We start from the raw sequence: 144,179 nt of genomic DNA, 5'->3' as shown, positions 1-144,179 counted from the left end.
GAGTTAACGCCTCTGTTTACTCTCAAAATCAGCATTTAACTTTTTAATAGTCCTGTCTTACTTCCTTCCAGAAGATAGGAGGATAAAAAGATAAAATAAATAACAGTCATAGAAGGGAGTCTTCTCTCAAAGCTTTTCCCCTCCACCTTTGAGGGTGACGGTATTGATTAGAATTAAATCCCAAATTTGAACAACTGTGTATTAGGTCCTTAAAATGAATATCATTATAGAAGGAGACCAAAGCAATGAAGTTAATTCTCTTTTATTTGTTAAACAGAGTTCCCTCCTTCCCCCACCCCTTCCTCCTTCTGGGCTGGCCTGTCACGCCTTCTCAACACGCTAAAATCATTCAGAGAGGCTTGCAGGGAGAAACACGACATTTATGGTAAGCGTCAGCCTTCAGAGAAAGAAAGCAGTTCATTAATTTACTTCACACTTACTTCAAAGTATGAGAGTGTGTACCTTACCCCCTTAATCAATAGATATGATGTACAGTCAATATTCCAACACCATTAAAACCGGGTCAGAAACACACACTCTCATGCCACAAACATCAGCCTCAACTCTGCTTAATGAAACTCACACAAATGATACAACCTGACTTTGTAGTTCAGTAAACCCCAGGAGGGATTTTTTTTTTTTTTTGACATCTCCAGAAACTGTGATGCACTTGAAGAGGCTTCAAATACCGCAATTAGAAAAAAAAAAAAAAAAAGCTTTCCCAGTTAAGACAAAACAGTTCTCCCAGCTAGTCACATTTTAATCAATTCCACCTTACAATGAGACTTCTGGGAGCATTTGTAACTGCTTAAAAATATGAATTACTGTCTTTAAACAGGGCTCCAAGGTCTCTGGACTTTTTGCTACACTGGCTCTTTGCTTACCACGCTTGAAGATGTTCCCTGGTGGTGGTAGTAAAATTGTAATGACACTTCAGAAGGCAAATAATAACTCAAATGGCATGCAAGTGACTAAAACCCACCGAATTTGAACTGAGTGTGTCTATTAACATGTACACCCACTCATAGATCTCTGGCCCAAATGCCATTAGCCACAGATGCCTGGGTAAGTGTGGTCTAAGATTAGCCAAAAGCTCGTCTCTCCTCTCAGATAAACAGAAGTCACAGATTTCAATCAAATCCCGATTTTTTTTTTTTCTCAGAAAGAGGCAGTGAAGATTCCTGTGAAAACTTCTCCTAAATTCCATAAAATGCTCCTTAATTTCTCACCCAAATAAAAAAAAAGCAATGCTCTCTCACCCCCATCTGTACCTAATCCTTTTGTACTGAAATTTACTCAACGCCACAGGGCAAACACACCCCCTCTCCTAGAGTGTGACGTGCACTTCCAACGCCGAATCCTGCATAAGCAAAAAAAAAAAAAAAAAAAAAAAAAAAACCTCTGCCGCGAGGTAACAACTCTTGAGCGCAGGCGCACACGTGCTCCAACTCACACCTAAAAATACCCCTCAGTTTCCCAACCTTTCTACCATTTGGTTGAAGAGCTGAGAAGGAAAAGGTAGGTATTCCTAATTTTCTTTTTTTCCCCCAAAAAATGTAGCGACAGTGTGCAAGAAGTTCAGAGGTGGGGAAAAGAAAAAAAAAAAAAAGAACATTCAGGAGTTCAGGTACAAGCAACCAGAGGAAGTTGGCGACGGTGATAGCATTTGGGAATATTTATTATTTATAGCCTCAGCCTCACTTAACTTCGCAGTTTCACTCTTCAAACCACACTGTTCCTATACGCCACCCCCGACTTTGTTGTGTACGCACACACACCTTCCCTCTCACACAAATACACGCATTCACACCCTTCCTGACCCCCACATCGAGCGCGCACACTCACACACCTATCTTTTCTTTCTCTCACTAACGCAAACACATTCACATTCTTTCATCTCCTTGCACACCACACACACTCCCACCCTCACACACACTTTACTGCACTGTCCCTCTTCCCTCCCCAGGTTTGTCATACAGTTACACTACTGTACATTCACACACTTGCCCTCAGCGTTTTGCTGCCCAGTCCACACAACACTGTCCTTCCCCTTTTTCTGCACTGTTCCCCCCACCGTCACTGTTATATAGTCACACTCGCCTCTTCTCCCCCCTGCTCTACCCTCCCCCCCGTATGTGCACTGTCCTCTCCTTCCCAGCTTGGTCACTGAGGCTCACAATCGTATTGTTACACACACTCACACCGCTTTGTAACACACACAGGCGCCCCCTCCCTCCCTCTACCTCTCCCCGCTCCCTCCCGCGGCCGGCGGCTGCGCCGATGACCTCACGGCGCGCGCGCGGCGCGGCCCGGCGAGGCCGCAGATTGGCTGGCCGCGCCTCCGCGGCACTTCAAAGCCGGAGAGGGAGCTACAATTGTGGTGGAATGGGCGGAACTGATCATTGTATTGCACACCTCTAAAAAAAACACTGCCTCTGATTTATCAATATAAAAAAGATCCTCTGAGACGAGGAGGGCACTTTTGTGTGATGGCAACTTCACTTCTAGGGGTGAGTCTCAGGATTTTCTCTTGCTGGTTTAATTAGTTTCCTTTTATTGCCGATCGGAGGGGGTTAAAGTCGCCCCGGCCAGGCCATGGGCTATCAGTCTCTCTATTGAGAGCTTTGCTTTTTTTTTTCTTTTTTTCCTTGTCTTTAAATACAAGTGAGTTTGGAGAAAAGAAAGAGAGGGAGAGGGGGGCAGAGTCAGTTTTTTCAGCGCAGGAAAAGGTTCGAAGGGCATTTAGACCAGCCACCTCGCAGCGCCCGGCCGCTCCCTGCCCGGGAGACGTGCGCCCAGCCTATTTTACTTGCGACGATTTGGGGGCTAAAGAGACCAAGTTTTTCCTCCTGGGCAAACTGCAGATTCTCCCCCTCCCCCTTAAAAATCCCGCAGCTCGCCTTGTCTTGAAGGTACGTTGAACTCGTTTCGCTTTTACTACTGTAGTTTTTTTTTTTTTTTTTAAGAAAATAAAAAGAAAAGCAGGAAGACGAGGGAGCTCTACAGTTCGACCTCTTTTGGTCTGGGAGAAACAAACCAGGATGGGTTTCTGGGGACCGGAACAGGATTTTCAAAGCTCTCTCTGGATTACAGGGGACGCGCTTTTAAAAGCAATCCAATGGCCTTTTCCCAGGCTTCTCGGCAAAGGAAACTTCTCCCCATTCTGGACTTTTTGCTTGTTTGTTTGTTTCGAAGTGTCTGGGGCCTTGTGTGCCCGAGAGTGTTGTTTTAGGCGAGAATACTTGCCAAACTCTTCTTAGCTGCGCTTTGCTCCCGAATCTGACGCCGGCAGCCAAAGTTGTCCCCTCCCGTAGAGTAGAAAGCAGCCAGGCGCCGGGGCAGTTGGGGGTTCCAGGTGAGTTGGTGGCGCCGCGCCGCAGCGAGAGATGGGGTGCAATGGGACGTTCTGGAGGCTACCAGAGGACTGATATATTTCCCTTCCCTATCCCCTCCGCCCCTTGCCCACTCCCCTCCCCCACCCCTTCTCCTCTCCTCCTTCTCGCAGGAAGAACCGAGGTTGGGATCGACTCCTCTGGCCATGCTCGCTGCTACCTGCAATAAGATCGGCAGTCCCAGCCCGTCTCCCTCTTCTCTCTCGGACAGCTCTTCTTCCTTCGGCAAAGGCTTTCATCCCTGGAAACGCTCCTCTTCGTCCTCTTCCGGCAGCTGCAACGTGGTGGGCTCCAGTCTCTCCAGCTTCGGCGTGTCGGGGACCTCCAGGAACGGCGGCTCGTCTTCGGCGGCCGCGGCTGCCGCGGCGGCCGCGGCAGCTGCCGCGGCCCTGGTGTCCGACTCGTTTAGCTGCGGAGGCTCGCCCGGCTCTAGCGCCTTCTCCCTCACCTCCAGTAGCGCCGCCGCGGCCGCCGCCGCCGCGGCAGCGGCCGCCTCCAGCTCGCCCTTCGCCAACGACTACTCGGTGTTCCAGGCCCCGGGAGTATCAGCGAACAGCGGCGGCGGGGGCGGCGGGGGCGGCGGCGGCTCCTCGGCGCACTCGCAGGACGGCTCCCACCAGCCGGTGTTCATCTCCAAGGTGCACACCTCGGTGGACGGGCTGCAGGGTATCTACCCGCGCGTGGGCATGGCGCACCCATACGAGTCATGGTTCAAGCCCTCGCACCCGGGCCTGGGCGCTGCGGGCGACGTGGGCTCGGCGGGCGCCTCTAGCTGGTGGGACGTGGGCGCGGGCTGGATCGACGTGCAGAACCCCAACGGCGCCGCGGCGCTGCCCGGCTCGCTGCACCCTGCTGCCGGGGGGCTCCAAACCTCGCTGCACTCGCCGCTCGGAGGCTACAACTCGGATTACTCAGGCCTGAGCCACTCGGCCTTCAGCAGCGGCGCCTCCTCGCACTTGCTCAGCCCCGCCGGGCAACACCTCATGGACGGCTTCAAGCCAGTGCTGCCCGGCTCCTACCCAGACTCGGCCCCGTCGCCGCTGGCCGGCACCGGAGGCTCCATGCTGACCGCTGGGCCGTCGGCGCCGCTGGGGGGCTCCCCGCGCTCTTCGGCGCGCCGCTACTCGGGTCGCGCCACCTGCGACTGCCCCAACTGCCAGGAGGCTGAGCGACTGGGCCCGGCCGGGGCCAGCCTGCGGCGCAAGGGCCTGCACAGCTGCCACATCCCGGGCTGCGGCAAGGTGTACGGCAAGACGTCGCACCTCAAGGCGCACCTGCGCTGGCACACGGGCGAGCGGCCCTTCGTGTGCAACTGGCTCTTCTGCGGGAAGCGCTTCACGCGCTCCGACGAGCTGCAGCGGCACCTGCGGACCCACACAGGCGAGAAGCGCTTTGCCTGCCCAGTGTGCAACAAGCGCTTCATGCGCAGCGACCACCTCAGCAAGCACGTGAAGACGCACAGCGGCGGCGGTGGCGGCGGCTCTGTGGGCTCTGGCAGCGGCGGCAAGAAAGGCAGCGACACCGACAGTGAGCACAGCACCGCAGGCAGCCCTCCCTGCCACTCCCCAGAGCTGCTGCAGCCCCCCGAGCCCGGGCACCGCAACGGCCTGGAGTGACGCGCACCTCGCCCTTCTCCCAAGCCCCCTCCCATCCCCGGTCCGCTTGGGGCCCTTCTGCCCTGGCCTCAACTCCAGCCTTTCTCTGCTATACCCTGCTCCCTCCCTCTCTCTCTCTCTCTCTCTTTTCCCTCTGTACTTAACTTTGTAAAGGGAGTATGGACATGTAAGTAACACGCATTGTTGTCCCGGGCCCTGCCTTTCTGTCTTCACCGGCTGTGACTGCCCAAGCCCTGTAATGCCCGAATCAGCGCCTCGCAGAACAGGTTGTTTTTGTCCTCCAGTCCTCGTCCTCCCTCCTCCATCCACGAGTCGTGATGGGCATAACTTTTAGAGGCAGCCGAGGGAGAGCTTGGGCAAATCCAGCGCCTGGGAGACCTCGGGCCTCCGTACGGGTGGGAACAAGGTTGGGCCGGCGAGGTGGAGAGGGCGAGGCAGGAGGCCGGGACAGGGAATTCCCGTCGCGGCAGCTGCCTGCTGGGCTTCTGGGCACCTTGGCTTCGGAGTGCCCTGCCTAGCCGCTGTGCGCCGCCGCCGCCGGCCCTGCGCAGAGCCATAGAAGCTCGGTCGAGTGACGATTCCGCAATACTGAAACCAGAGTTGGCGGAGTTTAGCTCTCCCGACGTCAGCTCTGCCTCTTTTTCTTTGTTTCCTGAGGTGGAAGCGATGCAAGGTTTAGCAAAGGGCAATCCTGGCGAATCGCTGCAGCAGCCTTCTTTCATCTTTATGACATCTTTTTTTAAGATAACTGAAAAGCTAAAGGGGGGGGGGACCTTCCACTTGGTTTCCCTTTGAGACAGTTTTGCCTCTAGCAGTCAGCAAGTCTTTCTCTCCAAACTGTGGTAATATTGATCCCAAAGTTACCTGGATCATATTAACTTATGGGGTGGGGGTGGGGGTGAGGGTAGGTGTTTTTTTCTTATGCAAAAATGCCCCTTTCCGGTGAGACCAGATTAACTATCAGCCTGTTTGTCCTTTTCTACCTCGGTTTTTTCACCCCTCCCTAGTTTAATTTCCCAGTCTTTTTTTGTTCGTCCAGCCGTCCATTTGTATAGTACCCATTTCTGTAAATTCTTGCGATTCATTGAAGATTCTTAGGGTTAAACTTGTTTTTTTTTTGTGTGTGTGTGATTTAAACTTATAAACAAGTGAAGAAGCTATCGTTTATTGGAGACGAGGCTGTAGTTTAAAATGCCAAAAGAGGGGGGAAAAAAAACAAACTTTGTAAACTATATCTGAACCTAATGGTTTGTACAACTGGAGAATCGTTCTAGATTAGTTACCAATTCTAACTCCACCAGTGTAAGGGTGTGAGGTGCAGTTGTCCAGGAGACGATTTTGTATAGTATTTTTCTTGTACATTACTTCCAGTAAATATTTGAAAATATATTGAAGTAAACTTGATTTTTTTTTTTTTTGTCACAAGCAAATATTAAGAGTTACTGTTGCGGTTCTGCCGAGGTGCAGGGTTTTTGAACTCACTTCTGGAGGTGCAGAGCCACAAACGCACTTTCGGGGCCTAGTTTTGCTCGAATATTAATTTAGATAGGTATCAAACTGTAACTAAGACAATATTTGATAAATGTTGGATGACATTTAATTTAATGGCGCATGTACTTATTTGCATTTGCTGGCAGTTCAGGCATAGTTAAAGTGAGAGTTCTATATTTCATAACTGGGTCTGCCAAAACCCATGTATTAAATAAATTGTCCAAGTGAAACTCAACTAACTTTGGCCTTGGTGTATTTCCTGAAGGTATTATTGTTAGCTGTTAATAAACACTCCTGACACTACATTTAAATGTTTGCAGATTCTGCAAACTAATTGCTCATTGTAATGTTGACATAATTTGGATATTTCACATTGAAATGAAAAGCCTTTCTCTGGAACATTTTAGACTTGCATTTTAAATGCATGAAATGTAATTGATTTATTTGTAATATTTTAAATGGTATTAATAAACTGAGATGAAAGACTAGGCAAGTTAATTTGCTTTTTTCCCCCTTTTTAACTATGGAAATTTACATTTTTTTCTTCAGTTAAATGTCTAATTTAAACAGAATATAACCCTGTTTTTGTGGTAATATTTAAATAATTGCCTTTGAGATAATACTTAGAAGGAAAGACCTGTTGACTAAAATGTGTTTTCTCTATTTGCCAAGATAAAGATTATGGTGTCTAAGAAATGCAATTAATTATTTACCAGTAGATTTTAGCTCATAGCTTCAGGATTTACTGACCTCTTAAAATTTGTATTGAGTCACCAAACAATTCAAAGAAATTCCCTTGTTCTCCTTCCTTCTCACTCTCCAAAATGAGTCAGGATGTTGGCCATTGATTGCGTTTAGTATTTAAAAGGCCAAAGCTTACATTAGAAGATCAGTACTTCTAAAATAAAAGCATGGGTTTAGGGATAACATTTGTTAGGAGGTGGGAGAGGTCAAGCTAACACAAGCTTGTTTTTTGGCATTCCATGTCTTAGCTAAAGATTATGTAGAGGTAAATATCAGTAGTAGACTCCTGTTGAAATTGGTTATCTGTCTTTTTAAAGTCTCTAAACAACCACCAAAGAAAAACAAGGTTAAACCTTAATCTATTTACTAGGCTATTGTTCATAGGTGTCAATGATGCCACTAAAAAATATTGTCTTGTTATGTCTAAGTGCATTTAAGCAATGGGTGTTCCTTGAGCCATACTTTGAAACATAAAATACTTTAAATGTTGATTGATGTTATGTCAAACTATTTCACAACTAGAATAATATTATTTCAAGTCAAACTGAATAAAAAGTTAGTGTGCTCAGATTCGTTTAAGTTTAGCTTCTTTCTTTTCTGTTTGTATTCCTTCCACCCCAAGTATAGTCTTGGTATGTATCTTGAACTGAAAAATTTCCAGTGAAATTTATATATAAAGTTATCACTATCCATATAAACAGATGTGAAATTAGAGAGCAGTGAATATTATAAACTCAAAAATCCTATTAGGAATGAAATATGTTTTAGAATAATGCAGCCTTAATCCTGTTGCCTATGTGGCTATTTGAGGCCTCCAAACCTTGGGGGCTTTACACCGACCGGCAAGTTAGGTCTGGTATCTGGTATACTAACGTTCTAAATAATGGTCTTAAAAAGTAAAACAGTCTTTCTGTCACTTTCTTCCTAGGAATAACACGCAGAACACAGTTTAAGTATTGTTTGTTTTTTATTGAAAGTTGCAGTGCTGAGGGATTCGAAGGAAACGGTTCTGAAGGAGTTAAATGTAGTGGCAGGTAAGAGGAAAGCTGCTTGCTACATTTGTATCAGTTGTTATAGAATCAACATTTGATTTAAGAGATGGGTGAGGACAAGGAGCCACAGGGTCTGGAAAATGACTTCTTCCAGGTGGTTGAAGGGGCACATATTTTTCTATAGTTGTATAGATGTGCAAACTTTCACTTTCTTCCTTCGGTTCCTCCTCCCCTGTCTAATTTTGCTTTAGTTCGTTTTGCTCCTTACTGAATACTATTTCTAGATAGTTTTCTGCAGGTAGGCAGGGTTCCTCTTTTGTGAAGGAGCAACCTCTTTGGGGAGGAGAGAGGATGAAGTGCAAAGTTGCGATTTCTCCCCGCTTTGTCTGTGATAAAGCACTTCTTAACAGTGGCTGGAGGCTCACTCCAGTGAAGCCAGAGGTTGGGTCTCACTTTGAACCAAGAGACAAGCTTGAGCCTTGCAGATCAAGGTGGAGTTAAACTAGTTGTTGACCCAGAGGTCAGGCCAGCATATATCAGCCCACCCTCAAGAGACCGGAAAAGGGCTTCGGGCTCAACCCAGCCTTTCTGTTGACCTGCCTCATCTAGTCCCCAAACTGGAGTGTTGCGGATGCTGCTTTCTCTTTCCGGCTCCTTTCTCAACTTCTCTTTTTGGGAAATCTCTTTCACTTAAAGATGTGATTGTGATTTGTTGAGGTTGGACTATCAACGAAAATATTTTATGCTAGAAACTTAAACAAATGTAATGAGTTACTCTCCAATATCAGCTGATAACGGGAAAAGTTCCGGGAGGAGTTTGTCTTCCTTCATTCCACTCTTGCCTCACATTCTGGTACAACTTCTCAGGTGGGCTTCCCCTGAGGACAGAATGCTGAAATTAAAAATGAAAGACAAGCACATGATGGGACTAGCCTCCTGACCAAGCAGATTGATAATCCTGCCATCAACATTTTCACCTCACCCGTGGATCTCTGGTGAGATTTTTGAATAGAATGTTGCCGAAAGTCTATGCAGGAATTTCTTGAAAAACTGTTTTGTGGAGGATTAGCTCAAGGTCTGATGATTTTTTAGGCAGAGAAATTAAGGCAGGAATTGTAGAAGGAAAAAAAGTGTGGATTTGACTAATCTCTGGTTGCCTAAAATGGTAGAGATAAATATTATAAAGAAAGACTTTCTACATTCTGCTCAATTTTTTATGCAAATAGCATCCAAGGGAGATTTGACACAGATATTTAGGAAAAACTCAGGTTGTTTTCCTACTGATTTTTGCTTCTTCTGCCCAAACAGGCATTATTATTTCTCTCTACACCCCTTAGAAACACCCACCCCCCGATTACCAACTTCTCTATTTCTGTCTTTTATAGTTTCTACATTTCTCTGCTTTTCTTTTTTTCCTTCTCTCTCTCTTTTTTTTTTTTTTGTAACGGCCCAGCAGATCTCTAATACTATATTCAAGAAAATGGGGATGTATCAAAATGAGTGAAGTACAGAATAAATGTTGCACTCATTTTTAACTTAGGGCTGTCGGTCTGGGTGACATGTTTTAAAGATTTTGTTCCATTTAACAATTGTTGCTGTTGTTTAAAAAATAAGATTCAGAATTCGAGTGCACCCTGTCTATTCCTTGCTTCCGGATTAAAGGAAAGCCGCTTTTGTTAATTCCTTGCTATCCTGGGCTGAGGTGCTACGGTTTAAGGGGATGCGCGTCAATGGCCATCTCTTTAGGTTCGCTGCACTCCGTGTGCGCGGAAGTGTTCATTTGCTATAGCAAGGGGCGGGGTGGCTGTTTTCTTTGGTCCCTGGGCGCGTGTTTAATTTAATTTTCTGCGGAGTCTCCTGGCAGTGAGGAAGCTGCCTTAAAGATTTTGCTTTAGCTCCTAACGACCGACAGTCAGGGCTCTGCAAGAAGAGTTCTGGAACAGCAAGGAGTGCTCGGGGTGACTTAGACCAAGAATAAACCGCCCATTCAAAGCCGCCCCTTTTCTCTGTTGTCCTAACGCCATTCTTTAAGTCCTTCTTCTTTTTAAACACACTCCTCAACTTTGCTCTTGCTGCGCGGGAGGGAACTTGGGGAGAGCGTTCTGCTTCCCTTGCAGGCCTCTTGGCAGGGACCGGACTTCCCAAAGTTTTTCTTTTTAAATGAACTCGGGGAGGTTTTGAGCCGGCGAGAATTTCTCCGTTTTTCTAAACTCTACTTCCTGCTTTCCTCTTTTACCTCCTCGACGTGCCGGGTCCTCTCCGACCCCACAATCCCGCGGGAAGGTTCCCGACACCGCCCGGCCTCACCCGCCGACCGCAGGTTGCCGCAGAGGGTGGGGCGGCGGGCGGGGGTCTCCCCGCGAGTCCCGGCCCCCTGTCCTCGCGCTGGCCCCCTCCGGCTGCCGACCCCGGCCGCCCCGCGCCGCGCCCTCCGCACACAAAGGCGCTGCGCCCGCTTCCCCCGCTGCGCGGACAGCGAGCGCCACCCTGTGCCCCGAGCCCGCTCTGCAGCGCGGTCGGCACTGGTGACGCTGGCCGAGCCCGGACGCGGGGCGAAGCCACCGTGGGAATCGCCGCAGTGAGCCTACCCGGTCCTCGCCTCTCTGCTCTCAAAGGCGCTCCGGCCGACCGGGGTGGAAGGAGCCCCTTCCTTTCTCTTGCTTTCCAAATCCCCGGCACTCTCCCCCACACGGCGCGCTGCCCTTCTCCATCCCAGCGCCTGAACCTCGCGGCCCGCAGCCTCTGGGGCCTCTGTCTCGCCCTCTCCTGGGATGGGGTGCTCGGTGCCGCGTCCCGCTGGTGCCACGGGGCCTGCAGTGGCGTGGACGGACAGAGGTCGTTCTTCCCTAATTTGTCTGGAGTTCTTTGGCTTAGCCGACCACTGCCTGCCTCTTTTACCTCCAGTGCTCTTTTCTTGGCCACACTGCTTTGTGTTCACTCAGACCTGCCTCCTCTCTCCCACCGTGATCTACAGAGTGTGGTGTCCCCCATACATGGGAGGTTTTATTCTTTTCGTGTTACTTTCCCAGAACTCGATTGGAGGAACTCACGCACCTTTTTCTTCAGTTTTAAAGGAAGTAAAATTAAGTCTGATTGACTATGAGAATACTTTGCCCTTTTTGATTTCAGGGAATCAAAGAGTAGTTTAGTCACCTTGGTGTCTACTTAAGTGGAAATTACACACACACACACACACACACACACACACACACACAACCTGCGCGACAGAACTCAACTTTTTTCTCCTCCCATTGTACCTAAGTCCGACAACCTTTTATGGGGTTTCTTCCCCCTCTCTTTTTTCTCTCCCAATCCTTTGGGCAACTGGATATTTTGGGAGTTCGCTTTTTTTTCTAGCAACAGTCTCCAGCCCCATTATTGTGGGGACATCAGAAGGGGATGAGGATAGACCAGCCCCTTGGAAAACAGTATCATCTCGCTTTGAAGATCCCCACTTGGAGAATGTACTTGCCACTTCTTAGGCGGCCTAAGGAAAGAGTCGACTCCTGGTAAACCTTGATTTCTACCGCCCCACCCCCACCCCCACTCCATCTGTGACTCTTACAGGCACCTGTAGGCCTTAGGCCCTCTAGTTGTGGAAACTTCTTGCTCAGGTTCCGATCCTCGGGTGCAACTCCACTCTCGGGGTGTGCTAAGGATTAAACTTGGTGATTATGATGGTCATGCATGCACCCCATGATGAGGCTGCTGCATAGAAGTCTTCAGCAGGACTTTTGCTCAGGGAGTTTTCAGAGCAGCACACCTGCACGTGACGTGAAATTCAGCCACATTCCGCCTGTGGCTCAATCCACAGGCTCCACCGATGCTGATCCCCATAGCGGGGAAGGAAGAGGGATGGCCGAGCTGGTCTGCAGGGCAGGCCTGGCTCCAGAAGCCCCTGCAGCCGCCTGTAGAAGCATCCTGGCCGCCAGGAGCTCCGGGATATAATTGACACGTTCACCTCCCGAGCTGCCACCACCCTCCTCCCTCAAACCAGCCGGTGACGCGGCTCCCACCCCCTTCTCTCCGGGGTCCGGAAAGCCAGGAAGCGCTGGAATGCCTCGTTCTCTCACCCTATTGTGCCTAGGTGTTGCAAACCACTGGAGGACAGAGCTTCGCGCTTTGATCTCGTGTCCCAGTAATTCTTTAGCACAGAGGGGTGAGTTTAAATTAAATTTCTTTTTCTGCTGATAAGTTCTAATGGGCCTCAGAAGGCGAATAATTATGCAGTAACATTTCATGGGTTGTTGGAGTGGGAATTCCCACTGCGCTGTCACCAAGAAGAGAATTTCCCCTGGTAAGCTCAATGCTAAATGAAGCTTCGCAAGTAACAGCTACAAGTGTCTTTCAAACCTCCATGCAGATGATCTAGTCGGTTCCCTGCTCTAGTCTTTCTTTAAGAAAAAAGTTTTACTGTGCCTTTAAAGTACTTTAAAAATCTTTATTAAGAGATCTGATTTTTGAGGGTAAACAATGCTTTGATGATTAAATATGCATTCCTATGAAGACAAAGTATACATTGGTGAAAGCTGAGGCCACATTTTCCTGGAAAAAGCAGATGAGTTACTTGGAATTTGCATGCAGATCCCTGGACTTAGTCTTGCCACCTCTTTTAGTGCCTTTTTTTTTTTTTTTTTTTGCTTGGTTCCTGAGAAGGCTCAAGACCTGGAGCTGCTGCAGCCATAAGATTTGAACTGCCTGGTTTGTAGTTCAGAAACCACGAGCTTTCCATGGGGGAATGATAAAGGAAAAAAACAAAACAAGACAACGACAACAAAAAGGCTTGCTGCTTCATTCAAAATAGCCATCAACCTGTTAGAGAATGTAGACTTAATTCCTTGAGATTTTGATTTAAATGTAATTTTTCTCCAAGCCAGGTAAGAAACAGCATGGACAGTCTGAGTATAGTAAATGGGCCGTGACATTAAAAAAAAAAAAAAAAAAAAAAATTACTATTTAATTTCATATGTGTCAAGTGCTGTGAATAAAATTTACAGGGTGCTTTTTTTTTTTAATGAGAGCATATGGGAACCCTGGTGGCTTAGTGGTTTAGACCTACGGCTGCTAACCAAAAGGTCAGCAGTTCGAATCCACTAGGCACTCCTTGGAAACTATGGGGCAGTTCTAGTCTGACCTTACAGGGTCACAATGAGTCAGAATGGACTCGATGGCAATGGTTTGGTTTTTGGTTTTATAAACCAAAACCCAAATCAAACCCTTGCTGTTAAGTTGAATCAACTCATGGCAACCCCATGTAAAAGCATATAGCAGTCTTAAATGTGATTTTTTTTCAAGAAATATTTACTGAATACCTCTATGTACCACTTGCGGTTCTAGGTGCTAAAGATGTGGTGAAATAGCCTCCCAATGGGTCTTTCAGCTGCCTTTGTCCACACCCTCCATCACCTCTCCACATCAAAAAAAAAAAAAAAAAAAACCAAACCCAGAAATATATATATATATATATTTTAATTTTATTGTGCTTTGGGTGAAAGTTTACAGTGAAAATTAGTTTATCATTCAAAAGTTTATACACAAATTGCTTTGTGGGATTTTGACATTTTGATACTCAAAAGGAAATCAGACTCTTCACCTAAATCACAGAATTCTAAATTTGTAATTTAGAAGCACAATGGAACTCTTTATTGTTTTGTTTTCAAAGAAAGTTCTTTACACACCATTCACATCAGTGTTCCATTGCATAGAATTTTCCTTGTTTACTTTTCTTCCCCTTAAATGTCTTCCTTTTAATGAATCATGCTCCCACAAGCTTTAAGATTTCTAAATCAACAGGTAGAAACTGGAGCCTGCTTATCAAGTTTTCACTCCTCTCTTGGCAACTCATTGGAAAGGGCCCAAACAATGAATTGTTTCACATTATGATCATTTCACCCTACACTCAACGCGTTGTTGAAAAACTCTCAATACTTCACCTTGGGTTATCTTTACATCTTTGGGGGAACCTATCCTTCCAGCTTTAGTTTTTTAGGCAGTCCATTTTAAGCACTGAAATAGAAGAAAGAAAGTAGATTCCAACCCCCCTAAGGTTCAGGTGATTGCCTGCTTCAACTGAAAGTAAAGGATTTGTACTGCCCAATTTTGCACCTAATTTAATGCCCCTAATTTTTTTTTTTTAATTATGCGGGCACCCTATCATCAGGTTTCCCATAGCTTCAGGAAGTTTGGTGCTGATTCTTGTACACTGATCAATGCGTCATTTCTCTCTTACATACTTAGTCTTTATTTTGGTTTATTTTTGCTTAAGAAAGGCATTTCCCCTTTCAATTTAATAAACAATGGCCTTTGTAACGAAGGGGGAGCCTAGTACAGGTGGAAATGGATTTAAAAGATATTCACATTGGTTTAGTGATGCTTTAAAATATTTTCAAGTTATATCTGTTCTTTAACAGAATTTCTCTATAGATATATGAAGTCTCTATTTAGAAATATGAAAACATTCTTTTTTGATAACATTAAGTTACATTTCTCCCAAAACTTTAAGAAAAGAAGGTTCTTCTAAGTGGCGATTCAGTAGCCTTTGAACGATGAGGTAAATTAACTTTTACTCTTTCCCCCGATAAAACTAGTTGGCTTAAACTGCAGTGGTTCAATTTTGGTAAAGAACACAAAGATTATGGTTCGTGAACCCTGGTGGTGTAGTGATTAAGAGCTTGGCTGCTATCCAAAAGGTTGGTAGTTTGAATCCACCAGCCAGCCACTCCTTGGAAACCCTATGGGGCAGTTCTACTCTTCCCTATAGGGTCAGTATCGGAATCGACTCATCTGCAACAGGTTTGGTTTGGGTTTGGGTGTACCCTCACTGGGGCCCTGGTGGCCCAGTAGTTAAGCAGTTGGCTGCTAACCAAAAGGTCAGTAGTTCAAACTCACCGGCTGCTCCCTGGGAGAAAGATGGGGCAGTCAGCTTCCGTAAAGATTTACAGTCTTGGAAACCCTACTGGGGAAGCTCTGTTGTGACACATAGGGTCACTATGAACCAGAATGGACTTGACGGCAATGGGTTTGATTTTTTTTTCAATACTCTCACTATCTACAGCAACGGGTTTATTGACATCTTTTAGTTGAATGATCACAATTGAATATTGTGTAATAAGTAGCAATAGTTAGAGAACAGTAGAACAACCTTCTAAATATTTTGGCACTAGAACACTGTGTATTCTTCATCTTAGTTTCACAAGAGGATATAGTAAATCCCTATTGTGGAGATATGTTATTGACGTCTGTGAAGTGGTCTGTAACTACTTTTATTATTGTGTGGTTCAAAAGCAGCTGCATGGATTTTTACTTCATCATGTTTTAATGAGCTTTTCATTTTGGAATAATTTTAGATTTACAGGAAAGTTGTAAAAATATATAGTTTCTGTAGTTTTCCCTACTAATATCTTACCTTCCTATAGTATATTTGTCAAACCTGAGAAACCAATATGGGTATAGTTTTGTTGTTGTTGTATAGCTTTTAGCAGAGAAATAGAGGCAAACAAATACTGTGTTGCCTGTCAGTCAGTGGTAGGATGTAGCTTAGAAAAACGATGACCTCTTTTTTTTTTTGGTTAGCTTTTTTGGTCAGCTTGCCTGTACTGAGACTATATGATAATAAGTTAAGTGGAAAGCTATTTCTCAGGGATACATTTTAGAATATGGTTCCTGAGAATGAAAGTTTTTTGTTTCTTCCATAATTAGCCAAAATGTAAGAAAACATATCTCGGTTCAGTTTTGCTTTTCTATTTCACATACCAATATTATCACTTCAGATTATCAAAACTTCATTTTTAGCAATAGTCTGTTTTAACCTATACCCATCCGATTTTTATTCTACAATTTCAAATGACTCACTTACTCATTATTATTGTCCTTCACACAGTAACTACAAAATATAAATCATGTAATGCTTCAATTTATTTCCCACAACATTTTCAACTTAAACTTTAGGGTCATTGTTCTAAGCAAATGAGTTTGTCAGAGTATAGAGTCTCACCAAAAAATGGCATGTATCTTTTACACTCCTTGGAGCAAATAAAATTGCATATGTTTTTGTCTTATTTAAATACGACTGTAAGGAGTCTTTTAAGAAAGGAAAAAATGTTCTTTATTTTGAATATATTTTCACTACCCCTAGGGCTGTCAGATAAAAAACAGGACTTCCAGTTAAATTTGAATTTTGGATAAGCAGCAAATACATTTTTAGCACAAATATGCCCCATTTGATATTTGGGACAAATACTGAAAATTATGTTTTCCTTTAAAAATTATGTATTTTTCTTTTTTCAGAAATTCAAATTTAACTGGATGTTCTGTTTTTTACTTTTTCTTTTTTTTTTAAGTGATATTCATGCATCTGTAAGTGTAAAACTTAAAAAAAAAAAGACAGGGTAGAATATTGGTCTATGTACGGGATTTTGCAGTAAGCAAGATTATGTCAAAGCAAAGTGATCTTTGCCTGTCCACAAAAGTGCAAATAGCAGCACTCGGTACCATTTTAAAAGAGAAACACAGGACACAGTGAAATTAGGGTTTGCTTGTTACTTGAAAGGTGAACCTATGAAATTAATTCTGCAAATACTTTTGTGTGTTTCTTGTTTTTCAGCTTGTTTGGGTTTGTCCTGGACTATCCTTACACATACAGAACTCTAGTGCTAGCCTGCACTGTGGCTTTTCCAAGAAACTGTGTTCACCTAGCTTCCAAGAAAGTAATATTATACTAATGACCACTGGCCTGCATCACCATGTTTCTAATAGTTATGCTGTAAAAAAGGAGATAATCTTAAAAACATGTAATTTCTATTAATTAGACCTATGCAGGTGAGACTCTACACTAAAGTTTTGCTCCCACGTGTTCTATTTCTCGGGTACCTTACATCCTTTCTCTGGGGAATTGATCTCAGACTGCGCAAACCTGGCCTCCTATATTTCCACAAGTCATGTATCAGTAGTTAACAATAGTACTGCATATCAAATTCACTTGCTAGGTATTCTAAAAATTATTTTCAAATTAGCAGAAGTTAAAGTTCTCTTGTCTCAGGAGGTTTTTTTCCCACTTCTCTGGAAATATTGTTCTAGGAAGTAGAAGTAATATCCAATCATTGATTTATGACATTTTATCACAAAGCAATGTATTATCTGGTTTAAATGATTTTCTTTCCTGTGGCTAATTTACCCTATTAATTTTTTCTAACAGTTTTCTATCTCGTGATAATTATTGTTTGTGATTTTCTCCAGAAATAACGAGAATAGTGCTGTGTAGCTTATTCACAAAGTAGGCTAACAAGGATGAGGGGGAGAATGACTCTGGCATCTCAGATTTATCCATCTTGCCTTCACACAGTTCAGGGAATAAGTAAAAACAGTATTAACAGGCCATTATGGCAATCAGATAACTTATTAAGAACAATGCAGCGATTTACCCATAAACAGGGGGCTAATTAAGGACCCAGGCTTAAAGTCAGCTACACCTTAGATTCTGCTTTCACTGGGCAATACAGCTACTACTTCGGGGGGTTCTGAAGAAACTGGACATTGGGAAGTTTAGGGAAACTGACAGTGGAGGCCTGCTTGTTGGTAGCTCTCCCTGGAAAATTAAATTGTAAGCAGGGCCTTGCAAAATCCCCAATTTTTTTCCCTCACTTTGTTTTTTAAAACCAATTAGATATTCATTTGCATCACGAGATACCTTGTAAAAATATAATAACCTCTATGCCTTCTAAGGGAGGCATTCACACAAAAGTGCAAATTTGACCGTTTTATTTCGTCTTAGTCCGAAAGCTTCCCATTTTAGTAAAAGTTTTACACTTATTTTTTCAAGATGACCAGATGCTCACTGAAGATACTCTGGCAAGCACAGGAAATTGTAAAGGAGCAGGGAAAGCAAATTACCTTCATTCCACTCCTAGAACACTACAAGTTTGGAATAATTTTTGAATTTCTGTCTTTACTTCTAATCATTTTTTCTTTGTGATTTTTTCCCTTACATACATATACAAGATTGTTGTACCTGCTTTTTTTAATCCATTAGTTTTAAAATTAATTTCCCTTTGTATTAATAATTCTTTCTAAACATCATTTTCAACGGTTATAAAATACTCTATGGAATGTATGTATCAAAAGTTTATTCTCCTAATACTGGGCGTTTAGTTATTTCCAAATGATCAAGATTAAAAACAGTGCTTCAATGAACCTTCTTATGCATAACTTTATGTTCTAAATTCTGGTTATTTCCTTAGGATACCAGAAAAGGAAGGAACTTCTGAGGAATAAGAACATTTTAAAGGCTCTAGATAGAGATTGGGGCCCTGGTGGCGCAATGGTTAAGAGCTCAGCTGCTAACCGAAAGGTCGGCAGTTTGAATCCACCAGCCACTCCTTGGAAACCCTTTGGGGAAGTTCTACTCCATCCTGTAGGGTCGCTATGAGTCGGAATGACTTGATGGCAATCGGTTTGGTTTTTTGTTTTTAGGTAGAGATTACCAGGTTTCTCTCCAGAAAGTACGTTAGCAGGTTATACTGCAGCCAACAGCGGTTGAGAGAAACAGTCTTAAATCTCACCAGTACTGAGTTCTTAATCTTTGTGCATTTAATAAGGAAGAAATGAATCTCATAATTGTTTCAATTTGCAAACTTCAGATTTCTAAACTTTTTTTCCTGTAGGTCTATTTGGCATTTTCATTTCTTCATATTTATGAATTGTCCTCCCATGGGCATGCCCTTTTTGAGAATGAGGGTCTGCTTGGTGGCAAAGTAAGGCAGATGATCTGGGCCAAGGGAGTATTTGCTGGGAGAAGGTCGTGCTGGCTCTGGAAGGGGAAACTCAAAGCTGCAGTCATCTGCACCACATGGCTCCCTTAAACTGAGACCTGCAATTCAGTTTTCCTTTATTAGTCCTAGATTAGCTACAGTAATGAGCAAGGTGGGCTAACTGAGGAAGAAACCTAATTTATGCTATTATTTCTCAAAGTAATTCTTAGAACCCAGCCAGTTGTTTCTCCTAAGATTGGATACTATCTTGCAGTGTCACATGGCACTAAAATACAGATGAAATTGAATGTGTTATCTGAGTCTTAAACTCTACTAAATGCCTCTTTCTATCCCAACATGTAGAGCTGTAACTGGTTGAAGGGTGAAAAAAGGTTCAGTCAACAAGTCTTTATGATGCTAAAAAAATGACTTAAGATTTTTATATTTTACTGAATATGTTAACTGAATTAGTCAGATGTGTTGGCCTCTGGCCACATGAAGCCATAGAATTACCTTTCAAGGGGTTTATTTCATTCATGACTGCCATCAATAATGACTCTGATTTGAATCAGCCATTATTGCTGGACAAAAAAAGATCTGTTTTAAAATTCTGATATTTTATGATCATTGGAGGAACTGCTGTCCAACAGTAAAGTCGGGCTTATTTAATCACTAATTAATTCTAAGTCTTTTAAGTTTCTTATGTAATTCTATATAATTAAAAGAGTTATTGTTAAGCAAACAAAGTTCTATAATACCAAGGTGACATCCACTAGCATTTGAAGGAAACGCTAAATACAAGCACTTAAGAGTCTTAAGGAGCCCTGCTGGCACAGTGGTTAAGAGCTATGGCCGCTAACCAAAAGGTCAGCAGTTCGAATCCACCAGCTGCTCCTTGGAAACCCTATGGGGCAGTTCTACTCTGTCCTATAGGGTCGCTATGTTGGGAAGAGGGAAGGGAAGAACATGGTGAGTAGGCTGTATGTATATGATTTCTCTAATACAGCCTTAGCTTGTAGTAGAGAGAACAGTTTATCTTACAGTGATATTTTAAATGATGTATCTGCTTTGGGAAGAGAGAAGGGAAGAACATGGTGAGTAGGCTGTATGTATATGATTTCTCTAATACAGCCTTAGCTTGTAGTAGAGAGAACAGTTTATCTTACAGTGATATTTTAAATGATGTATCTGCTTTTGTTCAAAAACAAAAAATCAAATCCACAAACACTGGATGCCTCCTTTGTGTTCAGTACTTTACTTGGGTTGTTAAAAATAAGTCTAGAGCATGATCATGAATCACAGTCCCGATTTGAGAGCTTACTTATAATTGTAAAACAAAAGTAAAATATTTCTCGTGTTCTTTCTTTAAGGAAAAAAGGCATCATTTGGGGGAAAAAAAGTAATGCCATCATCTACCATTATAACTCTAAAACTAACCATCTAAAAATGTAAAAATATGTAGGCATTATAGTTGTTTATTTTTAAATTTTAAAATGTTCATAGTGGATTGAAGTAACTTAATTAAACCTTGGTCTATGATTGTAATGTATTTACCAAGAATTAAACCCAGTCTATTTTTGTATAAAAATATTTTAAGGGGACAGAGGTTGATTAGATTGTCCTCCAAATAAAGTTAAGGAGTATTAAGTATGGTTAAATATTCTGTTGAGTACAACAAACTAAAAGAGCCCATTGATGGTGCTAAACAGGCTTTAGAAAACGAACAGCTTTTCTTTTTATTATACACAGGAAATTCAGACCACACTGCAGTAAGACTGAAAAATGGAGACAAAACTCTATGTCTTTTTTAAACTACACTGCAACAGAGAAATTAATTAACTTTTATTGGACTTTATTAAATGTTTTACCCATGCTCAATTTAAAAATCTTATGCATGAATTCTCTATATAAAGTTGCTGGTTTTGGACACAGGTTTCTTATTTTTTGTCTAGAACAGTACCTTAACCTGTTTTTGGTCAACAAACCCCTTTGGCACTCTGGTGCAGGCTGTAGACCTTTTCTGAAAAATATGCTCATCTGGACACCTCTCTGATGCCTGTCAGTCAACTCCAGATGGAGGGCTAGAGGTGAGCTACTGGGTCCTTAGTTATATGTTCCACTAAAGGGGCACAAATTTTAGAATGATTTTACTTGAGTAAGTCATAGAAAGTGTCTTTCACCTTTGGCTTTATAATCTACCTTCATAACAAGTAGCATTTAGAAAGGAGAAAGGTTAACTCTTGGCTGACTGTGGAGTTTTTAGGAAGATGACCAGCTTTACTGAAGGAGCAACTTGAAATGCAATACATAAAACTATGGGATGTTGTCCCTTGTATTTCAGAAGTATATGGATCAAAATTTTGAGAGGTTTGTGTCTCTCTTGGTTATATTGTCTGTGCTGGGTTATGATATAATTCACTAGTGATCACACCAAACCCTTTAATTTTGTCTAGGCTTTTGTCATAAGGACTTCTGCCAATATACGGAAATATACAGGATTTTAGAGTCCATCATTAGAGATACTAATTGTAAAACAACTTGAGGCAGTCCTGAATTTACAATGTTTGGTAAGTCATTCCATACTAATAGGAGTGTCAGTATAGTTAAGCATACCTGAACCACTTCTGATGACTTGGCCTTAGAGAACATTTCATCCAAAGCCTAAGTTACTGGTTTCCTCAGTTACATTTGTAAATGGATCTTGGTTTTTGCATGATACAGCTATCAAGATCTTTTTTATCTTAACTAAATAAAGGAATGATGCATCGGCATGTGGGTTGCAAATAGAACAAAAGAGTTATGTTAAACACCCTGAAAATAAAGACAGCAGGGATGATTCAACAGTGAGGGACAATCTGGCTAGATACCAGGGTCTAATCCCTCCCTCCGTTTGCGTGTGTGTGTCTGAAGGTAGAGGAGACCGGAGAGTTGCCGGGAAAACACGCTATGGCAAGAGCAGCTGCATTTCTAATCCTTCCAAGTTGTAACTGGGTTGTCTATGAGAGTTTTTGGGTTTTTTTTTCAGAGTGTGCGCAGGCAGAAAAAATCCAGCCTCACGGCAGCATGTTAACCAAAAAGGAACCATGTACCTTTGCATTTTTGCAGTGTAAGGAGGAGGGAATTGTTTTTTATATGAACATCTCATAGAACTCTCTGCATCTTCGGGGAAAAATTGGTTTCCAATTCCATTTTTGAGGGAAAATTGATTAGCTGAGTGTGCGCTCTGGAATCAGATTTTCTGGGTTGAATCCTCGTTCTGTTGTTTCCATGGTGTTTGACCTTGGCCAGGTTCCTTAACTGCTCTGTGCCTCACTTTCTGCATTTGGTAAAATTTAAATAGTAATAGAGTCTATCCTATTGTCAGTAAACTAATAGCTGTAATGCTCAATCACAGTGCCTGGTAACTGAGTGTTCAATGAATGTGAACTTATATCACTTTATTATTGTTACTATTATTATTACTACTACTACTAGGTACCAGTATTATTCCATTTTATAATTCTCTCCAAGTTTCTCGGTATTCATTTCCCAGAGTTATTACTTAATCGAAACTCATTTACCTTCTTGTTACTTTGGAGGTTTTCTCCTTTGCCTACCCTTGGGAGCGCTGTTGACCTTGTGCTGATTCTCCACAACCACCTCTTGCTCTCACTTTCCTTTGGTTTCCATTAACCCCTCTCTTCTTGAAAGACTTAGCTCGAAGAATTACAGATTAAAGAAATTTATGAAGCCCATGTAGGCAACGGTCCAATTTTGCCCAAATTTCCTATCTTTGGGGCCATGGGATTAGGAATTTAAATTTGCACTTCTTTTTTTTTTTTGGTGAGGATTTGGTGATAGAATCTTTTTTCCTTCTAGTCCTAAGCTGATTTCTAGTGTGTATTATAGTCTTCATTGTTTGAGTGTTTTCAAATAGCTTTTTCTCTTCTTTTTCTTCCCTGTTTGCTTCCCAATTGTCCAGAAAGTTCTTCTAATTTAACACATCAACCTTTGTCCTTGAATCTCTTCTTAACTTTCAATTGGGCGGACAATATTTTAGCCATGTATTACATTACTGTGCTGTAGTACAGTTGATGGTCAAACAAAACGCCTTTTTCGATAACAAGTTTTACATGGTTTACAAATAATAGCATTCCATTATTTACATCTTCAAAAACAGATCAGTTTACTAGTCCATTCTTTCCCTCAGTTCAGTGCCGCAGTGAATGCGTTCATTTATAGTTTTTAACACCTAATTGTCTAACATGCTTTTCTGAAATCTGAATAAACCATAATGTTTCTTTTAAGCAGATCCTCAAGAAGTTTAAAAGGAAAAACAGTTTCAGCTGGAATAAATGGAACCTTGATAATTAAGCATTAATTGCTGTGAAAGCATGTCCAACAAACTTAAATACACTTGGTGGACACTTTCAGCATGTTCCCATAGACATTAGTGTCACAGATGCTAAACTATGCTTTTGTTTAAGAAATGCGCCTCTTTTTCATTTTTTCTTGGGTCAGAATGCTCATGCAAAAAGTACCTAAATTCACACTTGTATGTAAGTAAACACTAAAAGAAGAACAGAGCTCCTCTTGGGCTAAATTTAATCTGTTCCAGTGATACAGATGCAGAGAGTGTTTTTGGGTATGGCTGATTAATTTAATTAGACCGTGTAGCTGCTGCCAAAACATTGGTTTCATCCTCATACCCAGTGCATCCCCATGACCAAAGACTGCACCCTCAATTCATCCAGCCCTTTTGCTTGCATAAATGTGTGGACAGGTTGGTGCCTGGATTGACACTGTAGGCTCTGTAGTTAGGCAGACAAGGGTCTGAATCCCAGAGTCCAATTCTCAACAAGTTGTTTAATTTCCTTAAGCTTTAGTCTTCTTCTCTTTAAAGGATACTATTAATAACATCTACCCTTATAGGAGGAGTCCTTGGGTGGGTGGCACAAATGTTTAAGTGTTTGACTACTAACAGAAAGGTTGGTGATTAGGACCCACCAAGAGGCTCCTTGGAAGAAAAGCCTGGTAATCTGCTTCTGAAAGGTCACAGCCTTGAAAACCCTGTAGAGCACAGTCACACTCTGCACACATGGGGTCACCATGAATTGGAATTGACTTGACAGGAACTGGTACCCTTATAGGGTTAATGTGAGGACCGAATAAGACAATGTACATAAAGTGCTTATCCCATACCTATATGAAAATGTTCACAAAAAATGTTAGCCATCATTAGAGGCAGTAGTTTAAAACCGTTTCAGGAAAATGCAAAAGTGTACATTGGGTCATGTGAGGTATGTGAAAACTCACATTTACAGTATTAAGGGTGCTGTTTTTACTTGCTAGCACACAAAATTACCTATAGAAAGAGAACAATGATGTTAAGACAGTAAAAATTATTATAAACTTGTTTAATAAATCTAGTCTCAGGATAAAAGGAAATAGCAACAGTGGAATCGAATCCAGAAGCAAAAAGTGAAGAGAGAAAGGCAAATCCATTTCAGGCTCTGGCTCTGGAAGGTGATAGGTAGCTTGGTGCAAGGCAGAAAGCACAGGGCTTGGAAGCAAGATATGAGTTCTTAAGCCAGTTCTGTGCTCTTTGTACAGAATGATGATGATGGATAGGTGTTTCCAGGGGTCTCTGAATTTTTATTCAATGCAAATCTGTGAAAATTGGTTTGTTTTTTCCATGGAATAAGAATTTAAGTGGATAGGCTTTGCGGTGGGCTGAATAATGGCTTGCCAAAGTTGTCCATGTCCTCTTCACTGGAACCTGTGAATATGTTACCTTCAGTGGCAAAAGGAACTTTTCAGATGTGATTAAGTTAAGGATTTTCACATGGCGAGATTATCCTAGATTATCTGGGTATATATTCCCAAGGGTCTTTGTAAGAGTAAGGCAGGAGAGAAGAGTCAGAGGCAGAGAAGGAGATGTGTTGATGGGAAACAAATGGAATGAAGATGTAACACAGAAGCAGGGAGTAGAAGGATGTGAGCCTGGGAACATGGACGGCTTCTAGAAACTGGAAAAGTCAAGGAACTCATTCTCCTCTAGAGCCTCCAGAAGAAAGAATCTGATTTATCTCACTGAGACTGATTTGAACATCTGACTTCCAGAATTGTAAGGTAGTAAATCTGTGTTGTTTAAAGCCATGAGATCTATGGTCATTTATTATAGCAGCAACAGGAAAGTAATACAGGCTTCATCAGTGTGGTTTTACCCAAAGAGGGCAAGTTGTGTTACTTGAGGTACTGTGTAGAGACATTTGGGTGATCCATACATTTCTTATAAGTACGGTTTTTAAATAAGCTTTCCAAATGTTGGTAATTATTACTATTGGTAGGGAAACAAAGGCTGGAAATCACTATCCTCTTTTCTCCCACTTTGAATTTTTCTGCCTTGACTAGTGAAATTTTTGACCTATCTGTGATCCCATTTCATAAAACCCTCTTGAAATAAGAGCTCAGACCCAAACCAACAACGAATAACATAGATCGACGCTAACCTATGAAATATTTTCACAGAGTAGGTCATCTGCAAAGCACCTCTATGCATGCTATGAAGCTGACACAGAGTAGGCTGAAAGCCAGGTTATTAGGTCTGACCCAAGTTGACTTAACATTAGAACACACCACAGCTTGTTTTAAGGAGTGGCAAGATATAAAAGAGATTGGTTGGGTTAGTTATAAAACAGGCGTGACGTGGTTTTTCTTTTTTTTTCTTTCCCCTCTAACATCTGTGCCGTACCTTAACCTTGTGTCCATCAATAGATAGAGGATAAACAATTGTTAAAATGTTTCTATTCAGCTCTTTGTAGTTCTGTGGTATCCTCACTGGTATTTCGATTATTTTAAGACTCACTGAACAACCTCTTCTCTTAGAAAGAGTGGTTCAGAGAATAAGATCATCACATGGCTAAGGGATGCTGTAACATACTAACATTTAAGGGATGACTCTCTGATGGATTCTGGCCTTTCTGAACAGCTGTGTTCATTGTATTTAGGATTTTCTAGGCCAGGTATTTATGCTGTAGTTGTTGTTAGCTGGCATTGAGTTGGCCCCTGACTCATGGCAACCCCATGCAAAACAGAACAGAACGCTGGCCAAACATGTGCCATTCCCATGATTGGTTGGGGATTGGACTGTTGTGCTCCATAGGGTTTTCACTGACCGATTTTTACAAATAGATCGCCAGGCATCATAGTAGATTGGACATCTTAAGTTTGGAAGATGTCCTATTCAGCATCATAGCAACACACCTATTCAGATTGGACAGGTGATAAAACAAACAATAACACAGGTGAGGAAGGTGCTTTTTGGTTCAGTCAAGTAGATGAGAGCAAACAGGCAACACCTCTCCAAAAGCAAAGGTGAGAAGGCAGGACGGGACAGGAAAACTGGACAAATGGACACGGGGAACCGGGGGTGTAAAGGGAAAGGGGAAGAGTGCTGGCACATTGCGGGGATTGCAAACCATGTCACAAAACAATACGTGTATAAATTTTTGAATGAGCAACTACTTTGTGCTGTAAACTTTCACCCAAAGTGCACACACACACACACACATAAAAGTTAAACAGAATATGAGCCAGCAATTTGACTTCAATTACAAAACAATTGAAAACAGGGATTCAAACAGATATTTGGACACCAATATTCATACAATATTCATTTAGCCAAAAGGTGTAAAGAACCCACGTGTTCAGCAATAAAGGATAAACAAAATATGGAATGTATATACAATGGAATTTTATTCCGCCATTAAGAGAAATGGGGTTCTGATAAGTGTACCACACAGATGAAGCTTGAAGACATTAAGCTGAGTGAAATAAGTCAGACACAAAAAGACAAACATTATATGATTCCACCTATATGAAATATCTAGAATAGGCAAATGCATAGACATAGAAAGTATATTGGAGGTTACCAGGGGCTTAATGAGTACAGAGTTTCTGTTTGGAGTAATGAAATTGTTTTTGGAAATAGGAAATGGTTGTATAACATTGCGAGTATAATTAATACTACCGAATTGCACACTTTAAAATGGTAAAAATAGCGAATTTTATGTTATATATATTTTACTGCAATAAAAAAAATTGTAAAAAAAAATTTTTAAACCTATATTCAAATCTGCTAAAGGACGTTTTCGTTTCTTTATTTTTACAGACAAAAATCTCAGTCCCTGATGTAGCTCCTTTTTCAGTCACAGAGAGTATTCTGCCTGAAGAAGAAGTCTAGAAGTTAAAACATCAGGCTTATAAAACTGACAAGCTGTGTGTGCAAATGTTTATTTTGAAAAAAAAATTATTAAAAGGATTCTTAGAACCTGAGCTTATCAAAGTAAATGATTCCACAGCTACCTGGAATCGTCTTGGGAACAAGGTGCTGTAATTCCATTAGAACCATTGTTTTACTTAAATTGATATATTTTAAAACAATTTTAAGAAGAACAGCACAGCAATTCTAAAGTTTTAAATGGCGGCAGTCCCTAAAAAGCAGCCGGTCTCTGCTTACTTTCTGCCTTCTTCAGCTGATAGCCTGCAGGTCCTGATGAGCTGCTTAGGACCCAGTTCTCACTATGGTGGTTGGGTCTCCTGTGGACAGGGCTTAGTTTAAGAGAATGGTACGTGTGGAACATCCTTTAACTTTTTTTTTTTTTTAAGTAAAAAAAAAAAAAGGGAGTAAAAATTAGGTAATGGCCTATTAATTAGAAAGGAAAGTGTTTTACTGACATCTGGAGGTACAACCTATAATGTACAGGCGCAGTCTCAGAGCACATGAGATTGAAGTTGATAGATTCATGGGGTAAGTAGTCACTGCAGGTACTTGCTAACCTAGGAGGAATTAGAGAACTGGAGCCTGAGGTTCTTCTCCTGCTCACAGGATATTAAGGGTATCTGTAACCTGCTGCCCTTTTCCTCTTGCCCACGGTACTTTGGAAAGAGATACTACCAGGAGCTCTATATTCATGCACAGCAAAGTGGCAACAAAAATATTCATCAGGTTACAACCCCCAATCCTATTTTTAATTTGCATTAAAAAGGTGGCATAATATATAAATGTTTGCAATTTTTTTCCACAGCATTTCAGATGATTGGCAGAGTGCACTTTAGAGAGGGTGGATGTAGGTGTCACAGTAAATGGAAGAAAACACAATTAAGAATAAAGATAACATCAACAGATAAAATCACATATTTAAGCAAGTGGAAAACGTGACTCAGTGTGTCAGTATTGTTATTTACACAGGGCTTTTAACATCCATATATTGTGTAAAATGAAGTACGAACAAAATTATTTGATTGAAGAATAATAATAGAGAAAGGCATTTTTAATTTTTCACCTACAATAAAAGTACCTCTTGTTTTACGTGTTATATGTACAAATAGGCTGCTGCTTTGCTCTGTCAAACCCAAGCCTGGAATAATGGAATCTTAAGATTGGGTCATTCAGACATTTCACTTCCGGTGAAGTGGGAGACAGCTACCTAATTTTGGCCGAAATTTTACATCACAATGCCTCCTATCCCCCAACAAAGAGATAAAGCAGAGTTATGAGAAGAGTGGATATCTGTTTTGAAATGAGAGAAATTCCTGTGGTCTGGAGAAAAGAGACTAGTACAAAGTATTGGGACGAATATATGCTACAAAATCCTGGAAATTCCAAATCAAAGTGGTTCTCCCTTCAGTGGAGCAAGCCCAACTGTATCTTACCTTTTCTTTGCTAAAACCATTCAACTTAGTTACCTGGATAATTTTTCCTGGTGGGAATGTACTCCCATTTTTTTAGCAGATGTTGATGGGAAAACAAGGCCACTTTGCAGAAAATTGCTTTACAAACAACGTGCTAGAACATTTCTGTAAAGCGAGGGATACAGGCATTCTCTCGATCACAGGAATTTAACAAATTGTTGTTTCCTTTTAAAAATCGGAAGGGAAGATGGTAGGTAAATAGAACGTGTTCGTACTTGAGTAGCATGATTCTAGGTATTGATACACGCAGTAACAAGAGATCACAGCAGGCCAAATAATTACTAAGCACTCTTTCTTTGCATTACACAAAGATCAAAATATGTGCTAACTTTCAAACTGTGTCACTGTACTGACTGTGCATTTACTAAATTGAAGTACATGTCTCGATTTCTCAGGAGCTCTTGATGAGTTCCCTGTTCCTTTATTTTCCCATTGTGCAGAACTACTATCAAGTCTGCATTCTGTACTGTGGAGAGTCTGTGGGCCACCATTAGACACGTCCTCCCTCTCCGGGCTTTATCCAGAGCATGCTGTACCACCTGGAAGAGAGACAGACCTGTGATCGCTAGCTCTGCTTAGATGCTAAGAAACTTGTGCAAGCCAAAGCAATCAAGGTAATCTAATAACTTTGTTTTAGTTGCTTATCCCCAAGGAAAGTGCCCTACTTTGTGAAATACTCACCCTGCTCAACAGACATCTGGAAAAAGTAATTAGAGACACATCAAGTAAGACTTCCAGTTGGGAAAGCTTCTGTGACAACTCAATAAAAATGAATTGGTTGTTTGTATGTCAGTAAGTGGTAATTAACAGGTTCCAAACTCAAAGCCAGAAAGGAGTGTTTTCACACCTAAGTAGAATTGTCTCATTTATTTACCTCATTTCCTTTTTCTCTCTTTCTCTCTTTTTTTTTTGGGTAGGAGTTGGCTGTAAAGTGTACTGCCTTAAAAAGCACCCCAGCCAAAAATGAGGTTTTAATGCTAGATAGAAGATATTGAATGGAGGGTAAAAACCAGTTTTTGTTGAATATATAAATGTTCCAAGGATGGTTATCTCATTTAAATCCTTGGAATAACTCTGTAAGGTGAAGGTATTTTCCTTTTTTCTGATGAGGACACTGAAGTTCCAAGAATCCAGGCCATATGCATGGCTACACTGCTAGTAACTGATGAATCCAGATTATAGCCCAGATTTGTCTGATTCCAAAAGTCATATTTCTTGCTTTCATAGTCTACTCTTTCATTGGGAATCAAGAATGATGTTCATCTACAAATAGTGGTTGTATGGGGGTAAACAACACAGGCTCTTAGGTCACCCTCTATTAAATTGAAGGAAGTTATTTAAGCTTTCTAAACGTTAGTGTCCTAATCTGTAAAATGGGTATGCTAATAATAAAAGAAGCTAATTCATCAAGTTGTTTTGAGGACTGAGATAACAGCACATAATAAGCACTCAATAAATATTAATGATTAGCACTCTTCTAAGCAATGTTCATTTAACAAGTAAGTGCCCACTATGTGCAAGAAAGTGCTAGGGGAGGGGGACAAACCAAAATTAAACATTGAATGAGCTTGCAGTGTACATGTACTGTCACTTTGCTTCTTTGTGTCCTGCTTAAATGAGGTGGAGTAACTAGCCTGTACTGACACTGCAGTGTAGACCACCCTCTAACACATGTAGGTTGCCTTATTAATTTGTATGGCATCCTTGGAATAAGATTCATACAATAGGAAAGTGATTTTTCTTGGGCGTTTTCTTGCAGTGGAGAAACATTTCAAGACTTGTCCCCTTTTGATAGTGAGACAAATTCAAGTAGGAAAACCCTTCCAGAATCTGAGGTCTCAACTCTCTCCCACCTCCCCACTAGCTTCTAACAATGCTGGTGACCCTGTGACCACATTCTTTCCAGACCTTTCTTTCTCTAAACTGACCCTGTCTGTCCATGATACTGCACACTCATATTGAGTATTATATTCTGAGAAGAAACAAGAGGGATGTTACCTTTTCACTCTCGTTATCGAGGGCTGAAGTGGCCTCATCCAACAGTAAAATTCTCGGTTTTCGAAGAAGAGCCCTAGCAATAGCTATTCTTTGTTTCTGGCCGCCAGAAAGCTGTGCTCCTTTCAGTCCAACTTGTGTGTTGTATTTCTATTACAGGAACATGCAATTAAGAAAGCAAGGCTTGGTTATTTAAATTAGCATGGCAACTGTGGGCGAGAACCATCTAAATATTTCAAATTTTGCTACTCTCGAAAATTTGTGTCCCAACAAGTGCTGAAATGTATTCTTGGGCTTTTTTTTTTTTTTTGCAAATAAATGCTCAACGAGCAGTAAACACTACCATCTTATTTACATATCTGGTTTGATCACAAGCAGCGACCTTTGCCATTAGGCTTCTAAAAGAAATTATTCGAATTAAAGCATAAATACAAAAAACCATTGGCAAAAATAATTTCAGTATACAAATCCACCTCCACTAAGTTACATTACCTTCTATTTCCAGATCAGAATTACTATTTAAAGTATTTTAAAACAACAAGAAAAGCCTTGGGTAACTTCACTTTGACCCTCAGTAAATTTGTTAAATTCCCGTGATCGAGAGAAGGTAATATAACTTAGTGGAGGTGGATTTGTATACTGAAATTATTTTTGCCAATGGTTTTTTGTATTTATGCTTTAATAAATAAATGAGACAATTCTACTTAGGTGTGAAAACACTCCTTTCTCGTTGAGCATTTATTTGCAAAAAAAAAGCCCAAGAATACATTTCAGTTTACTCAGATGCTGGGATGCTGTTCTCAGCATGTTAGGCCTGCATCTTGAGACAGTCTAGTCATCCTTTCAGGCCGTAGCGGTGACATTTAGCATCCACAGTGTTTCCATGGTTCCTGACTTACTAATGCCCCCTTCTCTGGTGTTTTCCTCTATGGAAGAGCAAGGGAAATTTCATACATATCCTGACACCATTGTGGTCCCATGAATCATGACTGATCAGTTCAGTTGGTTCATGCACACCTCTGCTTGCTCTCTAGATTGTCCCATTGGCTCTGCTTTCCTCCAAGGTTTCACACTGCTTCCTAGTAACCCTTCCCAGTGTCTGATGAAAACATTGCATCGGTACCCAGCCAAGAATGTGTAGATGAATCGGCTCCACTGAGAAAGTAAGTCCAAGTGTACAGCCTCCTAAAGGTGGATCTGTAGATGCATCATGAGAAGACGAAGCACATGATTATAGTGCTGGTCGTTATAATACCCCAGGGAAGCCTGAGTTAATTGCTTTTCTCTTCATATCTAACTATCTTCAGGAGGTACCTTTGGGCAGAGTGGTACTGAAAACCTGTGACATAACCTTATGACAAATGTGTCTACTTCACAATCTCAAAGTTTGCTTTTCAAGTTACTTGCTCTATGATTGCCTGAATTACTGTTGTTGTTTGGTGCCGTTGAGTCAGTTTCAACTCATAGCAACACTATGTACAACAGAACAAAGCACTGCCTTGTCCCTGCCATCCTCATAATCATTGCTATGTTTGAGCCCATTGTTGCAGCCACTGTGTCAATCCATCTTGTTGAGGGTCTTCCTCTTTTTGGCTGATCCTCTGCATTACCAAGCATGATGTCCTTTTCCAGGGACTGATCCCTCCTGATAACATGTCCAAAGTACGTGAGATGAAGTCTCATCATCCTTGCTTCTAAGGAGCCTTCTGGCTGTACTTCTTCCAAGACAGATTTGTTCTTTCTTCTGGAAGTCCATGGTATATTCAATATTCTTCACCAACACCGTAATTCAAAGGCATCGATTCTTCTTCTGTCTTCCTTATTCATTGTCCAGTTTTTGCATGCATATGATGTGACTGAAAATACTATGGCTTGGGTCAGGCACACCTTAGTCCTCAAAGTGACATCTTTGCTTTTGAACACTTTAAAGAGGTCTTTTGCAGGAGATTTGCCCAATGCAATGCATCTTTTGATTTCTTGTCTGCTGCTGCCATGGGCGTTGTTTGTGGATCTAAGTAAAATAAAATCCTTGACAACTTCAATCTTTTCTCCATTTATCATGATGTTGCTTATTGGTCTAGTTGTGGGGATTTTTGCTTTCTTCATGTTGAGGTGTAATCCATACTGAAGACTGTGGTCTTTGATCTTCATCAGTAAATGCTTCAAGTTCTCATGCTTTCAGCAAGCAAGGTTGTGTCATCTGCATATCACAGGTAGTTAACGAGGCTTCTTCCAGTCCCAATGCTGAATTCTTCTTCATATAGTCCAGCTTCTCAGATTACTTGCTCAGCATACAGACTGAATAAGTATAGTGAACGGATACAACCCTGACGCACACCTTTCCTGATTTTAAACCATGCAGTATTCCCTTCTTCTATTCGAATGACTGCTTCTTGGTGTATGTACAGGTTCTGCACAAGCACAATTAAGTATTTTGGAATTCCCATTATTCCCAATGTTATACATAACTTGTCATGATTCACAGAGTTGAATACCTTTGCATAGTCAATAAAACACAGGTAAACATCTTTCTGGTATTCTTTGCTTTCAGCCAAGATCCTCTCACATCAATGATGATATCCCTTGTTCCATGTCCTCTTCTGAATTCAGCTTGAATTTTTGGCAGTTCCCTGTTGATATTCTGCTACAACCGTTTTTGAGTTATCTTCAGCAAAATTTTGCTTGTGTGTGGTATTAATGATATTGTTTGATAATTTCTGCATTGTGTTGGATCACTTTTCTTTGGAATGAGCACGAATATAGATCTCTTCCAGCTGGGTGGCTAGGTAGCTGGCATATTCCAAATTTCCTGGCATAGGCGAGTGAGTACTTTCAGCATTGCAACTGTTTGTTGAAATATCTCAACTGGTATTCTGTAAATTCCCAGAGCCTTGTTTTTTGCCAGTGCCTTCAATGCAGCTTGGACTTTTTCCTTCAGTACCATTAGTTTTGATCATATGCTACCTGCTGAAATGGTTGAATGTTGCCCAATTCTTTTTGTTACAGTGACTCTGTATATTCCTTCCATCTTCTTTTGATGCTTCCTGTGTTGTTCAGTATTTTCCCAAGAATCCTTCAATATTTTAACTCAAGCCTTGAATTTTTTCTTCACTTCTTTCAGCTTGAGCAATTCTGAGTATATTCTTCCCTTTGGCTTTCTAACTCTAGATCTTTGCACATTTCATTATAGTACTTTTTCGTCTCTAGTTGCCCTTTGAAATCTTCTGTTTAGCTCTTTTGCTTCAACATTTCTTCTATTTGCTTGAATTACTCTATGTTCAAGAGGAAGTTTCAGATTCTTACTAACTTCTGCAGTCTCCTGAACAACTAAAGCCTAGTAATTTCTGAAGTGAATGCTCTACAAAGAAAACAAACTTTATCTATCTCCTCTGCAATTTATCTGAGGGTTCCAACAGGCTCGGCCCCTTCCTCCTAAAATAAATTTTATTAAATTCAGAATCATAGGGCAGGATAATTAGATAGAACTGTCATCTATTTCCACACAATGCAAAGTACCCATTCAAATTAGAAGACTGAATCTTACACCAAAAATTGGAGTCGGGGGAGGATGATAATGGGCTTGTCGTCCTTTCTGCCATTCTAACTTAAATCGTACATGGATTCTTCTGGTGTAGCCAAAGAAGATCCAAAACTAGCTTAGAGATCACTGTGCATTTCTTCACTTTCTCTGATTGCATGAAGATGTAAGTTTCACAAATTGGATGAAACCTAAATTCAGGATTTTTCCCAGTGATTAAGCAGAACAGATTATAAAAGTGGATATAAGTAGTGTGTCAGTAAACAAAACAAAACAAAAAATCTGTTGCCACTGAGTCGATTCCTACTCACGGTGACTTTACAGGACAGAGTAGAACTGCCCTGTAAGGTTTCCAGGGCTGTAATCTTTAAGGAAGCATACTGCCACATTTTTCTCCTATGGAGCTTATGGTAGGTTCTAACTGCTGGCTTTTTGGTTAACAGCCAAGTGCTTTAACCGATGCGCCACCAAGACTCCTTAGTCGACCAAAAAACCCAAAATCGTTGCTACTGACTCAATTCTGACTCATAGCAACCCTATAAGACAGCGTAGAACTGCCTCAAAGGGTTTCTAAGTTGCAGCTGGTGATTTTAAACTGCCAACCTTTTAGCAGCTGTAGCTCTTAACCAATGTGCTACCGGAGCTCCAACAGAGACCTAAAAACATTGTCAGATATACTTAAACTGAAGTTCTATACTTCCCTGTTTAAACTGAAATTTGACTCTACTTTTTGGAATGCACTGGCATCATTAGTGACCTGAAATCACCTTTTTTATGGGATGCTCACAGGGTAATGGCTCCTTCAATATGAACCTGGGTCTAAAAACCAGGTAGGTCCTACAGGGAATACCAGAAAGACTTTAATCCTAAATCACCTGTATTCTGGGGAACCCCTGCTGGCCCAGGGGAGGAGTTTCAGGGTGGCTCCAGTGGTCGAAGTCCAAGTCAAGAAGCCATGGTGTAGCTTGACTGAAAGCGGTCACTGTGTGATACTTGTGGGGACTTGGGGGAATCCACCCTGGTGTGTTTTCTCAGAGGATCCTCAAGACCAAGTTTTAAACAGGGAAGGGACATGATCTAATTTATTTTTTTCAAGGATCTTTCTGGTTGCTGGGAAGAGGAAGAATTATAGAGGAGTAAGGCTGGAAGCAGGAAGACAGATGAAGAGACTACTGCAGTGGCCCAGAGGAGGATGACAGTGGTATGGACAAGAGTAGAGGGTAGATGGAGAGAAGGTAAAGAATCAAAATGTAAATGTTAATCCAGTGAACAGTAATATGATTTTGGTCTTGGTGTTGGAAAAGAAAATCACACAAAAATGTTAAACTTTGTTCTTAAAGTTAGATGCTGGCAATTAATAAAATTGTACAACCCAAGGAATACATAAAAACAATCACCGAGGCTCTGTAACTACTTAGGTTCTCTTGACAGCTTTGTAATTCAACATTTCAGACATTTTCTCACCTCAGGGAGAGCTTCAATAAAGGAATGGATATTTGCTGCGTTGGCTACTTCTTTTATCTCGTCCAATGACACAACACGACTGTTATCACCATAGGCAATGTTCTCAGCAATGCTGCAGTTGAAGAGCACCGGCTCCTGGGAAACGATGGCTGTTTGGGAACGGAGCCACTGTACATTCAATTCTTTTGCATCCACATCATCAAAAAGCTGACAAAAGCAGAAGGAAGAATGGTATGTATAGATCCGACAACTGTGTCATGTTACAGTCTACTGTAAAGACTTCATATTCAAACATACACAAATCATAACAAGAAGGTTAGGAATTCAAGGCATGTCAGTGTCATGTTACCCAAGGAAGGCTCGTAAATCATCTATTTTATAGAAGCAAACAGCATGAAACTGACTAGCATACTGACTCTTAAACTCACCTGACTTTTCTAGGCATGACCACATATTCTAGAGACCTGCCTGGAGTATGGAGTAAGGCTTGTGATCTGTTTCTAAAGTCAGATGGAAAAAGATTAACCACCTTCTCCACTGTTAACAGGACTCCAATCTATATTAGACGGTAAGATACAGATTGATACATAGTCCACATGTAGATATATGTCATTCTGCACATTAAAAAAAAAAATACCATTACTGTCAAGTTGATTCAGACTCATAGCAACCCTACAGGACAGAGTAGAACTGCCAGATAGGGTTTCCAAGGAGCAGCTGGTGGATTTGAACTGCTGACCTTTTGGTTAGCAACCGAGCTCTTAACCACTGTACCACCAGGGCCCCATTCTGCACGTAGCTATCTTTAGTCACATGGGCATATAACGACATTCAGTTATATTTGATGAGCCAGCCATATCTACTATGATGAGGGCTCCTCAGCATGGAGAAAATAGTGATAAAGAAGACAAAGCTTGTGCCCTCCTGTGGTGCAATTAATTACTTCCCTGTGTGGCCTTTCTAGCCATGGTCTTATAACTCCCACCCTGGTGATTGTGTGATAGGGTAATTGTGGCCTACCAAGGGGATTGGTCAGTTTTGCCTTAAAAGAGAGCCAATTCCAGAGCAGAGAGGAGGAGCCCACCACCACCAAGGAAGGAGAGACCAGCAGGAGAAACCTGGCAGCAAGAGTCAGTGCAATGGGTTTCCTGGCCCAATGGAAAAAGAAAGCTGAGTGCCTTTGGGCAGAGACTGAGGGCCAGGGAGAGGCATGCCTGAGAGCACATCTGGGAAGAGGCTATCCTGATGGGATAATTGCATCCTGAGTGTTCTTGAGCCTGAATTGTAACTGTTTCTTTCCTAATAAACCCCATAATTGTTTTAGAGTATGGTCTGTGAGTTCTGTGTGGCCACTATAATGAACTACTGAACCTAGCAGAGAAGTAGAGAGTGTTGTGTGAGGAATGGCTGGTGTCAGAGCTGATAAAGATGGCGGAAAGAGGAGGCATATCTGATTTCTGCCTCATGGGAATCAGCCGTGGGCTGTTGATCTTGATTCTCCTTCCCCCTTTTGAGGTTGGAGGAGGTCAGACACTGCCCCTGAGCTGTTTTTGTTTGTTTGCTTGTTTGTTTTTTGGAAGCTTATACTCTAGTGGAAAGAGGCAAGCAATAAACACACTAACAAATAACTCAATAAACTCAGGAATAGAAAGTGTCAGGTAATAAAAGACATTGGTTGATTGTACGGACTCTGGTTTGTTCTAACTTAGGCAGGAAACCATTGGAGGGCTTAAAAAGGGGAGAATCCTATGCTGTTATCTGTTTAAATGGTTAGAGGAACGTTACCTAGTTCAAGGGAGCCTTTTTGGCCCATTCCATTTTGCAAAGATTCTTTGAGAATCTGTGATGTGGAAAGAGACTGTAAATTGCAGCAGAATGAGGACTAATATGACACCTTTGCCCTTAAGGGGTTTGCGAGTTTTTGTGGGGAAGACAAGATAGGACAAGGAGGTGTGTGTGAGTGTGTGATGGTGGTTGGGGAGAGGATAACAGAAAATCAGAATACAGAATAGGGGAAATAAGTGCTGGTAAGAAAAAGAATTCTTGGGATTCAAAGGAAGGAAAGATTGCATCTTTTTTGAGATTTGGAGGCACAATTTAGCTGTTTCAAATAAGCCGTAATGATGCATAAGGTTTTGATAGGTGTGGAGGGGCTGGTGGTGGTGGTGGTGGTGGTATGGCCAGTGGGAACAGCAAGAGGCCTGAACTAAGGAGATGGATGAAACTATTATCTTTGTCTTAAATCGGAAGAGAATAAAGAAAGAACTATAAAGTGGACATTACACCTGTCTCCCAACACCCAGAATCTAAACAAATTCCATGGCTTAAAAAATAAAAATTTCTACTGCCATCATAGTTGAAAATCTTTGGACTTTTGTATTTCCACTGAAAGTCTTGTTATTTATTTATTTGCTGTTTATTTGTTTGCTTGTCCTCTTAGTTAAGGACTGGCATAGAGAATTTTCTTTTTTAAATTTCTGCACTGTTTGTCCCAACCAAACTGGTAAGGACGCTTGAACCCACGTGAATGTTTAAGAATGGTACAGCTAATGGCAGGATTTAAATTCAGTCTTACCACTTGCCCTTCCAGGGGGTCATAGAACCTCTGCAGAAGCTGAACACAAGTGCTTTTTCCACAGCCACTGCTCCCAATGAATGCTACTGTCTTCCCTTTCTCGATACTGAGGCATAAGCTCCGAAGGATGAGGACATCTGGGCGACATGGATAGAAGAAAGAGACTTCTCGAAACTCTAAATTCCCTTCACATGTGTCCTGTGAAAGGAAGTTGACAGCATTTAGCAGGGTGACATAAGAAAGGTTGTAGCACACTGTAGCTCATTGGCTGAACGTTTTCTGAAAACTGGGCATGTTGTCTACAACCATTTAAATTTTAATTATCACATTCATCTCTGTAGAGCTGCTTACTGTGTATCATTTAGTTTCTGTCACTTTTGTTGGTATTTAATTTATTATTACATAAACCCACTGCCATCGAGTCGATCCCGACTCATAGCGACCCTATAGGACAGAATAGAACTGCCCCATAGAATTTCCAAGGAGCGCCTGGCGGATTCGAACTGCCAACCTCTTGGTTAGCAGCTGTAGTACTTAACCACTACGCCACCAGGGTTTCCAATTATTACATATACAAATAAAAATATAAATAATAAAAATATAAAATATCATTTTTGTTATCTTCACTACTGGATTTTAAGTCCCTGCAAAGTACTGGGTTCCACTGGCTTCGCTCACAGGTTTCTTCAGTACCCAGACACAGTCTGTTCTGTGGCTGAGCTGTCTGACCAGCAGCTCTGAATAAATATATCTTTAATTATTTGATTTGTGCTTTATAGAACTTTATTGCTTAATTCAGAATAGATGGGGTCCTCATAAACTATATGTATAAATAATTCTTTTGTAAATTACACCATGTTTTATAGTTAATATACATTATCTTTGGAATCTGATTTATCTTCATTTTCAATTGATCATTATTTGGTACTGCCACTTGCCTATAATTTTAGTTTTCATTCTCTGTTTCAATCTCTTTAGTGGCTGGTGATTTGTAAGCCAATATTTACATACACCAGGGATGTTTTGAAAAGATTTTTTTCAGAGCTATCACTAAATGATGATTAATCTTCTCCTTTTTGTATTTGTTAAATAAGATTCTAGGTTTTTTTGAATTTCATACTTGCCCCCAATCAACTGCTTTTTAAGTATTATGAATTTCTTTTTGTTGTTGTTGTTAGTTGTCATCTAGGTAATTCTGACCCATAGGGACCCTATCTGTGCAGAGCAGAACTACTCCATAGGGTTTTCAAGACCTTTCAGAAGCAGATTGCCAGGCCTTGTCTCCCGAGGCACCTCTGGGTGGGTGTGAACCGTCAACCTCTTGGCTAGTAGTCAAGCACTTAACAGTATTTTTGTTGTTAGATTAAACACAAACTAAGAAGGTATAAATGGATCTTTCTTGTGTGTTTGTGATGGTAGTGGTGGTTGGGCTTTCAAATGTATTCCTTCCAGCTGTTTTCAGCTTATCCTGAGCCCAATATATAGGCAGGAGGCAGGGGCAGGTGGAGAGGAGAAACACCAAAAAAAAAAAAAAAAAAGAACAAAACAAAAAAAAGTTTGATGATGATATTAGTCTGTTAATAAAGAAATATTAGTCTGTTAATAAAGAAATGAAATGTGAAGGTGTGGTTAAGAGTTCTGAAATTAAAAAAAATTCTGGAAGAATATATGCCAAAATGTTAACTATAATAATAGAAAAGTTTTATTCTTTTATCTTATCCAGTGATTTGTATTTTCCCCTCTATGAGTACTATTTGTGCAAAAAAGGTTTAAAAAAAATTAAAAAAAACAGAGTATCACGAGAAAGTGGAGAACGCAGTTCTTTCTGTGTATGCACTGTTTTTTTCTGGCAACCCGCAGGGAGATATTCTAGGACACTTTTAGACTTTAATACATTTTTAGATTTATTCTTACTATTTTTAACATTATGGATAATTTCAAACATGTATAAAAGTAGAGAGAATAATGTAATGGACTGCCATGCGCCTATCACCTAGCTTCAACAATTAGGAGTATTTACCAATTTTGGTTTACCAGAGTCCTGGATTTTTAAAATCACAGAGCATGATATTTAGAAGCATTTTCATATTAAATAAGTTAATTTTATAGTCTTTATAAGAAACATTTCCATATTCTATGATTATATATAGTTCTATAAGGACATATGTCCATGAGACATTCAATTCCTCTGTTACAATGTTTAGAAAGAAATAAGAGTAGGAATACTATTATACACCTAAATCATAAGATTTCACATAAATAAATCGCTTCTTACCTCCTTTACATTCCAAAAGACAAGTATGAAATCTTGTTTTGACTCTGCTGTGTATTTAGAGCATTCTATTTTGGGAATGTCAAGATCTTTTTATTTCTGACACTGACAATTGGCATTCCTTTTAACAAGTACGTAGCTCTAGTGATAATGTATTGTTTTAAACTGCCAGACATACAATTCTAACATTGACGTTCTAGAGGAAAATGATTTTAAATGAAAATTTCTTTTAAGTGTAGATAGACCTAATGGCTGTTCTTACTTTTAAATTTAAAATATCTAGAAAGGTCTTAAAATGTAATGTGTATTTAAAGTATAAGAGGCTTGTTTTGGTATTATACAATCTCTCCATTATTTCCTTTTAAATATTTGCTCTTATAGTTTGTAGCTAAATTTGTGTGTGTGTGTGTGTGTGTGTGTGAGGGGTCAATTTAATAAACATATTTCCCTTGTTTTTCTTCTGGTTGTAGATATATTTCCCATGAAAAATGGTGTCTGAAGTAGCAGGACATTCTTACATGCATATATTTCTACTACTACTACCTACTGCCGTCGAGTCGATTCCAACTCATAGCGACCCTATAGGACAGAGTAGAACTGCCCCATAGAGTTTCCAAGGAGTGCCTGGTGGATTCAAACTGCTGACCTTTTGGTTAGCAGCTGTAGCATTTAACCACTACAGCACCAGGGTTTCCCATTCATGTATTATCAGTGAATAAATACAAATACCCTAATGCAAATCTTCATCCAAGGCTAAAACTGTTGCTGCTTAAATAAAATGCAATATAGAAATCAGGACATTTTCATGACATCAACAAATAAACTAACAGCATGTATTTTTTTTAATATAAATATTTGTATATTTCAGTGCAGGTGAACATTTGGTTCAGAAAAGGCTCCCTTTTTCCATTTGTAGCCATAACAATTATTTTATGTAATTAATTCTTTATGTTATTATAATACTGTCTTTTGCAAAGTTATTAAATAATATCTTCATTGAAGTTTCTATTTAGAAAGCATGTATATGTACAATTTATAATAAGTAGACATTCAAAACCGTAGTTGTGCTTACTGGTTTTTTCCCATTTTGACTGTGGCTATCTATGGTTGGCTTCTTCTCCAATATATCAAACAGATGTGCAGCCCCAGATTTGGCTTTGGAATACTGAGGTGCCCAAACAAGTGTTTCTCCAATGGCCATGGCTCCATATGCCACTGCAGTAAAAATTCTATCAAAAGATAAAGCATTTTAATCTTAGTTAGGTTTACTCTAAAACAGTGGGCCTCTAAAAGTAAAAGTGGGTACAGGTGTCTCAGGAAAAGACAACTTTCAGTGCCGTCAGTGAGACAGAGGCCTAATGTGCTGACCATGCCGCCTAATTTTAATCTGGATTTCTAGACTAACAGCTATGTTTTTGAGAAAAACATGTTTTTCCTCAGTGGTTAAAACCAGGATGTGAAACCATATGCCTCAAGGGGTCTTGACCAAGTGACTGTCTGCATCCCTCAAAATGCACCTATTCAGGAAGAGTGCTGTCTGGCTGCTGTTGCCAACAAGGTATTTTTGCAAGAGAGAAAAAGAAAATACACGTAAGTATCCTGTCAAACTCTCTGTAATCATTAACTATGCTATTAACAATCAGTAACCAATCAGAGTGTGGTTATTACAATATTCATTGATTTTCCTGTAATTGTCCTCCCTATGGTTTGGTTCCTCTTTTTACTGCATAAGGATACTTGTATAACAAAACTGCCCTGGGACTATCTGGCTCCATTTTCAGTGGGCTACCTAGTTCCCCAATTGCAATAGTTTTAAACCCTTAATAAACCTCTCTGTTTTAACTTGAAACAGTGTTCAAGTTCTTCTCTACAACATGGGATATAATCTTTTGGCCCATTAATACTGGAAGTCCAACAATGGTATCTTTTAAAATTTCCAATCACATAGCAATCATCCCTTACTCTGTATACCAATATAATCTTTGAGGCTTGGGTCATCTTAAACATTTCTCTTCCAATTACAGACACAGATCAAAGGCCTCAACTAGTGAATATAAGGCTTTTTTTTAGTCACCTTGATACAAGGCTTGCTTACTTAGAGATCTGACAGAGAATGCAACTGACAATGGGAAGAATGAGCTTCCAGTAGTGAGATCTGAATTTACACAGTAGATATGATGTAGGTATTTTTTGCATATAATGTAGTTACAACAGATAATTGAAGCTAGATGATTGGTTATCTGCCGATTGTGCTACGCAATAAAGAGAGCAAAGCTGGGGGTTGTAGTCTCTTAATGTCCCCAAAACAAAATCTAGCTGAAATAAGTCTTAGTTAAGACTGGAAAAAGAATTTTGATATTTTAGGTTTGCTCTAGATTAAAATCTCAGTTTCAAGCACCCAGAAGAGTTATAGAAATGAGGCCTATCACATGGACCATGGTTAAATATTTTCCTATTTCATTTTTGACATGAAAACACTTCACTGGGGTGAAAAACACTGCATCTCAATAGCAGAGCTAAAAGTACAATTCACTTAAAACCAGATAAATTTCACTGGGAGTATTTAAACATTAGGCAATAAAAGGACACCACAGAGCCCAGTTGCTCCTGTGCTGTGCTGGATAAGGCAAACATATCTGGGCTCCTTGTGAATTTCTCCCGCAACGCAACCTACCAAGGGGTGGGTGCTGATGTAATCTCTACAGTGGCTTAGACCTCAAATCCTGAATCTTGTTGGCTTTACAAAGGTCAAATAGTATAAAATATAAAAATGATCAGTTTATTGAGATGTCTAATGTTAATATTATTATAGCAACTAGCCCTCTGATGTCAAGACATTGTCAATACTAATATACATATATATATTTTATTGTGCTTTAAGTTCAAGTTTGCAAATCAAGTCACTCTCTCATACAAAAACTTATATACACCTTGCTATGGACTCCTAGTTGCTCTTCCCCTAATGAGACAACACACTCCTTCTCTCCACCCTGTATTCCCCGTGTCCATTCAGCCAGCTCCTGTCCCCCTCTGCCTTCTCATCTCGCCTCCAGACAGGAGCTGCCTGCATAGTCTCTTGTGTCTATTTGAGCCAAAAAGCTCACTCCTCACCAGTATCATTTTCTGTCTTACAGTCCAGTCCAATTCCTGTCTAAAGAGTTGGCTTTGGGAATGGTTCCATTAGTACTAATATTTACAGAAATGAATTAGAGCTCAAAATGCCATTCAAAACAATATCCAGCTGTAAACATCAAAAGTGGTTGTTGAGTTTAGGTAACATAATCAGGGTGTTTTGTTTTTGTTGCTGTTGTTGTTTTTCATGCAAGGAAAGATCAGACTGGATTGGACTGATCCAAGTAACAGTTAGCAGCTGAGGGAGGAAGATTACTGGATGATGAGTTAGGAGACCTGGATTCTAGTCCTACAGGGGTAAAGGCTTCTCAGAATTCACCTAAGAAGATAGTTTCCTTTTATGATTTGAGATGTGCCAAAATATCTACCCATCCTGAGGTTTCCACCATTAAAGTCATTTGAAGCATTAAACATAAATGTCCAGGGGCTGTGGCATTTGTTAAGTGTCTCTTAAAATGGAATTGTCACCAAGAAGGGGAGAAGGGTCTCCCACGTAGAACTTGTGTCTGTGGAAGGTAAATGATTTGAAGAATGGACAGTAGAGCAAGAAGAAAATTTTCAGTAAAGAAGGGAGAGTATTAGCTAAAGGCCCTGATGTTGTCTTTGCTGTGTGTGCTGAGGGAAGGGTAAGTGGAATGGAGGCTGATGGGGTTATACTGAGGAACTTGAGGGGTACATAAAATTTGTGATGGTGGCCTATCTGGGGGTTGAGTCCCAGACACTAGTCTCCTTTATGTTTTTTCCCAGGATGGGCTCTGTATAAAGCCAAGGCCTACCCGGAAGACTGGTTTGGTACAGAATCTGTCCTAACCTAGACTGGCCAGTTAGCTTAAACACATTAAACTGCAGTTCACTTCCAGTCAACAAGTCTGTAGTATACAGCAACCAGTGCTGTAACTCCATGACAGAATGAAACCACATCCTTCCAATCTGGTTTAAACTTCTGGAGGCATTTGGTCAGAGAACGTACCCTAGAGAAATGTTCAGGCCAGTTTCCCATGCCACTGTTGGTCTTGGGGCATTTCACACATTGGGATATGTAAAGAGGAACAATTTGCTACAAACACAAATGTTTTAAAATTACTAGTAACACGTTTATCAAAGTATTAATCTATAATAATTGCTTACATAGCCTCTCACTTCTATACATAATAAAATAAAATAAAATAAAATAAAAATAAGAATACATAAGATAACAAAAAATATTCCCTAGTTCAGAAATGATTTTCATGTTGAAACAAACTCTTCAAAACACATTTGTAAAACAGGAATTAAGTAAACCTGAAATTTAACTCCTATAACTCTCATAAGCTTAAATTGTCCATGGCAGGAGACATCTTATCTATAGTTTATCCTTATGGGGTGCTGACTTTGTAGTAAAAATCTTTGGATCAGCTGTGATATTGAGCCAGAGCAGGTCTGGAAAGGGGCAACTCTGCGTTTTCAGATGCTGGGCCTCTCCTTCCCTAGTTCCATGCTGTTCCTGGGTTAGCGGGGCAATTGTCACTGTACCCTCATCACATTGATCTTTTCTAGCCTCTCTGTGCAATAGGGAAATCCCTTCACCCATCATTGCTGCTGATATAAAATAGGAATTAAAAAAAAAATCCTTTGGCTAGGACCACCACCCAAAGGGAGAGAGATGAGTCTTAGTTTTAACTGAAATTGACCAAAGCAGGAATACTGTGCGTATTTACTGGTTCATATCTAACAGCCTTCCCTGAGCCCTGTTTCTATATCCACTTTGTAGACCTTTGGCAATTCGCCCTAACAGGAGGAGGAAGTATAGAGCTAAGGCTCTGAAGCCAGAACATTGGGATGGTATCCAAACCCCATCATTTATTTATGAGCTGTGTGACCTTGGGCATGTTACTTAACTTCTCTGTGCTGTTTCCTCACTAGCAAGCAGGAGGTAACAAGAGTATCTATGTCTTATAGGGTTATTGTGAGAATTAAATGAGTAAATAATGTAAAGTACAGTATCTGACACGTAAGTGCTCTGCGAATATCAGTTATTATTATTCCTTTCATACAAGTGAAGGTTAATGGGACACTTTCTGTAAGAAAAATAAACTTTTACACTCCCATGGATATAGATTAGCACATTTGATATAGATCCAATCACAACTTTCAAAGTCCCTGTTCTGTAAGTTTCATTTCCTTGGCTAGATGGCAGAGTGTTTCTTCTCAAAGAGGTGGCCATTAGAATTATTTCCATGATCATCCTCTTTTTCTGTATCACCTATCTACCACCAAAAGACTCTCTTCTTCCCACCCTAAATCCTCTCCCCAACAGTAACAACGACTTATGTTTAGATGGTACCTTGAATTGTACAGAGTGTTTTTATGCCCAAGATACCGTTTGATCACCTCCCGGGAGATGAGTTGTTGTTGGCTGCCCTCGAGTTGGCCCCTGACTCATGGCAGCCATATGCCCAGTGGATTGGACCATTGTGATTCATAGGGTTTTTATTGGCTGATTTTTTGGAAGTAACTCATCAGTGCTTTCTTCCTAGTCGGTCATCATCTGGAAGCTCCATTGAAACCTGTTCGGCATTTTAGCAACACACAGATCTCCACTGACAGACACGGGCAAACCAGTTGCCATCGAGTTCTGGCTCATGGTGACCCCATGTGTGTCAGAGTGGAAATATGTTCCATAGAGTTTTCAGTGACTGATTTTTTGGAAATAGATTGTCAGGCCTTTCTTCTGAGGCTCCTTTGAGAGGGCTCGAACCGCTCACCTTTCAGTTAGCAACTGAGTTCATGAGCTGTTTTCACCACCCAGGGACTCCCAGGCAATGAATAGGGCAATAAGTATTACCACTTCTTAACAAATGTGGAGAAATTTAGCAATTTGCCCTGGGGCACAAAGCTATGAAGCTGTGGAGCTGCAGGGTAGGAATGTGAACTTCCTTGCTCATTATGTTTTTCCTACACAGTGTTCCTTCCAGTGGAAGGCTGGCTTGGACTGTCTCTTCCCACCCGTCAGGGCTTGTTACCACTTTCTTTCCCATTTTAGAATCTTCGGAGGGCCCTAGATATCAATGAACTCTTCTTTGACTTATTTCTTTTAGATCCCTCCGGTGGCTGATCCCTCTACCTCCTCTTCTTATCTGTCTTCCCCTCTCCCCGATAGTCTCTGGGGAGGAGCCAGGCAGGAGCTTGGTGGCTGTCATGGCAGTGAAAGGTAAAAGAATCGCTCCTGTTTTTCTTGTTTTGACTAAGAGTGCTGTTTTCCTAATTATAATGATGACACTCACAGATCATCCATGGCTGCCCAGCCTACTAGAGCAAATGTGGTGGTGGAGGCCTACTTCAGCTCTTTCCATCCTTTATTATTTCAAAGTATCAGGCAACCACTGGTATTAACTGAAAATCTGTCTATGTTTTTCTTTCGGCCAATTATCATTTTTAATATTGAAAATCTAACACTATTTCCTGTCAAGAACTATATTTAGATTTTAGAAGGACTAGGCCACAAACGGAGCCCTGTTGGTACAGTGGTTAAGAGCTTGGCTGCTAACCAAAAGGTCAGCAGTTTGAATCTACCAGCTGCTCTGTGGAAACTCTATCTGGCAGTTCTACTCTGTCCTATAGGGTCACTATGAGTTGAAATCGGCTGGACGGCAATGGGGTTTTTAGGCCACAAACGCAGCTCTGGTGGCACAGTGGTTAAGAGCTGGGCTGCTAACTAAAAGGTCGGCGGTTCGAATCCACCAGCTGCTCCCTGAAAACCCTATGGGGTAGTTCTACTCTGTCTTATAGGGCCACTGTGAATCGGAATTGACTCGATGATAATGGGTTTGGTTTCGTTTTAGGTCACAAAAACAAACAAACAAAAAAAAACACCAAAAGATTTCATTTTACTTGGACCCACAATCGATACACAGCGAAGCAACAGTCCAGAAATCAAACAACATCTTGCATTGAACAAATCTGCTGCAAAATACCTCTTTAAAGTGTTCAAAAGCAAAGATGTCACTCTGAGGACTAAGGTGCACCTGACCCAAGCCATGGTATTTTCAATCGCCTCATATACACGGGAAAGCCGGATGATGAATAAGGAAGACCAAAGAAGAACTGATGCCTTTGAATTATGGTGTTGGCGAAGAATATTGAATATACGACGGACTGCCAGAAAACTAATAAGTCTGTCTTGGAAGAAGTATAGTCGGGGTGCTCCTTGGAGCACTTTGTCTGACATACTTTGGACATGTTATCAGGAGGGACTAGTCCTTGGAGAAGGACATCATACTTGGTAAGATAGAGGGTCAGCAAAAAAGAGGAAAACCCTCAATGAGACGAATTGATACAGTGGCTGCAACAATGGGCTCAAACATGGCAACAATCGTGAGGATACCGCAGGTCCGCAGGCCCGGGCAGTGTTTTGTTCTGTTGTAATTAGGGTTGTTATAAGTCAGAATTAACTCGACAGCACCTAAGAACAACAAAGGCCACAAACACCTAAGCTGCTTGATTTTGCTTCTCAGGCAATTTTCAATGCCGTGACTTTTATTATGACTACACTGAAGTCTCTCAAGTCTTGTTTCCTTCTCACCCACCTGCTCTACTTAAAAAGAGAGCTGCCATGGAATCGATTCTGACTTCAGGTGACTCCGTGTGTGTTAGAGTAGAACTGTGCTCCATAGGATTTTCAGTGGCTGATTTTTTGGAAGTAGATCTCCAGACGTTTTTTCCAAGTCACCTCTGGATGGACTCAAGCCTCCAACTTTGCAGTTAGCAGTTGAGTGCTTCAACCATTTGCACCATCCAAGGACTCCGATATAATATGTATACCAAAGAAAGAAGGAACTAACAGAGCTAGAGCAAGGCTCTGAAGTGGGCATGGAGTGTTACAGAAACCTGTGCTGGGCACTAACTCTTTCTAGACTATGCTACATAAGTGAGCCAGAAAAAAACCTAAAGGCACTAATGTAATATCGGACAGGGGAAAATTAAGTCACTTTGTATTTCTAAAAGTCTGTACATTTATAGTGAAATAACAAATGGAAAGTGTTGCCAGGGCTAACAGAGGCAGAAGGGTACCTTGTTACACATATGTGCCTGAGATCCAAAACAAGAGGTTTTCTAGGGCTTCTGTGGACTGGCTAGGGAGTCCCTGGGTGGTGCAAATAGTTAACTCGGTCAGCTGCTAACCAAACGGTTGGAGGTTTGAGGAAGAAATGCTTGGTGATCTATTTCTGAAAAATTAGCCACCGAACACCTTATGGAAAACAGTTCTACTCTGACAGACACAGAGCTGCCGTGAGTCAGAACTGACTCGACGGCAATTTTTTTTTTTTTATGCTTTGGCTGCAAACAGCCAAATGAAAATGGTATCGCTTTACTTTAAATGCTCATTTCAGAGAAATTCCTACAATAACAGATACAGAAGGAGACAGCCTCTGTCATAAGATACGTGTTTTTTTTTTTTTTAAAGAGGAAAAAGCTAAAGCTGATAGTAGTCCTGCCGATAAGATATTACGAGCATATCAAGTATTCTGCTGTTACAGCCCCTTTTTTACACACCCCTTTCAATCCCGACTCATGGCAACACTATCATTGCTGAGAGACGGATCACTAGTCTCTGTAGGTATAAATCATGAAAATGCATTCACATTTTATACAGCTATTGTTCTACACCTTTATTTTTAACAAATAGACTGAAATGTGAATTCCCTAATTTTTACACAATTCTAGGAAAGCTTGTGGCAGTGGCCAAAAGAAAGCCCTAAGAGCTTAAAGAACTATGGAGAGCGGTCTGGGATTCAAGCCTTACACTCCTATTTCTTTAAATGTGGTCCTCAAACCCTGTGCCTCAGAATAACCTGGTATGTTTGGTAAAATGCAGATTCCTGGCACCATACTAGATCTACAAATTAGACTTCTGGAGGTAAGCTCTGGCTATCTGGATTTTTAACCAGGTCCTCAAGTGGAGAGTTGGGAAACCATTTGTTTAGAGAGGGAATAAAGACAAAACAAAACAAAATCAAACCCATTGCTGTTGAGTCGATTCTGACTCATAGAGACCCTGTAAGTCAGAGTAGAACTGTCCCATAGGGTTTCCAAGGAGCAGGTGGTGGATTTGAATGGCCAGTCTTTTGGTTAGCAGCTGAGCTGACTTTTATCTAAGGAGTGTCTAGTAGGAGGGAGTTTACTTTGTAAGCCTCTTCCATTCAGTTAGTTGATTAGATAGAAAGCTGTCTGTCACCCTAGACTCTGGAAGGCACAGAATCTTCTAGGCCAGGTAAAACTAGTGTGTCTAACTAAAGGAGACACCTTCATGGTGATACGTTCATGGTAATTGTGGGCCCCGCTGGTTATCTAAGAAGGCTGGAGTCTTTGGTATTGAAGACAAATCTCAACTATCACAATTCTGCATAGCCCTGGGCTCAAGTTTCCTAGAGAATTTCTCTTTGGTTAGTACCATAAAATATGGATATTCTTACTCTGTCTTCAGTCATGTTGAAAGATATTCAAATACAAAGTAATGCCAGCAGCCCTAGCTCAGACAGCCCCCTGTTTCTTCATTCCACAACAAAGAGTTCTTCCCTTAGGACCCTGAGAAATACCAATGTGATACTCTTCTTTAATCATTGTTCTTATGCCAATATGTCCTACACATGTTCTGACAGCCAAAATACTCATGTCTTTAGAAGATGACCCTTTTTAATGAATTTAGTAAAATAGAAATCCAGGAAGTATGGCAGGCAGTTAGGGGGAAGAACTATTGTATTGGAGCCTTTTCAATCTCTACATTTTAGGGCCACGAAGTAACACTGAACAAGTTACTTGTTCCAATTACGTTAAGAACCAGCTCAGCACTGGATATCCAAATGGTTGGAAAACTAAACAAGAATTATCATTAAAGAAAAAAAAGTCTTTATAGGAAGGTGTTAGGAAGAGTTGTCCACAGATTTCATAATAATAAAAAATATCTATTAAGTCAGTTCTCTGGCTCCTGGAGGCATAAAATTGAATCTGTTTTTTGCTACTTACTGGTTTTGTGACTTTGGACAAGTTAAGTAAACTCTTTGAGTCTTAGTTTTCCCCATCTGTAAAATGGGAATCAACTACAGAAGATTAAGCAGATGTTGCATGACACATACATAATATCTAGTAAGGACTCAATCAAGATTAGCTGTTACAGTAATTATTATGAGTGAGGGAATGGTTGGCAATCCTGGGAGACCCCTTTCAGAAAAAATCCTGCCTGATGTCACTTGAAGCTGTGAAAGTGATGGGCATGATACTGAGGTTGTATCACTCTTTACAAGGATCCCTTGTAGCACAATGATTAAAATACTTGGCTGTTAACCAAAAGGAAACCCTGGTGGCATAGCGGTTAAGATCTCTGGCTGCTAACCAAAAGGTCGGCAGTTAGAATCCACCAGGCATTCAATGGGAACTCTGCGGGGTAGTTCTACTCTGTCCTATAGGATCCCTATGACTTGGGATCAACTCGATGGCAATGGGTTTGGTTTTTTTGGTTTGGTTAACAGGTCGGTAGTTCAAACCCACCAGTGGCTCTGCAGGACAAAAGACTTGGTGATCTGCTCTGTAAAGACTGCAGCCCAGGAAACTCTATGGGACAGTTCTACTTTGACCTATAGGGTCGCTATGAGTTGGAATCGACTCTATGGCACACGATAACAACAACATCACAGGTCTCTGGGTGGCACAAATAGTTTGTGCTCGACTACTAACCTAACGGTTGGCAGTTTGAACCCAACCAGCAGCAAACTGGAAGAAAGGCCTGGAAGTCTGCATCCATGAAGATTACCGCCAAGAAAACCCTATGGAGCAGTTTTGCTCTGTAAGGCATGAGGTCGCCATGAGTCAGAATCAAATCAAAGGCAAAAAGTTTGGTTTATCATTCTTTAAGAAAATTCTTTGCTTAGGCTTTTTTTAATTTGTTGTGCTTTAGGTGAAAGTTTACAGAGCAAATTAGTTTCTTGTTAAACAATTAATATACATATCGTTTTGCGACATTGGTTGCCAACCTCGTGATGTGTCAACACTCTCTCCTTCTTGACCTTGGGTTCCTCATTTCCATTTGTCTTGTATACATGGTTGAGCTACGTGTATTATTGTTTGTTTTATGGGCCTGTCTAATCTTTGAATGAAGGGTGAACCTTAGGAGTGATTTCAGCACTGAGTTAAAAAGGTGTCTGGGGGCCATACTCTCGGGGGTTTCTCCAGTCTCTGTCAGACCAGTAAGTCTGGTCTTTTTTTGTGAGTTAAAGTTTTGTTCCATGTTTTTCTCCAGCTCTGTCTGGGACCCTCTATTGTGATCCCTGTCACAGCAGTCAGTGGTGATAGCCAGGTACCATCTAGCTGTGCTGGACTCAACCTGGTGGAGGCTGTGGTAGTGGTGGTGCATTAGTCCCTTGGACTAATCTTTCCCTTGTGTCTTTGGTTTTCTTCATTCTCCCTTGTTCCCGATGTGGTGGGATCAGTAGACATATCTCAGATGGCTGCTCACAAGTTGTTAAGACCCCAGATGCTACTCACCAGAGTAGGATCTAGAACACTTTCTTTATAAACTATGCGATGCCAATTGAGCTAGAAGTCCCCTAATCTTTGCTTAGTTTTAACCTAAAGAAATCTTAGTACGCAGAAGTAGACTCCCAATTACAAACACCTTACTTTTATATGGAAACCATGGTGGCATAGTGGTTAAGTGCTACTGCTACTAACCAAGAGGTCAGCAGTTCAAATCCACCAGGCGCTCCTTGGAAACTCTATGGGGCAGTTCTACTCTGTCCTGTAGGGTCGCTATGAGTCAGAATTGACTCGACGGCAGTGGGTTTAGGTTTTTTGGTTTACTTTTGTATTTTATGGTGTTCTTGACTTTCTTTTTTTTTTTTTGACTTAGATCCAGTTCTCCTGCCAAAGCACCTGATGGATGTAGAAGGGAGGAAAAATGGAAGAATCTATGGAAAACAAAAGTAGTTTGAAGAAGTCAACATTGGAAGCAGATTTCCAGAAACATCTGGGATCCCTAATTGGTGGTTTCTCTTACACCAAAAAAACCAAACCAAACCCATTGCTGTCAAGTCAATTCCAACTCATGGCGACCCTACAGGACACAGTAGAACTGCCCCATAGAGTTTCCAAGGAGTGCCTGGTGGATTCGAACTGCAGACCTTTTGGTTAGCAGCTGTAGCACTTAACCACTATGCCATCAGAGTTTCCTACACATCACTCCCAGTTTTCCACTTACTTTGGATTCAGTCATTCATTCAATAGATATTTATTGTATGTCTACTATGTGCCAAAATCTGCTTTTTGGTTCACAGGGAAACATCAATAAACAAAACAGTTTAGTCCCTACATTCACTGAGCTTATAGTCTATACAATCAATAAAGGAAACAAACAAACAAAAAAGACAATTTCAGATAGTAGTAATAGCTATAAACAAAATCAAACAGGGCAATGGGGTCAAGAGTAATGAGGTTGGGGGTGGCTGGGGGAACTACTTTGGCCATTAGTGAAAGCCTTCCTTAGAAGTCGGTTTAGGAGCGGAGGCCTGGATGCTGAGAAAGAAGCAACCTGGGGAATATCTGGGGAGTGATCATTCTAGGCAGAGGGAAAGAGGACGCTGAGCTAGGGAGTTTCGGGGACAGAAACAGCAAGCGTGGGCTGACACTCAGTTTACAAAGGAGACAGTGGTGGACAAGGTTGTAAAGGACAGAAGACAGAGAGACTGGATCATGTAGCGCTTGTAGGCTGCGAGAAGCAGGTATACCAGTGAGCAGGTGGTTGCAACAGTCCAGTCAAGAGATGCAGGGACTTGGGAGTGGGTTGTAACAGTGGATGTGGTGATAAGTACTTTGGAGTAGAGCTGCCAGGACTTGGTGATGTATCTGATACATTACGGCAAGAGAAGCAACAGGACAACTGTTAGGTTTTTGTCCCGAGTAACTGCATGGATGGTGGCACTGTTCACCAAGATGGAGAAGGCTTGGGTTAGAGAGCCTTTGGGGAGAAAATCTCAAGTTCTGTTTTGGACACAGTAAGATATTATTGGACATCCAACTGGAGCTGTTCAGTAGGTAGATGGATAACAGCTGGTGTTCAGCGGAGGGCGTCAGAGTTGGAAATATACAGAAGGGAGTTATCAGCACACAGGTGGTATTTAAAACCATAGGACTAGATTAGATTACAAATGAGGTTTACAGATGGAGAAGTCTGAGATCCCTAAGGCCCTCCACACGTAGAGGTCTGGCAGAAAAAAAGGAGCCAGTAAAGGAAACAGAGAAAGAGGGGCCAATGATAAAGAAGAAAAAATAGGCTTCCCAGAACCCTAGAGAAGAAAATGTTTCAGAAAGGAGAGTTTTAAATGCTGCTCAGAGGTCAAGTTAGGTGAAATTAGAGAACTGAGCATTGGATGAAAGCACAGGTGGATGAGAGGAAGATCAGTGAGTACCTTAATAATGAATCTTTCCAGTGGCTGGTGGGAAATAAGGCTATACTGGAGTGAGTTTAGGAGAGATTGAGTATGAGAAGGTGTAGAAAATAAGAATAGGCAACTCTTTGGAACTGGTTTTGCTGCAGAAGAAAGACATTGGAAATAGCTAGAAGGGAATTTAGAGTCATGGGAAAGATTTCTTTCTTTTTCTTAAGTTGAGTCATTATAGAGAAAAGAAACTGTACTGATAGAGAAAATAATGAAAAGAGATAATTGCCTTCAACTGGAATTCCCATTGAGTTGGAAAGATTCCCACTCATAAAATAAATTTTGTTGTGTTTGTTAGGTGTTGTCAAGTTGATTCCAACTCATAGTGACCCCGTGTGACAGAGTAGAATTGCCCCATCGGGTTTTCTAGGCTGTAATATTTATAGGAGCAGATTACCAGGTCTTTCTCCCATGGAGAATAAGTAGTGGACATTAAATAAGTGGTACCAACCACATGGAGAATCATGTAATAGACTGGTGAGTTTGGTAATGGAAAGATGAGGTGATTCTCCCTTGACTGCCTTATTAGACTACCTTCATGTAAACCAATTAGAAATTTACTTTGGGTTACAATTGCTTTTAAAAATAAAGAAATTTCTGTGAGAGCTTATAAGATAATCAGACATCTTACGTTAGTATGAATGTGTTCAGTCAGCTTGCTTTCTTGTAATACAGAAGACCAGTTACATACTGAAGGAATGAGATCCTCAGGATTTAAGAAAAGCTGCAGAAAGTTTTGAGGAAAACATGTTCTCAGTCTCAAACAATTGATCTTCAAACAAACTTTTGAAATACAACCAATTTTTAAGCTTGGGTTTGTCTGCATTACATTAGAACTAACGGAAAAAACCAGCTAGCTTAATGGCAGGGGGGAGTGGTGAGCTGAATAAATTAATTTATGTATTTTCAGACTTCTTTCCTTGTTAATCTATTTGACTAATTAATTAGTCTGTGTAGTCAGAAAGAAGCACAAGGCTAAATGTTCTAATTGTGGTTTACAGGTCCAAACAGGCAGTACTACACACTGTTTTAGAGAACAGAACGTAGTAGTCCAGGGGACATGTAATTACTGTTGAAAATTTAAATACATATATTCCATTTGACAAGGAAACCTACTTCCAAGAAACTGCTAAGTGGCCTTAACATTGGGTAAGATTCATGGATACTCAGTTCGTGAATGGTGAACTGTATTCTTATCAGTGCTTAGCAAAGAAACTTCCTGGGAACTCAGTTACTGTTGTTGTTAGGTGCCCACTCACAGCGACCTTATGTACAACAGAACGAAACACTGCCCCATCCTGCACCATTCTCAAAATCGACGCTGTGTTTGAGCCCACTGTTGCAGCTACTGTGTCAATCCATCTCATTGAGGGCCTTCCTCTTTTTCGCTGGCCATCTATCTACTTTACCAAACATAATGCCCTTCTCCAGGGACTGGTCCCTCCTGATAACACACCCAAAGTAAGCAAGACGAAGTCTCGGCATTCTCCCTTCTAAGGAGCATTCTGGCTGTACTTCTTCCAAGACAGATTTGTTTGTTTTTTTTGGCAGTGCATGGTATATTCAATATTCTTCATAACACCATAATTTAAAGGCATCAATTCTTCTTCGGTCTTCCTTATTCATTGTCCAGCTTTCATATGCATATGAGGCAATTGAAAATAGCATGGGTTGGGTCAGGTGCACTTTAGTTCTCAAAGTGACATCTTTGCTTTTGAACACTTTGAAGAGGTCTTTCGCAGATTTGTCCAATGCAAAATGTTGTTTGATTTCTTGATTGCTGCTTCCATGGGTGTTGATTGTGGATCTAAGTAAAATGAAATCCTTGACGACTTCAGTGTTTTCTCTGATTATCATGATGTTGCTTATTGGTCTAGTTATGAGAATTTTTGCTTTCTTTATGTTGAGATGTAATCCATACTGAAGGCTGTGGTCTTTGATCTTCATCGGCAAGTGCTTCAAGTCCTCTTCACTTTCAGCAAGCAAGGTTGTACCATCTGCATAATGAAGGTTGTTAATGAGTCTTCTTCTAATCCTGATGCCCTGCTCTTCAAATAGTCCGGCTTCTTGAATTATTTACTCAGCATCCAGATTGAATAAGTATGGTGAAAGGATACAACCCTGACACACACCTTTCCTGATTTTAAACCACCCAATGTCCCCTTGTTCTGTTCGAATGACTGCCTCTTGGTCTAAGTACAAGTTCCTCATGAACATAATTGTTTTGGAATTCCCATTCTTCGTAATATTATCCATAATTTGTTATGATCCACACTGTCAAATACGTTTGCATAGTTAACTCAGTTCATGTTTAATAAATAAGTGTTTTTTCATGTGAATAGAAACTAAAAATTATTCCAAGTTATTCTGAAATTATTGGACACCAAAAGACTTTTGGCCATTTTCTCAAGTTCAATAGATCCTCAACATGCCATTAATGAAGATATTCAAAAGAAAGCTACCTGGGACTTGAGAGGCAAATCTCAAAGACAAGCTCCCAACATGTTTAGTAAAATGGCAGCATTCCTGGAGCATGTGTACTCTCCCAAGTCATTATTTTGAGTAGCTGACCCTTGCTTGGAAACCCTGGTGGCGCAGTAGTTAAGTGCTACAGCTGCTAACCAAGAGGAAAGCAGTTCAAATCTGCCAGGTGCTCCTTGGAAACTCTATGGGGGCAGATCTACTCTGTCCTATAGGGTCGCTATGAGTCGGAATTGACTCAACAGCACTGGGTTTGGTTTTTTTGGGGTTTTGATCCTTGCTTCTGTATTTATGCTTGGCTTGAAAAATATAACATTACTTTTTTGAGTCAAATGTTCTATGAATTTCCCTAGTTCTAAATGTTTAGCAATGGTATTATGATGTGGATTAAAGAAATTTTCTGACAATACAGGGAGGCATAGAAAGCACACTCAGAATTAATTTTTCTAGTTTCAGCAGCTGAATTTAGGTGTTCCTATTAAAAAAAAAAATCTTAATTATGTGACCAGAATTCCAAAATAGAAGCTCCAAAACTGCTTTGGAAAAAGGCACCCTCACTGGGATCCGATGACCAGTTCTAAATGTGACTAATCTGAAGGAAACCAGTCATTTACACGTGTTTGTTCTGGAATGGTTGGTCAGCAAAGAACTCAACTGCAGTGATTTGCCGTCATACTTAGTGAAGGCACCTCCAAAGTGGGAGTTCCACAGTCTCACAAACTTCCTAAGAAATGGGTGACAAGAAGGCATAATTGACCCCTACATTCCCTATTTCTAGGAAACTGAAACCAGGAGCAATTCATTTGGGAGTTTAATTTAGATCATCCATTTTCAAATGTTATGTCAGTGTTTCACCAGCCAGACTACGCTTCTCATAGATATAAATGACTATATACATATACATATACATATACATATACATATACATATACATATACATATACTTATACATATACATATACATATACATATACATATACATATACATATACATATACATATACATATACATATACATATACATATACATATACATATACATATACATATACATATACATATACATATACATATTTTTTAATTCTCCAAGCATGCATTTTTCACATATGTGATAATCCACTATGAGCTGGAAGTTGTTCAGGTTAATTTAAGTGCAAGGCCCACTTAGGATGTTTATATGTTCACACAACTTACGCGAACATGCCCTCGGGGGTCATTCGTCCAGCTTGTATTAAATACGCTCCAAGGCGAAACCCCGCTGCGTAGCTAAAATATACAAAGGCATGGCTGAACGCGTAACAGCTTCCAAAGAGCTGTGCTTTCTTCAAGGCATTTCTGAAACACACAAAATTTACCAAACAACGGGACATGAGATACCGTGAGGTCAATTTAACAAATATTGTAGAGTAGTGAATACAGAAGACTTAGAAATGCGATGATTTAATGGATATACATTTTTCTAAGGATTAAAGAGAAAATGTTTTTTTTTTTTTTTACTACTGAGAATTATTGTAGAGAAAACAGATAATATAAGGATTTTTCTCAAGAGCTATTCACTCTATAGTTAAGTGTAACAAAGTTGTATATAAAGACAAAGAATGAACAAAGTCTGTGAAAGAACAGCTTAATAAAAGAGTTTGAGAGATTTGGTTTAAAGGTGTTTAGAAATAGTCTCTATTAGAATTTTGCCCTCGCTCATAGACAAGTAGTGGAAGTTATATAGGGAGTACTGACCACAAGCATGAGTACAAAAGAGTACTCAGGTACCTCTGACAAAGTAATACAGACGACATCACTAAGCAAATGTGATACAGACTGGTTTAAAATGAAAAGGCATGTGCACATTTATTGTATATACATTTGTTTTAAAATGTGAAGTATTTTAGGGGTTTAATATAAAGGCAGGGGTGGATTAACCAGTAAGCAAGGTACATGGAGAATTAAAGTACGCAAGGTACGCACCATCTTGCTTGTGCTTATTTACTAATCTGTAGTGCACAATTTCACATTTGAACTGTGCGCTACAGATTAGTAAGAAGCCCACGTAAGTCTGTGTGTTCTTGCTTATTGGTAATTCATCCCTGTATAAACTGCAGAACAACCTTATCTGCTCTCTAGAATGTGTTATTTCTGCATTTTGTTTCAGGAAAATAAGGAAAACATGCAGAGGTACTAATAGACAGCTAATGGTAATACGGGAGGGCCCATATGCTTGCTCTTGATGCCCCTTTGAGCTGCTTTTTGATGAAGTTGTATGAGAAATTATGATATGCCATTATTAAGGGAGATTCTAGAGCAAATAACTTGGGAGGCAAACCTCTGGTGCTCTACAGAAGTACTGCCTTTACGTGAGCAAAGTCTAGTTAATGGAATCAGTATGAATGTAATTACCTGTGCTGAGTCTGAAGCGTCTCATTGTACGTTTCTTCAAAGGCTTTTTCTCTTGTTAATGACACTATAGTACGTATATTTTCCACAGCTTCAGTTGCTATCTTACAAAATAAGGCAATAAAATATAAAATAAAATTAGTGATGGTTGAACTTTCCCCGACTATGAATTCTAGTCAGTTACACTGGGGACGTATTAAGTATATCAAGTCAGTAAGTTTTCCTGACAAGTACTCTTAGCTCCTTTTTTTGTTTCCCAAAAATAAGATAGGAAAATGTCATTTCAAAATAATAAAACCCCCCAAAATCAAACCCAATGCCATTGAGTTGATTCCGACTCATGGAGACCCCATGTGTTAATGAGAAGAACTGCTCCAAAAGGTTTTCTTGGCTATAATCTTTACGGAAGGAGTCCTGATGGCACAATGATTAAGTACTCTGATACAAACCAAAAGGCTGGGCGTTCGAATCCACCCAGCGGCTCTGTGGGAGATTGATTACAGCCTAGAAAATCCTAAGGGGCAGCTCTACTCTGTTGCATGGGTTCACTATGAGTTGAAATCGACTGGATGGCACCTAACAATAACAACAATCTTTATGGAAGCAGATTGCCAAGGCTTTCTTCCAAGGTGCTGCTGGGTAGGTCTGAACCATGAACCTTCAGGTTAGTAGACAAGCACAAACCATGTGCACCATCCAGGGACCTTCAAGATGATAGACACAAGAAACATTTCCTTTGAAAAGATTTAGTCCACCAATATAGATTTAACCTCTTTCAAATCTTTTCAATTTAAATTACTCCACAGGCTGGAGGAATCAAACACAAGTGAGCATTACGTTTGTATGCAATCTTGCATGAGAGCCTTCCTATATTTTATAAGACAATTCAAAAAGAAGATGGCAGAGAGAATCAAATAAATGATTATTTCAGTATAGCACAAACATGCAAATTGCAGCCAAAGACTCAGGAACATTCCAGTAAAATAGCATGGGATGTGGCTACAAGTTTCTTTAAAAGATAGAACCATTTCTTAATATGATGTCTATGAATTTAAAAAGATATTTAATTCACAGCTGTGGGGGTGCACTGGTTAAAGCGCTTGACCACTAAATGAAAGGTCGGTGGTTCAAACTCACCAGACACTCCGTGGGAGAAAGATGTGCCGGTCTGCTTCCATAAAGATTACAGCCTTAGAAACCCTATGGGGGAGTTCTACTCTGTCCTACAGGGTGGCTAGGAGTCGGGATTGACTCAACGGCAGTGGGTTCTGTTTGGATTTATTTCACATGTGATTAATGCTTCTCCATATAAAGTTTCCAAAAAAGAATGAGTAATCACATAGGACTCAAAATGGAAGAAAGGGTTTTGGCTTAGAATAAACTTCGACATGAGAACACACATTGCTTGAAAGAGTAACTTCCTGTTTTCACATCCTGTTTCTAGCCCACCAGAATGAATGGTGGGACAGAGTGGGACAGGTCTGGGTGTGTAGCATTATATGAAGGAGAACATGGCTATAGGAGCGAGCTAGATTTCTGGACTGAGTTCCCAACACCAGGATTCTGCTCTCGGTTTTGATGCTCTCATTAACTTCAAAATGAACTCAGACACTTTCATTTGTAATATATTCTGTGGTGTACTAGGAAAATGGATAAGAATGCTGAAGACTTGTTTGAGTTAAAGAAAAAGAACAAAAATTTTTTGTGATTATTGTTCAAATTGGAGAAATGACTAACATCATTATACGACCTTAGAAGACAGTCTTTTTTACTAATACGAGCATTTTAAGTCTGAAAAATAAAACATTTACTGATTTTTCCAAAGATACACATGCAACCAGAGAAGGATTAAGATATTCTATTGGTCTGTATACCGAATTGGTGTTTGGTAAATTGAGGTTTGATTAAAACTATAGAAAAGGATTCAGACAGCCTATTTGTTGGAGTTACTGTTTGGATAGTGTGAGATTAATGATACAAATAACAAAAACAACTAGGTGTTTCTGAGGTTAAAGGGTACATATATGACTAAACTTCATGACATAAAAATAAGATGACTAAAATGTCATTAATTGGGGCCCCATTACTGTACAAATTGTGATAATTTGTACACAGGGAGGGGATCAAACAACTTTTTACTGTCTCTGAGGCAAATATTTGCTAATAGTTCAGTCTGCACAGCAGAAACAGAAATTCCAAGGGTCCTTAGCTAGTGCAAGAAATGTGGAAAGGTCCAAAGGTTAGGCAAACCAGATTATAATGAGTCATGTGCTTGGAATTCCTAGTCATGAATATTCATAATAAATATTTATAATGTGCCAGCAATGATATAGTCACTGTGATACAGACCATAAATGATATTAAAATCATTTTTTCTATCCAGAGGATGTTTACTAATGTTGCAAAGATCGTTCAAAGTGTAGCAAGAAAGGAACTACTTAAAGGCCTGGAGGTGGCTAAGAGAAGACTCAGGGTTTACATGATGCAGCTTCTGAAGGGCTGTCTTGAGAAACAGGGTTTGAATCTCTACCAAGATCAAAGCCAAAAAGATTAGCATGGAAGGGCACTAAAAAACAAACATACAAAGAAAAAACTGCCTATCATACAAGGCTATTCCAGGGTAGGTAATGATCTGCCTGCCATTGGATGGGAAAGTGAGTGGAGGATGAGTGGATGGGTGGCCACTTGGGATGTTGCACAAGAGATTTCTACTTTGGGTGAGGTTGGACCTTCCATTCTTAAATCTTATGATTCCACAAGACACGTGTTTCCCTAAATCTCCAATACAACAATTGTTTTCATAAATATGAGAAATTAAATTTCCAGAGAAATTTAATGCATCAAAGGATTTTTAAAATAATTAAATTGTTCATTTTGATCAGTATAAAAATGGTCCTTGTCTCTGAAACCTTGTTTAAGGCAATTTCTGTACAAGTATGGAAACCCTGCTGGTGTAGTGGTTAAGAGCTACAGCTGCTAACCAAAAGGCCTGTAGTTCAAATTCACCAGGTGCTCTTTGGAAATCCTATGGGGCAGTTCTACTCTGTCCTACAGGGTCACTATGAGTTGGAATCAACCCCATAGCAATGGCCTTTTTTTTTTTTTTTTAATAAGTACACTTATATTCCTCATTTATTTTGAAAAATAAAATACTCAGCAGAACAAATTGTTCAGGCAAATTTAAATATTCAACAATTAGAGGATAAGGAATCATGAGGTAAGCAAGTTTCCCCATGACACAGTATAGTAATATCGGCTGGCATTATTGAATGCTTACTGTCTTCCAAAGGTCTCTGGGTGGTGTAGATGGCTTATGCTCCACTACTAACCTAAAGGTTGATGGTTCGGGCCCACCTAGCAGTGCCATGGAAGAAAGCCCTGGAGATCAGCTTCTGTAAAGATTAAAGCCAAGAAAACCCTGTGGAGCAGTTCTACTCTGTAACACATGAGGTCACCATGAGCTGGAATTGACTTGATGGAAACAGTTTTTTTTTTTTTCACTGTTTTTCAGACACTATTGTAAATGTTTTGCCTATAATAATTCTAAGTGTTTTGCATACTCCTCACAAAAATCTTTAAGTGGATACGATTATTATTTCTACTTTACAGATGAGGAAACTGAAGTCCAGAAAAGTTTAAATAACTTGCCCATATCACGCATATGCTAGTGATAGAATCCGGATTCTAACTCAACCAATCTAACTCCAAAGCCCATACTCTAAATCACCGCACCGTATTCTTATAACACACCTATCAAACCAAAACCAAACCTGTTGTCATCGAGTCGATTCTGACTCATAGTGATCCAAGAGGACAGAGTAGGGCTGCCACATAGGGTTTCCAAGGAGCGGCTGATGGATTTGAACTGCTGACCTTTTGGTTAGCAGCCAAGCTCTTACCCACTGTGCCGACATATCTACCTACCACCCTAAACTGCTCTGTATGCCTTTTAGTACATATATACCACTTTACAGATTCCTAATGGATGAAGCTAACATATTGTAAAGATGGGGGCTTTGATTATTTTTCTCTTAAAATGGGTATGATGGTAACAACAGTCTTCATTTTACCTTTCCAGCACGCTTAAGTTCTTGCTTATCCTTGTTGGCAAATCCAGTCATTGCTGCAGTTTCAATTATTCCTGTCAGAGCAAGCACTGGAGCAATAATCAGAATCAAGAGTGTCATCTCCCATCCATATATGAAGGAAACGATAAGTGAGAGTACCATGCACGTTGCGTTTTGTGTTATGGCACCAAGTCTTGAACCTGTTGCCTATGATATATTTTGGGGAGCAAAAAATCAGCTAGTTTTGAATTTACAAGAATCCCTATTATAGTTTGTTGCAAAACAAAGCAGGCTTTCTTTTTTTAGGATTTAAACTTAGACAAATTTATACTTATATACTTTGATTTATACTTAGAAATTAAATGATGCAATATTTTTAAAATGTTCTCTACTAAGGAACCATTACCCTTTATTTTTCTCCCTTAAGTCCAATACATTAAAATCTAAATGAATTGGCTTTTAGTTTAGTGGGATGCTATAGAAGACTGCATAGAAGCATGATAGGAACATGCTACCTGAAATTAAATACAATTTGCTGAAAGGGAAACTTTTATGGTGCTCTATAGAGCTCTCCTTAAGTTGTTTTGCAGGATTTTACATTTTAACCCAAGTTAAGTGTCATGAAATGCTGAAGTTGCAGGATTTCTTTTTTCTTTTTTTTAATGAAAGATACACTATCACACTCTTCTTGTTTCCCCAAGCTCCACCAAACATCCCACAACAATAAAAACAATACACAGGCGTGCTCAAGCACACAACACACACACACACACACACACAATCTAATCAACTTAAATTATGCAATTCAAATGTAAATAAAACTGCTTTTCTTTGATGGTTATAGATAAACTCTTGATAAGGTGGCATTTGAAAATTGCAGGATCAGGGTTAATGTGAAAAAAACTACCTGGAAAACAAAGAAACAATCTTTAGTTAAGCATTTTTTGCTGTTTACCATTTGTAACTTTGTCACGTTTGCTAAGAATTTTACAAGAAAATAAACATTTTAATAATTAACGGCATTAAAATGCTAGTTTAACATCCATGAAGTGTTTGTTAAAGATGACCTGAGTTATGGATATGAATTCTTTATGCAGGTTTTGCACATTTTATTTCATGGATGGTAAAAAGGAGGAGAATGCTACGCTTTAGCTTCCATATTTACAAAAATAGAATCTAATTCATCTTCAATAATATTCTAGGGTGAATTGTCAATTTCTATTTTAATGGAAAACAGTCCTGCCTTATTGAATCTGCAAAAAGATTCTTATGTAATTTTTGTAAATTTATTTTTCATATGAATTCTCTTTGGTGGTTAAGATACTATAATCATGCACGCACATAGCTCACACTCTCTGGATTCAAACTCAGTGCTTTTTTAGTGTGAAGCTTTGTGTTAGAGAAACAAGAGTTGAGATGGAAAGGAGGCCAAGAAAGGTAGCTTAAAAAAGCCTAAAAGAGGACCCTAAATAGGAGAAGTAATGAAAAACAAGTGTTGGTAACCAGAACATTCGTAACACTGTTGTAGCTGATATATAAAGGCACTAAAAAAGTAGCCAACTTTTACTGTGCTCTAAATAATCACTTTAGCTTTATTATTTCACTTAATTTCACCACAATGCTAAGAGATAGATGCTGTCATTATCCCCATAGTATAAATGAAGACATGGAAGCAGAGAGATGAGATAACTTGCCCATAATCATACAACTCATAATTGGTCGATAAAACATGCTTTGCTACCTGAACCACTGAGCAGTAAGTTGCTGACCTTATGCCTCATCAACTCCTGCAAATCTTTTGTTCGCCTTTTATTTCTTAATGCTAAATTCACCAACTCGACTTACATGTTAAAGGGTATATACTCTTTTACATTCTGAATAGATATTGCTAACTTGATTCTCTAAAAGATTGCATTAAGATTCACCCATACATATTTCATTGAAATTGCAAAAAAAAAAAAAAGAGTATCTTTGTTAAAATAACAAGAATAACAAGTAACTCCCCCCCTCTCCACCCCATCCCAAGTCCCTGTCTTATTCCTAGAACGCCTTTGTGGCTTCAGTTTCAAAATTGCATCTGGTTATGACTCAGACACTTTCCAATTTCCCATTAAAATATTCAAGAAAAATTCAACAAAGTAAAAAAAAAAAAAAATGACAGCAGCAAACACCAAATAGACCACTAAATACTAAAAACCAAGACTCACAGATAATCTAAGTTGAGTGGCTGGGTTATTATACACTAACTGTAAGACTTACGGTGCTGAAATAAGAACTCATTTGGTGTCTAATGCTGACTTACACTCCGCCACTTGAGGCTTTAAGGGTGATGAGAAAATAAATGTGTTTGCCTCCTTCCCCCACCACCTCCACTATGAGTTTCAAAGTTATATAGATCAGATAGCTGGGCAGAAAGCTACTTTAAGTCTTCTATAGAACTTGAGCACTCCTACTGATGCTCCACATCACATTGAATATTAAATGCTCCTATAGACCACATCTTGCAGCCCTGGAAACCCTATGGGGCAGCTCTACTGTGTCCTACAGGGTCACTACGGGTCAGAATCGACTCAATGGCCGTGGTTTTTTTGGTTTGATAGACCACATACGTGGCTGGGTGGTGCAAAAGTTTAAGCGCTCCACCACTAGCCAAAAGCTTGGTGGTTCAAACCACCCAGTGGTGCCTCGGAAGACAGGCCTGCTGATTTGCTTTCAAAAGATCACAGCCATGAAGACCCTATGGAGTGCATGTCTGCTCTGCACACATGGGGTCACCATGAGTCGGAACTGACTCCATGGGAACTAACAGCAATAGATCAGATATATATGCATACACCATAGTTGGAAATTATTTTTTAAAATTGTAATCATGTTTTGTAAAGAATAAAATATTCTGTTACTTTAGAATAAATGTTATCTAAATATTACTAAAAATTTACCTGCCATCAATTACTTGATAGGATATATATATGTAGTGTATACATACATACATACATGTTTATATATATCCTATCAAGTAATTGATGGCAGGTAAATTTTTAGCAATATTTAAGACAGAATAGGATATACATGAGTCAGAATCAACTTGACGGCAACGGGTTTGGCTTTTTTGGTGTAGGATATACATGTATATCCTTAATGTATATATATATACTTGATAGTATACATATATAATGGTTACAACAATACATTGACAAAGAACTGCCAAAAATTCAAGCCAGATTCAGAAGAGGACAGAGAACAAGGGATATCATTGCTTATGTCAGATGGATCATGGCTGAAAGGAGAGAATACCAGAAAGATGTTTACTTGTATTTTATTGACTATGAAAAGGCAATGAACTGTGCAGATCATAACAAATTATGGATAACATTTCAAAGAATAGGAATTCCGGAACACTTAATTGTGCTCTTGAGGAACCTGTACTTAGAGCAAGAATCAGTTGTTTGAACAGAACAAGGGAATACTGCATGGTTTAAAGTCAGAAAAGGTGTCAGGGTTGTATCTTTTCACCATACTTATTCAATCTGTATGCTGAGCAAATAATTAGAAAAGCTGGACTATGTGAAGAAGAATGGGACATCAAAACTGGAGGAAGACTCATTAACAACCTCCGATATGCAGATGACACAACTTTGCTTGCTGAAAGTGAAGAGGATTTGAAGCACTTGATGAAGATCAAAGACCATAGCCTTCAGTATGGATTACACCTCGACATAAAGAAAACAAAAATCCTCACAACTGGACCAATAAGCAACATCATGATAAACGAGAAATGATTGAAGTTGTCAAGGATTTCATTTTTCTTGGATCCATAATCAGTGTCTATGGAAGCAGCAACCAAGAAATCAGACTATGCATTGCATTGGGCAAATGTGCTGCAAGAGATCTCTTTAAAGATGTCACTTTAAGGATTAATGTACGCTTGGCCCAAGCCATGGTGTTTTTCAATCACCTAATATGCATGTGAAAGCTGGGCAATGAATACGGAAGACTGAAGAAGAATTGATGCCTTTGAGTTATGGTGTTGGCGAAGAGTACTAAATATACCATGGACCACCAGAAGAATGAACAAATTTGTCTTGGAAGAAGTATGCTCCTTAGAAGCAAGGATGGTGAGACTTTGTCTCACTTACTTTGGACATGTTATCAGGAGGGACCAGTCCCTGGGGAAGGACATCATGCTTGGTAAAGTAGACGGTCAGCAAAAAAGAGGAAGACACTCAACGAGATGGAATGACATAGTGGCTGCAACAATGAGCTCAAACATAGCAATGCTTGTAAGGATGGTGCAGTGTTTTCTTCTATTGTGCATAGGGTCACTATAAGTCGGAATGGACTTGATGGCACCTAACAACAACAACAACATATTGATAGGATAAAAACAAAACAAACAAACAAAAAACTCACTTCCAACTCACAGCGACCCCATAGGACAGAGCAGAACTGCCCCACAGAGTTTCCAAGGAGTAGCTTGTGGACTTGAACTGCTGACCTTTTGGTTAGCAGCCAAGCTCTTAATCGCTGATACATATATCTTATTAAGTAACTGATGGCAGGTAAATTTTTAGTAATAGTAGTAATACACATAGTTCTGGAAACCCTGGTGGTGTAGTGGTTAAGAGCTTTGTCTGCTAACCAAAAGGTTGGCAGTTTGAATCCACCAGGTGCTCCTTGGAAACTCTATGGGACAGTTCTACTCTGTCCCATGGGGTTGCTATGAGTTGGAATCAACTTGGTGGCAATGGGTTTTTTTTTTTTTTTTTTTTAAATAGTTCTATTTAAAAAATTTATTGTGGCAAAATATGTATAATAAAAAACTTGCCCTTTTAATCATTTTTAAGTGCAATTCAGCAACATTAATTCCCCATGTTGTGTAACCATTATCACTATCCATTTCCAAAAGTTTTTCATCTCCCCAAGCAGAAACTCAGTACCTCTTAAGTAATGATAACACATCTCCTTGTAAAACAAAAATAAGGCTTTTCATTGATGAAAAGGAACTATGAAATATACAGAAAAAATACCTTGTAGTTTTATGGAACCTATCTTCCCAAAGATTCTAAAATGGCTTTATGCCTTTAATAAACCTACTTATTATACAGAAAATAACGTGCTGACAAAGGTATTGGCAATAAACCATTACCTTGGGCTAAAACAATACAAGTTAAATTGGATTCAGTCAACCATTTCAGGAATCATGCTGTCCTATGACTCTATTTCACTTACACATGTTTATCGTGACTCTCAAAGTATGAGAGCTTCTAAAGATGGCCAGAGGAATATCTTTTGGGTAGTTAGTAAGGATTTCAAAATAACATTTGTTATTATTAAAGTGCTATTTGTATGAACATTCACCCTAATACATTTGATGAAGTAAAATGTAATTGAAATTGATGAATAAACTGAAATAAAAAATGACTTAAGTTGATATGATAAGAAATACAACCCTCAAACGATCATTTCCTGATTCATCTCCAATCCAGACCATTTTTATGAGAAAGGAAGTAGTATACAAATACGACTGATATATAAATCTTTGTTCAACTGAAAGGGTATTCTTTCAAGTTAGATATGAATCCACCTTTAAATGGCAAAGCAAGGGTTCAGGTGAATTATATGTTAACAGACACAATCTCTCTCTTTGAATCCTTCTTTGGCTGCTTTACTTTTTAAATGCAGCAACTTTAAGATGGGCTATCACTATTCCGACCATTTATTCTCTTGCTGCTACTTTTCATTCAGTGAAAATGGTTTGACTTACCCAGAAGTTATTATGAGACCAAAGATTATCATTGCAATTGCAAGTTTCAAGTGATCAAGCAGTATCAGTCAGATGCTCATGAGGAGTCAGGCTGACAAGTATTCTCATTAATTTCTTTTGATGAGAGACAATACTACTTATTAGAAAGCAACCAGTAAATGTAAGGAAAGTAGTGTTAGCTTTTCAGTGCTAATCGGTAATCTGGTAACTTTGCTCAAAGAGAAGATGCCTCACATGTAAAAAAAACACAGTTGTTGGCAAGAATGCCTGTTTCACTGGGTTCTAAGGAATTTGAACGATAGGTAATAAGAGAATATCATTAGCACGATAAAGAAGAGTAGCAAATTTTATAGAATGGAGGTGTGAATGGAATTATGATAACTCTGCCTAGAGTAGTGAACTCTGGAATTCCTAAATGCAAAAGTTGTCATTCAGTTAAGTGTACTGTGGCGTGGAAGTTTAATGCTATGCTCGTTATTTGATTGTTAGGTAGACTTCTAGCCATCATTTTTTTTTTTTTCCCATTTATGCCAGTAAAATTAAGCTTCTGGGGTCTATTTTAATATTTAAATGCTATCTATTAAAATTCTAGAGCCTAGACTTTAAAATTAAGAAAAAGAGTCCCAAGAAGAAATAAAAAAGATGTTCTTTCCCCCTGGAGCCCTTTCTATATCATAAAACTATTTTTCGAAACCATTATGGATGCCTATGAATATTCACAACTGTAACCAAAGTGGTCTATTCTCTGCCAATAGAAACATGCCCTTGGATGTATATATTGAACAAAGAGTTCTTGTAAAAGGTCCAAAAATTTGAATAGTTGCCATGTCCCATGGAAATAACCTCCCAAAGAAATATGCAATTCTGAAGGGTTTTATTTGACAATTTGCTGCCCTGGTCGTAAGTCTTTAATCAACACCTCGGGATCCTTAAACAGAAGAAATAACTTGCGACATATCTCTGTCATTCAGAGGATGATCATTGATACTTCATTCCTCCCACTTGCATGAAAAGCACAATGAAAAGGCCATAACTCTGCTTGGTTTCTTATTTTAATAAAGAGATTGCAGGTTTTACCTCATTTAAGTTAAAAGTAGGAAAGCAGATACTTGCTGGCCTTGCTTTTGCACTTCTTTCCTCAGAGTTGAAATCCCATTTCTTACATAAAAGTTAATTTTATTAAAATAATTGGAAGAAAATTAATAAATTACTCTATCTCTTCCACGCAAGGCTAATCCTCACACTTAATTTAAGCACGACTTTGACAATCTGTAACTGATTTTGAATGTGATGCAGGTCTGTTTTGTTGTATGTATTTTATACATAATGTGATGAGTCATGATACACATATCTGTTTAACTTCATCTTTTATCACTTAGCACAGAATCGTTATTGTTAAACATTATTTTAAATAAGAGCTTATTTTCTGGGGGATAGAAGTCTCTGGGCGGTGAAAATGGTTAACCTGCTTGGCTGCTAACTAAAAGGCTGGTGGTTTGGGTCCTCTCTGATGCACCTTGGAAGAAAGGACTGGTGATCTACTTCCAGAAAAATCAGCCACTGAAAACCTTATGGAGCACAGTTTTACTCTGACACATATGGGGTCACCATAAGTTGGAACGACTCGATGGCACTGGTTTTATTGTTACTAAAACTTCTAAATTGTGTTTATGTATTTTCCTTTTGCTATCTTTTCGTGTCTTACTATCGAATTCTGAGCTCATTTCTTTAACTCATTCTTCATATCTTCTTCAGTTCTCTAATTACATGTATCAAACCTTTATTTCTGGCTACAAATATCCAGAACTCAAAGGCTTCTTTATACCTTTCACCGCGAATTCCCTGCTAGCCATGAGAATAACCTGGTCTGCTTAACGATGTGGGCCATCTCAGCATAGCTCACATATATGCATAGACACACGTGCACAGGTGCTTACCCACATACCACACGCATACACTGCTTAGAAATAAGAACGAAATACATACTCCTTGAATTTGTGCTATATCTACAGCTAATATTGTTGTCAAGGCTCCTGTGTTGTTTTCCTTATCATCAAACCAGGCAAGATCCTAGAGAAGAAAGGAAATTAACATATGGTTAGCAAAAAGACTCTTCTCTGATTTGTGATCCTGTAGTAGTAAGTAAGTAAGTAGTAAGTAGGCCTTTACCTGCCTCCTTTATTCACAGCTACTCGATTCTTGTAAGTGTTGTTGTTAGGTGCCTTTGAGTAGGTTCTGAAACTCATAGTGACCCCACGGGACAGGGCAGAACCACCCTGTAGGGTTTCCAAGGAGAGGCTGGTGGGATTTGAACTGCCAACCTTTTGGTTAACAGTTGAGTTCTTAACACTATGTCATAGGGCTCCATTCTTGTAAACACTATGGATCAAATGACTTGTTCCTTACTGCATAAAAATTTATAGATATAATCTGAAGGACTGGATACATTATCATATTACTACTTTACATAATAACAGATGTTTAAAGTTGTCATTTCAAACCATAAAGTAATGGTTAGGTTGTGAACCGTGGAATGTTTATAAACTAAGGCAATGCATATCACAATTTAGAAAAATTTTTACATCTTTCTACCTAAATTTATTAATTCTTAAAAAAAGGTCTATCCCATTGTCTTCAGTGTCCAGTGAAGCAAGGCTTTACCACCCCCACCCAGTGCCGTCGAGTCGATTCCGATTCATAGCGACCCTATAGGACAGAGTAGAACTGCCCCATAGAGTTTCCGAGGAGCACCTGGCGGATCCAGGCACTTCATATTACTCTCATATTACAACATTCTGAATGCTGCAAAAGCTAACCCTTGAATACTGAACTAATGCTGAAATCTGCTTCAGGAAGGGAACTTCACGCCAAGCCCATTTTGTTCAGGAGCTCATCTGTGAGAGCCAGTTAGCCAGTGATATATACGGAGCTGAACACTGATCATCGTGAGAAGCTAAAAAGGCAGAAGGCTGTAAAACCCCTGCATCCAAGAAGCATGCAATCCGAAGAAGGAGACAGGTCGAAAATGTGAGCAATAAAAGCCTAATGTAATAACCAATTTCATTTTCAATAGCAAATGGAGACAGCACTTCTGAGCGCCTCTGTACCTGAGGGATTCTGATTTCCTTTTACGAGCTATTTAATGCTTCCTCCCACTCACTCAAGCCACTTGTATCTCTTGTAGATTAAAATTCTGTAGAAAATGCCATTGAAAAATGGTTTATTCTTAGTGACTAAAAAGCAAAAGAACTGTTGGCTCACTACAACCAGGCAGGGCCCTGAGGCCCAGGTTACAGATTTCTGCCAACTAGGAAACAAAGGCATAACAGAGGGCTGTACATTAATCTTACAGTCGTGCAAGAAGAAAGCTCCCGTGGGGGAATATGGCAGGAGGCAGGCTGGGTACGACCCCAGCATAAGAGCTCTATTCTGTAACCACTGTGTTGGGAAGGTGTCCTGATGAGCTTTGGGTCCTCCATGACCAAAGGGCATTCTACAGAGATCATGATCTACACTGCACAGTAGCCACTTTGAAAGTACAATAGTAATCAGAGCCTGGCACACGTCTCAGTAACTACAATAACTTGGCACTTAAACTGGAAGGCCTGCTTTCTTTCTTTTTTTTTTTAAATTAATTTTTATTGTGCTTTAAATGAAAGTTTACAAATCAAGTCAGTCTCTCATACAAAAATTTATATACACCTTGCTATACACTCCTAATTGCTCTCCCCCTAATGAGACAGCACACTTCTTCCCTCCACTTTCTCTCCTTGTGTCCATTTGGCCAGCTACTGACCCCCTCTGCCCTCTCATCTCCCCTCCAGACAGGAGATGCCAACATAGTCTCATGTGTCTACTTGATCCAAGAAGCTCGTTCTTCACCAGTATCATTTTCCATCCCATATTCCAGTCCAAACCCTGTCTGAAGAGTTGGCTTTGGGAATGGTTCCTGTCTTGGGGTAACAGGAGGTCTGGGGACCATGGCTTCCGGGGTCCTTCCAGTCCCAGTCTGACCATTAAGTCTGGTCTTTTTACAAGAATTTGAGGTCTGTACCCTGCTGCTCTCCTGCTCACTCAGGGGTTCTCTGTTGTGTTCCTTGTCAGGGAAGGGCTGCTTTCTATTGTATAATCTAAACAGTTAAGATATATCATACATTTGATAATTGTTTCTAGATGTATGAAATGTACCAAGAAGTTTTAGATACAATATAAAGTAAAAAAAAAAAGGAAAAAGAATTTATAATTGAATACTGCATTCCTGGTTGTACGGTAACTTGCTATAAAACATACTGCACAGGATACATATGCAGCTAGTCTTAGTAAGTACCCAATGTTCAGTTAACAAGATATCCAAATTTGCTTTTCAAGAAGTCAGCAATCATGGACTATAGGGATTGTTTTCCAGCACAGTCAATGTATGATAAAACATTTGGCAAAGTTTCTAGAACATAGTTGGTGTTGAGTAAAAATTAGCTTGCATCCTTTCTTCCTGATGGTAAAATGATTATAATTAAGGATATCAGGCATTTTAATACTAGTAAATAAATTTGGGGGCCAATAATTCTACCAGAAAAAAAAAAAGCTGACACTTATTGGGTGATTATCATGTTCTGGGAGTTCCTGGGTGATACAAATAGTTAAGCACTTGGCTACTAACCTAAAGGATGGCAGTTCAAACTCACCCAGAGGCACCTGGGAAGAAGGGCCTGGCGATCTACTTCCAAATGGTCACAGCCATTGAAAATCTTATGGAGTACAGTTTTACTTTGACATACATGGGGTGGCCATGGGATGGAATCGACTCAAGGGCAACTATTTTGTTTGTTTTTATTATGTTCCAGACACTGTGCTAAAAAAAAGTGCCTGACATATACTTTCTCATTTAATCATCACAACAACTCTGTGGGGTAGGTACTATGATTATCCACATTTTATAAATGAGGAAACTAAGGTACAGAGAGATTAAGTAACTTGCCCAAGGCCACACAGCTGGCAAGTGCAAGGACAGCATTTGATGCTAGGTAACTAGATGCCAGAGTTTTTAATCACCTTCCCTGTTCTGCCACCCATCTGACTATTTCATTACCTATTTTTTTTTAAGGACTTTCTGTCTCATATCCTTTTGAAAGTAGGTTAGGTACTTTTTAGGCCCCTATTGATTACCATCAGTGCTATCACCTTATGATTCAAAGACCCTCACAGAGGCCCTAGTCAATTTAATTTAGAGGAAAATGAGCAAAAATAAACTTCATATCTGTTTAAAAACTCAGTAGCTGTATAGGTTAGTACTTATCATTAAGAAATATAAATTTAGCTTTGAAACACAATAAACAATGAACTACAGCAAAACCTGTGAAAGCTGAAACTTGTGTAAGGTGCAAACCTGTCAGAGAAGGAAAACTGAAATATTTTTGACTAATAGAGAATGATAGAGAAGTGGTAAGACTGCACCCTGTCAAAGGTGGAAAACTGGTGAGACCCAGAAAAACAAGGCAGTCCCATTGGGTTCTGGCTCTCACAGTTTTCATTGTATATGCAGCAACAACTAGAACATTCTTTTCACCTGGAATAATATAAATCTTGAAGGATTACAAATAAGCAAATAAAATTTAGATTTTATAGCTATAAAAAGACCGCGCCTGATTCCATAAATACTTCTGCCTCAAAAGAGGGTTATAAAAAGCACTGCAAGCCTCAGCATGCTATCTAAGCCATAAAAAGTCTTATCTTAGGACAAAAATCAGGTAGTAAGAGTTAGGTCAAACCCACAGTAGGAGCTTCCCTTACTATAGACAAAAGCACAAATGTGAAGATACTTTAAAGACCAGATGTACTACTCTTTTCTTTTCCTCCAGTTTTAAAAAGCAAAGACAAGAAGCAAAAAGAATGCTGGAGGATGAAGAGGAAAAACAAATGACATGCTGAAAAGGGGGATTTAATAACATCTGCTAAAGAGCATAGGATTTCTGCGTATATGTCTTTGTAAGCACGCGCGCGCTTTGTGGAGGTCCAGAGTTCATACCTAGGGTAAGGGTTGGAGCGTTCTTTTGGTCAGAGACTGCTTTAACCAAGAATGTTACCGCCCTGGTATTCACATGGTTAACGCTGGGCAGAGGATCACCGTTTAGTATTAACCATCAGGATACTGGATTAATAGCAGCTCCACTGGTCAAAATGGCCCATGACCTTGAGCAGAGGGGAAGTTAAAAGTAACGCTTGGGAAAATTAAAACATGTACTCTTCTGTATAAAACATTCAGATATTTAGGAACCATTTTTAAACACTCCAGGAAACTTAAAATAATTTTTTTTGAACAGGGAAAAACAACCACAAATTCATGAAGAAAAAAAAAAATGGTAGGAATTGTCAACAAGTGTGATATACAATATTAGTTCATCAAAATCTCGCCTTATGCCATAAAAGATTTGAGGTAAAAACGTACGGTGTTGAAAAAAAAATTTATTAAGTACAATTTTGAGAGGAGAGATCCATGTGGGCATTACGTTGTTTCATGATCCCTCCCATACGCCTTCTCCCCCCAGATTAAGGAGTGTCTCCTAAGGTGGAAGCAAGATCAGAGACTCGATGCTTTTGAGCAGAGGGTAGGAGGGCAACAACTGCTTCAGAACATCAAGTTGCTATGAGAAACCACTACTTTCCATCACTGCATTTTGTTCCTTTAGACTACAAAGCTGAGGAGTTTTGTTACACACCGGTCTTCAGAGTACTACTCCTAAAAGGCACAGGATGTAAAAACTGGTTTGTTCTGACGACTTAGCTGGAGTGACAGTAACTATATTTCTGAAAAGAAATTAGCCTGGCAGGAAGCTATTTGCTCCTGCTCGGTAAGCACTGGTGACAGAAAGTGAGGCGAAGGGCTCCAAATGATTACTGCCTTTCAGGGTAACCCAATCCACCTCAGCCTTCATGAAAGAATTTTCGAGGTGCCAATTGGAGACATGCCTGCCATTTGCCCCCAAGACTCACTTCTTCAGATTACTACTTGATCCACCTAGTTTTAGTTATTTCACAGGTGTGACTGATGCTCTGTATGAGGCAGGAGGTCCTGTCAACTAGACTGATGCTATCTGACTTCTGGACTTTTCCTATCAGGGCAGAGAAACTGGGTGCTTTGCAAAGTCTGGAGTGGAAAAAGTTAAGTTGTGCACATGGATGAGAACGGGAGAAATTAACAACTTCTTCTCAAAATATATTCACAAGATGTCGCTCTTAACTCTTTTAAGTTTTCATATGGTTTTCCATTTTGATCCTGGAGCACCGTATTATGCATTGAACGAAAGATTTGCCGAGATAAATGCAAGGAACAAGGAGTGGGCCCTAAATCCTTGTTTAAGTTGTATTTTAGAGCATAACAGTTTTGGACTTGCTTCTACTCGAAAAAAAATATTGTAAGAATCCTGACAGCAGATTTTTTTTTGCAGCACAGAACACACAAAAAAAACATGCTTTTAAACAATCAGAGGAAAGATGATGCCAAGAAGTTAACTTGAGAAAAAACTACAAGCTAGAATATTTTAAAATAAATTTTAAATAAAATAAGAGAAAATCAGTGCAACACTGACCTGATATAACATGGCTTTAAATGCCAAGTGTCTTAATCTCATCGTTAATATTTCTCCTGCTCGGCCGTAAAACAATCCCTGGGAGGGGAAAAGAAAATCTACATTTATTCTTAACTCACCCTTCGATTTCTTTTTAACATTTAGTTATTATATTTTTAACAAACAGAGGATGACATCAAAATGTCACCATGTTCAGACTTGTTTTATTTATTAAAAGCTTACCTGCATGAAAAAACCGACAAAGCAAATAGCACCCAAAAGGACAAATATCATGGAATAAATCTCAGCCTCATGCTTTAATGTGGTCTTATCATTCTTTTCAAACATCTGAAAAGGAAAAGATTTTGCACCAGGGATTTGGAGGAAGATATAAAAGACAGAAAAAAAGAAATCAAAATGTATCATCATCAGGATTTTTTTTGCATGAATCTGAATGGAAGAATAAGGCTCTATACACATTTCTGGGGGTCAGGGAGGAAGAGTGTGTCCTTTTTCCTTTGTCTACATCCATTACATGTGATAAATATAATTTGTCTTTAATTCTCTCACTTACTATGTAAATATGGGATCAGGCAAATGAGCCCGCTAGCTGTTATTATTATGGTATATTTTCAAAGAAATTTTTAGTTTGTTTGAATTAGCTATCATTTCTAATAACTTGTAAAGTTTCTAAATATTCCTCTATTTAGAGTACCACTTGCAATGTGAGACCTACATACATGTCCAGAGAAATTGTTCCTAAAAGTCATTATACAGATATTGGCATTTATATTGACAAAGTGTAGCTGGGTAAATCAGGAAGACTGACGACTTCACGTGGATGGAATAAGATCCTTGAACCCACCAACTCTTCCAGATCCTTCAGTACAAAGCCAAATTCTTGTTACTTCCTCTCCCTGAGCTGGATGGTAATAAAAAAATTGCTATTGTTCTGACTGGCTGAAAGGAAAGTCGTCGTATTTGTCTTTTTAATGGCTTCAGTGCTTTGGAATGCTGATACAGCACTGAGTCAAAATTAGAAAGTAAAGCAATTTCTTTACTGATTGCCCAGTCAACAGGGGCCCGCCAAACACTTCACAATAGATGTCTTACCCCTGAGAACATTCGTTAACCCTCCTATCATGGACCCCACACTAGAGGTGACCCATTAAAAGTCCCAGTTTTCCCTTTGTTGGGTTAGAGCACAACAAACCTGTTCTCCCGGCCTATGCTTTGTTGACAATTGTTAGAAATACTAGCAAATTAGTTTTACTTACAGTTACAATTTTTGCAAAGATGATGGAAAATACTGGATGAACACTCCCATTTAGAACCGAAGCCAGTGTCCCCAGGACCACCAAAGGCCATTCAGGCTGATTTAATTTCATGATTTTTAGTAGAGAAACTTCAGGGAGACTTGTCTAAAAAGAAAATATTTTGGTTAACCTCAGTTTGAGAGCATAATGGCGTGGAGAGAAGTTAGCCAATTGTAGACACAGTTATCATATAAAACATCAAATATAATGGTGGCAGAATAGAACCCAGAATTTTTCTTAGAAAAATTTCACTACCTATGCAATTAATGATGATGTCGAAACATAAAAATAAGGAACCTTACCCAGAATTGACTCTGCGCATTTATCACCTTTTGACACTTTACTCATCCTTAAAATTTTAATCCACATGTTCTAATAGCTAAGAAACCTAGAAGAACTGACAGGCATATTTATCTTTATTCCTCTTAACTGGGTGGAATGTCATATCCTAAGATAAGACAAAAATCTAGGCAGGACCTAAGCAGAAAAAGCAGAGGAAGCTCAAAAACTAAAAGTTTTACTAAAGTTTTAAGTATGAAAGTATTCCAGTTTCATGATTTATTTACAGAAATATATATATATTTTTAAAACATCAGGCTTGTTTTTGAGTTTCTTTTACAAGCAAAATGTTGCAGAATCTGAGCTAATTACTTCAAGTTGCCAAGTCTCAGCCATCTTTCCAAGGGGATGATATCAGTTTCTATCTCATAGAATTATTTTGAGAATTAAATGAAGAAAAACATGTAAAGCTTAGCTCAGTATTTGACACATAATAATAATTAAAAAAAAAGAGAAAATCCAGTTGCCCGTGAGCTGATTCCAACTCGTGGGGACCCCGTGTGTGTGTCAGAGTAGAACTGTTCTCCGTGAGGCTTTCAGTGGCTGACTTTTCAGAAGTAGATCGCCAGGCCTCTCTTACCAGGCACCTCTGGGTGGACTTAAACCGCCAAGTTTTTCGTTAGCCACCAAGCACGTTAGCCATTTGCACCACTCAAGGACTGTGGCACATCGTAAGCGCTCAATGTTAGTAGCCATTGCCGTTGCTGATGCTATTGTTACAGAGGAAGGATTCCATTACACAAAAACCTAGGCCTTTTACAGAGAGGGTGCAATGCCAGCAGCCATGCTGGTGTCTGTCAGCTGTTCCGGGGACTGTGTGGAGGGTGACGGGGTGGGGGGTATGGTCACCGTGGGCAGAGGGAATACACTATGATCATGGTCTCTTCTTGGTCTTGTCTGGGATACCTAGTGAATTTATTCCAGAAACTTAAAAAAAAAAAAAAATCTGAGTATCTTTGTGACGAATAATTATTCTAAAATAGGAAAGAAGGCAATGAACTACTTGGCACTTCGTATGTTAAAACTTCTTCATGGCATTCACTCTTAAAATAATGACATTTGTGAACCAAATAAGCAAAGAATTCTTTGGGAAAAACTGTAACATAGTTTATAATTCTTGCACTAATCTCAGTCTGGCTACTAGAATGCTAACTCTATTGTTTGAACAGTAGAATTTTTAAAGTTCTAATACCTTGAAAGTCTATTTTGAGAACAGCTGAACTGCAATTATATTGGATTACTTAATAATTTGACCCTATTATTATCTTTCTGGAGCCCTGGTGGCACAGTGGTTAAGAGCCCAGGCTGCTAACCAAAAGGTCGGCAGTTCGAATCCACCAGGCTCTGCTTGGAAACCCTATGGGGCAGTTCTACGCTGTCCTACAGGATTGCTATGAGCTGGAAATGACTCGATGGCAATGAGCTTGGTTTTTTTAAATTAGTGCTATCTTTCCTTCTGAAGTTTTCTGAAGCTCATTGTCCAAAAGAATATATGGAAATTTAAAAAGTTCCACACCAACCCTTTGTCAAGCACTGAGCACAGAGCAAAATGCTTTACAAAATTATCCCACTTTGTAATGAAACTAAGGCTTAGCATGTCCCAGGAAATAAAGAGCCTAGAAAGCAGAAGGGCTGTCTTGTAAAGATTGTTTTTGAATTCTACACCATCCTGCCTCCTATAGGATAATTTGTATTACATGAATTACTTTAAAGAATATGTCCTTTTGCCCCTGGGAAAATATACAATATCAGGCTCAGGAAAATGAGGACCATTTAAATTCTGTTATCAAGATCGAAACAAATAAAATAAGACAAAAACAAAGTGAAAAAATTCATCAAACACATGCTCTGTTACCTCAGTATGCTATAGGTGAGAAGCATGTTTTAAGAGATTTTGATATGAAAATATATGAAATTCTAAGCATTTAAAAAAGAGATATACAAGGGCTAAAAATGATTAAAAAAAAAACCAAATCTCTTTAAGAATTTTAAATTTCACCTGTTTTTTACAGCTTTATAGAGTTATAATTTTCATACAACAAACTGCATATATTTAAAATGTACAATTTGATAAGTTTGGGCACAACTACATACTGGTGGAACCATCACCACAGTCAAGAGAATGAATATATACCCGTTACTCCAAAAGTTTCCTCCTGTCTTCTGTAATCTCTCTTTTGTAATATCTCCTAGCTTCCAGTCCTTCCCCCTGCAACCACTGATGCTCTCTGCCACTCTTGGTTAGTCTGCATTTTCTAGAATATTATATAAATGGAATCAAACAGTATGTACTTTTTTTTTTTGGTCTGGCTTCTCATGCTCAGCCAAATTATTTTGAGATTCAACTACAGTATTACATGAATCAATAGTTCATTTATTTTTATTGCACAATTTATTTATCCATTTACCTGTTCATGTCAATTTGTAATGTACCATTCCTAGGAGATTTCTTGCCCCAACAACCACCTCTGATATAAATGTACTGTTAGTAGAAGGCCTTCTTCTCAGTGCGTCACAGTGATGCTAAAGTTTCGGGAAGACTTAGGTTTTGTAAACTTAACACTACAGTAATATTTCATCATTAATCAGTTCTAAATAATATAAGCATTAAGTAAAAATTCATTGGAAAACATGTGGGAACAACTTGTTGACAGCTGAACTATTACCTCTTTATTTTGAATGGATTCCTCAGACTTGTCAGCAAAGTCTGGTGTTAAGCCTGACTTGATGGTATTCACACAGCATGGAGGAACTAAACCAATATTTTTTTCGGTAGCACATGTCATGGATTCCATCTCTTCATCAGCTTTTTTAATATCCTTAAATGAAGAATACACAGGTTATCATTAGAATAAAGCCTTAAAAATTCAAAGGATCTTTATTAAACATCCTTTCAAAACTGTTGCTGCCTCTGTTACTGAAGGAGGCATAATCTTAGGCAGTTCTTGCCGAACAGTCTTTAGGCTGGATAGAGAACTCATAAGTCTAACTCATGCTAAAATGTTAGTGACTAACAGTAGCTTAATTGTTGTGTTTTCTTTAAAAAAACCAAACCAGTTTTCATGAATTCTATTCCAACTCATGGTGACCCCATGTGTGTGAGAGTAGAACTGTGCTTCATAGGGTTTTCAATGGCTGATTTTTCGGAAATAGATAACCAGGCCTTTCTTCCAAGGTGTCTCTAGGTGGACTTGAACTACCAACCTTTCGGTTAGCAGCGAGTACATTAACCATTTCTACCACCCAGGGACTCCTTTTACAAAGACCTGTATAATTAACTGGAGAAAATAATGCCTTAATCCAAAACAATTATACCACGAGCTGGTGCAGATCTTAGTAACAGGAGCTTTGTAAGACAGATGTCTCAAATATACTCTTCTGACCCCTTCCTCCCAGCCTTTTCAAGACCTTGTAAAATTAGAACATGTAGCCAGGCACTGATATGTGAGGCTGGTCCTGGGCCTGAGAGACAGTAACACAGCCCTGGTCTGCCACTGCTTCCCATTGCTAACTGGGATCAAAAAGTAAAATTGATGGAGCTGGCTGTTAAAGAATGAGAAGTTCCAAAGAAACCAAGTTAACCTTAAAGAAACTGTTTAAGTTATAGGATAGGACTGAGTTTTAAGCCAGAATGCTGTAAGTCTAGTTTCTATTTTTCTTGATACTCAGAGAAATGACAGCGTTTTAGTGAAATGAAGGTGCTACATTTTCTCTGCTCATCTGAATGTGGCATGAGTAACTCTGTGTGTTTACTCCGGATACTTTATAGTACACCTAACATATATGATGTCTACATAAACTGGTAACTCATTTTGGAAACTATGAACACACTTAATTCTAAATACTCAAGATATGGGAGGAGGGGACAAGAGAGAAAAGAGGAACCCAGTTAGGATGAGGGTGGCTTAGACTAGGGTAGGGGAGCAAAGATGGACAGATGGCTGTGGATTTAGTCACACAAGGAGAATGTGTGCCTGAAGACTTCTGGAAATACTGTAATTTGTTTAACAACGGTTAATCCATCATTTAAAGGCACAATGAACTTCAATTAGCCTTGTATTCTAACATCTTTATTCAGACATTCCTTTAGCTATCACATTCTTCTTTTCTATAAATTTTTCTACCAAGAGAAAAATCTTTTATTTGGCTTTTTTTCCCCCCAGTAACTATTACTTTGTGTTAAGTTTGAAATAAAACTTTGATGTCTTCTCATAATAGATTTTTCTAAGTTGTTTTAACAGGGCAAAGATAATTCCTTTTCCTGAGAAACCTGCTAGACAAAACAACCACAACAATGACAAGTTTTGTTATGCATATATCTCTCATTGTTGCTGGCTGCTGTCAAGTAGACTCCTACTTGTGGCAACCTCATATGCACAGAGGAGAGCTGCTCCATAGGTTTTTCAAGGCTATGATCTTTTGGAAGCAGATTGCCAGGCCTTTCTTCAGAGGTACCTCTGGGTGGGTTCCAACCGCCAACGTTTTGCCTGATAGTTGAGTGCTTAATCATTTGTGCCACCCAGGGACTCCTGTATATATTTCTATCTGTTTTTGTTTCATTTTCACATATAAACTCACTAAAGGGAATACATCTGTACATAATCATGTATATTTCAGATGAATAATTACAACATTAATCTTCAGGTTTGAACTTTTCTCAAAAGTTTGATTGGATAATGCTAAAGTTTATAATAATAAAATAATACTTACTATGCCAACAACGGAAACCCTGGTGGGGTAGTGGTTAAGTGCTACAGCTGCTAACCAAAAAGGTTGGCAGTTTGAATCCACCAGGCGCTCCTTGGAAACTCTATGGGGCAGCTCTACTCTGTCCAATAGGGTTGCTATGAGTCAGAATCGACTCAACAGCAGCAGATTTGTTTTTTTTTGGTTTATGCCAACAACACTTTTAAGCACTTTACATGAATTAACACATTTAATATTCATGATAATTAATTAATAAGTTACAACTGGAAACCCTGGTGGCTTAATGGTTAAGTGCTAACCAAGAGGTCGGCAGTTCGAATCCACCAGGTGCTCCTTGGAAACCCTATGGGGCAGTTCTATTCTGTCTTACAGGGTTGCTATGAATCGGAATAGACTCGACAGCAACCGGTTTTTTTTTTTTTTTTGGTTTATTATTTTCCCCATCTTGGAGATTAAAAAACTGAGGCAGAGAATTTAAATAACTTCTCAAATGTCTGAAAACTATTAAGTGGCAAAGTTTGGGTTTCAGCTTGCGTGGTTTCAAAGTTCATAACTTTAACCACTTCGTTGTGCTGCCTCTCAGTATGACTCCCTTAGTAACATTAATTTTTATAATCATTATGATCCACATAATTCTCCTAAATTAATTCATTTGGACACTACAGGCAATAGTGACAAATAAGTGTGTTCGGAGTTTCAAAACTGAGTTACTAGCTTATGAAAATTATGTTAGGTGTGCTATACAGTGCCTAGGATATTTTAGTTGTTCACTGAGTATTAAAGACATTATTTTAGGTAATCAGAGAATACGAATCCATTTTGAATAAGGTGTTTTAAATTTTTATGCATTTATACCACGAACATATCATTTTTTGTTTTCCCTGCACTGTGAAGCTCTTTAATCTAAGAAATAACAGTGGATTTCAGTTTAGTTTTAATGAAAAATAAAGATGTGCTACCCTAAAGAAAGACAGCAGTGTAGTAGGTTTAAAAGAATCTCAAAACAGAATTAATTGAACCACAGTTATTTCCCCTTATTGCTACTTGTATTAGTTTGAAAATTTTGAACTTTGTAACTTCACAAAGTAATAAGTTTACTTTACTATGGAAATGAAAATCACGCAAATTCAATAGACAAACACCATCTAACTTTTCTTCGACACAAAATATGGACTAATGTGACATCAAGTCAGGATCAGGCAGTTTTCAAATCAAATTTTACATTTTCAAACTTCCTTATCGTACTATCATTGCTTCAGAGGGTATGTTCAGAAATATGTCATTCTTTCATAACGGAGAAAGCTAGGGTTTGAAATTTGGAGTTATAAGGTTGATGAGGATATGGAGGCTCATAGCTTTCTAAATTTGATTTGTAAACTGACAATAATAATATTGTTGTTCATGTTAGCTGTCACCAAGTCGATTCCAACTTTTGGCGACCCCATATGTGCCAGGAGAACTGCTCCACAGGGCTTTTGAGGCTGTGATCTTTAGGAATCAGACTACCAAGTCTGTCTTCAGAGGTGCCTCTGGGTGGTTCGAACTGCCAACCTTTCAGCTAGTAGTTGAGCACTTAACTATTTCCACCACCCAAGGACTCCAGTGGTAATAATATTGACATCAAAGATATAATCAGAAAGATAAAGATGTAAATCAAAGAAAAGGGTTGAGATGACTTATGTGTGGAAGACCCCTTGGAAAGCAGACTGTCTTCTTGGTCAAGAATGAAGAAGACAGCTAATGCTTAACACCAGTCACATACATATATTAAATGGGCCTTATAAAAAATTATGTGAAATCAAGTAGAATGGATAGTATGGCACACAGAAAAAGGAATCCCAAAGTAAGAATTCGTCACTTTATCTCCAGTATTGTTGTGAAAGTTGATGGTGAGCAACAACATGAGCTTTCCAGTCTACCTGTGAGGAAGCAGTATGTACACAGGTATGGATCTATGTGTGTATCCCCTCATTCAACAGATATTTACTGGGTGTCCACTGTGTGCCAGGCTCTGTGTTAAGTGCATCCTACACATTAAGTCTCACCCTTCCACCTGGCTTCCAAGAACTTCCACTATCTGACCCTTGTTATCCAATTCTTTCCCATTATTCCCCCAGCATTCATCCTTACTCATGGAAGCCTGGACTCCTTTCTGTTTTCGGTGCATGCCTGTCAGGTTCCTTCTTCCCTCCGTGTTGCTGTTTTCCCTACCCAGACTTCCCCTCCATCTGGACCTCCTGCCTTCTAGCCTTCAAAACCTCTTCTGGGAAACTTTCCTCAAGCAATCCAGTCCCTCCCCAACCCCACCCCCATCATTTGTGCTTCTTATTTCTATAGCTTATAACATTTGTATTTACAGTTTTGCATTTTGCCTCTATAAGTAAGTTTTAAGTCCTTAAGTAGGAATTATGTGTTATATTTCTTTTTGTTCTAACCCAGAGATAATAATACATAAAGGTAGACAGTCCTAGATCTGCCACATACAAGCTCTAAGACCTATTTATGCCTGGTAAATATTAGGTGTATGTACCCATTAGTTCTTTAACCTTTATGATATTATCTAGGACAATGCTGAGGATATGTGACGTGCTCAGTCACCATTTCTTCACTGAGGAACTATAAATAAACTTTGATTGCTTTGTGAAATTTAAGACTGTAATCCAGGACTTCTACTTCCTTAGTGTGATACAATCTCTTAACAATCCTCTAACTTAAAGTTTTATCACGTAAACATTACCTGTGACATTGCAAGCGAATAATATAGACCCTGTTTTGCCATTAGTTCAGCATGTGTTCCTTTTTCCATCACCCTCCCATCTTCTATGGCCACAATCACATCTGCATTTCGAATAGTAGACAGCCGGTGTGCTACCACAATTGTAGTCCGACCTTTGCTTGCCTATAAAACGATGTATGTAGAAAATAAACATAAGATTAGTACAAATAAAAAACTCTGCAATATGCAAGAAAACGTTTTGTTGAAGTATTATTTTAAATATCAAAGAAGATTATCTTTGGATATAGAAATTTGGAGACGTTAGTAGATTAGGAAGGCCAATAGAAATTAGAGTAAAAAGAAAGTCAGAAAGTTAGATTCCAAAGCAGTGGTTTTACAAAATCATGGTGTCTTAGAACTAGAAGGGAACCTAAAGACCATTTAATTGAGCCAATATTAGTAACTTAAAGTAACCAAGTAACTTAAACTCGCTATTGCTCATTTTCTTCAACTCTAAAATGGGGACATAACTTAGATGAGCTGGGTACAAAATTGAGGTAATATACATTTTCAATTTTTTATTTATTTTTTAAAAAAGTATCATATACATACTATATATATGTACATATATATGTATGTTTGTACAAATATGTACATACATATACTATAAGTGTACAGATCAATGAACTCTCACAAGCTGACTACATCCAGATGAGTAGTACCCAGATCGAGAACCAGATTGCTAGCAGCACCCAGAAGCTCTCTTTACATCCCTTCTGGTCACTGTTGTATTTCTCTCCACACCAAAGGTAACCACTATCCACTCTATTCGTCTGATTTTTTTTTTGTATTTTATGTAAATGGAATCATGTGGTACATACTCTTATGCATCTGCTTTTTTGTTGTTTTTGTTCAACATCATGTTTTTGAGATTCATCCATATCATTGTATATAATTGTATATCGTACATACATAGTGTATGTATACTTGTATGTAGTTGTGTATAGATCATTCATTCTCACTGTTGCATAGTATTCCATTGTGTGAATATACCACAATTTATTTATCCATTCTACTGCTGATTGACACTTGGGTAGTTTTCCATTTTTTGCTATTATAAACAGGTTGTTACGTATGCTTATTTGATGAAGCTATGTGCACAATTATATTTGGACAGGAATTGCTGAGGATAGGGTGTGCACGCATTCAGTTTTGTTAGATTCTGCCCAACAGTTTTCAGAGTGGCTGTCCAATTTATAAATCTCCAACGGGTAGTCCTTCAGGGGAAAAGAAAACGATACCAAATGGAAATAATAAGTCTACATCAGGAAATGAAGAGTACTGGAAATGGTAACGACAAGGGGCAATCTACGTATATACATATATTTTTTTCTTATTTAATTCACTCTCTAAAAAATAATTGACTCTTTAAAAATAATTTTTTATTGGGATTATTAATGGGGTTTATAAGCTATGTATAAGTAAAATACATACTAGCAATAGTTTAAAGGTCTGGAGGGGAGAAATGGAAGTATACTAATGTAAATTTCTTATACTATAGGTGAGGTGATGTGATGTCATTTGAAAGTAAACTGTGAAAAGTTAAAAGATATATACTGCATACTATCTATGCACTAAAAGGCTTTGATGAGTAATTTTCCTTTATTTTTCACATTGCCAAATATATAGCCATTTTATTCACTCACTAAGTGAATGATATTTAGTTAAAGGGTTTTTATTGCTTGCTTTTTATTTTTTTCAGTCTCCCATTTTCTTTTATGTGCTAATTCTAAGCCTTGCTTATACATGGGGGCCCTTATGAAGAATAAAACAAAACTGATTAAATTGTGATTGGTTTTTGTTTTTAAAATAAACCTTGTATTTTAGGATAGTTTTAGATTTACAGAAAAGTTGCAAAGGTAGTAAGAGAGTTTCCAGTATACCCTACACCCAGTCTCCCCATTGTCAACATCTTATATTCCTATGGTGCGCCTGTCACAACTAATGAACCAATATTGACACAATATTATTAACTAAACTCTATTTGGATTTCCTTAGTTTTTACCTAATGCCCTTTTTCTGTTCCAGGATCTCCTCCAGGATACAACATTACATTTAGACATCATGTCTCCTTAGTCTCTTCTGGACTCTGACAGCTTCTCAGACTTCCCTTGTTTTCGATGACCTTGACAGCTTTGTGCAATACTGGTCAGATACATTGTAGAATGTCTCTCAGTTTGGGTTTGTCCTATGTCCCTAGTATCTTTTAGAAGAAAGACACTCAGTCTACACAAATGTAATGCTCTCTTTCAAAAATCAAGTTTGAATTCTGCTCTGGGTCTCAGAGACTCCGGGACTCGCCTACAGTGCTTTAAGGAAGTGCAAGAACGCTGTTGCTGGCTGGGTGTGTATTACAACAATGACCACCGCGAAGGTGAGAACACTCAGGCACCCCCACTCCTGGCCCGTACCTCTCCCATTTAGTTAACTACATTCCTTAAAGTTGCACGTGTTATTTTATAAGAGCAAACGAACCTCAAACCTTCATGATGAAACTACAGGACGCCACCAATTAGCTCAATGATTTTGCAACACTATCAAACATTTCTCGAAACAAAATAATATGTATGGAATTTAATTTTAAAAACAGGGCATAAACAACACATTATACTCTAATGAGAATGACAGGAGAGCCAAAGCAAAACACATGTCCATCGAGTCATAGTGGCCGTATAGGACAGAGCAGAACTGCCCCATAGGGTTTCCAAGGCCGTAATCTTTACGGAAGCAGACTGCCACATCTTTCTTCCACAGAGAGGCTGGTGGGTTTGAACCACCGACCTTTCAGTTAGCAGCCAAGTGCTTTAACCATTGGACCACCAGGGCTCCTTGACAGGAGAGTGGTATAAAATAAAATAATCAGGAGGTTACAGCTACAAAAAGACTGAGAATCCTGTATATCCTCCTTGCTGACAGGATCAGAATCACAGACTTCTGATGCAGGTTTAGATTAGAAGACACCTTCTCTTCCTCCTGAAGGTTCCTGGGTGGTCCAAACAGTCTATTCTCAACTACTAACTGAAAAATTGGCCGTTCCAACCCACATAGCGGCACCATGGAAAAGTGCCTGATGATCTGCTTCCGTAAAGATCTGCTTCTGCCAGGAATACCCTATGGAGCAGTTCTGCTTGTAACACACTGGGTTGCCATGAGTTGGAATTGACTGGACAGCAGTGGGTTCAGTTTGGGGTTTGGTTCTCTTCCTCATAAAGGGCTTACTTCATAGGCATTTTTTATACCTCACCTCGTGGGCGTTCGTATTTCCTCACTCATTAGGCACTGCATACCGAGCAGGTTTACTTATTTTGCAAAGTGTACACTGCTGTCTGACATATGAATACTGAGAGTGAGGGATGATAATTTCTGCAGTTGAGCCTTGAAACTACAGTGTTTCTGCAGACTGGAATGCCTGCTCTTATCCATCTGTATCCTCCTTACTCTGCCAGGCTCATGGCCTAAAATACAACCATTTGATTATAGTAGATCTTATGTTACAATTTAATTTATTACAGCATGAATTCACATCTGAGTGCCTAATAAGCTAAAAGGGGGAAAACTGTGCTCCAAAGGCCTATAAAATGGGCATATAAGGACTGTACACATTCAAGTTACTATAAAGGGCATTGGAAAAATACAACTCCTTTAGATCGTAAATATAACTGAAAACTGATATACTAGCCACAGGGAACAAAAATATATGGAAGAGATTTTGGCAGACTAGGCCTTCTAAAAAATAACGATTAAGGAAAATCGAAGCTTTGTTTCTTAATGAAAATTACTGTAAAGACAAGAGAAGTAGTATACTCATACCACTATTTTTCTGGATTCCTCAGAGTAGGTATAGTAGGTTTTCAATGTCTTTGTTGCTACTATTGTTTCTAGAAAGAACCATTTTTAAGGAAATTCCTAGTATCTTCTCTCCTATCTCACAGTTTATACAAAGCTAAAGCAATTATGTATTTGATCAAACACAGGTTAACAGGAAGATAGGTTCCTACTTGACAGTTTGCTGGCAGGTTCAGATGATTTCACAATTCCATGAGCAGCCATAAATCACCAGGTAATTAGCTTGGAGTTCAAAATAGAGGGTGATTTAAAGCACTCCTTACAGAATCGCTATGCAGAGATAAAGCACTGAGGGGAACAGTTAGCTTCTCCCAGTGACGGTCACGGGCCTTAAATAAAGGTGGTCAACAATAAAAAAGAAAATACAAAGCATTGAGCATTTGAGAGGCCTGCGTTTGACTGCCTGGTCAATTAACAGGAATAATATATTCTCTGGATAAGGCTGTAAACGGAGAGTTCTAGAGTCCTGGTGCGCGGGGTGGGAAAACAGAATACAAGCTCCCACTCACAGCCTCCTAGAAGGTCGCCTCAGGTGGATTTGGGGCTCGTCAGTGAAATATGCTCCATGATCTAGTCCTGTAGTTTTTGAACTTTTTTCCTAAGCTACAAAATCCTTTCACCAAATGAAAGCTCATGTGGAAACTTGATATAGTTAAATAAATAAGCCAGATTAATGGCTAGCAGCTCTCTTTGAAATGGCAGGGGATTGGGAGAATAGAAGAGCTCTGGTAGCAAAGTGGTTAAGCGCTCGGCTGCTGACCAAAAGGTTGGCAGTTTGACCCCATCAACTGCTCTGCTCTGTGGGATAAAGATGTGGCAGGCTGCTTCTGTAAAGACTTTGAAACCCTGGGGGACAGGTCTACTCTGTCCTATAGGGGCTCTGAGTCAGTATCAACTCAATAGCAACAGGTTTTTTGTTTTTAGGGTGAATAGCCCTACCTACTTGTGCCTACACCACCTCCCTACCTTCTTCCCCTCTTCAAGAAGCTCCTTGGAAACCCTAGTACCCTAATACTCTAAGGAATGCAGTTTGACAACCTCTTCTCACTAGTCTTTTACAATTTTCCTCCTTTTTTAAAAAAAAAAAATCAAATTTTAAGTGACCATGTGCTATAAGGTCATTAAAAAAAAAAAAAAAAAACAGTTGCTGTCAAGTCGATTTCGACTCATGATGAAACCATGTATTGCAGAGTAGAATTGCGCTCCATGGGGTTTTCAAGGCTGATTTCTGAGTCTTTCTTCCAGGGCGCCTCTGGGTAGGTTTGAACCAGCAACCTTTCAGTTAGTAGTAAAGCTCTTAACTGCTTGCACCACCCAGGGACTCCATAAGGTCACTACATTAACTATATGGAAAACAGGATTTTTTGGTTTCTTAACTACCTTACTGTGATGAAGTTGAAAGCCGACTGGTTTGACGTTCTTCTAGGACAACACTGGCTTCATGGCTGAACAACATGGGATTACTGCCAGGTCATTTCACCTGTCTGAGAATGCTTTCCCTTTTGTAAAATGAGATGACAGATGGCAAAATGTCAGGCACTTAGAAGCCATATTTAATAAGTTGTTCACCTTCTCTTTGATCTCCTTCCTTCCAGCTTGCAAAGAACTACTCATGTGAATATATGTATGCTCAGGTTAAGACCCTTTAAAAGGAAAGCACATTCAAAATCGAAACTCTTTGCTGAGATGAGGCCACATGTACTGTCTAATTAGGAACATGTAATAGTACCCTATGGTAAAGTGCTTTCTTTTTATAGCTGGAATCTCTTTTTTTCTCACTTCTAAATATGTTAACTAATAAGTTAATAACTGAAGATAACATAAAATTATTTAGAACCATTTAGTACATTTTCCTGTCACCTAATTTTATTCACAGGCTAACAATTTAAGCATTTGTGGAGAAATTTACAACAAATAAATGATGAAGTAAATGCTAGCAGGAAGAGAAAGTGTTTTAATAATTAGCTCATATTTCTTGCAGAAGGAAATAATGCCTTACCTAGACCAGATTGCTGACCAATAAATAATAGATTAAAGATGTTCTATTTGGTAGCAATTAGGAATATCAATACCTCATATGGGAGTTTTCCTTATTTTGGGGGAAGGGCAAGGCTTAGGAAAGATTTTAATTTATAGAAATCATTAAGATACCTATTCACATCATGGAACATAAATTTATTATATTTTTAAGTTATTTGAAATGTCCTCCTAAATATTTATTTAAATTCACTTGTGAAAGAAAAAACCACTACCAGATATGTACCAGTAAACCAGTTGCCACTGAGTCAACTCCAACTCATGGTGACCCCATGTATGTCAGAGTAGAACTGTGCTCCGTAAGGTTTTCAATGTCTAATTTTTCAGACATAGATTGCCAAGCCTTTCTTCTGAGGTGCCTCTGAGTAAATCTGAATAGCCAACCTTTCATTTAGCAGCTGAGTGCTTAACTGTTTGCACCACCAGGGACTGCTGCTACATATACTAAAAACAAAAACAACAGGTGCCGTGGAGTCAAGTCCGACTCAGCGGGATCAAAATAAGCAACTTACAACAGGACTATTATAAGCCTACACAAGGACCTCAATTTGGGATATGTTTTTAATTTTTTTCCCAAGAAGCAGGGAGAGGTGAGGATTGGAGCCTGACTGGGATTCATTCTTAGCTCTGCCCCTGAGCAGACGTGTCATGTTGAGATAATATAGCACTGTGGTTATGTGAATGAGCTACAGGGTTGATGCTATGGATCTAGGTTCTGGCTTCACAGCCTCCTAGCTGTTACTCAACCCCCTGCACCCCAGAGGGCTCATCTGTAAAACAGGTGAATGCATGACCCTATCTCTCTATCTCATAAGGCTCTTGTGAGGATTAGCTATTCTCATCCCTTTGTTCCCTTAGTCCACCAAAAATAATGGCTTTGGGGGCATCTGTGAGCCCCTTGACATTATATGTAAATTTATGTGTGCAAATGTATTTGTATATTTTTCTGGAGGGAAGCTTATAGAGCTTTTTTTTTTTTTCTTTTTGTCTCCTAATCAGATTCTTAATGTGGCCTCATTAATCAAAGGGGAAGAACCACTATTTTAAAAGAAGTTAGTGGCCTAGAATCTAACACTGGGCCTCACAAATGTGAGCTTGTTTGCTGTGTGCCATCAAGTCAATTTTGACTCATAGCAGCCCCATGTGCCAGAGTAGAACTGCACCATAGGGTTTTCTAGGCTGTAATCTTCATGGGAGCAGATGACCAAGGGAGACATTGGGTGCGTTCAAACTGCCAACCTTTTGGTTAGCAGCTGAGAGCTTAACTGTTGCACCACCAGGGCTCCTGTGAGCTTGATTAAGCAGATTTGTAAAAGGTTCTACAATGCTTTTGGTACCAGGTAGTCTATGTTACTGGTGCTCTCCTGGCTACATTCCAGCAGAGGAAATCCCCTTGAAGAAATTCTCTTCCTCTTCCCAACCATCTTACAGTTCTGCTAGAAATTGTTCAAAGAAAACAAAAAACTATTAAACTCCAATTTCATTTACAAATCCAGAGTAAGATACTTAACTGACACAAACACACCAAAAAATGTGTGTAAGTTTAAAAATTACTTTCTCCTAATTTCAACTTTGGATAACCACTTCTTGGGGCTTAATTTAGTAAGCCTGCAGCTTCATGTAATACACTACTTTTTTTATTTTTCACTTTTCCAAGTAGTGTAAGTATAATGTAAGAAGCCACAGGGGCAGACCAGCAAAGTATTAAGAAATATACAGAGTATATTGAAAAAGTACAGTGATGATAAAAGCCAGCAAAGCAACTGTAGTTTTCAAAGAATAAAACTGTGATGGAAACCTTTCCCTCATAATTAGCAAAGGGCCTTTTTTTTTTTTTTTAGGTTTTCCATTGATGTGGTACAGCTGAACCTCCCTCAATAATAATTATTTCTTGGATTTGCATACAGCTTTTAACATTTTAAAGAGCATTCATGGACTTTATCACAGAATCCGTGTGTGCTTCCTCTGTTTCCCCAGCAGCAAGCAGGTGCTCACTGCAGTGTCTCTTCATAGAGGGACAGCCTAGAAACCTCCTGCATTGATGTAATAGGTCCAAAACAGTAGCAGAGTGGAAGCCCATACCCTGTGGTGTAAACCCTATCCACTGCCTCGTGACCTCCCTCTTAAACAAGGTTAGTAGAACAAGACTAGTTTGCAGCAACCTTAAATTAACAAATCCAGAAAAGAACAATTTAGGCCTTGGAACTATCCTATATTACATTCATCCAAAAATTCAATTTACAAATATATTTATTGACTATCTGCTAAGTGTCAGGCATTGTCCTAGTGCTGGGGACACTGCCGTTAGCCAATCAAAGTCCTTGCCATCAGACAGTTTATATTCCAGTGAGGGAAGAGAGACAATAATAAAATAAACAAATGCATAGATAGTATGACAGGTGATGAAAAGTGCTATAGTGTGTTGAAGGAAAAGCCAATGTAGGAGAGAATCGTGGGAAGTGAGATTCAATAATGAGCTCACAGCCCAACCCCATAGAGCCTTGGAGCTTACTGCAAGGAATTTGGCTTTTATTCAGCATGAGATGGGGAGACATTGGAGGACTTGAAGCAAAGCATGACATCATCAAATTTACATTTGAGTAGAATCACCTGGCTGCTGTGTTGAAAACAGACTGAGGAGGTCAAGGGCTGAAGCAAAACCAAAAACCACTATTGTTGAGTTGATTCCAACTTGTAGTGACCCTGTAAGTCAGAATCCACTTGACAGCAACAGGCTTTGGTTTTTCTTCAGCCCTTGCCCTCCTCAGCCTGCTTTCACCACAGCAGCCACGTGATTCTACTCATCAGCATGGAGTTAGCTATTGCAATAACACAAGTGAGGACAAAGAGTGATAGTCCGTCTCCTTATGCCCTGTTTCCATCAAAACCCACTCTCTGCCCCAGGAAACTACTGATTTGGTTTTCTATCCCAATACATTAGCTTTACTGGTATTCTAGAATTTCATATAAATGGAAGATAATGGGGGTAACGGAGTGGTGAGAGAAATACGTGAGGGTGGAGTGTGGAGGAAGGAAGGTGCTGTAGCCACCAGTGAGAAGAGGTACATTTTATTGTGGCCTTCTTTGGTGGGGGTTAGTGGCTCGTGTGCCATTTTGAGCTGTAAAAATCTGCTTACTGTGATAGGGTAAGCTGTATCGAGCAGCAGGGTCTGGGAGCTCTTAGATGGATGGGCAGGAATGAGACCTGCTGTGTGCTCTGTGCTCATCATGAAGGGGTCTCTCCAAAGCCTTGAGTCCACAACCCCTGGATGTGGTGATGAATGCAGAGGACTCTCATGGCTCCCTGCAAGGAATGCGACTTTGTCCTCAGTGAAACGGGGAATCACTGGAGGATTTGAAGTGGAAGGGTGACATCATCAAATCTATATTTTAATGTAATAGGCTTTTATCATCCTGTCTATATTTTGACTCTCTCCTTCGCCATGAACCATTTTCCAGTAAATTGAGGTGTATATAATTAATATAATTTATTGTGCTAGTTGTCACTCCATTCATTACCCTTTACCCTCACCTCACAAAAGACTAGCAACTTTACTTACGGCAGTTTCAAACTTATTCCTGTCTATGATGTTGATTTAATCTTTTCTGTTTTAAAACTGAAAAACATTAACAGTAAAGGAAATTATCTAAATAATTAAATCTTCCATGGTTTGCACACAAGTGTTATTATTTTTATATATGTTGCCGTCACTATTTTTATACAATGAGAATCATAGCTTACAAACGTTTTGCATTCTCTTCTTACCTATGATACAGATTTCATTTTAACTAGTTGCGTGTTGATAAACCCATTTATTAGTTTATCACATCACCAAGCAACTATTTAAAGTCTGAACTAATTTTGACTGCCTGAAGTGATTAAGGTTTTGGATGAAAAGACAACAGGCACAATATTTAACTTCTAAACTACCCAAGAGTCTATTATAACAAATTAAAAAAAATCTTATCCAATTTAAAAGATAGCTATATAACATGTAATAATTTTGTGGTATATCCAAACCCTAAATAACTAAACATTATCATTGTTAAAAACTATTTATTGAGTGTATTCTATGTACTGAATCCTGTCCTAGTTACTAAGCATTAAAAAAAATGAATAAAACATCAGCCCTGCTGCTGAGGGAATTGTCCCTTCTTCACCAAGATGAACCAAACTGGAAATGTGTCCCCGATAAGAAAGGATTTTCGTATCATACAAGCAACATGTGGCATTCTCATCATGGGATGGAAACAAGGGTAAAAACTTATACGATACGATTTGCAAGTTGATAATAGTAACTAATAGATTTTTCAATTAGCAGTGGGGCACTCTGGCTGCCAGTATCCATTTCTGTTCCCGTAAAGACTATAATTTTCTTAGACAGAAAACATTTAACACATTTCCAACCAAACTCCAAGTAAAATGACATTAAGCCTTCTGAGAGATCTGTAAGCCATGATTTAAAAGAGGTTTAAAACCAAAACCAAACCCATTGCCCTTGAGTTGATTCCAGTTCATAGTGACCCTATAGGACAGAGTAGAGCTGCCCCATGGGGGTTTCCAAGGAGCAGCTGGTGGATTTGAACTGCTGACCTTTTGGTTAGCAGCCAAGCTCTTAACCACTGGACTGCCAGGGTTTGGCCACTGAAAAAATATTTGATGTTTTTTCCTATTGCCACTGCCAACTACCCTCTGGGATGCAGTGTAATTCGGTACAGGGCCACGACTGCTCTATGGCCGTGAAGCATGAATGTGTAGTAGGCAGGAGGTCAGTGTGAGGTTTGAAGGCCCAAGGTTGTTGGAGCAGGTGCTTCAAGGTTAGAGCAAATCACCCTGTATGCTTCTCTACTGGAGGTGAAATTAAGCTGAAATAAATACTCAAAATCAAAAATCCAAATCCATTGCCGTCATGTCAATTCCGATGCCTGGCGAATCCATGTATTTACAGTGTAGAACTTGTCCATAGGGTTTTCTTGGCTATAATCTTTATGGAAGCAGATCACCAGGCCTTTATTCTGTGGCACTGCTGGGTGGGTTTTAACCTGCAACCTTTAAGTTAGTAGTTGAGTGCCACCTGTATGTGCCACCCAGGGACCTAATGAATACTCCAGGGTGGCCTAAAGGGGGAAAATATTCAGAGAAGAGAATCTCACAGGTATGTACAGAAGGGGCAAAGGATGGACGTGGTTAAGGTGGTGATGGTGGTGGTGGGGGGCAGTTACTGTGGGGAGGTAGAGTGCAGACATGTTGGAATGGAACTGGGCTATGAAATAAGTACTTGGGTATCAGTCTCATTTTTTTTTTTTCTGTTTTTTAGCACCAGCTAGGGCATCTCCTTCTCTCCTCCAAATCACTTCCTAGAACCATCACTTAAGTTCTTATAAGGATGAACACCCTGCATTCCATACCTTAGGGATGACTCTAAAGAAGGAGAAATTACCCAATAAGCGAGGCGTGCATGGGCTTATTTGTGCTTACTTACAAATCTGTAGTGCACAATTTCACCACATAAAGAGATGTGGTGAAACCCATGTGAAAGTTGTGCACTACAGGTTAGTAAGTAAGCACAATTAAGCCCCTGCATACCTTGCTTACTATAAACTGGTACATACCATGCTTACTGGTTAACCCACCCCTGAATCTGAATTTAATAAATACCCACTACAGATCCCCACTTTCTTCTATAGGTAGTCCCTGATTTATGATGTATTTCAGTTATGACAAACTGCAGTTACAACCATCCTTTTTTTTTTGTACATCTTATCGTTAGTAATATGTTACAGCGCTTAATTTACTGATTTTATCACTCGCTGATGTTCACTCACAGACGTTCAATTTTATGGTTTATTGTTCAAAGTGTTGCCAGATTTGTAAAGAAACTAATAATAAAAGGTAATAATAACAAAAACTAAAAAAAGAAAATGAAATATTTGACCTAGGTCAGAACCAACTTCAAACAGTCATCGGAACAGAGCCCCCCGTAAGCTGAAGGCTACCTGTACTTAAAAGCAATGATGAGCCAGGGATATGGAAATAACAAATGCTCCTGCTCACTTACCTTTTCCAGAGCAGCTTGAACGATTGATTCGCTTTCTGTATCCAGGGCAGATGTCGCCTCATCTAAGATCAGAATCTTGGGGTTTCGAACTAAAGCTCGAGCAATCGCGATTCTCTGTTTCTGCCCTCCACTCATCTGAGCTCCTTTCTCCCCAACCAAGGTATTAAATTTCTAATAAAAAAGAAAGAAAGAAAGAAAAAAAAAAAAAAAACAGGAAAAAGAAGGCAGCACGATCAAATGACCAGAAAATGAACTACAAACAACCACAGTTGTGTTTTACATCAGCTTAATCACTGCTTTAGACTGGCTGTTTTTTTTTTTTTTTTTCTTTTTTAACCTTTAGTTTGTTCTTTGTGAAAACAAACAACTGTGAGAAAAGAGCCTAATGAAGAGGGAACCCATGAAAATGTGGCTAGGACTAAAATAAATTAGAACATTCCACAAGCGAACATTAAAAAAAATAAGAACTTGAACTGATTTTCAAAGCTTTTTAGACATTTTTAGAATGTTGAGTTCTTAAAAAAAAAAACAAAACCACTGTTATACAAATGGATAATTAACTATTATTTGAAATGTGTATTAGCAATTTAATAGATTATCCACAATTTCCTTTCTGGATACTGGGAAAAATATTATGAAAAATTACTTCAAGAATAAACCTTCCCCCAAAAGGTCTTTCAGTCTTGGGAGACCTTTTTCTTATTCTTTTGTCTTTTTTTTTGTTGTTGTTATTGTATATACATCTTAAACAAAGTAGATATTGCCAGATATTTAAAGTGAAGGTAACTTCAAGCACTAATGAAGCATGGTCAGTAATACCCTTTTCGGTTAAATCTCTGATTCAAAGTTCATTTCTTTAAAAATAAATATTCTTTCTAAACCTTTAATTTCTAGAGACTAGCCTTCACATGGAAACCCTGGTGGCGTACTGGTTAAGTCCTACAGCCGCTAACCAAAAGGTCGGCAGTTCAAATCCGCCAGCCACTCCGTGGGGCAGTTCTACTCTGTCCTATAGGGTCGTTATTTAGCAAAAAAAAAAAAAAAATCCAAAAAATTTCTGTCTGTGGGAAGGAATGAAAAACATGAGAAATGCTCAATAAGTAGGTGTTATTAATTGAACTAAGAGCTTGGCTGCTGACCAGAAGGTCGACAGTTCAAATCCACCAGTTGCTCCTTGGAAATGTTATTTTAATCTGGTATCATTTTCCTTCAGCCTGAAGGACATCCTTTAGAACTTTTTGCAAAAAAAGTCTTCTAGCACTGCCTTTTCTCCACATTTGTTTTTCTGAAATTGTCTTCATCCTCCCTTATTTTTTGAAGAGTATTTTCACCTGGATATGTAATCCCAGAATGAAAGTATTTCTTTTCTTTCAGCTCTTTAAAAATACCATTTTTTGTCGTCTGGCTTCGGTTTTTTTCTGATGAAAATTGATCCTCATTCATGCCCTTGTCCCTCTGTCTATAGTGTGTACCTATGCTCTGGCTGCTTTCAGGGTTTCATCTTAATTTTTGGTATTCATCGGCTTGCCTATAATGTACTTGGTGTGGTTTTTCTTTACGTTAAATCTGCTTGGGGTTTGCTGGGCTTTCAAATCTGTAAGTTGATATTTTCACCAGTTTAGGAAATTTTTGTCTATTACTTCTTCAAACATTTTTTCTTTTCAATTTTGTCTTCTCTTTCTGGGACTCCAATTACATATATGATAGCCTGTTTGATATTTTCTCATATATCTCTGAGACTCTATTTTTCATTTTTTTTCTCACTGCTCTTTAGTTTGGATCATTTATATTGATCCATGTTTAAATTCACAGACTCCTTATGCTATCTTCAATTTTCTGTTGATTCCATCAAGAGCTTTTTTCATTTCAGTGTTTGTACTTTTAAATTTTAGAATTTCCATTTGGTTCCATTTCTCTGCAGGTTTCCATATCTGCTCACATTTTAAGGCCAAATTTTTGTTTAATTCTTTTGAATGTATTTCCTTTAATATTTTGAGCATAAGATTGAAATATTTATAATAACCGTTTTAAAGTCCAGTATCCGGTAAGCCCAATATCTGAACCGTCTCAGAGTTGGTTTCTATTGACTGCATCTTTTCTCTCCTACAGACAGGGTCACATTTCCCTGTCTATTTGTATGTCTAGTAATTGTAGATTTTATCCTGAATACTGTGCATGATTTGTTGGTGAGACTCTGAATTGTTTTCCTTTGAAAAGTGTTGATTTTTGTGATTTTGGTGAGAAATACAAGTACTGGCTGATCATCTTGAACCTCATGTAGCCTTGGTTTTTGCTTTGCTAGGGTGACTTCGTAGAAAGTTCAAGGTATATTCCAAGCCTTGTAACTTGGCAGGACTCAACCTCCAAATACTGTCTCTTCGAGGGATCTTGTCAGGGCTTAGTTTTAGGCTTTGTTAAGGCAGGTCTAGAGTTGGCCTTACTCTAAGGTGTGGTCCTTACTTCTAAGGTGTGGTTTTTTTGGTGTCTCAGCTATATGTCTGAGGTGTTAAAAAGATGTTAATGTGGTCTCTCCACTATGGCTGGGCAGCACTTTCAACATATCTCAGCAATGCTTGACTTCTAGCCTCTCTGTTCCACTCTCAACCTTGTAGCAGCTGCTCTCTAGTAGACATTGGATAGTCTTATCCATAGACAAGGATTTCTAAGGGGCTCCTACCTGTACTTCTGCTCACCACCTCAACTGCAAAGCTCCCTCATCTCTGCTCCAGTTGCTTAAGCTGTCCTTTCATCTCAATGGGGTGTCATGTTCTGCCTGGATTCCAGTTCACAGTGATGTGGTCGAAAATTCATCCGCAGGCAGAATGCTGCAAATCCACGAAGTTTTTTTCTTGAGTCTTCCATCTCTCAGCAATCACGATGTTGCACTACCTCTTCTTGCCCAATGCTTGGAAACAATTGTCTCATGCCTCATAAATTTTAGCAGGTTTTATGGCTGTTTGCACACCATGAGTTGGAATCAACTTGACAGCAACTGATTATGGCAGAAAGGCTAGCCTATACCAGTTAATGCTGATATACTAATTCTAACATGTGTACATTATACAAAAAGTAACGTTATTATTTATTCTTGCACATAGCTTTACCCAATTTTCTCCCTACACGAATTAACCACTTTTGGAACCTTTATTTTTGATTCTACTTACTCTTATTTCTCTGGTTAACCATGGCTGTGGAATTTATTTTTGAGGATAAGTCAGAATCTTTATCTTTATGATTTAGTATAAGATATATAGCAAGGAACATCTTTGTATAGTATCTACCTTTTTGAAAAAGCAAATAGTAACATATAAGGTATGATTTAATAAGCACTGGAAAGCTCCCTAAATTCAAACAGGAAACTGAAGATCACTGGTGATTTGAAAAGAGGCAAAAACCAGAAAATAAAGCCCAATCTCCCTAGCCTGCATTCCCGGTGCTCTTTCTTTCCACATCTACAGCCTTATTTCTTACTTCCCTGTTCCAGTCAGAAATATCTACTCATTTCCCAAACATACACATGTGCCTTCCCACCTTTAACTTCACCTACTCTGCCTCTCCCTCTCTCCACTTGGCTAAATCCTTGTTATCCTCCAAATCCCTTCTCAATTCCCAACTCTGCCATGAAAACAACAATTTATCATCTGCACTTTCCCTCAGCCACCTTGCCAACCACTGTTGGCCACCTTCCTGTGTAGTCTAGATATGTGACCTGGGTTCCCAGCTCTCAGTGAGCGATCTTCTTTCTGAGGGGAGGAATTTGTACCACACATCACTCCATCTCTAGTACCTAGTATGGTAGCTCACAGTAGGCCCTTAGTACTTACTGATAAAATAGCAAAAAGAGGGCAAAGTAGAATCTAAACTTTTAAAAGAAGGGCAGAGGTAGTTGTTCACGGAGGGAATTAGCCATGCATTCCATTTTCTCCTCCTGTTCCTGACTCTCCTTCTTCCTCTGTTGCTCCAGGTGAATAGAGACCAATTATACCTTGGATGTACCGTCCCCTTTGCGGTGAGACCAGCAGAACTGTATGGTGCCCAACTACCATTACTGAACATTTTGATCAAAGATTCTGTAGAAGAATTCTGATCAAAGGGGGAAAAATGCAGAGTAGAATTTCAAATTTTCATGGAATCCGAACTTTCTAGAGCCATTGAAGCTGGATGAACCTCTGAAATCATTGCCCTGAGATGATCTCTGAACCTTAAACCAGAAATATCCCCTGGTCTTTTTTAAACCAAACAATAAAACCAAAAGCAAACCCAGTGCCGTCGAGTTGATTCTGACTCCTAGCGACCCTACAGGACAGAGTAGAACTGCCCCATAGAGTTTCCAAGGAGCGCCTGGCGGATTCAAACTGCCGATCCTTTGGTTAGCAGCCATAGCACTTGACCAGTACACCACCAGGGTTTCCAAAACCAAACAATAGTTTAGCTTAATTAGTAAAGAGTGCCTGCTTTAAGCATTGTGCTCTTTTAAAGAAGTATATGGATTCAAACTAACAATAGCAACTTGAAGGTTAGACAGGACGATTAGGAGGCAGCGAGTTTATGTTAGCAGAGGTGGAACGATTTGGAAGGGAAGGGTGAGAATAGTTGCGCAACTTGAAGAATGTAATCAATGTTACTGAATTGTTCATATCGAAATTGTTGAATTGGTATGTTTTGCTTTGTATATTTTAAAAAACAACAAAATAAAATAAATTATTTTTTAAAGAAGGGGGCAAAAGATCAAAGAAGGGAATTGTGTGTTTTCCCAAGCAAGATAACAATCAATGAACTCACCTCCTTAATGATTTTGCTCCTCTAAATAATATCCTAATTACGATCTTAAATAATGGGAACAAGAAGTAATTATAGGCATAACAAATGCTTTTATATAAAAAAACAAAAGCTAGAACAAAATTATTAAGACCGATAGAATGTGGTTTGCAAAATATCTCCGTTAAGATGGACATTTTTTGTTATTGTGTCTTTCTGGGACGATAGGATTTTATCCGCATTTTAATTTTAAATCTCACCCTTTCATATTTCACAGGGTGTGTGTCCCCCAACAATTCCAAGTCATACTGATAAACTAATACTTCGGGAAATATAAATGAGTGGTTTTACAGCTTTCTATAAATTCTAAATACTCACTAGGCTATGATATTTCCTACTACCAAGAATTTTAGTTTACTTTATCTCTGTCCAAGTATGATTTCACATTTCTTGTTCAATATTAGCTCCACAAAACAAACAAAACAAACTCACCATCAAGTCAATTCTGACTCACAACGACCCTATAGGACAAAGTAGAACTGCCCCATAGAATTTCCAAGTAGTTTCCAAGGTAGATTCAAACTGCCGACCTCTTGGTTAGTAGCCTGAGCTCTTAACCACTGCACCACCATTAGCTCCACATGCTTCTAAAAATTTTCATAGGTTTCCTTCAGCTTTAACACAGAACCAATCTGAACATTGTGTGGCATTCCCGTTCTTAGCCACAAGATGGCCTCACCAGTCAACGTTTTGCAGACACATTGTTTATCAGGTTAGACTGATGATTTTGTCTCATATTTCTTTGTTGTAGTTTAACACGGTCTTCTTTTTTTTTTCTTTTCCATTTGCAGTGAGAGCCAATAAAAACTAAATGTGTTTTTTTTTTTTTCTTTATTGACCATTCAAAGATGCATTTCATCTTTTGGTTGTTACTGTGCTCTTCCATTTATAGATAATTCCACCTAGCACAATACAAAAACTAATTGTACTATGCCTATTCTGTAGAAGTTATTGTTTAATTATCTTACTTTAGAATATGTAGACTACATGGTGTACTTACATTGGGAAACTCCATTATAAAATCATAAGCATTTGCTTCCTTCGCTGCCTTCTCAATCTCTTCATCAGTCACACCATCTCGGCCATATTTAATGTTGTTACTAATCGTGGTCCCGAACAAAACAGGCTCCTGGCTGACCACTCCAATATGTTCTCGATAATGCAGCACATTTAGGGCTCTGATGTCATTCTCATCTACCATGATCTGCCAATCCAAAGAAATGAAACATGTTGTGATGACTTTCACTATATGCTCTTAGACTCTTTCTTACCAGTCCAAAACATAAACTGAAAATCAACCATGTTCTCAAGAATCATGACTATATTTTGATAAAAGATTTGTAATGTATATTGTCAATAGATTCCTTTTGCTAGATAAGACCAACAAAACTTCAGAAGAATAACTGCCTTAAAATCTTGCCAAATCATCTAAATACCTTTATCTTAAAATCCACGGATTACATATAAAGATATACACTCTAAGAGCCCCAAGTGTTTTTACGCAGACACAGGTAACAAGCTTTAGTTTTGTTATTTTAAGACTGATGTGACCTCTACATTTTGTTCTAGGGAATATCTCTTTTGACTTCTCTTCAACACCCTCCTCCCACGTGAAAAACAAAAGTGCCTTGTAGTCATTGTTATAAATAATAGTATGTGAATGCTGCCTTCTCCTTCGAGGTGACACTACTCCAACATATTTCAGCTACAGAAACCAGGATTTGACAATTAGAACTCATACTGTTTGTATTTCTTACCAACTCTGGTATTCTGTCTGAGTATGGGTATTTTACATAACCATTTTATACATAGAATGCTTATTCGTTTACTTATTCAGCATCGGCAAAGACACATGGGTCTAGGATACTCCAAATTAACACTAAGAAGTAAAATTTAAGTGAAACCAGGCTACGGAAGAGTAGATTTTCTTTTATAAGTAAAGTTGAAAGTTTGGACAGAAATTATGCTTCTGGGAATATCACAGTCTCATTCCCTATGCCATATACAAGAGTGAGAAAGTAAAGGGCAACATTATGCAGTATGAGAAAAAAGAAACAGTGAGCATATTATCTACAGACATCATTCTTCAACATTTGAGAAACTCTAAAATAACTTCTAGGTATTACAAATAACTATTTTTTTTTTTTCCACAGCATTATTTTCTAACATACTACAGGGGGCAGTTCTCTGTCCTGTGGGTTGTTATGAGTCAGAATGGACTCAATGACAATGGGTTTGGTTTTTGTTTTTTAACATACTATAAGGGAGCCCTGGTGGCACAGTGGTTAAGTGTCTGGCTGCTAACCTAAACCCCGGCGGTTCAAACCCAGCAGCCGCTCCATGGGAGAAAGATGTGGCAGTCTGCTGCCATAAAGATTCATAGCCTTGGAAATCCTATGGGGGCAGTTCTACTTTGTCCTATAGGGTTGCTATGAATGGGAATTGACTCAACAGCAATGGGTTTTGTTTTGTTTTTGGCAACATACTATAGAAGGCTTGGTGATGAAATAGTTAAGCACTTAGCTGTTAACCAAAAGGTTGGTGGTTCAAACCCACTCAGCAGCTTTGTGGGAGAAAAAATATCTGGCAATCTATTCCTGTATGGATTACAGCCTAGGAAACCACATGAGGCTGTTCTAATCTGTCACATAAGGTTGCTATGAGGCTGACTTGACTTGATGGTACACAACAACTATGAACTGTAATGGTGTCCCTGGGGGGTGCAAATAGTTAAAAAGCTTGGCTGCCAACCAAAATGTTGGAGATTCAAGCCCATCCAGAGGCACCTTGGAAGAAAGGCGTGGCTAACTACTTCTGAAAAATCAGCCACTGGAAACCCTGTGGAGCACAGTTTTACTCTGACACACATGGGGTCATCATGAGCTGGAGCTGACTTGGAAACTTTTTTTTTTAAAAAAACATACTATATACCATATTTTTATGCAAATAAAGCAAATCTTCTGCATTTGTGTGCCAGCCTCTCCTCCCGTACCCCGCCCAGGTATTTTCATAAGTGCCTATGCTAATTTTTTTATAGCGACGTGTGGAACAGGATCTGCGTGGCAGCACTTGTGAAGGGGGGGAGGGAGGGCGTGGTCCGCAAACAAACACTGAAGGTGTGCATTATTTACAGTAAATACAGGAATTAACTAAGGAGCCCGAGGGGCTAAGTGATTAAAGCACTCGGCTGATTACTGAAAGGTCCGCTGTTCAAACCCACCAGCCGCTCCATTGAGAGAAAGGTGTGGCAGTCTACTTCCGTTAAGATTACAGCCTTGGAAGCCCTATGGGGCAGTTCTCCTCTGTCCTACACGGTTGCTGTGAGTCAGGATTCACTTGATAACACACAACAGCATAAAATTTACTTATTTTACTTATTGTCTATCTTTACTTATTAGGATGCAAACTACGTGAAGGCAGATATTTTTATCTGTTTTGTTCTAGTGTATTCCCAAGCACTTAGAACAGCGCTTGGCATATTGTCCCAACCCAGTGCCGTGGAGTCGATGCAGGCACTCAATAAATATTTATTGAAAGAATGTATAGACAGGAAAAAGAAAAGATATGGTCTTTCTCTCAGACTCTCTGCTAAAAATTAAAAGTTGACATAGACGTAAACTCTACGTAATATGTGGTATTTCTAAATCCCTTCACCCTGAGGGGTGTGCACAGTTTTGCTGGCTGTACTTACAAAGCCATCGTTGGGATCATATAACCTCTGCAGAAGCTGGACTGCTGTACTCTTCCCACTGCCACTGCTGCCAACCAGGGCCACTGTTTCTCCAGAGTTAATTTTGAGATTCAGGCCCTTCAGAATCTATCAGTGTGTTTGGGGGAAAAAAAAGAACAAGCTTCATAAAACTAGGATAAGTTAGAATATGATCTACCATATTCTTAGGCAAATAACACATACCTTCTACATTTGTTTGCCAACAACTCCCTCTCTCAACAAGGCATTTTCATAAGCATACTATGTTAATGTTATTTTTACAGGAACATGTAAAAAGAAATTTGGCATAGCAGTGCTGATGAAAATACCTGGGCGGGGCGGGGGAGGAGAAGGGAGCTGCTGCCAAACATAAGAAGGTACGCATCATTGGCATAAAAATATGGTATGTATTTCCAGAAATTTAATGTATAATTTTAAACCAAAACAAACTATTCTGTGGCACTAGAAAATAAATTTAGATCTTGTTACGTGTTTGTTTAATGTACATGTATATATTTTAAGTCATACTGTCACCACATCCATTAATTATTAATTTCCATAACAATTTTGGTGAAATTATGGTAAAACAATCTCTCACCATCTATCTTTACATCTCTTTATATACGGGGGGGGGGAACCTATATGTATAAGAGGAGATATAAGCTAAGAGGACAATATATTAACTAGCCATGGCAAACTGTTCACAATCTCAACTAAAATAATATTATATAATTTTCTTGACTACCAGTCAGTAAAAGTTTTATCTCCTAATTTTCAATAACTGAAGTAAACTTTGCCAGATATTGTTGTAAGCAATTTAAGGAAGATCCTCCTTAGAAGCTCCTTAACATTACTACAAAGTACCTTACAAAGTAAAACAACTGGCAAGACTCTTAAGTGACCCCCTTGGATGAGGCTGCACAATTAGAAACCCTCTCTCTAGTGGTGGATCTCATGGGGGCATTTGAATACAGGTCGGGGGGTGGGGGTGGGGAGCGCATTTTAAAAATGTTCTTGGAGACTGGGGTTTGCTACCGGTATTTATGTCCCAGGATCCACAACGTAAGAGAACCCTTACAAAAAACTGCGCTCTCAAAATGCCAGCAGCAGTCCTGTTGAGAAACCTTCACCTGTCCTGGCTGGCATCTGTACATATTAAACCAAACAACACTGGAATTTCTCCTTGTGTTTTCTCTCACTTTGATCCCACCACTTGTAAAGAAACGGACCCTTTAAATACACCAAACACAAAACCTTCAAAAGGCCAAGCAGAGGAAGGTTCTCTAAAGGAGGTGAGAAAATGGGGGCCATCAGTGGGAGCCCTTCCTCTCATACCTGCACTTTTACCCTAGGATTGGTCTCTGTTCATTTCTTGGAAGAATCTGTGTTTTATTTATTTAAAGTGGGAGGACTTTTTTCCTTTCTTTCATTATTCATTCTCCCACTTAGCAAAAAGGATTATGTTTAGAAAACTTATTTAAAATAATGGTTGCTTAAAAACTCAAAGTACTTTACCATACAACATAGCAGTAGGATTGGTGATTACATCTCCTGCAAGCCTACTCAAATGTATTTGCAAAATACAGTTTGGAGTATTCTCTTTATGTTAACAAAAAGGGTTGAAGACATTATTCCAATAATGGCAATTAAGTAACAAAAATTAAAACACTGAAAGAGTTTTAAAGAGAATTTCAATCAAAGATTTAATCAGAGAAAAACAGGGAAGTAGGTAGATAACTTTGTGGATGCAAAGGCTGCAAGGTCTGTTAGAATTTTTTTTTTTTGCTCTTTTGCTTAAAAATATCATGGTCTCCTTTTTCTATGCAAAAGGTGTTTTATTTTTAATTATCTTTCGCAATCTTCAACAGTAACAGCTTTTTTTTTTTCTGGTAAACTTTATTAGTGAAAAGAGGAAGACAATAGAGGAGACACATTTTCACAAGAATTTGTCAAAGGCTGAATGACAGAAGGAGGAGGATAAACTGAGTGTGGAGTTCCTGTATAGTGCAAATAGTTAAAGTGTTGGCTGCTAACCAAAAGGTTGGAAGTTCGAGTCCACCCAGATGTGCCTCAGAAGAAAGGCCTGGCAATCTACTTCTGAAAATCAGCCACTGAAGATCCTATGGAGCACAGTTCTACTCTGACACACATGGAGTCACCATGAGTCAGAGCTGACTTGACGGCGACTGTGTGCGTGTATGTGTGTGTAATGGAAGAGTAAGGAGTCCTGGTGGCACAATGGTTAAGCACTTGGCTGCTAACCAAAAGGTTGTCTGAACCCACCAGCCGCTCAGTGGTAGAAAGATGTGGCAACCTGCTGCCGTAAAGATCACAACCTATAAAACCCTGTGGGGCAGTTCTACTCCGTCCTGTAGAGTCGTTATGAGTCAGAATCCATTTGAAGTCAATGGCAAATATGACTGAGAGAGAAAGTAAGGAGGCATAGCTATTGGTGCAGTAAAATCCCTAGGAAATGGAGAAGGAAAAGGTACAACACGTGCATCATTCCCCCAGGATAGAAACTAGGAGGTTAAAATGAGGTATCTATGTTGAGTGGCCACCACCCTGTCTATCAGTTTGTCTTACTGTGCCAGCTTGTGTGTTGTTAGGATGCTGGAAGCTATGCCACTGGTATTTCAAATGCCAGCAGGGTCACCTATGGTTTCAGCGGAGCATCCAGACTTCCAGACTAAGACAGATTAGAAAGAAGGGTCTGGTGATCTACTTTCAAAAATTAGTCAATGAAAACCCTATGGATCACAACAGAATACTGTCTGATACAGCGCTGGAAGATGAGCCCCCTAGGTTGGAAGGCACTCAAAACACATAGTGGCCACAACAATGGACTCAAACATACCAACAATTGTGAATATGGTTCAGGACGCTGCAACGTTTCATTCTGTTGTACATGGGTGACATGTTAAATCGGATAATCTCCAGGACCACCAGTAGGTGGCGCCACCAATCCAAGACATTTGGGTGTGCTCCCAAATCCAGAGTGAAATCAAGAGTTGAAAATGCTTTGTTCAGTTGAATATATGATCTATCTAGTCTCTAAGCAAAATAACCAAAATCTTGTTTATCAATTTATTGTGATTTAGGTGAAAGTTTACAGAGCAAATTAGTTTCTCATTCAAAATTTTTTACACAAATTGTTTCACGATATTGGCTGCAATCCCACATTTTATCAGCACTCTTCCCCTTTTCCTTTCCGTCCCAGGTTCATCATGTCCCATTCATCCAGTTTTCCTGTCCCCTTCTGCCTTCTGGCCTTTGTTCCTGGACGGCTGTTGCCCATTTGATCTCATATACTTGATTGATTGAAGAAGCATGTTCCTCACATGTGTTACTGTTTGTTTTATAGGTCTGCCTAATCTTTGGCTGAAAGGTGAATTTCAGGAGTGGCTTTGAGTCTGAGTCAGAAGAATGTCTCGGGGCCATACTCTTGGGAGTTGCTCCAGTACCTGTCAGACCAGTAAGTCTGGTCTTTTTTTGAGAATTTGACCATTTGTTCTATATTTTTCTCCTGTTCTGTCGGGACCCTCTATTGTAATCCCAGTCAGAGCGGTCGGTGTAGTGGCAGTTGGGCATCATCTAGTTCTTTTGGTCTCAGGGTCTTGTAGGCTGTGGTTCATGAGGTCCGTTAATCCTTGGGTCTTTAGTGTTTTTAGTATTTTTCCCTCTCCTTTGCTCTGGACTAGATGAGACCGATAGTTGTATCTCAGATGGTTGCTCAAAAGCTTTTAAGACCCCAGATGGTACATCCCCCAATGTAGGATGTAGAACACTGGTTTTAAGAACTATATTGCGCTAATTGACATAGATGTCCCCGAGTCTATGGTTCTGTGCCTTTGAGCCTGGGAACGTCACCTTCTGAGGTGTTTAGTTATGCCTAAGAGGTTTCCCTGACTGTGCCACTTGTGTGCTCTGTTGTCTACATTAATATATGAAAAGCACCTACAGTCATGTATGTAGAAATTTCCATCTCTACACCTGTACCTGCCGGTGGGTGTGTTATCTTACCCCCTTCACTCACCTCTTGGTATATCTACCTAACTATATAATTCATAGATTATTGTTTGTTGTTTCTATTGTTGCAGGGTTGTCTATGCTATAGGAGTTACTACACACACACACACAAAAAAAATACAAACCCGTTGCTGTCAATTAGGTTCTGATTCAGAGTGACCCTATAGGACAGAGTAGAACTGTCCCATAGGGTTTCCAAAGAGCAGCTGGTGGATTTGAACTGTCAACCTTTTAGTTGGCAGCCGTGGCTCTTAACCATTGTGCCAACAAGACTCTGTAGTTACCATACCAAAACCAAAACCAAACCCGTTGCCATTGAGTCAATTCCAACTCTTAGCAACCCTACAGGATAGAATAGACCTGCCCCATAGGGTTTCCAAGGAGTGCCTGGTGGATTCGAACTGCCAGCCTTTTGGTTGGCAGCCATAGCTCTTAACCACTGTGCCATCAGGGTTTCCATAGTTACCAAAATAGTCCTTTATTCCTGAGTTCCTCTGTTGCCCTGGTCCTGTTGTTCTGATTTTTCCCATATTGTGTATTGCCTTTTCCTTCACCAGTATTAACTAACATATACTATCTCTTCGATAATTTTCCCTCCTTCCCTTTCCTATCCTTGGTAAACATCAAAGAGTCTTTTTTTTTTTTCTGTGTGTAAACATTTTGTTACTTTATAAAAAATGGTTTCATAAAATATTTGTCTTTTTGCGATTGACTTATTTCACTCAGCATAATGCCCTCCAGATTCATCCATGTTGTGAGATGTTTAGTGGGTTCACCATTACTCTTTAGTATAGTATTCCACTGTTGTATGTACTACAGTTTGTTAATCCATTCATCTGTTGATGGGCATTTAGGTTGCTTCTACCTTTTTGCTATTGTGAATAATGCTGCAATGAACATGGCGTGCATGTGTCTATTCGTGTTACGACTGTTCTTTAGTGTATATACCTATGAGTGGGATTGCTGGATCATATGATATTTCTAATTCTAGCTTTTTGAGGAAGCAGTAACCAAAATTTTGGTCAAAATGATCCTAAACAATAATCTCATAAGAGAAGACTCTTAGACAGTAGATGATAATATCAGAAAACTGTCCAATTCTTTTACGTATCCTACCTTGATAGATGGTCTTGATGGATAACTGAAAGATACATTTTTAAATTCCACAGTTCCTTCTATGTATTCGGGTTTATATCCAGTTGTTGAAAAGTTATCTATAGTGGGTTTCTTGGAAGAACAAAGAGAACGTTATAAGTCTGCAAAGAACTAAGCTGACACTCTCTAAATCTTTAAAATAATTTAAAGGTGGATTTCTTTTACAGCGTTTGTCTTTTCCGTGTTAGAAGTTAGACATGAAGTTTGCAGCGAAACACAATCCTTGTGCAGAAAAGAGTAAAAAGCAGTCTCTTTTCTATAACCAATTGGCCAATATGGATTTTGTCCACCTTACGGATTTTTGGCCATGGATTTTGCCCACCTGGAGCTCTGGTGGTGCAGTGGTTAAACACTCAGCTGCTAACTGAAAGGTCAGTGGTTTGAAGCCACCAGCTTCTCCACAGAAGAAAGATGGGGCAGTCTGCTTCTGTAAAGATTACAGCCTCGGAAATCCTATGGAGCAGTTCTACTCTGTCCTATAGAATTGCTATGAATGAGAATCTACCCTACAGAAGTGGGTTTTTTTTTTTTTAATTGCTCAAGGTGGGGGAGGTGTTGGTTCCTTTTCTTAGTAATGGTAGTTATTCTCCACAGCAATTAGAGGTCTTACCTTATCAATAACCTGGAAAATACTAAAGGCGGCTCCTCGGGCTATAGCAAAGGTTTCAAGGTGAGGGGCTGCTGCTCCAATGCAATAGCTACTGTGGATCACACTAAAGAAGACCTACAGGAGCAACAACAACAACAATTTACCCTCCCACACTTAGAATAAGAGAGGCCACAGAATGGAGTGTATACTTGGTGGAGGATCACGGAGAGATATTAGAGAGTCTAGATGGGAAAGAATGGAAGATGCTACTGTACATAAAGGAGACACGTGTTAACTCAAATATCTTTGGCTGTTTCCTAATGGGGAATGACTTTTGGTTGATACAGTTTTATGGTTATTACCTTCTAGCAGGTCTGAGCAGGAAAATCTGCAGACTGAGAAATACTGGCCCTGCATGACCCTGATGGGTATATTTTAATGCAGAATACCTAGGAGTTTAAGGAGGAGTTCTGGTGGTGCAATGGTTAAGCGCTCGACTGCTAACCAAAAGGTGGGTGGTTTGAATCCACCAGTCACTCTGCAGAGGAAAGATGTGGCAGTCTGTTTCCGTAAAGATTTACAGCCTTGGAAATTCCATGGGGCAGTTCTACTCCATCCTATAGGGTCTCTGTGAGTCAGAATTCAACTCAATGGCAATGGATTTGGTTTTTGGCAGCTTAGAAGTCTGAATTGGGATGTAGGACAGACATCCATATGTAGTTTCTTAACATTTACTGTATGTTGAAAGGACAGAGAAATGGCAGGAGAGTCCAGTCTATAGAACCTTTTTGGATGGGCGACATTCAGCAAGGTGAATGTAGAAATGTAGAGGACCATCCTATCTCGGCAAAGATGAGAAGACAAAGTCTTACTAGAGACTGCCTTTTTAATTGTTCTATTAAGAAAACTCTATATATGTCCCAGTGGAAAATTCAATTATGATTCTTCTAACAGCACAAAGGAAACCCTGGTGGCATAGTAGTTAAGTGCTACGGCTGCTAACCGAGAAGTCAGCAGTTTGAATCTACCAGGCGCTCCTTGGAAACTCTATGGGGCAGTTCTACTCTGTCCTACAGGGTCATTATGAGTCGAAATCGACTCGAAGCCAGTGGGTCTGGTTTTTTTGGTTTTAACAGCACAGAATGCCTGCACAAATGAGTCGCTAAAACTTGATGGATGAATAAATCCTGTCCATTAATAACTATAATTTAAAGGAAAGCATTTGTTAAAAGTATTTATTAAAAATATTCCTCTTTGAATATTCATTTTCATTCAAAGAGGAATTTTTACTGAACTCTAAGTGTTCTATTACTTGCTGAAAGGTTGGTGGTTCAAACCCACACAGAAGTACCTAGGAAGACAGGTTTGGTGATCTGCTTCTGAAAGGTGACAGCCTTGAAAACCCTATGGAGCACAGTTCTACTCTGCGCACATGGGGTCACTATGAGTTGGAATCGACTCGATGGCAACTGACAACAACTACTAGCAAGAAAAGATGACCTAGCCCAGTTACTTTTGTTCTCAAACAAGACTTACAGCAAGAACAGTTCCAATGGTGTAACCAGGTTCTCCACTAAGAATCAAGGACGTTCCATACCAAAAAGCAAGTCCATAGGTTCCATTCATAAAGAAGTACACAGCACCAAGAGACAGTTTTGAAACTATGGCCTTTTTTATACCAACATCCTTTGCATCTTGTAAATTCTGTGTATACCTTAAAAAGACAAAACAAAATGTATGGTGTAATAGCCCTAAGAGAAAACAAAACCAAGCATATGTTGTCATAGTTAGACCTTTGAATTCATAGGAAGACCTTTGAATTTCTTTCTCTTGGCCTCCAAAGGCTATGACTGTTCGGATTGATGACAAAACTTCTTCTGCTATAGCCCCAGCTTTGGAATAGGCACTTAATTCCTTGCTGGTCAATGAGATGACCATCTGTAATAAACCACAACCACAGTTAACCAAAGAATGGCTCTAAGGTAGTACAAATGCACAGAGCATTTAATTCTGATAGGATCTGGAATAACGTAGTTTTATTATTGGAAAGGTACTTAGATATCATTTAGTCCCAACTTTGTCAGTTTGCAAATGAGGAAACTAGTGGCCAAAATTATTAATTGATGTGTTTTAAGTCTCGTAGGCAATGAAAGAGCTCAGCCTAATCCAACCAAGAATCTAAATATATTTATATATATTTTTCAAAATTATATATATATATATATATTTCCTTCTACAGGTAGAGTTTCTCTGTTTTGTTCTCTTTACTTACTTATTTATTTTTTAAAAAAACGTCCTTTAGAAGATGGATATCTTACTGGTTACAGTGCAAAAGATTTGATTTCGAGAAGAATATTATGGACACAGTTCATCTTAGGTGCCCGCTGGAAATCAGTGAGCCTGATTTGACTTGCCTTCATTTTTTACTAAGGAGCCCTGGTGGTACAGTGGTTAAAGCAATCGACTGCTAACCGAAAGGTTGGTGGTTCAAAACCACCAGCAGCTCTGTGGAAGAAAGATGTGGCAGTCTGCTTCTGTAGAGATTTATAGCCTTGGAAACCCTATGGGGTCATTGTGAGCCAGAATGGACTGGATGGCAATGGCGTAGATTGATCTACTACTATGTAAAAAGCCAGGCTTTTCAGTTTCCAATCTTGAGAGATTTGGTAAACCTGACGACAACCTATAATCAAGGAGAGCAATATTCTCCCCTCTTTCTGAGAAATCTCACCTCTTGGTGTTGGAAGATGAAGCATTTACTGGGCAGATGACTTTCTGCAAAAATAGCTTCAGGGGTAAACACCCCTCCTCCCCATATATGCAGGATCATGTTCCCCTCCCTGCCACAGTCTTGTGAGCCATACCCTATGGAAGCCTGGCTTTTTACATAGTAACAGGTCAAGTCAAGATAAACCAGGCTCACTAATTTCCAACCAGGCACCTAAATTGAACTGTGTCCATGATATCCTTTTCCAAATCAAACCTTTCACACTGTAACCAATAAAGATACCCATCTTCTAAAAGAGCTTTTTATTTTTTTTAATAAAGAGAACAAAACAGAGAAGCTGTATCTCTATATATGAGTTTTAATTATTTCCTCCACTATATGTCACACTAAGAAGTCCTGGTGGCACAGTGGTTAAAGCGCTCTGCAGCTAATCAAATAGTCATCAGTTCAAACCCACTAGCTGGTCCGTGGAAGAAAATGTGGCAGTCTGCTTCTATAAAGATTTACAGTCTTGGAAACCCTATAGGGCAGTTCTACTCTGTCCTATAAGGTAGCTAGGAGTCGGAATTCCAGTGGATGGCAATGCATTTGGTTTGGTTTTCTATGTCACACTTACTAATCCTTTCAAGTTTAGTAATTAGCACAAGAGTTCAGAGAAATGGAACAGCAGGGACATTGCCTTCATAGCTGCGAGTCGAATCTGTAACTATTGCCAATATTGTATAGCAAATCTATCCACTTTCCAAAAACATTCCATTAATAGGAGCTAATTTTATGCAAGGCATGCTCAGATAGCTGTTGAAATCAGAAGGTGGCATGAGCTCAGAAATACAGTTTTCTGAATGTATTTAATAGAGATAATTATTCCTATAATATATAACTGGAAGGGAAGCAGCACCTAGCACAATGCCTTGAACTCAATGGGTATTTAATACATGTTTGCCTAATTAAATTGAATTGAAAGAAGCTAGAAACCATCTACCTGGTATCTCTAGTCATCTGAGTAACGTTGACCTTTCCTTGGTTTCTCTTCACGATCAGTTTTTACAATAGCAGAATTTAGATTCCCCACTCTTGTTCCTGTTAAATTCCTTTCCTACTTCTCTTCCCTGGGCGGTTAAGGCTCTGATCTTAGTGACATGCTAACTATGGGTAATCTTCCTGAGGGGCCCTCATTTCAAAAAAGATAGCAGTCGAGATTTTGACAAAGGTTTTAAGTTCAACATTAGAAGTCAGAGTGAATAAAGATTTGTTGTCTAAATACCCAATCCTACCGTTAAGGAATTGTTCGACTACAGAACCTATCTGGAAATTCTGGAACACGAGAGGCTCTCAGTAGCAACAACTAATCATCCAATGTATAATGGCATAGTACTTTACCCAGGCTATTATTTGCAGCTTCATTAGGCTGCTAAATGAAGAGGAAGTTCTTTCTTTTTCTTAAATGTTAGTAAGATATTAAAACAAACCATATTTTAGTCAAATAATATGAAGATACAGAGGTGATTAATGATGAACAAAATCAAAAGCGTTTCGTGGTATATAATTCCTTTGTATTCTGGGACATGAAAAATGAATAGAAATTCTTATCTGATGAACTCAGCAAGACATCCAGTTCACTCTCCTGCTTTCAGTCAACACTGCATTAGCCATTTGCCCACCCGAGAACACACTGCTGCCGAAGCCATGATAAGTGGAGCTGTGGACAGAGTCACCAGGGTCAGCTTCCAGCCTTTCACCAAACCAACCATTAGGCCAATAGAAAAGGTAGACATGTTTTGAAACAGCAGGGCAAACTTGTCTCCAATACCATCACTGATTTTGTTGATGTCCCTGAAAGAAGCAAATAAAATTAATAAGCCGTGTATCCGTCATATATATAAACAAAATGGATGTGCTACACATCTATCCTCTTACTCAGTCATGCGAGTGTTGAGTTCACCGATGTCACAGCTATCAAACCAGCTGATGTCCTGTGCCAAAATCGAACGAAAAAACTGTTTTTGAATTCTCTTGGTCTGCCGTGCTGCAGTTATAACCCAAAAAGAAATCTGCATGTAGCCAAAAACCAAGGCTGTCAGCCCTACTCCAATATAATACAGTGTCAACCTGAAAAAAGATTATTGTAAATGTTAGAGTGACTGATGCACAACTTTTTTCCCTTGTTAATAAAAAAGAAATCTAATACACTATTTGATTGGAAGCATTGACGCTAGGAAGTATAAAAAACTCAAATAAACAGCCACAAGAAAGACTGTAATAATCTCATTTTCCCTGCTCTCTAGAGTATCACCCTCACACTATTAGTGGAAATCAGTAGTTCAAAACTGATTTGTTATTCATATTTTCCTTCAATGTTTTTAATAATTTAACTTGAAAAAGTTGCAATGGAGATGGATGTAATTAAGATATCTGCACATGGAACAAGAGCGTAAAAAAAATGATAGTAGTCAAAAGCATTTGATAAAAAGCTTTACATATATACATACCACTTAATTAAAGATTCAACTTAAAAGTTAACCTAAGGAAATACGTACAAGGATTAAGCTATATAAATGGTCACTGTAGCATTAATAATAAAGCTGAAAACCATCTAAATATCTAAGCAGAGACCATATAAGATATGTATTCATTTGATAACCATTTACTGAGTGCTCACTAGGTGTGAGGTGCTAAGGATACAGTCATGAACAAGATCATAAGTCTCCATCCTTGAAGACTTTACATTCTGGTGGAAGGAAACAGGCCATACACAAATAAAAAAATTTTGTATTGCTCTATGAAGGATAAGTCATGGAATAATTGATGGGAAACGTGGGTTGGGAGAGCTAGTGCAGATAAGTAGAGTGGTTAAGGAAAGTTTCTTTGTGGAAGTAAGATTTTATCTGGTATCCAAAAGATGAAAAGGAGCCAACCATAAAAAGAGCAAGAGAAAGAGAATTCTAGAGAGAGAGAAGAGTAAACATAATGGTCTGAGGAGGGGGAAAAGTTTAGCATGCTCCAAGAATAAAATAAGTCCAAAGTCATATGAAGTAATGAGGCTGAAGAATTTGTCATGTCATAGGGTATTTGGCCATGGTGCATTGTTCAGATTGTATTCCAAGAGAAACAGAAGACTACTGGAGGATTTAAGCATGGGGTGACTTTATCCATTAACTTTTTGAAAAGATCACTTTGGCTCCTCTCTGGAGAATGGATGCAGGGGACAATAATGGAAGCAGGACATTTAGTTAAGAGGTGAAGGTGAGAAGAATGGGGACTTGGATGAGGGTGGTGGCAGCTGACTTGCAAAGAAGTGGACAGATTCTAGATATATGTTGGAAGCAGAATGAATAGGAATTGTCAGTGAACTAGACATGAGAAATAAAAGGAAAGAAATCAAGAATAATTTTAGGTTTTGACTTGAAAAGCTGGCTGAATGGGGTCCCATTTGTGGATATGGGAGAGGAACAAATTCACAGGGGATGCCATGAGTTCTGTTTAAGACATGTTAAGTCTGAAATGCCTATTAAACACCTAAGTGGACATCAAGGTAGAAGTTGAAAATGAGAGTCTGAAGCACTGGAGAGGGATCTAGGCTGAAGATGCAAATGTGAAAGTCATCAGTTTATACTTGACAATTAAAACAGAGACTAAAAAGAAAGTAGATTAGTAGTTAGCAAGAGTTAGAAAGAGGGGGAAATGGCTACTTACTTAAACCAAAAATGACCCATAGGCTGGCAAAAATGAGAAAGAGTGAGAGAGAGAGAGAGAGAATGTAGTATGCACTGTAGGTAAGAAAGAAATGAAGACCAAGGACTGATCTCAGGGACTCTCCAAATGTACAGAGTTTGGGTTGAGGAGGAAGAGCCTGCAGAAGAGGTGAGAATAGCCAATACTCAGTGAGAGAGTTGGAAAGCCAGGAGAATGTGGTACCAGGGAAAATCAGTGTTTTCTAATAAGAGGGACTGTTCAAGGACATGACAGAACACTACAGGGTCATTAAAAATCATGCTGTTTTGATAATTTTCTAGTGCATTGGAAGGACACAATATTGTAAGAGGAAAATGAGTTACAAAATCAAAGGAACAGATGAAATGCAAAACTTATACACTGAAAACTACAAAACATTTTTGAGAGAAGTTAAAGAAGTTCTAAATAAACTAAGAGACAATCCATGTTCATGAATTGGGAGACTTAATATACCGGTCTACAGATTTATTGCAACCCCTAACAAAATTCCAGCAGGCTTTTTTTCCCAGAAATTGTCAAGATGATCCTAAAATTTATAAGGAAATGTAAAGAACTCAGAATAACCAAAACAATTTTTAAAAATAAGAACAAAGTTGGAAGTCTTATTATATTTCCTGATTTTACTTTATTTTTTACTATACAGCTACAGTAATTAAGACAGAGTAGTGCTAGAATAAGAATAGACAAATAAATGGAACAGTATTGAGAATCCAGAAATAAACCTTTACACTTATGGAAAATTGATTTTCAGTTCAATGGAGAAAAGATAGTTTTTATAACAAGTGGTGCTGGGACAACTGAATATCCATGTGTAAAAAAGATGAATTTAAACTGTTACCTGACACCATTCATAGAAATTAACTCAAAATGGATCACAGACCTAACTGTAAGAGCTAAAACTTTGAAATTTCCAGAAAAAAACATAGGAGAAAGTTTTTATGGCCGGATTAAACGAAGAATTCTTAAATTCAAAATCAGGATGCATAAAACTGGATAAACCAGAATTCAAAACTCAAAACTTGCTAAATAACACCCTGGCTCACAAAATCGTGAATATCATCTATAAGTATTGTGCTCCTTTAAAAAATCACCTGTATGAGACCGAATGGTCCACAATGACTTTAAAACAAAGATGAGAACGTAAGGGGGCAGAGAAACTAGATTAATGGAAACAGAACAACCAGAATGGAAATAATGAGAACGTTTACGTATTGTGAAGAATGTAACCAATGTCACTGAACAATTTACATAGAAATTGTTGAATGGGAACCTAAACTGCTGTGTAAACCTTCACTGAAAACACAATAAAAAATAATTTAAAAAATTAAAACTTTTGTGCTTCAAAAGAAACCATTAAGAAAATGAAAAGACTAGAAGAAAATATTTGCCAGTCATGTATCTGATAAAGGACTTGCATCTAGAATTTGTAAAAACTCTTACAACTCTATAGTAAGAAGACAAAAAGAACAACTATAAATAGGCAAAATATTTGAATAGACATTTTACCAAAGAAAATATATAAATGGCTAAAAGGTGTATGAAAAAATGCTTGTCATTATTAGTTACCAGGGAAATACAAATTAAAACCACAGTATGAGAGCACTTCATATCAACTAACCCGTTGCCATCAAGTCGACTCTGTCTCATGGTGTCTGAGACACACCCACTAGAATGGCACGGTTGTGGAGAAACTGGAACCCTCATACATTGCTGGGGGGTAAGTAAAATGGTGTAACCATTTAGAAAACAGTTAGGTACTTTCTTAAACAGATAAACATAAACCTACCATATGACCCACCAATTCCACTCCTAGGTATCTACTCAAGAGAAATGAAAAAATATTCCACACAAAGACTTGTACATCAATATTCATAGAGGAATTATTCAAAAACAGAAACCGACCAAATGTCCATCCACTGGTAAACAGATAAACAAAATGTAATATATCCTTGCAATGGTTACTTGTTGCTAGGTGCCGTTGACTTGGCTCTAACTTATAGTGACCCTAAGTACAACAGAATGAAACACTGCCTGGTCCTGTGCCAACCTCCCAATCATTGGTATTTTTGAGCTCATTGTTGGAGCCACTGTGTCAATCCATCTCGTTGAGGGTCTTCCTCTGTTTTGCTGACCCTCTACTTTGCCAAGCATGATGCCCTTCTGCAGGGACCGGTCCTTCCTGATAACATATCCAAAGTACGTGAGACGAAGTCTGGCCTTCCTCACTTCCAAGACTGACTTGTTCGTTCTTCTGGCAGTCCACGGTATATTCAACATTCTTTGCCAACACCATAGTTCAAATACGTCAATTCTTCTTTGGTCTTCCTTATTCACTGTTCAGTTTTCACATGCCTATGAGACGACTGAAATATCATGGATTGGGTCAGGCGTACCTTAGTCCTCAAAGTGACATCTTTGCTTTTCAACACTTTAAAGAGGTCTTTTACAGCACATTTGCCCAACGCAATATGTTGTTTGATTTCTTGACCGCTGTTTTCATGGGCAAATGGAATGAACTGCTACTCAGCGATAAAAATGAACAAACTACTGACACATGTTACAATGCATGTGAATGTCAAGTACGTTATGCAAAGTGAAAGAGGAGTGTTCGGGTGGCGCAAACCGTTCAGTGCTTGACTCCTAACTGAAAGGTTGTCCGTTTGAACCCACCCAGAAGCTCCTCCGAAGGTAGGCCTGGTGATCTACTTCTGAAAAATCAGTCATGAAAACCCAGTAGAGCACAGTTCTACTCTGACACCCTTGAGGTCGCGTGAGTCAGAATGAACTCCACAGTGGTAACTGGTAAGCAGATGAAGCCAGGTGTAAAACCCTTCTACATTGTATGTTTTCATGCGTATGCAATGCTCGGAAAGTGCAAATCTTTAGAGACAGAAAGCAGATTAGTAGTCGCCTGTGGCCGAGGATGGGAACGAGGACCGACTGTAAAGGAGAGACCTTCACAGGATGATAGAAACGTTCTACAACTGGATCGTGGTGATGGCTGCACAACTCGGTAAATTTACTAAGTATCATCAAGTTGGACACTCAAAACTGGTGACTTTTATGATAAGTAAATTATGCCTTGATAAAGCTGTTAAGAGAGCATATGAACAGTATAATCTCAATTATATTAAAATAATACATATACGCCTACACATGTAAAAAGATTGTAAAAATATAAATGAAAATTAGTATTTATTATCCTTTAGTAGTGGGAGTATCAGTGATTTGATTTTATTCTTTATTTTTACTTTTCCCATTTTCTATAATAAAAATATCATTTAAACAGAAAAGGTTATTTAGAAATTTTTGTAATAGCACTGATTTATTTTCTTAAAAGGCTATTCCTTAAAAAAACAAACAAAACAATACATCCAATTTATGCCATATCGAAGAGCCATACCAATTAAAACCTCATGCATTCAGTAATCAGACTTCCAAGAAACTCAGTACCTAGGACCTAGAAAAAACTCTAGTGGTCCCAAAACTCAGGCAATTTATTTTGCATCAGAGAATGAAGCTACCCTCGAGTCTAAGCCTTCTGATTAAAAACTGCATGCAAATTAAGGCTGGTTTAATGGATCCCTTTATTGAGCACTTGCTGTTGTTATTGTTGCTAGCTGCCCTCCAATTAGACTCAGGGCTATCCTTGCTGTCTTAGTCATCTAGTGCTGCTATAACAGAAGTACCACAAGTGGCCAGTTTTAATAAACAGAAATGTATTCTTTCACAGTCTAGGAGGCTGGAAGTCCAAATTCAGGGTGCCAGGTCCAGAGGAATGCTTTTTCTCTCGGTAGGCTCTGTGGGAAAGTCCTTGTCATCAATCTTCCCCTGGTCTAGGAGCTTCTCAGTACAGGGACCCTGGGTCTATAGACATGCTCTGCTCTTAGCACCGCTTTCTTGGTGGTATAAGGTCCCCATGTGTCTCTGCTTGCTTCTCTCTTTAATATCTCAAAAAAGATTGATTTAAGATATAACCTAATCTTATAGACTGAGTCCTGCCTAATTAAAATAACTGCCACTAATCCCACCTTATTAAGATCATAGAGACAGAATTTACGACACATAGGAAAATCACATCGGATGACAAAATGGTGGACAACCACACAATACTGGGAAAAATGGACTAGCCAATTTTCAATTTGTAACACTTGCGATCCATAGTGTTTTCACTGGTTGATTCTTAGAAGTAGATCTCCAGGCTTTTTTCCTAGTTTGCTTTTGTCTAGAAGCTCTGCTGACACCTGTTTAGCATCACAACAACACTCTGGCCTCCACTGACAGACAAGTTGTGGCTGCGATTAAGGTGCCTTGGTTGGGAATTGAACCCAGGTTTCCCACAAGGAAGGCTAGAATTCTACCACTGAATGACCACTGCTCTCTATTATTGAGCACTTAGAGTGTGGGAAACGTTATGCCAGATCCTTTACATATCTGAATATTAACCTCCAGAACCACTGTATGTGGGAAGTATTTAACTAATATTTTACAGATGAAGAAACTGTACTTATACAAGGTAGATACCCAACAGTCTCTATAGCATGAAAGTTTAAAAGCCCATGATTTGAATCTTAAATCTATGATCTGAATCACCTGGCAAGATTTCTGAAGAAAAAGAGTGGTCAAATAGGTTTGGGAAACACTGCATACCTAGCCCCCTCCCCTTTTTAAGACTGACGATACACGTGAACATATGAAAAAAAACAAAAAGGATACCACAAAGAAACGGTTTAACAAATGGTCTCAGCCAATTGACCATGAGCATACCCCTCCCCCCTTTTAATGTATTACCTGTTAACATCCCTCAGATACACTAAAAACAATTAGGAAATCACGTTAGGCTACAACTTCATGCAGCAGAAATCGCTAATTGTTATCTGTCAACTAACATTTGGCCTTTTCATCTTCTTTAGAAATAGAAGTCCCATTTTATTTGGAGCAGCAATATGCCCAGCTAAAACGGATGTGGGTATATGCCTAATATCAGGCCATTTTTAGGTGTAAGTGGAATTGTTCTGTGGAACATCTGGCAAAGTTCATTAAAAGAACTGACTCGGCTAGGATTACTTCTTTTTTTTTTTGAATAGGGGCTTTCTTTTCTTCCTCCTTCCACATAGTAATGGCTGGAACTCCAGCAGCCACTTTGGACCAGGGAGTGATGTTGATGATGGAAGCCTGTGCAAAGATGGTGGAGCAGAACAACAGAAAGAATTCTGGGTCCCTAATAATTAATGAACCATGTTTCGTCTTTAGACTGCCTATGTTCAGATATTTATGTGTGAGAGAAATAAGTTTCTCTCTTCAGCTGCTCCTCGGAAACCCTATGGGGAAGTTTTCCTCTGTTCTATAGGGTTACTATGAGTCAGAACCGACTACATGGCAACGGGTTTTTGTTCAAGCCACTATTATGATTGACTTTATGTTAAATGCAGTTGAACCTAATCTAACATAGACTTGGTCATCTAGTTTTTCCCTTCATTTTTGCTTAGGTTATATTAGACATATCAGAGCAGCAAAAAGGAGGGAAGAAGATGCTTAGAAGTTAATACAGAATTAATGAATTAACTCTTGACAGCAAAAGAGGAGGCATCATACTAGTAGTAATCTGGGGACTATTTAGTCATTACAATCTGGAGTCAACAAGCAAAGATCAACTTATTTTCAGAATATTCTGATTAATAAGACAAAGGCATGGACTTAACATTAAACATTAAAATTGAATAAAGCTATGAGTCATTTTAGTTGGAAAATAATTTTGGTAGAATAAAATTCTGCAGTTCCTGATAATTATAAATAAAAGAGGTATTACCTTACGCTAAATAAAAAAATTATATAAAGCATTGTTTCCTAAAAATGTGCTCATTAAAACATAAGTTCCACAGGATGTTAATAGGTATTGGGGAAGAAAAATGAGGTTTCATAGTCAAATATATTTGAAAAACTTGTATTAAACCAAGTTAACTAAGTGGAGCCTTTAATAGGCTTATGTATACTGTGTGTACCCAAGAGAGACTCCCGTCTACAGCATTTCCCAAACCACTTGACAACGGAACATTTTTTCATCATGTATCTCATGTGGAGCCCTGACGGTGCAGTAGTTACGAGCTCAGGCTCCTAACCAGAAGATTGGCAGTGTGAATCCATCAGCCTCTCCTAGGAAACCCTATGGGACAGTTCCACTCTGTCCTACAGGGTCACTATGAGTTGGAATCGACTTGATGACAATGGTTTTGGTTGGTTTGGTGGTTATCTCAAATATCCCCAAAACAAAACACTGTTTTAAAAACAATAGCATAACAAATACTGCATTATAAATGTTAAGAACATTTCTTTAAAAATTAAGTGGACTTTAAATAACTGCACAGAGACCTATCTTTTTATTTCCATCTTATTCTCTCTTTTATTGTCTTTTTGAATCCTTTTCAAATGGGTGCCCCTATTTTTAAAATTCCAAACCCTTTTTTGGTAAGAGACTCATGCTTCATAATTGAGTATCAGAGCTGTGCTTTAATACTATAAGTCTAGAATTCAGTGGAAGGCAATACCCTGGATCCTAATCAAGAGTTTTCAAGAGATCACATATAAAGACATTTTACATAAAAGTTGTTAAAATAAAGAATTTTCCCTCAAAGAAAGTTGGGGCTGTAGTAAAGCACAACTCAAGGGGCCACCGTTCACACTGCAGTCCAGGACAGTGCTGTCCAGGAGGACTTTCTGTGATGACAGAACTGCTATACATCTGTGCCGTCTAGTATAGTAGCCACTAGTCACATGTGGCCATTGAGAACTTGAAATGTGGCTGGAATGAGAAAGTGAATTTTTCATTTAGTTTAATTTAAATTTGAACAGTCACATGTAGTTGTGGCTAATGGATTGGATGGTGCAGGCGAAGGATTATGGGCCAGGAGGTGTCACTACAGTGTGATGGGTGTCCTCGGGTTTGTGCAACATGAAGGCCTCACTTGCAAGAGAACAGAATGAGGGATGACTTAGGTTTACGGTAGACTCCGGGAGTTTTAGTGAGACACTACTGAAATCCAGTGAATGTATTCACTAAAGTAACACCTATCTGAGTAAGAAACTCAGCACATCATGAGTAAAGCATATTGTTTAATATATAAAATTACAAAAACAGAATGTCCTTATAATCTACCTATTATTCACACTTGACATTTTTTAGTTTAAATCAAATTTTACTATATCAAGTTATATACATGTAAAAACCAATAACCCGGTGCCATCGAGCCGATTCCAACTCATAGCTACCCTACAGGACACAGTAGGACTGCCCCATAGAGTTTTCAAGGAGGACCTGGTGGATTTGAACTGCCGACCCTTTGGTTAGCAGCCTTAGTAACACTTAACCACTACACCACCAGGGTTTCTTATATACATATATGTTATATATACATTATACAGATTCCGGCTCGTAGCGACCCAGTAGGACAGAGTAGAACTGCCCTATAGGGTTTCTAAGGAGAGGCCCATGGACTCCAACTGCTGACCTTTTGATTAGCAGCCTGAGCTCTTAACCACTGTGCCACCAGGGCCCCTATATATAATTAATCTCCGAAGTTAGTCTGAATAAAATTTTATTATATTTATTTGTTGCACAAATCTTTCTGGTTTTAAAAGTTTATAGTAATGGCATATTCTATAAAGCTTGGAAGGAAAATAATTTAAAAAGAAGACAGAAACAACTTGTCATTTATCCTCTAGGGCATGTATCTTTAGTTCTGGGGGCAAAACCGATATAAAAATGCAAACCCCCACAAATTTCCTATCAATGACCATTTTGTCAAATACAATCCAAAGCATATGAACTTACAAACCTTTCGAATGGAAGAAAACTTATAGAATAATTGTATTTTATATACATAATGGAAGAAGAGGAAATATCTGCTTTAATCACTTCTATGTAATGTCAATGATCAGACAACTTTCAGTTGTTTTTTCTTTGTAAGTATTGAATAAAGCAGCATACAATGACCCTGATGTTAACACTTCATTTGGACTTACAGCATCATATCTTCATTTGACTTCTCTTGGGACTGATTACAGTTGTGATCATTTGCTGTTAGGAAAAAAAAAAGTTTTTAAGTTATAAAGGAAATTAGTTTATAATAGGCTACACTGTTTCACACATAGCTCATTGGAAGCAATGGGTTTATTCCACTCAAACAAGACTGGGACACTTGAAAGATTCTTGGGATGGAAAACAAGATGGTGTAAATTAGTATTTAAAGTCAAATAGGGCAAAGAAGGAGATAAACTGTCACATAGCAAGGTTAGTGTCTAAAAAAAGGTCCAGGTTTTAATGAGATATTTGTCCCAGTTATAATGAACAGCTACAGAGGTTCTTCCTAAGGTGGAATTTGGGGGAAAAAAGTACAAGCAGGAAATTACTATTATTTATAATATCCACCACATAAAAAAGACTGCGGATTCTCACTATGTCAGTGCATAGGAGAATTGTTGGAACTTACACCTAAGGGATAAGTTCATCTCCAAGGACATAATCCTGAAAGAGAATGCTGAAGAGGCAATGATACGTGAAGGCTGTTTGCAAACACAGGCAATACAAAAACACTTCTTACACTGATTGAAATTTCTCCCCCTATCTTTATTTATTTATTTATTTTATCTTCATTCAGGGTATTTGTCTCTAGTATTGTGATTTTCTGCATGTTCTTTCCTGCTTCCTTGCTGCATCGTGTTCTATAGTGCCATAGATGTCTATGTACTGTTAAATAAATCCTAAGGAGCTATCCAGGAAACCCTGGTGGCGTAGTGGTTAAGTGCTATGGCTGCTAATCAAAAGGTGGGCAGTTAAAATCCACCAGCTGCTCCTTGAAAACTCTATGGGGCAGTTCTACTCTGTCCTGTAGGGTCGCTCTGAGTTGGAATTGTCTTGATGTGAAGGGGTTTTAAGTAGCTATTTATTCAAATGATTTAGCCATTCTTGATTTCTTACTCTGAACGGGTGCAATACAGTGGCCTGGAATGGCCCAAGCCATCTATTACATTCTGATATAGCACCATTTGTGATAGGAAATTCTTTGAAATCTTAGATAGGCTGATCTATGGTGAGTCTCAGATGGCTCTTTTATACTGCACTGTCAGTAAATTAAAAATACATTTATATTTGTAGAATTCTTAATTATCTAAATATTATATTTTAGATAGCTGACATGAATACATAATATAAAAATTCTGTTTGACAATAAAGTTATCACACTAAGAGCTCATAGTTTCTTGGGGGATGTTCTTTAGTCCCTAGCAATATATATAATAATATATGACTTGAATGTATATTATATGGATACTGTTTGACAATACAATAATCTGTATTGTGAGCTCAATGGTTTTTATTATTTTATGAGTTTGCGTCCCCAGCAATCCAGAAAAATAAAGATTGTACTCACTTGTGTTGGTTCTGATTAGACAACCGCTAATTAGTTTATCACTCATTTTCCCTAAAACCACTGACATTACAGGAAGACAGGCTCCGTTCACCAGTGATGCCAGTAATCCCAGGATCATGAGTGTAATGTCGAGTCCATCGGCAAATCGGAACTGAGGAAAACAAATAAAACCCAGTAGCATTACAGCTGCAGACAATCTAGTTTTTGCCATCAAGTAAATACTACTTTACGAGTTGATTAATAAATGCATAAAATAATGGATATATATGCATGTATATTTTTTATATATGTATATCCCCAATTTTAAGAATTTACAATCTACTTTTAAAACATTGTTGGAAAATAAAGTGGCTTAATTAAAACAAATTGTAGACAGGTGATGCAAGTTAGCCTAGATGTGGGTGTGAATCAGAAACTGCCTTCCACTGATTGACTCAGGAATCAATTAAGTTATTTTGAAGGGGTGTAAAAAAAAAAATTATTATTATTATTTTTTAATGACAATATCTTTGCTTATGGAAAATTAATCTGCAAACTTTCCCCAAATCTATTTCTTAGGCTTATCAGCATTATAGCAGTGATACAACTAAGCACTATGAATGGCAGCTGTGTAGTAAAAATTAGCTCACTAAATGTTATGGACTATATTCTTGATTCTTATTTTAAAGCCCCAGATTTTTTCCACCCAGGACAATGTCCGTCCTCTAAAGTAATTTTCAAGGCTGTTTGAAAAAAGAAATATCTGAAAGGCAAATACTGAATGTTTTATATTTTATTCTACAGCAGACCCCCAAAGCACTATTTTGAAACCAAAACACGAGCGAACATGAAAACCTGGATTAATTATTTTACCGTCAGGGGCCAAGATAAAATGTAAGAAGGTATTGAAATATAATTAGGTTTGCATAACAGCTTGAGGAACTTCGTAAATATTTTGTGAGTGGAGGCTGAAAATTTTCATGTTTTTCCATTCATTCACGAAATAGCAAATAAAAATGTATAGTGTAACTTCCATAGCACTATACTCAGTGGTACAGGTGGTAGGAGGGTAACCGATCCTCCACCCTTGCCCAGAATAGTCTGTTATCTCCTTGAAACAGTTTGCCATGTTCTGCCCCCTCCCAGGTTCTTTTTAATTTGACTTCTGAACAAAAGGGCACTGTTTCATGTGCATTTCTAATTACGCTGACAGCCACACTGGCATAGGGATCAGAGCAGGCAGAGAGGCTGCCGGTGAACGCGAATGAAAATGTTCCTTGAACGTAATCCAAAGATGTATCCTTATACTTGAAACACTTTCTGCTACATAAAAAAACCAAAACCGTAACCATCAAGCCAATTCCAACCCATAGCGACCCTACAGGACAGAGTAGAAACTGTCCCGTAAGCAGTGGCATCACTAGGGTGGGTATCACCCTCCCCATCTAATTGCCACGATATTGTAGCTAAAACACCAGATAATCTGCAAAAGCAGTGACTATAAAAACACTGTCAGGAAAAACAACAGCATGTGTTTGCGGTGCTTGCAGATGAAAAACCATGTGATTCGAAGCGACATTGTCATTGAGTAATAACGACAGCTGTGACCAGAGCGCATTACAAGGTTCAAAAAGAAAATCACCATGTACTTTTAGCCTTGTAGGTATATTGGTATATGTAAACTGGCCTTATAAAATTTTTGTTGTTGTTGTTATAACTAACTACCGACCGATCGACTCGTTGCTTTCTAGTCGCTATGAGTCAATTAGGAACTCATAGCGACCCTATAGGACAGAGTAGAACTGCCCCATAGGGTTTCCAAGGAGTGCCTGGTGGATTTGATCAGACGACCTTTTGGTTAGCAGCCATAGCTCTTAACCACTACGCCGCTAGGATTTCCATAACTACAGGGATATTTTTATAAAAAATAATAAATTTCTGCTGAAACACTGCACACAAATTTTCTAGACAGTCGTTTGGGTCCACCCACTATGACAGTGTCACTCAGTGCAGCCCATACTCCCTCCACCCCCGTAGTGACACCACTGCCCATAATGTTTCTAAGGTTGTAATTTTTATGGAAGCAGACTGCCACATCTTGCTTCTGCAGAGCGTTGGTGGGTTTGAATCATTGACCTTTCGGTTAGCAGCCAAGTGCTTAACCACTGCACCACCAGGGCCCTTTTTCCAATATACAGAATTTATAACAATATTTAGATTTCTATTTTAAAAAGATTTTTAATAATTTAGAAGATAAAAAAGCAGCATATATCAATATACAGTCACTGGAAAACACTGAAATATAGACATAAGATAGTGACTGTCATCCGTAATTCTGTCACTACTCAGAAATAACCTCTGGTAAAATTTATGCATATTGGAAAAAAATATGTATGTATGGAGTCATTGTATACATAGCGTTTTTTGTTCTGAATTTAGCTTTGCAAGGCACTGAGTCACTAGAAATTAATTGTACTCTCTTTTTTGCAAGTTGTGTTGTTTATTTTTCTTATCATGGAACTTTCATTATTTTTATATTTTTTCCCTTTTGGAAGTAACACGTAGATTAGTTTTTTTTTTTCCTTCAAAAAATAGATGTAAACTATCAAACAAACAAAACCATTTCATTTACTACTAGAAATTCCCTATAATTTTCTTATTCACATACTTTCCAACTGATTTGACTTACTATCTCAATAGGTCCAACAGCTTGTTGTCTCACTTGAGGCAGTTCTCCTAGTGTTCTGGAAAACGAATGTTTAAAATGGGAAGGTTACAATGCCAGCACGATGTGCAAAATTTTTCAATTAAAATTTGTGTCACATTGATTGTTGCTGTTGTTAGTGACCCCATGTGAGCTGAGTAGAACTACCCCATAGGGTTTTCAAGGCTGTGACCTTTTGGAAGCAGATTGCCAGGCTTGTCTTCCAAGGTGCCTCTGGGTGGGTTTAAATGGCAAACCTTTTGGTTAGCAGTCGACTTTGGTAGCAAATGTATATCAATATTGAAATTTTAAAAATAATCTTGATGGACAGTACAAAGATCTTTAGGATAATCACTGAGAAAATAAGTTTTTACTGGCTGCCCCTAAGTTTCTTAGGGTAACAACAGAAGACAATTCTCTGGAGCACATTTTTAACCCTTTGTAATAACTTGCTCAAGAGCAACTACAAGCTTTTAATGAAAGGAGGCCTGTTAAGAACACATTAAACAAGTGCACTCTTGAATTTTGTTCCCCATTTAAAATTTTTATTTCTTAGCTCAACATTTCAAGGAGGTCCAATTGAAAATCATAAATTTATTCTTTCAGGTCAGGGAAATCTATCTATTAAATACACACACACACACACACACACACACACACACACTCACACACACAGATTCCAAAACATTAAAAGACTGGAGGTGAACAGATTGTTTTCTAAAAAGCCATCTCGAAAGTGAGAACTTGACTCTTCCTTCCAGCTTTAATACATACTGTTCTATCAGACCGGATAGGCGACGAGTCACTTAATTTTATTCTGAGAGAGTTTAATAATTTACTTACATACTGGGCCAATGTGCTCTGAGACTACGCACCAAGGTTGTAGAGTCCCACAACCCCTCCTCCCGCCTCAAATGCGGATTTTAAAGCTTAAGATCCGGCAAGTTCTCCTTCCTTCATAAGTTTTGTTTCAGAGAAAACATTTCTGTCTATTGACTTTCATGGAAAGCCTTCGAAGGAGGGCTCCAGGGTCTTTCAAAAGTCTCTTTCCCACTGCGGTTGAGAGTGGAGAACTGCACGGCTGCGGAAAGGTAAGTTTGGGGGTCTTCGGCCCGACAGATTTCCGTGCCCCTGTGATGCCCGGGGGGGGACGGAGCCTAAGTCATGGGGGCAGGCGCTGGTTACGCCATAGGGGGTGAGGGACTTCAGGCAGCCAGTTTCCTCGCTTAGAGCGCTCTATCTATGCTTTAGGGTTTGCAAGCCGGAAGGCCAAACCCAAAACCTATATCCCACTCCGATTGCACTTTTCACCGCTCATCCAACCCTTGCCTTCAATCCTTATACCTATTTTCTTTCAGATTGTTTTCTCCCATGCTCTTACATCCAAATGAAACAAGCACAGTTTCTCACTTCCTTATGGAGACTAGCAAAATTTACCACGTGCTCATCTAATTTTCTGCGTGGTGGTATATAACTGTTGCACTCGTTTGCTATTGTGTTCCTACTGACATATTTTTTGGTCCACCACTGTTTCTACAGAAACCTTAGGAGGTAACTAGTATCATGAACAGAGTCCCTGGGTAAACAGTTAATGTGCTTGGCTGCTAATTGAAAGTTTGGATGTGCCTAGGAAGAAAGGTCTGGCCATCTACTTTGATCACCCATTGCAAACTGTATGGAGCACAATTCTACTCTGACACACATCGAGTTACCGTGAGATGGAATCGACTCCTGTAGCCGATTAGTATTATCACGACCATTTTATAGGCAACTGAATCACAGAATAGTTAAATAGCCCAAGCTTACACAGCTACTAACTGGACTTGAGCCTGACTCCAGAGCCTAAACTCTGAGCTCTTAGCTTTAAGAGGCCTTTTGGGCAATATCTGCTAAAAACATGATTCAGCCCACAGATAATGCTTAGTGCACAAATGTTCCAAAATAAACCTCTATTCTCATCACCTTTCCTATCAGCATTTGGTGAATCTGCTCTGGATTTAAGAGCAAAAGATGCTTAGAGATAGATATGGGGTAAATATCCAAAGATATGGGGTAAATTTACCCTGGAGGAGGAGAAGACAAAGAGAGCGCTAGAGGGTGGGGGATGTAACTCTTCTGTTTTTCAGAATGTTTCCAAGAGGAATTTGCTTCAGCTTCAAGAAGTTTCTCACCAAAACATTCTAAAACTTGAGAAGATGGTATAGAGGGAGCTCCCTTTCTGGCTATTTGTAACCCTGCATTAGTGAACCATGAGATCTAGAGGGATCCTCTCCAGGTTTATAGTATGTACGTCTGCCTTATTGTGAACAAGTGGAAATAAATTAGATTTTTTAATATTTCTATTGTAAAGCTGGAATTAATTCATTAGAGATGAGGAAGTTTTGTAACATACATATGCACACAGACATGCATTTAGTGAAAAAATAATTAGAATCCAACATTTTGTTTTATTAAATGTCTCACATGGAATGAAGGGTCCATAGAGAATTGAAATGAAAATACTCAGGCATCTTTCCTCTATACCCTGGTAAGGTACAAGAAGTTCAGAAGAGGAAATATCTGAAGAACGAAATTAAATCCTGCAGCTATTAACCAAAAATCCAAACCCGTTGCAGTCAAATCCATTCCGAGTCATAGCAACACTATGGGACAGAGTAGAGCTGTCCCATATGGCTTCCGAGGAGCACCTGGTGGATCCAAACTGCCGACATTTTGGTTAGTAGGCCAACACTTAACCACTGTGCCACCAGTGCTCCCTGTAGCTGTTAAAAAAAAAAAAAAAAAAAAAATACAAGTCCTAAAATCACTATTAAATATAGCACTGCTATTTTTGGAGAAAATTGCAAACGTTTTTTGCCACAGCTGTGAAAGACTAAGGCATATTTGAAGTTGCAGAAGAAAAACACTTTTTTGCAGAATTTAAGCAAAACTTACCCATTTCTCTGATAATTTCCTTGCATCTCCTCAGCTCTTTCGGAATGTATCATCTTATTTACAATTTAATTCCTCTGAAATAAAATATTAACAAGCATGACTGTGAAATCTTATCACTTAGTTGATATAAAGCATTTTCACAGTTCTAAAAAAAAAAAAAAAAAAAAGAGGGTCTGAAAAAGAACACTGTGTAGAATTTCACCCCATACACTCCTCCCACTCTGCAACTGAAGTTTCTGAGTTGATATTTCATCTTTTCTGATTTTGTCATTGAATTTATAACTTTTGCCTGATGCTGAGCTTATACTTGGAGCTAATAAAAATTTTAGTATTGGAATAAAAGAAGGAAAACCAGATGGACAATGTATGGTTTTTCAGGACACTGGATTTTATTCTCATTCTGCCGCTGACCTGATTAAAATTGATGAAAACCTTTAAACTACCTTATGCTTAGTTTTCCCTGTGAAACTGGCACAGTGGTTTCTGTCAGCCAGCAACCTGAGGGAGGAGAGTGTTCCAGTTCACCAAACATATAAGCAAGTTAGAGCTTCCACTATATATGGATTAACAGTTATCAAAAAAGTAGGCTATTCTGTAAATAAACTCATGATTAAAACTATATTGAGCATAATATATCCTTCCTTTGGATGAAACTTCAGGATCTTAGCTATCTTCAAAACAAAAAACAAACAAACAAAAAAAAACTTTGCCATCAAGGTGATTCCAATTCATAGTGACCCTACATGACAGAGTAGAACTTCCCCGTAGGGTTTCCAAGGAGTGCATGGTGGTTTCAAACTGCCAGAACTTTTGGTTAGTAGCCGAGCTCTTAACCACTGGACCACCAAGGATCCTCGCTAGTCTTAAAATCACAGCTACGCACATAAATTAACATTGCATTGCAGACGTATAGAGAACTTTGTGACTTGACCTCATTTGTTAGGCTCTGTAGCATATAGCTCAATGAGCCGGCTATGAAGAATCTGGATTTAACCTCCAGAGTGGAATTATCAATTAATTACATAGTACCTAAGGATCAAAAAAAGCTAATACATTTTCAAATGGAGAACTTCTCCATGAAAAAATGAGCCCCTGTGTCAGAAATGCTTTAGCTATTGAGAAGGAACACATGATACAAATACAGTAATCCATAAGCATATTCTTCTTTTTTTCAGAAGTCAACAGACATAACCTTGCATAGGATATCTTTTCAATCGCTATATGGCTTTGCACCATCTCCAGTTATTTGACATATAAGTAGGAAAAGTACAAAAATAGACACTCTCAATAATCTGCATTTTGTAGAAAAAAAAAACTATTTAATAAAACTCACTTTAAATACATACACTTCAGTCTTTTCCCCTCTATTGCAACCATCATTAAGACCATAGTGTTGATACCCAAATACCCATGTAATATAATCTAATAATCAGTATATTTCATTACATCCAGGAAGAGAACACCCAAGGCCAAGAAAGATACTTCAATAAACTGTGACAACCGTTTATAAGACAAACTCGAGGCTCACCTTGGTAAGTGCATTAGCTGCTCATTTACACCAAAATCTTACGTAGTTGCTCCCCTCAACAAATAACTAACTACACTTTCATGACCGTGCTTTATGAAGCCTAATTTCTGATCACACTGTAATATCTGATTGTAACGGTGGTGAATTTCCTGGTAAAGCACGTTGTGTTCTTCATTGTGTTCGCTTGGAAAACAAGTTGAGCAAAGAAAATTCACTGAGCCAATTAAAGAACTCATTTTTTAAAAAGAAGATCTGTAGTGTTACATATCTACTTTCCTGTTGCTTAGTCCCATATCATCTTAGTTAGTTAGCTGAAATAGTAATTATAATAATGACTAAAATAAATATCTGTTAAATAAGTCAACGATAGTTTGCGTAACAAATACTGAGTAATACTGTGTCTTAGTCACCTAGGGCTGCTGTAACAGAAATACCACAAGTAGGTAGTTTTAAAGAACAGAAATTTATTTTCTAACAGTTCCGGAGGCTAAAAGCCAGGGTCTTGGCCATGTCCATTCCTTCTTTTTCTGAACGTAGCCCTGGCTTTCCTTGGTTTCTTGGATGCTTGTGTGGCATTTGTCTTCCCCAGCATATGCCTACTTCTGTGTCTAATCTTTCTCAGAACTGATTAGGTTTAGTATACACCCTTATTGACAAATAAAACCCTATTTCCAAGTAGGATAACATCCAGAGCTATGTTGTTGTGTGCTGTCCAGTTGATTCTGACTCACAGATACCCTATATGAACGAGTAGAACTTCCCCATAGGGTTTCCTAGGCTGTAACCTTTACGGGAGCAGATCTCCAGGTCTTTTCTCCCATGAAGCGGCTGGTGGCTTTGAACCACTGACCTTTTGGTTAGCAGTCGAGTGCTTAACCATTATGCCACCAGGGTTCCTTTTCACAGCTCTAGGAGTTAGCACATAATTTAATCCGTAATAGTCTACCCTTTGGGCCCTCAAAAATTCATGTTTTTTCCACATGCAGAACATACTGCTCCTATCACATCATCCCCCAAAGCCTTAACCCATTTGGCATCAACCCTAAATCCAAAACCTCATCTTCTGAGTCATCTGAATCAAGTATGGGCGAGACTGTGGGTGTTTCCATCCTGGGGCAAAATTTCTTTCCACCTGGGGACCTATGAAACCTAAGATACAGTGCGTCCAAAGTACAACGGCTGGACAGGCACAGGGTAGATATTCCCATTTCAAATGAGAGAAATTGGAGGGAAAAAAGAGGTCATAGATTCCAGGCAAGTCCAAAACCCAGAAGAACAAATTTCATTTAGCACTCAAAGCTATTGATTAAAGTAAGACACTACACTGTGCTTTCTCTTACTTAGTATATTTGTTTTATTTAAAGAGTTCTTTTAGAGTTAGTTAGATGTAGATACATATATATTTCTCCCATATATCTCTTTTGTACACATAAAATAAGTGAAATAATATTGGTTAAAATATTTCTAAAACTTCTTGACAACTAGAGACACTTTATACCTGGAATCACTTTTTAACAGGTTCATCTAAGCCTATGTATTTTTTTACATAGTATGATCGTCTAAAGAAGCCTGGGGGTGTAATGGTTAAGGGCTCAGGTATAACCCCAAAGGTCGGCGGTTAAAACCCACCAGCCGCTGTGTGGGAGACAAGACCTGGCAATCTGCTCCTGTACAGATTTTAGCCTGGGAAACCCTGTAGGGCAGTTCAGCTCTGTCCTATAGGGTTGCTATGAGTCGGAATCAACTTGACAGCACACAACAACAGCAAATGACCCTCTATGCCATCAAGTTCTTTGGTGTCGCAGCATTTTCTTAAAGAACTAGAAGCAGTGGTGCTACATTCTTAAACCAGCTTTACCATTATGTAGCGCTAACCTACCTATGACTTCTACTTTGGGAGTTTTGATAAACACATCTGCTTCACATCACCACCACTAGGCCCTCATCTCTAACACATATATATTACCCATACCTAGTTGTTTCTTAGAGGTTAAAACACTTTTTGAAAAGCATTATTGTCTTTAAGATTTTCTTTTAAGCTGCTGATAGTCTTAATGCAAGTTTTGGTGCTGGTAATGTGTACGTAAACCTAGACATGATAACTACATCACAATGCCACCTGGCTGATAGCAATCGTAAAATGTTAGCAGTTGTTTAACATTTCAGGGATATTAAAAAGTGAGAAAATATGTATTTTAGAATTGATAAAATATGGTAATAATGAGAACTGATGAGGTCTTCAAAAGCATTATGTTATGCTGTTTTCCGTATACCTACATTGTGTATGTATGTACATAGATATATGTGTGTATACATCTATGTATGTATGTGTGTGTTATCTTTTTCTCTGTCCATGCTTCATTTTGAATGTTTTCTTCTGGCCATCTGCCAGTTTATCTGTGTCTAATCTACAGTTGAAACTATTCATGAATTCATGAACTTTTTCAATTAGTTTGTCGATTGTAAAAAATTTCTATTTGTTTTGCTTATTTGATTCTCCCCTAGAGCCTCCAGAAGGAACTGACCTTGCCAACACCTTGACTTTAGCCTAGTGAGACTGATTTTGGACATACGACCTTCAGAATTGTAAGATAATAATCTTGTGTTGTTTTAAACCCTTAATTCTCTAATAATTTGTTATAGCACCAATGTAAAAGTAATTCAGAAAACACTGGAAACAGTCATAATAAAGTATAAATGATGAAACCACCTCAGAACATTACCCTTATCATGGGTATTTTTATTTTAACTTGACTCAAAACAACAACAACAAAATAACACTTTCTAATGATAGGATTCCAAAAATCAACCAAGAGAAAATGGATTTTTTTAGAAGGTTGTCAGGTCTTGCTGGGACCTCTGAAATTTTAACACCTTACTTGGTCTAAGCAAAATCTGTCAGTCAGCCAATCCTTAGTGATTGACAACTATGTAGAGGCTATCATAATGAGTACAATAAAAGATAGAAATATAAAAGGAGACACAAAAAAGTTGTTTATAAGGGTTTTTACTTTCAAAAAATATTTCTGGGTTCATAAACCAAGATGAAAATTCATATGACACAATAGCACTATGGGAAGAAATTTTCAGAAAAGCCCTTCATCTTCTATCATCTTGGTAAGATTAATCTGAGGAATGACTAAGATAGACTGGTTTGATGGAAAACATGAGATCTTCGGTTATATGAAGAAGGTGTCAATTGTATGGAGGCGCCAAAATCACCAGACCAGTAACAGGAACATCAACATTGTTGACTGTGGAAAAATTTCACAATTTTTTTTGTTTTTTTCCATCTTCACCAAAAATTATTCTTTCTGTAATGGAGGGATGTTTTCTCCTCTTCACAACCTCTAATTGTTTTCCTACTCCCTGATATTCATGCTTTTACTTACTGTAATTCCTCAGACACTATGCCTTTATTTCTTCCACATGTCAAACTGGATCGCAGAGCTATTTGCAATGCAAAAGCTCAAAAAATTTGTAACAGACAAGCCAGGAAGTTATGTGACAACTAATACAAAGAATGAGCCCTCTAGCACCTGAGAAGACTGAGCAAGGACATTATGACCTACAATGGCTTCACTCCACAGACGAGGAAGGCCGTGAGGTTAGTCGTTAGTCGTTGGAGGTGGGTTGGGGTTTCAGCAGGTGCATACAAGTGGAGCAGGAGCTGCAGCAGTTTCAGGAATGCACAGTTGAGTTATGAGATTGGTCTGCTTAGAACAGGCAGTTCATGTAGAAAGGGGAAGCAAAATAAGATAAATAAGATCGTAGAAGGCACTGAATCGATTTTTTAGGGAAGCGATTGTGATTTTATGAGAATGGGAGGGACAGGGCCATTGGTATTTGGTACAATTAACCTGATGTCATGGGTAAACTGGAAGGGCTTAGAGAAAGACAAGATTTAGGTAGGCCCACTATGGCCACTTTGATAGCAGAAAAAAAGATATATTCATTTGGGAGACATTTTTAAGGGAAATTTGACGGGATATAGATTCAGTGGATAAGAAAGAAGTAACATAGAAGTCCAGTGACTAAACTTGGGAAACTGAAAAATAAAAGGAGTAGCAAAGATGAAAATAGGGAAGTCAAGAGAGGGAGGTAGTTTGGGGGAAAAGGTGACATTCAGTTTAAATATTGCAACTTCGCCTTGATATTAATGTGTAAGTGAAAATATCTGGCACACAGAAATGTGGCACTAATGATTAAGAACAGTGCTAAGCTAGATTAACTAGTAAAGAATGCCTTGAACATTGTGCTCTTTTACTATCTATCTATATGGAATAAAATTGAAAACAGGTCTCGAAAGATTAGATAGGAACCTTAGGGGGCAGTAAGTTTCTGTTAATGAGGGAGGAACAACTCAGAAAAGGAGGTTGAGAATGGTTGTACAACATGGAGAATGTAATCAATGTCACTGAATTGTACACGTAGAAATTGCTGAATTGGTGTGTGTTCTGCTGTGTATATTCTCAACAACAACAACAAAATAAAATAAATTATATGAAAAAAGAGACATATTTGTAATGGTCATCTGACAGTAGGTGTAGTTAAAACCTTGAGAATAGATTTGCTTTAATAATCTGAAGATGTTATATGAAAGCACAAAGGAGATGGTGTATTACAGAGACTGAGCATTGGTTCAGGAGCAGTGCTGTCCAATAAAACATTCTGCAGTGATGTTGGCAGGTGAAGACCCCAGGTTTTGCTCTGCATGACTTGTTACAGCCAATAAACAAGAGGCTGAGGTGAGAGTTCAGAAGGACACCTTTATGTCATTGTACAAGGAAAGAAGCCATCAGGGCTGTTGCCTCCAAGACTGCTGGTAGGCATCTTGGGCAGGTGGGCTTTTACAGAGAGCAGACAAGGAAATGCAAATTCATCATGAATATTCAGGACTGAACTTCACGCAGGCTCAGAGGTTGGGGATGACTATGTATTTTCTTTAGACAAGGGTTCGATCCCCCAGGATGGAGGAAGAGGTTGATTTTCTTTCTTTAGGATGTTAAGTCTCCACGCAGAGGCTGGTTAAGGCCATCTATGGCCCATTCTGTGGTTATCTTGTCAAGGACAATTTCAGAACGATGTAGAGCCTATTCTGCTTGGTGTAGGAGAATAAGCCACAGTAGGTGTCTCTTAGAAGTGTTGGGCTCTGCGGCTGCCTGTCTCAATGATGGAAATGTTCTTTGCACTGTCCAATATGGTAGCCACCTGTGTGCCTGTTGAACACTTGCAATGTGGCTAGTGAGGGAACTGAATATTTCCAACTCTGACTCCTTCCCCTGAACACCAGCTGTTATCCGTCTACCTACTGAACAGCTCCAGTAATCTTAATATCTTAATGTGTCCAAAACAGAACTTGAGATTTTCTCCCCAAAGGCTCTCTAACCCAAGCCTTCTCCATCTTGGTGAACAGTGCCACCATCCATGCAGTTACTCGGGACAAAAACCTAACAGTTGTCCTGTTGCTTCTCTTGCCGTAATGTATCAGATACATCACCAAGTCCTGGCAGCTCTACTCCAAAGTGCTTATCACCACATCCACTGTTACAACCCTCTCCCAAGTCCCTGCATCTCTTGACTGGACTGTTGCAACAACCTGCTCACTGGTATCCCTGCTTCTCACAGCCTACAAGTGCTACATGATCCAGTCTCTCTGTCTTCTGTCCTTACAACCTTGTCCACCACTCCTTTGTAAACTGAGTGTCAGCCCACACTTGCTGTTTCTGTCCCTGAAACTCCCTATCTCAGTGTCCTCTTTCCCTCTGCCTGGAATGATCACTCCCCAGATATTCCCCAGGTTGCTTCTTTCTCAGCTTCCAGGCCTCCGCTCCTAAACCGACTTCTCAGGAAGGCTTTCACTAATGGCCAAAGTAGTTCCCCCAGCCACCCCCAACCTCATTACTCTTGACCCCATTGCCCTGTTTGATTTTGTTTATAGCTCTTACTACTATCTGAAATTGTCTTTTTTGTTTGTTTGTTTCCTTTATTGATTGTATAGACTATAAGCTCAGTGAATGTAGGGACTAAACTGTTTTGTTTATTGATGTTTCCCTGTGGACCAAAAAGAAGATTTTGGCACATAGTAGACACACAATAAATATCTACTGAATGAATGACTGAATCCAAAGTAAGTGGAAAACTGGGAGTGATGTGTAGGAAACCCTGATAGCGTAGTGGTTAAGTGCTACAGCTGCTAACCAAAAGGTCTGCAGTTCGAATCCACCAGGCGCTCCTTGGAAACTCTATGGCGGAGTTCTACTCTGTCCTGTAGGGTCACTATGAGTTGGAATTGACTTGACAGCAATGGGTTTGGTTTGGTTTCTTTGGTGTAAGAGAAACTACCAATTAGGGATTCCAGATGTTTCTGGAAATCTGCTTCCAATGTTGACTTCTCCAAACTACTCTTGTTTTCCACAGGTTCTTCCATTTTTCCTCCCTTTTACATCCATCAGGTGCTTTGGCAGGAGAACTGGATCTAAGTCAAGGACATAATTTATACAAAAGTAAACCAAAAAACCCAAACCCACTGCCGTCGAGTCAATTCCTACTCATAGCAACCCTACAGGACAGAGTAGAACTGCCCCATAGAGTTTCCAAGAAGCACCTGGTGGATTTGAACTGCTGACCTCTTGGTTAGCAGCAGTAGCACTTAACCACTACACCACCATGGTTTCTATATAAAAGTAAGGTGTTTGTAATTGGGAGTCTACTTCTATGTACTAAGATTTCTTTAGGTTAAAACTAAGCAAAGATTAGGGGACTTCTAGCTCAATTGGCATAGCATAGTTTATAAAGAAAGTGTTCTAGATCCTACCCTGGTGAGTAGCATCTGGGGTCTTAAAAACTTGTGAGCAGCCATCTGAGATATGTCTACTGATCCCACCCCATCGGGAACAAGGGAGAATGAAGAAAACCAAAGACACAAGGGAAAGATTAGTCCAAGGGACTAATGCACCACCACTACCACAGCCTCCACCAGGTTGAGTCCAGCACAGCTAGATGGTACCTGGCTATCACCACTGACTGCTGTGACAGGGATCACAATAGAGGGTCCCAGACAGAGCTGGAGGTGGAACAAAATTCTAACTCAAAAAAAAGACCAGACTTACTGGCCTTGCATTCCTAGAATAAACAATTCTTAGATCAAGATATTTATCCTTTTTATATATCATTAGATTTTATTTGCTATATTTTCTTTTGTTTAGGATTTTTGCTTCTATGCAAATAGGAGAGATTTGTCTGTACATTTTTTTTCTTATAATGTTTTTGTCAAAGTTACGGTGGGTTCATAGAAAGAGTTCGGAATTGTTCCCTATTTTTCCACTTCCTGGAAGAGTTTGTGAAAATCAGTATTATTTTTCCTAAAAGTATCTTAATAAAGCTGTATGTGTCTAGAATTGTGTTGCTGAAAATTTTTAATACTTTAATAAAGAATTCAATTCTTTACTAAAGATATTGCTATTCATGTTTTTTATTTCTTCTTGTGTCAGTTTTGATGAATTGTGTTTCAAAAGGAATTTGCCCATTTCTTCCAAATTTTCAATTTTATTATGCAAAGTTATTTATAATATTCAGTTGTTACCATTTTAATGTTTGCAGGACATTTTTCATTTCTGTCTTTGAGAATTTGAACTTTCTCCTGTCTTGATGAGGAATGCTAGTTTTTTTTTTTTTTAAATCTATTTCACTAACTTTTAAAATAAACATTTGGCTTTATTTTTTTCCCTCTGTTTCACTGATTTTTGTTGTTTTTATCATTTTCTTTCTTCTGCTTTCATTAGATCAAATTTGCTCTAGCTTGTCTAGAGGCAAGTTTAGATAAACTGTTCTTAGTCAAGATATTTATCCTCACAGTGTGAGGGAACTTTCTCCCCATGGCCTTGTAACGCCTACCAAATGATTGTGTGGGACTATGCTAATGAAGTATATGGAACCCTAACTAGAGGATTGGTCAGTTTTGCCATCTCTCTAGACTTAAAATGAGCCATCCCAGAGGTGGGAAGGAAAGGATTTTATCACCACCAAGGAAGAAGGGCCAAGAGTGGACTGTGTCCTTTGGACTCGGGATCTCTGTGCTGAGAAACTCCTGCAACCAGGAGACTGAGAGAGATAGAATTGTAATACTGAAGACAGTGAGATGTGGTGGCAGAGAAATGGCAGTAGAAGAGGCTGGCAGGAGAGGCCAGCAGGAGATGGCACAGCGGGCTTCTCAGCCCACAGAGAGAGAAAGCTGAGTGCCTTTTGGGCAGGTGGCTTGCTGGAGGAGGAGGGTATTTCTGGGCACTTGGTGGAGCTAGGTTTGCTGACCCACGGAGCTAAAGCTGAGCGCCTTTGGGCCGAGGCTTACTGGCAGACTGGGGTGCCTCTGCGCATTATCAGCAGAGCTAAAAGAACTTTGTAACACTTGCCCTAGCAGCGCAGAGAGGTTGAGGGACCAGAGAGAGGTCTGCCTGTGGGCATGGATGAGAAGAGGCTGTCCTGATGGAAGAACTGTATCCTGAGTGTTCCTGAACCTGAATTGTAATCTGTTACTTCCCTAATAAACCCCAGAATTGTGGTATTGTTTGTGAGTTCTGTGTGGTAATCATCATGAGTTACTGAACTCAGCAGAGAAGTAAAGAGTGCTGTGGGAGGAAATTGGTAAAGATGGTGGAGAGAGGAAGCATGTCTGACCTCTGCCTCATAGGAATCAGCCTCGGGCTATTGATCTTGATTCTCCTTCCCCTTTATGAAGTCAGAGGAGGTAAACATTGCTTCCAAGCCATTTTTACAGTCTTTTTTTTTCCTTTTTCTTAAGTTAATCTCTTTGAGGTGTAAAATAAAATGTACCAATTTTAAGTGTACAGTTTGCTGAGTTTTGACAAATACATAAATCTGTGTGGTCACCACCACAATCAAGGTGTGGAGCATTTCCATTAGCCTTAAAAGTCCTTTTCCAGTCAATATCTCCTTCCTCCCAGGCCCAGGCAACCAATGATCTGCTTTCTGTAACTCTACATTAGATTTCTATTTTAAGAGTTTCATATAAATGGAATCATATAGTATATACTCTTCTGTATTTCCTTTGGTGAACATTTCTGTACAAGTTTTTGAGTGCACATATGTTTTAATTTATCTTGAATAAGTACCCAGGAGAAACCTCCATATTGCCTTCTGAAGTAGTTAGACCATTTTACTTTTAGTTGAATTATATATGCATACATATTATTGCAAGAACAAAGGCTGAAATTATTAATGATGTTTGTGAAAGCCAATAATTGTCAATACAAAACAACTATTAAACAATTTAAAATAGTTCACAAAATAAGACACTCCTATGAGTTTTTTTTATGCGTTAATAGAAGAGA

At 39.1% G+C, this 144,179-nt stretch overlaps 2 protein-coding genes across 2 annotated transcripts; one reads left to right on the top strand and one right to left on the bottom strand.

Moving 5' to 3' along the window:
- The first annotated feature begins 2,395 nt into the window (after positions 1-2,395).
- On the top strand, positions 2,396-5,008 carry SP8 (Sp8 transcription factor). Its single transcript, XM_003407085.4, has 2 exons — positions 2,396-2,510; positions 3,506-5,008. The coding sequence occupies exons 1-2, from the start codon at positions 2,490-2,492 to the stop codon at positions 5,006-5,008; spliced, it is 1,524 nt and encodes a 507-aa protein (XP_003407133.2). The 5' UTR covers positions 2,396-2,489.
- A 23,932-nt stretch (positions 5,009-28,940) lies between these two features.
- ABCB5 (ATP binding cassette subfamily B member 5) lies at positions 28,941-133,354 on the bottom strand. The gene is made up of 27 exons (XM_003407086.2): positions 133,302-133,354; positions 130,353-130,407; positions 127,685-127,835; positions 126,279-126,333; positions 116,445-116,636; positions 116,189-116,360; positions 113,613-113,737; positions 113,336-113,513; positions 111,821-111,934; positions 111,172-111,282; positions 106,009-106,134; positions 103,318-103,521; positions 97,500-97,670; positions 85,519-85,680; positions 80,741-80,893; positions 77,697-77,840; positions 76,663-76,767; positions 76,441-76,518; positions 70,844-70,927; positions 63,097-63,300; positions 59,030-59,130; positions 57,833-57,973; positions 41,632-41,788; positions 38,288-38,485; positions 35,713-35,919; positions 30,714-30,860; positions 28,941-29,254 (listed from the first exon to the last, which is right to left on the bottom strand). Exons 1-27 carry the CDS (start codon positions 133,352-133,354, stop codon positions 29,057-29,059), a joined length of 3,786 nt encoding a protein of 1,261 aa, XP_003407134.2. The 3' UTR covers positions 28,941-29,056.
- Between the last annotated feature and the right edge of the window lie 10,825 nt (positions 133,355-144,179).

The sequence above is a fragment of the Loxodonta africana genome, chromosome 8, assembly GCF_030014295.1.
Source record: "Loxodonta africana isolate mLoxAfr1 chromosome 8, mLoxAfr1.hap2, whole genome shotgun sequence".
In the NCBI taxonomy this organism is placed as follows: domain Eukaryota; kingdom Metazoa; phylum Chordata; class Mammalia; order Proboscidea; family Elephantidae; genus Loxodonta; species Loxodonta africana.
The sequence above is the reverse complement of the archived record's forward strand: the minus strand, read 5'-3'. Positions and strand labels throughout refer to the sequence as shown.

What these genes read in the sequence shown, in the direction of transcription:
- SP8 (XM_003407085.4), top strand. Translation starts at nt 2,490, where the DNA reads ATGGCAACTTCACTTCTAGGG. An exon ending in TGGCAACTTCACTTCTAGGG is followed by an intron (nt 2,511 to 3,505) that starts GTGAGTCTCAGG and finishes TCCTTCTCGCAG; the next exon opens with GAAGAACCGAGGTTGGGATC.
- ABCB5 (XM_003407086.2), bottom strand. Translation starts at nt 133,354, where the DNA reads ATGATACATTCCGAAAGAGCTGAGGAGATGCAAGGAAATTATCAGAGA. An exon ending in TCTTTGCAAAAATTGTAACT is followed by an intron (nt 76,768 to 77,696) that starts GTAAGTAAAACT and finishes TTTCCTTTTCAG; the next exon opens with ATGTTTGAAAAGAATGATAA. An exon ending in TTATTGAAGCTCTCCCTGAG is followed by an intron (nt 30,861 to 35,712) that starts GTGAGAAAATGT and finishes TTCCTGTAATAG; the next exon opens with AAATACAACACACAAGTTGG.